General features: G+C 43.2%; 6 protein-coding genes and 1 long non-coding RNA gene across 35 annotated transcripts; 5 read left to right on the plus strand and 2 right to left on the minus strand.

Moving 5' to 3' along the window:
* Positions 1 to 650: 650 nt before the first annotated feature.
* On the plus strand, positions 651 to 15,848 carry LOC109904133 (exocyst complex component 3-like protein 4). Of its 8 annotated transcripts, XM_020501305.2 has the most exons (15): positions 717 to 851; positions 1,450 to 1,581; positions 1,996 to 2,356; positions 2,882 to 3,004; positions 3,183 to 3,398; positions 3,603 to 4,236; positions 4,443 to 4,560; positions 4,718 to 4,846; positions 5,005 to 5,105; positions 5,244 to 5,342; positions 11,233 to 11,356; positions 11,648 to 11,770; positions 13,853 to 14,005; positions 14,253 to 14,374; positions 15,071 to 15,848. In XM_020501305.2, exons 3-15 carry the CDS (start codon positions 2,074 to 2,076, stop codon positions 15,297 to 15,299), a joined length of 2,454 nt encoding a protein of 817 aa, XP_020356894.1. In that variant the 5' UTR covers positions 717 to 851; positions 1,450 to 1,581; positions 1,996 to 2,073; the 3' UTR covers positions 15,300 to 15,848. The 8 variants fall into 8 exon arrangements, with proteins under 8 accessions (XP_031643933.1, XP_031643935.1, XP_031643936.1 ...); XM_031788073.1 differs by having other exon boundaries at positions 651 to 851; positions 1,137 to 2,356; XM_031788075.1 differs by having other exon boundaries at positions 651 to 851; positions 1,408 to 2,356.
* A 4,459-nt stretch (positions 15,849 to 20,307) lies between these two features.
* LOC109904132 (tumor necrosis factor alpha-induced protein 2) lies at positions 20,308 to 28,143 on the plus strand. Its single transcript, XM_020501302.2, has 12 exons — positions 20,308 to 20,438; positions 20,852 to 21,064; positions 21,880 to 22,528; positions 22,627 to 22,738; positions 22,969 to 23,091; positions 24,117 to 24,211; positions 24,346 to 24,441; positions 26,371 to 26,497; positions 26,706 to 26,828; positions 26,918 to 27,073; positions 27,153 to 27,274; positions 27,511 to 28,143. The coding sequence occupies exons 2-12, from the start codon at positions 20,854 to 20,856 to the stop codon at positions 27,659 to 27,661; spliced, it is 1,965 nt and encodes a 654-aa protein (XP_020356891.1). The 5' UTR covers positions 20,308 to 20,438; positions 20,852 to 20,853; the 3' UTR covers positions 27,662 to 28,143.
* Positions 28,144 to 29,593: 1,450 nt separating this feature from the next.
* LOC109904360 (uncharacterized) lies at positions 29,594 to 30,292 on the minus strand. The gene is made up of 3 exons (XR_002257181.2): positions 30,179 to 30,292; positions 29,865 to 29,972; positions 29,594 to 29,726 (listed from the first exon to the last, which is right to left on the minus strand). It is a non-coding gene; the product is annotated as an uncharacterized LOC109904360 (long non-coding RNA).
* A 5,689-nt stretch (positions 30,293 to 35,981) lies between these two features.
* Positions 35,982 to 42,698, plus strand: LOC109904130 (eukaryotic translation initiation factor 5). Of its 2 annotated transcripts, none has more exons than XM_031788088.1 (12): positions 35,982 to 36,204; positions 36,703 to 36,910; positions 37,593 to 37,872; positions 38,060 to 38,141; positions 38,300 to 38,472; positions 38,948 to 39,059; positions 39,170 to 39,291; positions 39,481 to 39,642; positions 39,868 to 40,029; positions 40,166 to 40,330; positions 40,476 to 40,613; positions 42,348 to 42,698. In XM_031788088.1, exons 3-12 carry the CDS (start codon positions 37,801 to 37,803, stop codon positions 42,444 to 42,446), a joined length of 1,287 nt encoding a protein of 428 aa, XP_031643948.1. In that variant the 5' UTR covers positions 35,982 to 36,204; positions 36,703 to 36,910; positions 37,593 to 37,800; the 3' UTR covers positions 42,447 to 42,698. The 2 variants fall into 2 exon arrangements, with proteins under 2 accessions (XP_031643948.1, XP_020356890.1); XM_020501301.2 differs by lacking the exon at positions 35,982 to 36,204 and adding an exon at positions 36,320 to 36,454.
* Positions 42,699 to 43,390: 692 nt separating this feature from the next.
* On the plus strand, positions 43,391 to 80,987 carry LOC109904128 (MAP/microtubule affinity-regulating kinase 3). Of its 19 annotated transcripts, XM_020501298.2 has the most exons (20): positions 43,498 to 44,232; positions 45,647 to 45,829; positions 46,080 to 46,133; positions 57,113 to 57,161; positions 62,281 to 62,346; positions 66,330 to 66,400; positions 67,445 to 67,501; positions 68,116 to 68,352; positions 68,491 to 68,631; positions 69,564 to 69,663; positions 70,789 to 70,901; positions 71,003 to 71,150; positions 71,264 to 71,466; positions 71,569 to 71,693; positions 74,743 to 75,009; positions 75,548 to 75,574; positions 76,705 to 76,784; positions 76,953 to 77,006; positions 79,884 to 79,928; positions 80,272 to 80,340. In XM_020501298.2, exons 1-18 carry the CDS (start codon positions 44,182 to 44,184, stop codon positions 77,003 to 77,005), a joined length of 2,025 nt encoding a protein of 674 aa, XP_020356887.1. In that variant the 5' UTR covers positions 43,498 to 44,181; the 3' UTR covers position 77,006; positions 79,884 to 79,928; positions 80,272 to 80,340. The 19 variants fall into 19 exon arrangements, 17 of the variants coding, with proteins under 17 accessions (XP_031643941.1, XP_031643945.1, XP_020356887.1 ...); XM_031788085.1 differs by lacking the exon at positions 75,548 to 75,574 and having other exon boundaries at positions 43,497 to 44,232; positions 68,491 to 68,610; positions 80,272 to 80,987; XM_020501296.2 differs by lacking the exon at positions 76,953 to 77,006 and having other exon boundaries at positions 43,499 to 44,232; positions 80,272 to 80,987.
* Positions 80,988 to 81,054: 67 nt separating this feature from the next.
* LOC109904129 (creatine kinase, testis isozyme) lies at positions 81,055 to 85,387 on the minus strand. Of its 3 annotated transcripts, none has more exons than XM_020501300.2 (8): positions 85,008 to 85,387; positions 84,105 to 84,306; positions 83,450 to 83,604; positions 83,182 to 83,314; positions 82,493 to 82,664; positions 82,077 to 82,200; positions 81,734 to 81,923; positions 81,055 to 81,362 (listed from the first exon to the last, which is right to left on the minus strand). In XM_020501300.2, the coding sequence occupies exons 2-8, from the start codon at positions 84,295 to 84,297 to the stop codon at positions 81,184 to 81,186; spliced, it is 1,146 nt and encodes a 381-aa protein (XP_020356889.1). In that variant the 5' UTR covers positions 84,298 to 84,306; positions 85,008 to 85,387; the 3' UTR covers positions 81,055 to 81,183. The 3 variants fall into 3 exon arrangements, with proteins under 3 accessions (XP_020356889.1, XP_031643949.1, XP_031643950.1); XM_031788089.1 differs by having other exon boundaries at positions 84,105 to 84,358; positions 85,008 to 85,340; XM_031788090.1 differs by lacking the exon at positions 84,105 to 84,306 and having other exon boundaries at positions 85,008 to 85,116.
* Positions 85,388 to 86,790: 1,403 nt separating this feature from the next.
* trmt61a (tRNA methyltransferase 61A) lies at positions 86,791 to 100,171 on the plus strand. Its single transcript, XM_020501289.2, has 4 exons — positions 86,791 to 87,061; positions 88,044 to 88,406; positions 94,576 to 94,842; positions 99,231 to 100,171. Exons 2-4 carry the CDS (start codon positions 88,076 to 88,078, stop codon positions 99,521 to 99,523), a joined length of 891 nt encoding a protein of 296 aa, XP_020356878.1. The 5' UTR covers positions 86,791 to 87,061; positions 88,044 to 88,075; the 3' UTR covers positions 99,524 to 100,171.
* Positions 100,172 to 116,198: the final 16,027 nt, after the last annotated feature.

Here is a 116,198-nt window from a genome sequence, read left to right on the forward strand (position 1 = left end):
TGTGTTATTGACTTGTTAATTGTTTACTCCATGTGTAACTCTTTGTTGTCTGCTCACACTGCTATGCTTTATCTTGGCCAGGTCGCAGTTGCAAATGAGAACTTGTTCTCAACTAGCCTACCTGGTTAAATAAAGGTGAAATAAAAATAAATAAAAAATAAACCATATTTATGCGTATTTATTTTATATTGTGTCCTTTAAACATTTGTACATTGTTAAAACACTGTATATATATACATATAATATGACATTTGTAATGTCTTTATTGTTTAGAAACTTCTGTATGTGTAATGTTTACTGTTAATTTTGGTTGTTTTTCACTTTATATATTCACTTTGTATGTTGTCTACCTCACTTGCTTTGGCAATGTTAACACATGTTTCCCATGCCAATAAAGCCCTTGAATTGAATTGAATTGATAGACCTGTCGCCTATTTTGTGTAGTGTAGACGTTGAAATGTCTCGAAACTATGACTGAAAATAGTGCAGTCCGGTTTATCACCATCCGTGTCATTTCATTTGCCATGGACGTAGGCCTACAACAAATATTTTACACCAACAAATACAGTGTAATGATTAACTTATTTTCTAACAATAAACCGCTCGAGTCTCTGAGTCACATGGTGATTTTTGCTTCTCTCATGCTGCTTGGCATGCGGCCTAAAGGGGATTTTATTTGTCATGTTTCTTGCAGTCGTCTCAACTTCCAACTTCGCGCAGGTTGTCTCGTGACTACATGACTGCTCTCTAGATATCTGGCGAGGTGAACATGAAAACAGCTGTAAACCCATGTGAAAACCCCTGGTCTGGTAGGCTACTCACTCACTGCTCCCGACAGTAGAGTTGCTCAGGTGAGTGAGGCTATATTACCTAAAATCTTGTGGTGTCTTTTGAATTGTGATAGGGTATATTCTTGTAAACTAAATGTGTCTGTCTATATGTCTAAAATAAGAGTAGAGGATTATGCTATGGCAGATTGTTTTTACAGACTGGGCTTCATGCATCATGGTGCATTTGTCACGCAATTGAACTGTTTAGCCTCTGCGTGCTAAGTATTGCTCTAAAAATGGTGATGTATAGGGCTAAGCAGAGACATAGTTGAATAGATGAAGTTAACTTCTCTTTTTTTAATACAGGCAATTTGAGCATGTTACTGCAAATAGGCTCTCTCTCGAGAAAATGTACGTTTGTTTTATTCATTAGTTTGTTAAGAATATTCAAAAGCCAAATCAATTAGGTGGTACAGAAAATATTCAATGATTACCATTACAGAATAATTTTATACAGACATTTACATGTGTCTAAAGAAATCAATAGAGAGGGAGTAGGCCTTCATGTGTTTTACTAATTAACCATTGCCTGCTGCCTCATTTGACTGTTCTTTGCCCTTGTCACACTGTCTGTCAGATACTTCTTCCTCTGGACAGTACCTTCCTGTTTCTGTTATAGGCCCTCGGACCAGTGCATACCAATAACAATGGTATTTTAGTGTAAACAAACTGTAATCCAACCCTGGTTGTCTGTACTCAGTCCTTCAAAACCAAACAGCCACTGGACCCAAAAGCTAGTCCCTCTCACAGGGTATGGGTTGTTTTTTAGGTTTTGATTCTCAGGTTACAGATGTAGGAACTTAATTTTAACCAGTTTGCTACAGCAGGAAAATAATCCTGAAGGTACAGGAAATGTGACTTATTATGTGGATTATAATTAAATTATCATATTCGTAAGGAAAAATTAAGTCTGAAATGTCAAAGTGGAAATTACAAACTTCAGAAACCTTTTAAAACTCAAATACACTACACATTTGATATTTTCTGCATTGCAGGAAAGTTCTCCTGCAACAGGGTGATCAAATTAAGATCCTACATCTGTACCTCTCTTACACATTCATGTCAGAAGTGGAAAATCCATTCTTATCAGTGACTCATGGTAATTGATGATTCTTATGCATATAGGAATGCTACCCTTATTTTTTAACTTGAGGTACTTTGCCAGGTCAGGTTGGTTTCAGACAACTCCTTGCCTGAAACAAGGGACATTCGATGCTAAGCAGAGATTGGGGAACCTGGGGACATGGAGGAGGTGAATGAAGCTCAGTGTTTAGAGGGGGACAGATCCTCGCTCAAATCCACCATGGAGAGGAATGTGAAGACACAACCTGACAGCCCAGTGAAGGAGAAGAAACTGGGGATGATGAAGCAATTCAGGGAGAGCATCAAGCGGGTTGGAGAGAGGAGTCATCTGGCCTCAAACAGCAAAGAGTCAAAGGACAGATCCAATTCAGAACAGGGGGGACACAGTATTGACCCTGAAGTGACCTCTCCAACCCATCAGCTGCCACCCCCTCCCTCACCATGTAAGTTTTCTTCAGATTTGTCCCTTTGTCTAATTAAGTGAGTTATGAAATATGCTCGAGTCAAGAAATGGCTTCTCAAGGTCATGTGAAGAGGACGTCTCAGGAGACACAGAATGACAGTAGAAATGGCAGGAAGGACTCTCTTATGCACTGTATTGGGAATTTCAGCTGGACATGAGCCAGTCTGAGCAGGGGGCTTTCATCATTACTCAATTACTGACATTCCTATCTTAATGAAGTTTATACTAAACTCGGAAACAGCTGCCAACCAAGCAGGATATACACTAACATAATTAACCTTTGTACAATAACACAGATTGTTTTTATGACGAATCTGACAGAAGCTGCTTAACTAGTTGTCAAGGTTGTCTGACTTATTCTGTGTGTGCGTATGCGTTTGTGTGGCTGTGCGACTGTCCATGTGATTGTGTGTGTACGGTCAGCACACCTACTATTACACTGCAAAGTAGTTTAATTACTAGCATTATTCAATGTCATAGAGATCAGCAACTTTATCTTGCTCAGGTTTGAGTGCTGGGTCTCCTATGGCCTCTCCCCTGAAGGGTCTAGGTGGGTCCTTCCAGAGGAAGGAGGGAGGAGAGAGTGCAGAAGATTCACTCCAGAAAAAGCACACCAGAACACGCTCAGGTACACCACTGTTTACCCAACCAACCAGAGCTTGTTCAATCAATGGTTGACAATAAATACTGTTCAAAGACAAGCACAAATACATATAATTTACTGAGAGAATTCTAGAGAGCTCGTTGGGATATTCTGAATCTTTGTAAGGTCTTCGTAATCTGTAATCTGTATTGTCCATCTATAGACCCATCTTTAATTGGGGACTCTCTTCTAAAGAAGGGGGCTTACATCCGACGGAGTTTGCGACTTGTGGGAAATAAGAAAGACAAGGCCCTCAAACAAGAGCAGCTCCAGCCTGTCACTGAGATCACTGTGGATGAGAAGAGAGAGAGGGAGAAGGAGAGGGTAGAGATAAAAGAGTCATACATACTCCCAGAGATACCCCTCACACCCCTCTCAGGTGAGTTTTGTTCTCTCTCTGTCTTTGTCTCTCCCTCATCCTCTTGTCCATTTTTATTTGTTTTAGCAGTAGAGATCACAAAATATATTACTTGTGATGTAAATCACTATGGTTGTGTCTGTGTCTGCAGTATGTGTGTATTAGGTATAACAGCATAAGCTTCTATGCATTAAGGCCTTTACTCTGTTTGCCCTTACACTCCAGTGATGCAGATCAATAAGCTGATTGGGATGGAGGTGCTGGAGGAGGCCTATCTGAACCTCCTCTCCCTGTGCCAGGAGTTCCAGCGGGAGAGGGAGGAGTGCACGGAGGAGGCCTCCTCTATGGAGCTGGCCAAGAAGGAGAAGGACCTGAGGCTCCTTTACAATGCCCTGCTGGACAAGGTGAAGGAAATAGTGCGGGACTCCAGCTCCTTGCCCTCTCGCAACAAGGATCTCTTGGTGCATGTGGCCCGTGTCATCCAGGAGGAGGAGAAGAGGGAGGCAGAGCCTGGGGTCGGGGGCGTGGTTGGGGTCGGGGGTTGGCGGGGGGCCTGGAGAGAGGCTGTGAGCGAGGGTGTACAGGCCACGCTGAAGAGTGTTCACTTGGACAGGCCCGAGCAGAATGCCTCCTGGCTGGCTATCCACCTGGGTATGCTGGGCAAGGCCATCGTGGAGGACTTGAAGAAGGTGAAGGGAGAGCTGCAAGGCTCTTACCCACCCAGCTTTGATGTGTTCAGCACCTATGTGAGCTGTTACCATGGTGCTGTCAGCCAGCACCTGAAGAGGCTTCAGCAGCAGGTGACAGATCTGAAGGACTACTACACCCTGCTGGACTGGATCATCAATCACTATGAGAGGTGAGGAAGACTTAAAGTCATTGTCTTGAGTAAGAAGTGTGTGTGTGTATATATATATATATATATATATATATATATATACACACACACACACACACTTCTTGACTCAAGATGATGAGTAGTATTGTATCTGAGAGACAACATCCCTGTTGAACAGTGAGAAGATAATAGTATTGTATCTGAGAGACACCATCCCTGTTGAACAGTGAGAAGATAATGAGTAGTCCTTCATTGAGACCAGAGATGGAAGCTGAGAACATAGGCCTCTCCCTGGAGGAGGGTTTCCTGGACCAGCTCAAGGGGAAATACTGCATGCGGGCAAAGGTGAGGGATTGAACACTCCACTAAGAGACAGATGGATAGATATTTAGGAAGAATTCAGGTTGAATGCAGGTACCACACTGATGAGAATAATATACGTTTTTTTTAAACTCTTCTAGTCCTTTAGACTTTATTATTTTGCTTTCCATGTCTTTTCCAGGAGGAAATGAGAGCTTCACTGGATAAAATATTAGAGCTTGAAAATGAGGACATGTGGATAAAGAAACAGGCACCAGCGACTGATGATGAACACTTCTTTAACTCTGACATACACATGGATATCTGGACGGTATTGTTTTGTCATGATTTTATATAATGCAATTGCATCATATCTCCATTAGAGGGCAACATTGCCTACTTAGTTACATTTTAATTATAGCGGCAGGCTACTAAGGCTACTATAAATCTGTAAATCTGGACTTGAAACTGGTGTTGTTCTCTGTGTAGAAAGTTAAGAGCAATGCTGTAAACTCCAAGAGGATTGATGCAGACCTGGAGATGGGAGTAGTCTGTTCCTGCTTAGAAGAGTTACAACAGTTTCCCAAGCAGTATGTTCTGCAACAGTCCAGAGTCTGCTCTTTCTATCTCTAACCATTATTCACTGGAACATAAAACTGGACCTTGTCCTTTGCTTGTTAATAACAACATGACATTATCTCTCCTTCACTCTCTCTACATGTCCATAGATTTGAGAACGAATTTAGGTACTGCTGTAACAGTATGGAAAACCCTTCACTTTGGGCTGACTATCAGATAACCTACATCAACAGCTTTAAAGCTCTTAAGTAAGTCAGATTCCTCTCTTCACTACACCTGTTCAACAACCCTCCCCCTTTCCTCTGACCTCAACACACTGTAGACGGGAATGTCCTAGACAACAGTTGATAGACAGTCAGTTCAGCTTTCCAGACACTTTGGGGTACATTTACCAAAGGATGGTGTGAATAAATAAAAAAATAAGGCCGCAGTCTAAAAGGTTGACCTGAGAACAGAAGTCTTGGCTCAAAAGACAAAGTCTCAGCATTAAACTAATTATTGTATCTCAGTCATTTGATGCACTTTTTTGTTTGGACTTGAGCAACCGTATTTTAGTGGCATAATATCAAACTTTGACCTAAATGCTTGATTTGAAGTTGCACCATATTTAACAGTAGTGGGATGGAAAACTGGGACTAGGAAATTACTATTTATTTCACAGGCATTTCCTGGAACCCATACTAGATCATTTAGCCTGCCTGCAAGATTCTGTTCAAGATAAACATAAAAAAAACGCACACCGATAAATGTTGAATTATGATTAAATATGCATCTTATCTATCTTACAAACATATGCAAACACACTAACATGCAGGCACAGTGACACACTATATCATATTACTGTATAAATTACAGTGAAACTATTGAAGACCAAACCCAGCTAGCACATAACATTCTCAGAACCATGTGTTTCCATGCTTCAAGATTGTTTTGATTACGCGGACTGGGATATGTTCCGGGTAGCCTCTGAGAATAATATTGATGAATAAACGGATACGGTAACTGAGTTTATCAGGAAATGTATAGGAGATGTTCTACCTACTGTGACTATTATAACCTACCCAAACCAGAAACCATGGATAGATGGTAGCATTCGCACACCCTGGTTCGAATCCAGGCTGTATCACAACCAGCCATGATTGGGAGTCCCATAGGGCGGCGCACAATTGGCCCAGCATCGTCCGGGTTTGGCCAGTGTAGACCGTCATTGTAAATACGAATTTGTTCTTAAGTGTCTTGCCTAGTTAAATAAAGGTTAAATAAAATAAATACATTTACGCAAACCACCGTATTTAACCATGGCAAGGTGACTGGGAATATAGCTGAATACAAACAGTGTAGTTATTCCCTCCGTAAGACAATCAAACAGGCAAAACATCAGTACAGAGACAAAGGGAAGTCTCAATTCAAAGGCTCAGACACGAGACGTATGTGGCAGGATCTACAAACAATCACAGACTACAGAGGGAAAACCAGCCACGTCGCTGATACCGATGTTTTGCTTCCGGATAAGCTAAACACCTTTTTCGCTCGCTTTGAGGAAGACACGGTGCCACTGACACGACCAGCTACCTAGGATTGTGGACTCTCCTTCTCTGTGGCCGACGTGAGTAAGACATTTAAGTATGTTAACCCTAACAAGGCTGACTGCCCAGACGGCATCCCTAGCCGCGTCCTCAGAGCATGCGCATACCAGTTGGCTGGAGTGTTTACGGACTTTCAATCTTTCCCTATCAGTCTACTGTCCCCACATGCTTCAAGATGTCCACCATTGTTCCTGTTCCCAAGAAAGAGAAAGTAACTGAACTAAATGACCATCACCCTGTAGCACTCACTTCTGTCATCATGAAGTGCTTTGAGAGACTAGTCAAGGATCATATCACCTCTACATTACCTGACAACCTAGACTCACTTCAATTTGCTTACCACCCCAATAGATCCACAGACGATGCTTATTTTCCACCATAATTTGCAAATAAATTCATTAAAAAATCCTACAATGTGATTTTCTGGATTTTTTTCCCTCATTTTGTCTGTCATGGTTGAAGTGTACCTATGATGAAAATTACAGGCCTCTCTCATCTTTTTAAGTGGGAGAACTTGCACAATTGGTGGCTGACTAAATACTTTTTTGCCCCACTCTATTCTATTCTACTGTATTTTAGTCTATGCTGCTCTGACATTGCTCGTCCAAATATTGATATATTCTTAATTCCATTCCTTTAGATTTGTGTGTATTGTGAAATTGTTAGATATTACTTGTTTAATACTACTGCACTGTTGGAGCTAGAAACCTCATTATTTTGATACACCCGCAATAAAATCTGCTAAACATGTGTATGTGACCAATAAAATTAGATTTGATTTTATATACAACTTCCCACAATGTTCTGGAAATGGTACAGGATAGTTGCTTGGCTTTGGAAACTTCTCAGCACATTTAAGAAACTTGGCAAAATAACATTATTTACCTGCTATTTCATTACTTTGACAGAAACATCCAAACATTATTGAATTTAATAAACATTTTGGTAATGTTTTCGGAACATTCTCCAACTGGTTTGACATTGGGAAGGCTCTCAAATAGTTCAGAGAACGTTAAGAAACAATGTTCTCCTGTGGGAATTTCAATACTTCAGCATAATGTTTCCACCAGGTTTCCTCATGGTACTATTTAAAGTAACATTTAAGAAAACATTCTATAAAAAAAACACAAAAACATTAACAGTAGTAAATGTTATTGTAAAACAATTGAAAAACATATACATATCCGTTCTCAGCGTCAACAAAACTCTCTATCCTTTATCTTGTTAAGTGTGTTCAAGTGTCTTGGCCGCACCGACTAATTGGCCATGTCTGATCTTAATAAGTACTTGTTTCCTTTGATATGGGATCTGTTTGAATAGATTAAAATTAACAGATTTGTATGAGTTAAAAAACAAAACAAAGCTTGCTAGCTCCATCCTGTTGGTGCAGTAGACTAATTCAATGGATAGAAAACAGAAGTTCAATGACACTGTCCCACAATTAAAATAAATGTGTTTGCATGATTAATGCCTAAGAAAATGTATTTCCATGGGTCCTATATGTGCTTGGAGTTCAAAACAGTTAACCCAAACGAAGCTAGCAGTGTTCTTAAATGTCTTATTGAAACATTCAATAAATGTTAAGGAAGTTATTAATAAAACTCTAAATAACTAAAAAAATATATAATAATCTCCCAGAAAAACATTCAGGGAACCATAGTAAAAACGTTCTCAAAACCACCCTGAAACAAAAAAATGTACATTACATTCTCAAAAAAAAGAAATCTTCAGTTCTACTGGTCAAGAAATGCATGGCTTCGTTCTCAGAACCAATGGGAAACCAAAAACGTACGTTCCCACAACTTCCAAGGAACCAAATGTGCTAGCTGGGAAGCTGTTTCCAGTCAACAGGCATCTCTGGAGTATAGCAGTGCCTGTCTAAAGAGAGAAACACCACGTGGTTTCCGGGAAACTGTGCTAGTGTAAGAGAATTGCCTGAGTAGTTCAAGCTCTAAAAATAGAATGTCCCCCTCTCTCCATATTCAAAGAGCTTGTAATTTCACTGAAACAAACAACAGCATGTCTCTGTCAGTACGAGGAACGAGGAACACAATATTAGAGATGGGCAGAAACAGTCAAAATTCGCTCCTGCAGATTTTGTTATTCATATTCAAGGAGACAGGAGACTCAAAATAATGATGGTCAGATATAACTTTATACTGTTTGTCCTTATTTCCCCCCCCCAAAAAAATCACATACAGTTGAAGTCAGAATTTTACAAACACTTAGGTTGGAGTCATTAAAACTTGTTTTTCAACCACTCCACAAATTTCTTGTTAACAAACTATGGTTTGGCAAGTCGGTTGGGACATCTACTTTGTGCATGACACAAGTAATTTTTCCAACAATTGTTTACAGACAGATTATTTCACCTATATTTCATTGTATCACAATTTCAGTGGGTCAGAAGTTTTCATACACTAAGTTGACTGTGCCTTTAAACAGCTTGGAAAATTCCAGAAAATTATGTCATGGCTTTAGAAGCTTCTGATAGGCTAATTGACATCATTTGAGTCAATTGGAGGTGAACCTTTGGATGTATTTCAAAGCCTAACTTCAAACTCTCTTTGCTTGACATCATGGGAAAATCAAAAGAAATCAGCCAAGACCTCCACAAGTCTAGTTCATCCTTGGGAGCAATTTCCAAATGCCTGAAGCTACCACGTTCATCTGTACAAACAATAGTACGCAAGTATAAACACCATGGGACCACGCAGCCGTCATGCCGCTCAGGAATGAGACGTGTTCTGTCTCCGAGAAATGAACGTACTTTGGTGCGAAAAGTGCATATCAATCCCAGAACAACAGCAAAGGACCTTGTGAAGATGCTGGAGAAAACCGGTACAAAAGTATCTATATCCACAGTAAAACGAGTTCTATATCGACATAACCTGAAAGGCTGCTCAGCAAGGAAGAAGACACTGCTCCAAAACCACCATAAAAAAAGCCAGACTACAGTTTGCAACTGCACATGGGGACAAAGATCGTACTTTTTGGAGAAATGTCCTCTGGTCTGATGAAACAAGAGTAGAACTGTTTGGCCATAATGACCATCGTTATGTTTGGAGGAAAAAGGGGGAGGCTTGCAAGCCAAAGAACACCATCCCAACAGTGAAGCACGGGGTTGGCAGCATCATGTTGTGGGGGTGCTTTTCTGCAGGAGGGCCTGGTGCACTTCACAAAATAGATGGCATCATGAGGGGGAAAAATGATGTGGATATATTGAAGCAATATCTCAAGACATCAGTCAAGAAGTTAAAGCTTGGCCACAAATGGCTCTTCTAAATGGACAATGACCCCAAGAATACTTCCAAAGTTGTGGCAAAATGGCTTAAGGACAACAAAGTCAAGGTATTGGAGTGGCCATCACAAAGCCCTGACCTCAACCTATAGAAAAGTGTTGGGCAGAACTGAAAAAGCGTGTGCGAGCAAGGAGGCCTACAAACCTGACTCAGTTACACCAGCTCTGTCAGGAGGAATGGGCCAAAATTCACCCAACTTATTGTGGGAAGGTTGTGGAAGGCTACCCGCAACGTTTGACCCAAGTTAAACAATTTAAAGGCAATGCTACCAAATACTAATTGAGTGTATTTAAACTTCTGACCCACTGGGAATGTGATGAAAGAAATACAAGCTGAAATCATTCTCTCTACTATTATTCTGACATTTCCCATTCTTAAAATAAAGTGGTGATCCTAACTGACTTAAGACAGGGAATTATTACTAGGATTAAATGTCAGGAATTGTGAAAATCTGAGTTTAAATGTATTTAGCTAAGGTGTATGTAAACTTCCGACTTCAACTGTAGTTACACAAGCAAAACATCACATTGTTAACATTCTTACAACCAATGTTCCATCTAAACTGCGCACGTGCTCAGGTGCGCAGCTCCCCCGGGACTGCCTCGCAAGAAGAAATATCAGCCTGTGCAGAGAAGCTCGAGATTGAACTTTACTCAACTTTCTAGAATTTCCCCCTTAGTTTACACAATCAACGTTTCCCTTTTTCTGTGGGAATTGTGATTGAATCAACGCAATATTAGTATGTAGCCACGTGTGCACATTTGTACATATTCTTTGCTAGTTAGTGAGTTATTAGCCCAGTTATAGATCATTTGTAGTCAGCAATGGGGGAGTGATTGCTTCTAACAAGAGCACAAAACGTTTACATTTCTAGACATCTTTGAAAAGCGAGTCAGGTCAAGATGTACTTTGAGACAGGCTTCAATAAGCTAAGTAGCCATTAGGCAGAGGGTAGCACAATTGGTCTGATTCTCTGTAATAATGGTATGGTAAAAATAATGCATTTTATTTTGTAAAGTGGATTCTAGCATCAAACATCACCTAATTTTCCAAAGGACAAGTGGATGAACAGTTTAATGTCAAGCCCTGCATGTTTATTTCAAAAGTCTCATGGAATGTAAGCCTACATTGAACACCACACATTGGCTGCTACTGTAGGCTGAATGATAGAACAGCTGTTTCCATGTTATGGCATGATAACCTGACCTAACCTCAGACCTGTTTTATTTCCCTCTTTTCTCTTCCTCCAGGGAGCACATGGAAGGTTATAGGGAGTGCTGCCCGACACAGGTGGACCATCTCAGCAGAGAGGTGGATGGCTTGGTCCATAGACTGGTCCAGGGCCTGGAGGACCAGTTTAAGAATGATGTCAGGGTACGTGAGGGGGAGAAGTTTGATTGACCTTTGGTCTTGTCCTCATTCTACAAATGTCCCTATGTTGAGCAGTGTGTTAAGGTGATTGACATATTTCCTACTTGTCTCGGGTGACCTGGAAGTTACTTAGTTTGGTAGTCTACTGATTTCTTTGCACACATTTCTGTAAAGGCTTTCTCTCAATCGCTCCTGCTGTCAATGTTATGGATGGGTGAACAAACAAATAAATTAATGAATGAACAAATTAGTGAGTGAATAGATGGGTTAATATGTGTCTGTTGCTTTTTCCAGCCTTACCTCAGGAGAATGATGACGAGGAAGTGGCTCTCCACAGATGAGGACTTCCAACAGCTGTTGAGCAGGACAGAGAAGCTGTCCCAGCACTGTTCACAAATGAGACATCCATATGTACAGGTAAGTAATGGGTAAGTGCTGTTCATATTGTTTTAAATGCAGGATGTACTATACCAGTCAAAAGTTTTAGAACACCTACTCATTCAAAGGTTTTTCTTTTTTTCCCTATTTTCTACATTGTAGAATAATAGTGAAGACATCAAAACTATGAAATAACACATATGGAATCATGTAGTAACCAAAAAAGTGTTAAACAAATAAAAATATATGTTACATTTGAGACTCTTCAAAATAGCCAGCCATTGCCTTGATAATAGTTTTGCACACTCTTGGCATTCTCTCAACCAGCTTCATGAGGTAGTCACCTGGAATGCAGTTCCATTTACAGGTGTGCCTTGTTAAAAGTTAATTTGTGGAATTTTTTTCCTTCTTAATGCGTTTGAGCCAATCAGCTGTGTTGTGACAAAGTAAGGGTGGTATACAGAAGATAGCCCTATTTGGTAAAAGACCAAGTCCATATTGTGACAAGAACAGCTCAAATAAGCAAAGGGAAATGATAGTTCATCATTACTTTAAGACATGAAGGTCAATCAATACGGACAATTTCAAGAACGTTGAAAGTTTCTTCAAGTGCAGTCGCAAAAGACCCAGAGTTACCTCTGCTGCAGAGGATAAGTTCATTAGAGTTACCAGCCTCAGAAATTGCAGCCCAAATAAATGTTTCACAGAGTTTTTAAGAAGCAGACACATCTCAACATCAACTATTAAGCGGAGACTGCATGAATCAGGCCTTCATGGTCAAATTGCTGCAAAGAAACCACTACTAAAGGACACCAATAAGAAGAGACTTGCTTGGGCCAAGAAACATGAGCAATGGACATTAGACCGGTGGAAATCTGTCCTTTGGTCTGATGAGTTCAAATTTGAGATTTTTGGTTCCAACCGCCACGTCTTGGTAGGAATCAGAGTAGGTGAACAGATGATCTCCACATGTGTGGTTCCCACCGTTAAGCATGGAGGAGGTGTGATGGTGTGGCGGTGCTTTGCTGGTACCATTAAGCATGGAGGAGGTGTGATGGTGTGGCGGTGCTTTGCTGGTACCGTTAAGCATGGAGGAGGTGTGATGGTGTGGCGGTGCTTTGCTGGTACCATTAAGCATGGAGGAGGTGTGATGGTGTGGCGGTGCTTTGCTGGTACCGTTAGGCATGGAGGAGGTGTGATGGTGTGGCGGTGCTTTGCTGGTGACACTGTCTGTGATTTATTTAGAATTCAAGGCACACTTAACCAGCATGGCCATCACAGCATACTGCAGCGATACACCATCCCATCTGGTTTGTGCTTTGTCGGACTATCATTTGTTTTTCAACAGGACAATGACCCAACACACTTCCAGGCTGTGTAAGGGCTATTTGACCAAGAAGGAGAGTGATGGAGTCCTGCATCAGATGACCTGGCCTCAACATTCACCCGACCTCAACCCAATTGAGTTGGTTTGGGATGAGTTGGATCGCAGAGTGAAGGATAAACAGCCAATAAATGTTCAGCATATGTGAAAACTCCTTCAAGACTGTTGGAAAAGCATTGCAGGTGAAGATGGTTGAGAGAATGCCAAGAGTGTGCAATGCTGTCATCAAGGCAAAAGGTAGCTACTTTGAAGAATCTCAAATATAAAATATATTTAGATTTGTTTAAGACTTTTTTTATTACTAAATGATTCCATATGTGTTATTTCATAGTTTTGATGTCTTCGATATTATTCTACAATGTAGAAAATAGTAAAAAATAAAGAAAAACCCTTGAATGAGTAGGATGTGTCCAAACATTTGACCGGTACTGTACACTCAAGGAAGCGAAGGAAATCATGCCCCTGATGATCCATAGGAAGTTGGAGTTACTGGAAAAGACCTGATAATTTGCTGGCCTTACCATACTGGAGCTTGATCATACATAGAATGGAACATTATTTGAGTTGATGTGGCAATAGGAGTAAATGGCAGGAAAAGAGAGGGAGGATGGGTGTCACTCAGATGATTAGTCATGCCAGTCACTTGAAAGCGAAAGAATAAACAGAAGACTTTCATGTCTATTTGTAATCCCTTTCTCTGGCCTCCACTGTGCCTGACCTGTGTTCCTCTGCATCAGATGTTTGTGAGCAGCTTGCACTACTATGTGGTGAAAGAGTATGTCTCCCAGCTGATGAAAAACAACTACTCCTGTAAGAACAGGAAGCATGACAAAGCAGCCACCAAGATGAGGGTGCAGTGGGATGAACTCAATGATTTGTTTGAGGAAATGGTAACACTTCTTAATCCTGAACTACAAACTGAATTTTGGCCAATTTACATCCACACAAATTGTACTTTTCATGTTCATTCAACATTGTCTAAAATTGTAAATACTACAGTACATAAATTTGGCTCAGCGTTATGCCTTTGTGCTTTGAGGAATGCTACTTCGAAAATTCAGTGCTGTCATAAACAAATTACATGTGTTATTACCATTCATGACTAGTAGACACACTCATAATAATTTCCTCTTGTAGAAGACAACCCATGACTGGCTCCACCCAGTAGGAGACCACCTGAGTAACATAATTGGGGAAAAGAACAAGAGAGACATCAAGAACCACCTGAAACATTTAGTAGCGGACTACCCAGACATCAGGTAATCCTGCATCTTCCTGTGGCCACATTTTGTAACTGTTGATTTTGGCGATTTTTTTTTACAAAATATAAATCAGAGTAAAAACACATCATATGAATTCTACTCTGACTGTTATGGCACTGAGAAGAACAGCAGTGAAAGATAAAGACGGCAGTGTTCATCAGACAGGGGAAGGGTGTTGACTAGGCACTGACAGATTGAGAGCCAGATAGTGCTGCTCCAAATATGATAGAGAGCCGTGTTGATTCTCAACAGCAGGATGTAGGAGGGGTATGACCAGCCGGGAGAGATAGAGAGACAGAGGTGGGAGACCCCCGATGAGGTGTGAACACTTGCACCTGGTTTCTCGGAATAGGGCTTTAAGTGCTGTTCTTTCCCAGGCAATTTCCCTGGTCTGGGTTTTTTGTGAACCATTTAATTTGATTTTTTATTTGAACTCTAGTTAACTTCTCCAAATCAAGATTGACAGATAATATATATATATTTTTTTATATATTTTTTTAAATGTTATCTTAAAAAATATATATATATTATTATTTGTCATTTTAACAAAATTGAGTAGCTATCTGATTTGATTCTGGGTGTTGAGATTCTGGAATTTTAGACCAATTAATTTCACAAAACATTTGACGGTTCATTTCTCCTGCTGATTCTCCAAGAGTGATATTCTGTACCCTCTCTCCCCTCTGTCTGCAGTAAGAAGCACCTATCGGCCGTGCTGTACTTCAGGGGCTTGGTGCGGGGCAGGGAGAAGCGGGTAATCCTGCAGTGTCTCACTGAGCTGAAGAAGAAACTAGGAACTGCAGGGAACACTGGAGATAAAAAAAGAGGCCTCTTCATTGATATGCAGGTCACCATCGCCAATACAAACTGTCTGGCTAATATGCCTTTCTCCTGCCTCTCCTCTCTTCTCCCAGAGAGCTAATCTACAGGCCTAGATACAGAAGCCTACCACAGAGATGGTAATCTAACCAAGCTGTCTGAGAAGGCCTGAGGAGGCTTATAAAGGACATACTGTATGATTACCAGTATGATCACTACGCAAAAAGCAAACAGTCTAATGATTATTTAAATGTGAATGGACCTTTACCTGGTAAATCTTGTTCATGCAGTCAGAGGTTATTTAAGACACCTCATTGATTAAGCCTTCTTTTTTTCTTTTTTATATATTGTCACTTTAGCCCACTGTTGTTGCAAAAGAAAGCTGAGAACATAATTAATAATGGGCCTAATGCTAAATGAACTCCATGGTAGGGCTCAAACTGTATGTTCAGTGTTGAATGAACTTTACCATTGATTTACCTATTTTCAAGCTATTCAAATGTGTCGCTGCAGTGCACATATTACTTGTCAACATAGAAAAGACTCCCTTAGAAAGTCCCACAGTCCACGGTCCTGTTGTTTTGTGGTCAGAACAAGGTTTCAAAATATCACATCTGATAATGTCATTAAACCACAAACGAATACAAGTTTCTCCCGTTGTTAGGGATGTGTGAGTTTTTGTTCCCCTATAATAATTTTTGGACACTTTGACAGGACTGGACTCCTTCACCTTGTTGATTGCCCCATCTATATATGTCTGTTCCTCCGTTCGTTCCGTGTCAGCATTATTGTCGTTTACGTTTCCCCTGTCCAGACGCTGTCCATGTTCTGTTTCATGTCTGTGTTTTCATTAAATGTTCGCTCCCTGTACTTGCTTCTCGTCTCCAGCGTCTGTCCTTACAGTTAGTGAGCATTTCTCCTTTGCCAAGATAATCCATCCACCTGATAGGTGTGGCATATCAAGAAGCTGATTAAACAGCATAATCATCACACAGCACCTTGTGCTGGGGACAATAAAAGGCCTCTCTAAGATGTGCAGGTTTGTCACACAACGCCACTGAAGTCTCAAGTTTTAAGGGAGCGCACTATTGGCACGTTACTGCAGGAATGTTCACCAGAGCTGTTGCCAGAGAATGTAATGTTAATTTCTCTACCATATGCCACCTCCAATGTCGTTTTAGAGAATTTTGTCAGTACGTCTAACCAGCCTCACATGTAACCACGCCAGCCCAGGACCTCCACATCCGGCTTCTTCACCTGTGGGATCGTCTGAGACCAGCCACCCAGACAGCTGAGGAAACTGTGGATTTGCACAGCCAAAGAATTTCTGCTCAAACTGTCAGAGACCATCTCAGGAAAGCTCATCTACATGCTCGTCATCCTCACCAGAGTCTTGACCTGACTGCAGTTCAGTATCGTAAACAACTTCAGTGGACAAATGCTCACCTTCAATGGCCACTGGCACACTGGAGAAGTGTGCTCTTCATTGATTTTGAAGTTTTTTACTTAACTAGGCAAGTCACTAAAGAACAAATTCTTATTTACAATGACACCTATCCCAGGCTAAACCCGGATGACGCTGGGCCAATTGTGTGTCGCCCTATGGGACTCCCAATCACGGCCGGATGTGATACTGCCTGGATTCAAACCAGGGACTGTAGTGACGCCTCTTGCACTGAAATGCAGTGCTTCAGACTGCTGTGCCTCTCGGAAGCCCATGGATGAATCCCGGGTTCAACTCTATGGCATCTATTGGGCAAGCGGTTTGTTGATGTAAATGTGAACATTTTTGTTGTGGTATGAGCAGGCATAAGCTACAGACATCGAACACAATTGCATTTTATCAAGGGCAATTTGAATGCATAGAGATACCATGATGAGATCCTGAGGCCCATTTGTTGTGTATTTCATCTGCCGCCGTCACCTCATGTTTCAGCATGATAATGCATGGCCCCATGTCGCAAGGATCTGAACACAATTCCTGGAAGCTGAAAATGTCCTAGTTCATCCATGTGTAAGGATTCTCGTCCTCCTCTTCTGAGGAGGAGTAGCGAGAAGGATCGGAGGACCAATACTCAGCGTGGTAAGTGTCCATAATATTTAATCAAAATGAACACTGAAATACAAAATAAACGTGAATCAACGACACAAACGAAACAGTCTCGTGTGGCACAAACACTGACACGGAAAATAAACACCCACAACTCAAAAGTGAAACCAGGCTACCTAAGTATGATTCTCAATCAGGGACAACGATTGACAGCTGCCTCTGAGAACCATACTAGGCCGAACACAGAAATCCCAAATTATAGAAAAACGAACATAGACAACCCATCCAACTCACGCCCTGACCATACTAAAACAAAGATATAATAACAGGACTAAGGTCAGAACGTGACAGTACCCCCCAAAGGTGCGGACTCCAGCCGCAAAACCTAAACCTATAGGGGAGGGTCTGGGTGGGTGTCTGTCCGCGGTGGCGGCTCTGGCGCGGGACGTGGACCCCACTCCACCATAGTCCTTCTCCACCTCTCTATTCACCTCCGTGGCCTCTTAAGAGCGGCGCCCCTTGCCGCCGACCTCGGACTGGGGACCCTCACCACGGGTCCGAATGGACGGGAGATTCCGGCAGCGCTGGACAGGCGGGAGACTCCAGCAGCGCCGGAGTGAAGGACGGAGGGAGGAGACAGAGACAGCCTGGTGCGTGGGGCTGCCACAGGGCCCACCAGGCTGGGGAGACCTACAGGAGGCCTGGTGCATGGAGGAGGCACCGGATGGACCGGGCTGTGGGGGGAGCTCTGGTGCGCAGCCTTGGCACCACTCCTCCAGGCTGGATGACCACTTTAGCCCGGACCCTCCCGAGTGCAGGCACAGGTTGAACCGGGCTGTGGGTAAGCACTGGAGCTCTGGTGCATACCACTCACACCTCTCCCTTCGGCTCAATACCCACATTCGCCCGGCACGGGTGGAGCGCAGGCATAGAACGCACTGCACCCTCCCAGCGCCTTGGAGACACAGCACGCAGCGCCGGCGCAGGATACCCTGGACCAAAACGGCGTACTGGAGACCAAACACGCTGGGCTGGCACAACACGCCCTGGCTGGATGCCTACTCTCGCATGGCACTTGTGGGGGGCTGGCCTATAGCCCACCGGGCTATGAGCGCGTACTGGCGACACCGTGCATTTGACCGCATAATACGGTGCCTGACCAGTAATGCGCTTCTTCCAATAAGCACGAGGAGTGGGCTCAGGTCTCCAACCTTACTCTGCCCCACTCCCCGTGTGCCCCCTCCCCAAAAAATGTTGGTGCTGCCTCTCGTGCCTGTCGCACTGCCATGCTGCCTCCTCATATCGCCGCCAGTCAGCTTTCGCTGCCTCCGGCGATATTCCCCAGCCTGTGCCCAGTGTCCCTTGCCGTCAAGTATCTCCTCCCATGTCCAGGAGTCCGGAGATCGCTGCTGCCCGCTACCACGCTGCTTGGTCCTTGGTTGGTGGGTGTTTCTGTAAGGGTTCTCGTCCTCCTCTTCTGAGGAGGAGTAGTGAGAAGGATATGAGGACCAATGAGCAGCGTGGTAAGTGTCCATAATGTTTAATCAAAATGAACCTTGGAAATACAAAACAATAAACATGAATCAATGACACAAACGAAACAGTCCCGTGTGGCACAAACACTGACACGGAAAATAAACACCCACAACTCAAAAGTGAAACCAGGCTACCTAAGTATGATTCTCAATCAGGGACAACGATTGACAGCTGCCCTTGATTGAGAACCATACTAGGCCGAACACAGAAATCCCAAATTATAGAAAAAAGAACATAGACAACCCACCCAACTCACCATACTAAAACAAAGATATAATAACAGAACTAAGGTCAGAACGTGACACCATGGCCTAAATACCCACCAGACATGTCACACATTGAGCCAGTTTGGGATGTTCTGGAATGATGTGTACGACAGCGTGTTCCAGTTCCTGCCAATATCCAGCAATTTCGCCCAGGCATTTTAGAGGAGTGGGATAACATTCAACAGCTTGTCGTGCTGCGTGAGGCAAATGGTCACACCAGATTCTGACTGGTTTTCTAATCCACCCGCTACATTTTTCAAGGTATATGTGACTAACAGATGCATATCTGTATTCAGTCATGTGAAATCCAGGTATCTAACTTTTGCTTATCACAATATTGATTGATTGAACTGGGACTTTTTATGCCTGTTTCTGGAATTTTTAATAAACTATTGTTCTGAAACCCTATGTCATCAAATAGTCTTACAAGTGCATGTCGTTTTACTCTAGGTTTCTGAGATTGACTTGATTGAATGAGGATTTTTAGCATTGGTTAATTTGTCCATTGTGACCCCGAGTTGCTGGAATAAAAGAACCTGAGACCGAACTATAGGTACTGAGTGCATTTGTCAGCGTCATAAGAGGGGTGATTCTGGGCTTAGTCAATCCACGAAATAGTGGCCTCTCATAGTGGGCTACGGTGGAAGCTCTGGCCTGGACGATCCTGGTGGAACGAGAGCGAGGCAGCATAGGCACTAGGGATAGCCCACTTTACCATATGGCCCTTACTGTTGAGTTTGAGGAACAGTCCCTAGCTGTAAACTAGCTCAGTGGTAAAGCAGAGTGGCATCAATCAGATCTGGGGGATGAATGACAAGGGATAACTGACTGCTATTGGGTAGGCAGGGTCAAGTTGAGTTGTTCATTTTGTAGAGGTGGTATTTTAGCTTTGCCACTCCAACAGCACCCTGGTGAGAGCACTGGGAATGGACAAGCAAAATATTTTGCGCCCCTGTCTTTTACAAAGTGGGCACTGCTTATCTCAGGGCGGCATCAGCGCTCACCTAAAACCCCCATATGCCACTGGTTGAGAGAAATTGTCATTGTTTTGGGGCAGAATTGTGTGAGGTTTTATGTTTTGTTGATGGAGGTGCGTCTTATTCAGTTTACCTCAGACAATGTCTCCGCCTAATCCTGCCTAATGAGCGGGTCGGCCGTGGTCTTATGCAACCATAACAAACATAACATATCATAATGATGTGAGTATCCTGGATTTAAGTGTACTATGTTACGTCTAGTCTATGAGACCAGGCTGCCACGCGAGCCCACCCTGTCCTGCTGCAGCCTATAAATGGAAGTGTTTTTACGATATGCAGAAGTGATCTGTACTGTCATGAGAGTAGATCGATTCCTTTCCGTTCACACATATTTTTCTATCTGGCTTCAGCAGGTAGGTCTTTATGCATGCTTTATTTTGCCTCTGCATACTGAAAGTTTACTTATGATGTCAAATGTTTTCATTTACAAAATATACTTGGCAATTATATATATATACAGATATGCCGACTGTATTTCTAACCTTTTACCCAATTTTTGTTAATGGTAGATAGAGATAATGTGACATAAAAACGCCTTTAAATATTGTAGAGTACCCGGCGGGATGTGGCCAGACCAAGCCTCGAACCATGGTCAAGCGATAGTCAAACCAATATTTCAACCGTTATGCTAAGAGGTCCAAACCTCTTGCTGAGGTCGCTAGGTGTTGGGTTAATATCGCTACAATATTTAACAATGCAGCAGATTGAACACAATCAGTTTAGAACACATTGCAAATGCAGTAAGTGACCATCTGTCTCTTTGTAGCAATGAGGACCCTGCGGACCAGCAACACCCCAGGAATAGGATCCACTAAACCAGAATCTCCAGTGGAACACAGTGGAAAGACAACACCAGCTGGAAGAAAGTTTAAACATTTTACACTGCCCCCTATCCTTAGACGGAATTCCAAGAGCAACAGCCACGTCTCCTTTCCAGATGTACCCAACACATCCAGTCTTCTAGCTGCCCCCCAGAAGGGTGAGTGAAACCTACAACGAGTTCTCCCCTTCTCTATCTGTAATTCCATGTTTAAAAAAAAAACATTTTATAATTCCTAGGTTATCATAAAAATCCCAGATATTAAATGTACATTTTTCTCATGACTGATTTATTTGTTTATACCACATCTGTAGATAGTTCTAACCAATGATGTAAAAGTACTTAGTAGTTTTTTGGGGTAGCTGTACTTTACTTTACTATTTATATTTTTTGACCATTTTTACTTGTAATTCACTACATTCCTAAAGAAAATGTACTTTTTACTCCATACATTTTCCCTGACACCCAAAAGTACTTGTTACATGATTAATGCTTATCAGGACAGGAAAATTGTCGCCCTTATCAAGAATACAGGTGGTCATCCCTACTGCCTCTGGTCTGTCATACCTACTAAATATAAGTGCATTGTTTGTAAATAATGTCTGAGCGTTGGAGTGTACAAGAAAATGGAGCCATCTGCTTTGCTTAATATAAGGACTTTGAAATTTATGCTTTAACTTTAACTTCTGATACCTAAGTATATTTGAGCAATTACATTTACTTTTGATACTTAAGTATAGTTTAAAACAAATACTTTTAGACTTTTACTCAAGTAGGTAAGTATTTTGCTGGGTGACTTTCACTTTTACTTGAGTAACCTAATATTAAGGTATCTATACTTTTATTCAAGTATGACAATTGGGTACTTTTTCCACCACTGGTTCTAACACGTCATACATTCGTATGTACATGTTTTATGGCAAATAGTTTAGACACTGTAAACACAACACTGTTTTTGTTGTCTTTTCCCTCAGAGTTGCTGACTTTTGAGCAGAACCTTGAGAGAAATCGCCTCTCTGCTGCTGGCCAACAGCTGATAGACAGAGAGGAGCATCTATATGGACGGATCTCAGAAGTAGTTCAGCCGACCACAGAGAGGGAGAAGGAGAAAGAGCAGCTCGCCAGAGATCGCAAAGGCCTCCTCAGCCACATAGACCTGGCTGTGAAGAGTTCTCTCAGTCCGGACAAAGACCGTCTGGAAGCTCTGAAGTCTGCAGTGAAGGCTATCCTACAGGAGGAGGAGCAGGATAGGCGATGGCTGAAGCAGGAGAGTAAACAGCCTTTCTGGAGGCCCAGTGAGTGTAGACGTCACCACGACACTGTCATCCAGAGCCTGGTGGAGGAGTGTATGGTCAATGCCGAATTGCCCCCCAAAGAGAGCAACAAGCTACGCTCCTCCCTGCAGAGGGACATCTGTGGGAAGGGCAGACGCCTGCAGGAGGACCTGCTGATGGTGGTGAAGGATGTGAAGGGCTGTTATCCAGAGGACATGGATATCTGCAACCTGTATGGAAAAATTTACCACCAAGCCTTCAGTGCAGAGATGAGAAAGATTGCAGAGTATGGACTGGGCATGATTGACTGTTCTTACCTCCTGCATTGGGTGAATGTTGCCTACCCAGAGTGAGTGATATCTTATTTTTGTTTGCTTATTCAAATACTATATAAGGAGGTTAGGAGATATGACTGACTAACATAGTAACTCCTGGTTTTTGTCTTAGGATTCTACAAAATCTGGAACTGACCAAGGCGATAAACCCTGAAGCGTTGGGAAAGCTGTTGACTGAAGAGTTAACAACACACCTGGAGAATCAATATCTTACTCACCAAGAGGTAAATATTATTTAATATAAATGTGTCCTGCAAATTGGAGCACAGCTTTCTGACCCATGTGTTTATGTTTTCGAACAGAAAAATATTAGCTTTAATTAGCTTTTTTTCCACCTAGATGTGAATAATTGATTGTAGATCATTTAAAAAAAGTTACATTTTCAGTAGTTATCCCAGAGATAAATATATCCCTTGTTAGATAATGCATGGTTTTGTTTATGCTCTATTTTCAGACAGAGGTGCAGACATTGATCAACAAAGTGCTGAATGTAGAGGAGCAAGCCTGGAGGGAGGGATCTGTGCCAGAGCTCAGAGACAACTGTTACTTTAGCCCCTTGGCCATTGATGTCATTCAGGTAGATATCATATAGGAAATATTTGGCATCTTCAAGCCTATATTGCTCTTACTATTCAGTTAGTCACAAATTACGTTGTTTATTTCAACAGAGATTCATTTCAAATGGAAAGGTCACTTATTCTCCATCTTTAATTAACCAGCTCACTTTCTATTTCTCTGTCCCTTGTCGTGGTAATTTCCTGTATTACAAAGTGATTGGAGAGTTTACAAACCACACACAAGTCAGAGTTATACTTTAAACTTCATATTTTAATAATATGAGCTTCACCATAGCCCTTTTATTGTCAGATCAATTCAGTGTCTATAAATGAATTCTGAGAGTGTCAACATAATGGCAACTGAGATCTTTTATAGCAAAGATCCACCCCCTAGTCGACATGACAAACCATAGGTCTTAGGAAAACTGCACAAAGGAAGACTTTTACTTGAGAGAGGAGTATCCCATAGCCAGACAGCATTATCTATACATTATTGTTCAGTTTGCTCTCTAAGATAAGGTTCTAATCTCGTTCTTGGTACTTCATATTACCAAAACATTACCTCATCCAATGGCATATAATTGTCAATTCTAGATACACCCATCTCAAATACACCCCCCTCCTGGACAAGCTCACAGAGGAGAGTGAGCCTCTAGGTGTTATGCTAGGTCAAGAGAAGGGCAACATCAGAGGGGACATACAATGGTTCCAGACACTGCCATACTCTTCCCCCAAATGGGAAAAGTAAGGAGTGACTGGTATACAGACATTGTGGAGCCAACTAACTGGTTCCCCATTAATCATGCCATCCCTTCACATGGTTTAGGAATAGTTAGACACATTCACAGATAAGACAAGCCTGACCTCTCCCCTCTCTGGGCCCCAAGTAACTGAGCCCTAGCTGGGAAGGGATAACTGCAAACTGCCAACCCTATAGTCCAAAGAGATACATTCTAATAACAAATATCTCACAAGCATATTGTTAAAATAAAACATCTTATCTATGTTACCCAACTAATTCTGATTCATCCCCAACACCCTTTAGTTTGTTCATGCTGCATTCGAATCAGTAGAGACAGTTTTGGGAGACACGTCCAAAGTCCAGATGATTGCGTGCCTGTTGAAGGACTTCTTGAATAGGTAATATAAGCTATTTGCAGGACAGAATTGCATGTTATGAATCATGAAGTAACAATGCATTGTGTTGTATTCTACTCCAAATACTATCAAATCAAGATGATCTATTACTAATGTACCAAATTACACACTTCCAGCTACAAGAAATTCCAAGAGAAAGTTCTCAAGGGAAGCAACAATAGAAACAGCGGAACTGTGATAATGGCCAATCTTTCCTGTGTTGAACAATTTAGGTATGTTTTATTTTCTCTTTATGTGATGTGATGTCCAAATTGATAGGACCACCATGACATAATCTAGTCATCTAATTTGATCAAATCAAACTTTATTTGTCACATGCTCCGAATACAAGTGTAGACATTATCGGGAAATGCTTCTTTACATGCCCTTAACCAGCAGTACAGTTCAAGAAGAGTTATGAAAATATTTGCCTAAATAAATGGGGGTAGGGGGGTCAATGTAATAGCCTGGTGGCAATTTTATTAATTGTCCAGCAGTCTTATGGCTTGGGGGTAGAAGCTGTTAAGCAGTCTTTTGGTCCTAGACTTGGCACTCCGGTGCCGCTTGCCATGCAGTAGCGGAGAAAAAAGTATATGACTTGGGTGACTGGAGTCCCTGACAATTTTATGGGCTTTCCTCTGACACCGCCTATTATATAGGTCCTAAATAGCAGGAAGCTTGGCCCCAGTGATGTACTGGGCCTTACACACTACCCTCTGTAGCGCTTTACAGTCAGATGCCGAGTAGTTGCCATACCAGGTCGGTTACGCAACCGGTCATGATGCTCTCGATGGTGCAGCTGTAGAACATTTTGAGGATCTGGGGACCCATGCCAAATCTTTTCGGTCTCCTGAGGGGGAAAATGTTTTGTTGTGCCCTCTTCACGACTGTCTTGGTGTGTTTGGACCATGAAAGTTCATTGGTGATGTGGACACCAAGGAACTTGAAACTCTCGACCCGTTCCACTACAGCCCTGTTGATGTTAATGGGTACCTGTTCAGCCTGCCTTTTCCTGTAGTCTCCGATCAGCTCCTTTGTCTTGCTCACATTGAGGGAGAGGTTGTTGTCCTGGCACCACACTGCCAGTTCTCTGACCTCCTCCCTATAGGCTCTCATCGTTGTTGATGATGATCAGGCCTACCACTGTTGTATGGTCAGCAAACTTAATGATGGTGTTGGAGTCGTGTTTGGCCACGCTGTAGTGGGTGAACAGGGAGTACAGGAGGGGACTAAGTACACACCCCTGAGGGGCCCCAGTGTTGAGGATCAGCGTGGCAGATGTGTTGTTGCCTACCCTTACCACCTGGGGGCGGCCCGTCAGGAAGTCCAGGATCCAGTTGCAGAAGAAGGTTTTTAGTCCCAGGGTCCTTAGGTTAGTGATGAGCTTTGTGGGCACTATGGTGTTGAACGCTGAGCTATAGACAATGAACAGCATTCTCACATTGATATTCCTTTTGTCCAGGTGGGAAAGGGCAGTGTGGAGTGCAATTGAGATTGTGGGAGCGATATGTGAATTGGAGTGGGTCTAGTGTATCCGGGAGGGTGCTGTTGATGTGAGCCATGACCAGCCTTTCAAAGCACGTCGTGGCTACCGACGTGAGTACTACGTGGTGGTAATCATTTAGGCAGGTTACCCTCGCTTCTTTATCCGTGTCTTCGTTCAACCACGACTCAGTGAAACATAAGATATTACAGTTCCTAATGTCCCGTTGGTAGGATAATCGTAATCGTAGGTCATCAATTTCATTTTCCAATGATTGCATGTTAGCAAGTAGAACGGAAGGCAGTAGAAGTTTACTCGCTCGCCTACGGAATCTCAGAAGGCAGCCTGATCTGCGTCCTCTTTTCCTCTGTGTTTTCTTCACGTAAATGAGATTTGGGCCTGTTCACGGGAGAGCAGTATATCCCTCTCGTCGGTCTTGTTGAAGGAAAAAGCTTCTTCCAGTTCGTGGTGAGTAATCGCTGTTCTGAAGTCCAGAAGATATTTTCGGTCCTAAGAGACGGTAGCAGCAACATTATGTACAAAATAAATTTAAAAAATAAGTTACAAACAACGCAAAAAAGCTAACAAAATAGCACAATTGGTCAGGAGCATGTAAAATGTCAGCCATTCTCTTCAGAGCCGTCTTATTAAGTCATTCTACCTGTATGATTCCACACAGGGACTATATTGTGAAGAAAGCAGATCTCTTCCCAGTGGATATAAAGGAATGCTGTTTGTCCATAGTAGCTGATATGAAAAATTGTGGCTACAGATATTTAACAAGCCCCATACACAAAGACCTCAAGGTATTGCTGACTTACACATCTAAAATCCAGGCTTTGTGAAAAGTTTGACTTTGCATCTGAGAAAAGGAAGTCATATAAAGTGGAATGTACCTACTAGCCTGTCATTGGTCTTGATATTGATCTGTTGTCTATCTGCCTCTTCCTCTCCCCCCACACACACACACACACACACACACACACACACACACACACACACACACACACACAGTCTCAGTACAGAAGTCTGGGAACGCCCATATGGTTGGAGAAGAAACATGTGTTTGAGAAGCTGTTGGAAGGAATTAACAAACACACTCAGGATGTTACGGGCTTGACTGACTCCTGCCATCAGGTAAATTGATTGACAGATCGATTGAAAGATGTAATGGCTGATTTATTGACAGATTGAGAAGTTGATTGATTGAATGGCTGGTTATGAAGGAGCTGCTGAGCCAGCTGCACTTGGAGGTGACAGTGGAGTACGTGAGGAGGCTACTGAAGAGGAAGATCAAGCTGAGAGACAAAGAGATGCAGGAGCAGGCTGCCAGGTCGGTGTGGGAGGATGGCCAGAGACTAAACCAACTTTTCACTGAAGCGGTGAGAATACACGTACACGGACGCGCACACACACACACGCACACACACACTGGAAATAACATTGTGACTGTTTTCACAGGGTTCCAGGGAGGAGTGGCTGAGTGACATTCTGGCCAGGATTGCTGAAGTGCTGAAACTCCAAGACATTTCCTCCATACAGCTGGAAATAGTAACTCTGGGGCAAGCTTACCCTGATCTCAGGTTGAACTGTCATACTTCTTACTCACATAACTGTTATTACACAACACTGTCGCTATGTGATTTTGTATCTCCTTTGCATACTATGTAGTGATGGCTGATATTGATACAGAAATAATTCAGGTCATAATGCTAAATTCAGTTAAAGTTCATTGCACAAGGCCAATAACACACTGCAGATGATTCTGTGTTTAAATTGAACAACAGATGAGCTCACCCTTTTCCCCTTTGACCCACAGTGACGTCCAGGTGACCGCCCTGCTTAGCCTCAAGTCCAACCTTTCTGCCTCAGCTGTGAAGACGATAAAGAAGACCCTCCTGGATATCCAAGACTCCACCAGCTCCCAGGATGGCCCATCCTTTTTCTCCAAGGTATTGGGTTTCCACTAGTCACCACTAGCGTTTTGGTCTTAATTTAATGTTAGGGTTAGTCATGAGGTTAGCAGTGTGGTTAGGGTTAAGGTTAAGGCTAGAGTTTTAAAATCATATTTTGACACGAGAAATTGTAAAAATGGGTATGGTTTATGATTTTGTGGCTGTGGGAACTAGTGACAACAGGTCAAATGATTGTTGAACATTTTTGAGTCAAGTCTGTAGTGTATTAGATTGTTGCACAATAGCTTGCCTTTTGTATATGGGCATTCTTAAAGGGACTTATTTCACATTGCTGTGTCTTATGAGCCTTTGAGGGTGCTGTGAAAAGTAGACATTTGTTATATTGTACAATACGGTTATTTTAGGTTACTGCAGTTTTTTCCTCCATGAGAATACTGTGTTCTTATTGCTTCTTATAGATTTGTATGTTGTATTTTGCATGTTTAATTATTTATGTAATAAAAAAGACTACGCATTACATCTGTAAGGCACCTCTGTATAGTTCCCTGTCATTTCTTCTTCATGGATTCAAGAAGTACGAGTTTATTGAGTGTTTCCTTCCTTACTCAAGGATTTCCCTCAAATTGGCTAGGCAACCATTCTAAGTCATTGTTACTATTTTGTCAACGACAAAGGGAAGTGTACACCACTAAGTACTTGTGATTTGTTTTGTGTATCAGTTCCAAGGTAAATGCTCACATTACCAGTAAGCTGCCTATTACTTTGGAAAGAGGAAGGAAACAACATTAACAGGATAGGCTGCCAATACTTCCAGGTTAATGTCTCTAGCTCCCCTGGAAGACTGTCAGTGTTTTGATAATATGTTGTGATAAGGATTTAAGGGGAAACACCAGACCTTGATGATAATATCCCCTGGGATTCAATTGAGGAAGCATGCAGTTGGTGGCTTTTCAATTTAAAAAGATAAGCTAAATTCCATCCTATGTCTCTAATGGGGCCATCCAAAACGCATTCAAATTGAGTTACTGATTACTGTATGTGTTGTGAATTACTATACGTTTTGGAATTTACAATATTAGATAACTACTCCCACAAGCCAAGCAGACTGTTCGGGGCTTCTCCTTCTCAGGAGAAGAGCAATGACCAATAGCCTTACTGCCTATCTCCATCTACAGGACACTATTGGTTATACACTCATTGCACATGAACAAGTCATTCCACAAGGCATGTTTTAGGATTAAAACACTTGACCTCAAAATGAAAAACTTGATTTTATCCAATTTCAGATATATCTTATTATTTATCTTTGATACATTAAAAATAATAAGTACCTTTACATATTTTGCCAACTTTTTAAACAGAGCTCCAAATATTGTGCGGTCGGTTGCGAACTTGAAGGTCATGTTTAGTGCGGTCATCCACCTGAGGCGTCCCACCCTCAGCAACAGAGAAGGCAGCCGTACCAGGTTCCAGACCTTGTTTGGGACAGGTAAATCAGGTACACCTCCTGGCTTGCCTCCAGCACCTCCCGGGTCTGTGTCCGTGACAGGCCTCCCTTCCAACGCAGCAGGGCTGGCAGGTGCTCCGTACTACAACGAGATAAACATTGATCAATACATAATACTGTATATATCAAGCATGTACTCAAGCTAATCTCTATGTAATAAATCATGCAGACTTTGGAAACCCTGTGGTATACTCAGTGTTAGGAGGGGCTGTTTTACCTTGTCCTGGAGCAGTCCCTCAGTATCTCACTGACTGTTATCTTGAGACTTTCAACATCGCTGCTCTCCAGCACTTCTCTCACTTCCAGCTGTATGAGGTTACACTGTTCAACATCACAATTCTGATTTAAAAAATGAATGTCAGAAGAATTTTGGCCCTTTTCTGTCATTACACATTCTGAGATGAACCAGCTGTATCTGATCAGGTAGAGAGAATAAATGTATAGTAACTGGTGTACAAGTCTAGCTATCTCACCAGGCCTGAGAATATGGAGTAAAAGAGCTCGGCATCATGCGTCATTCTTTTGCCCACGTTAATCCCATCTCTTCACCGGCTTCCCATGGTTGCTCTGCACCAGATGTTGAAGGTACAGAAAGGCTTTGTTAATCACAATCTGCAGAGAGAAGGGAAAAAATATGTATAATACAATATTCCCAACAGAACAAGAGACAAGTGTTGAGTACCTCACTTTACAGTTTTGTTATAAGTGCAATAGTAATGCTCTCACACCAGATGTGAACAGTAAACACACCTTCTGCATGTCCTGGTCTTTGGGAAGGTTCTGGAACATTTCTTCAATCTCTTTCATTTGATTTTCCATTTGTTCATCCTCTCTTTTGAAATACTTCTTCAGGAAAATCTGGGGATCATAAAACATTGTAACATCGTCCAGTTTCTCTTAATGTTTTCAATATCATTAAATAAGAAATTACAATGACAATATTAATGTGTTTCTAGGATGGTCAAGAGTGCACATTGAAAGTGGGGAATTTGTTGATTTTTAACAGAGGCGAACTGCTAATTGCTATATCATTTATTTGCAGCTGGGGGGGGGGGGGGATGCACCTGTGCAAATTGAATTGGTCTTTCCAGGAGAAACTTCAAAGCAAGAGCTTCCATCCCCTCAAGTGTTGAAATGGTTTTAACACAGTCAAAACTTGTGTCATCTCTGGAAATCATTGGAACATACTGCCTGCAAAAGAAACATGATAATTTATAATCATAATGATTACCATGATCCAACAATGATACATGAGATTTGATTTTATGTCATGCTCATTGTAATGAAAAAAAATAATATCACTACTGATTGCAAACAGCGTAAGAAGAATAGAGAAACTCACTTGAGTTCATTGCAGGTGTTGAAAGTCTTGAAGAAGTGCATTGTACCTGACAAGCCCATTCTTGCTTGTTTCTGAAGGTGTTTATTTTCAACATTGACATACCTGCAAAGTTTAGCACATTAATTCAACATTGTGCCTAGTCAAACAGTTATAGACCATGAAACAGTTGTGGTACTAAGAAAAAGCGAGACCTACCTTTTTATGAAGTCCTGTAGCTCTTGCCAACAGACTATATGTGCCATGAGCATCAGAGTTTGGCTCATCATCTTTGCTCTTTGGAGCACAGAATTGATGCACTACGCAGAGGAAGAAAAGAGACATGGAGAGAAATGTCTTAGTATAGACTTATAGTGATACACGGTACATTCTCTGTGCACATCCCTGCTGGTTGAAGTACCTGAATGACATCCTGATGCAGGTGGTTGAAGGCATCTTTCCCAGACACATACGCCTCTCTACCTGACTATTCATTACTCAGTGTTGTAGAGCTGTCTTCCTACAGTGGGTCAGAAAGAAAGAGAGAGAGACTCAGGAGGTGTACTGATAGACCGAAATGAGTTAAATATTATATTCACAGGAACTGCTTGGATTATTATCACAAATATATGTTTAAAACTCGATACATGTTAGAAATCTAACCCTCAAGAAGTAGGACACCTGTACTGATTTGTTAGTTTTGAGATGACATTAACGATCCTATACGTGATTCACCTGCACAGTGGCCAGTAGCCAGTAGTCTGTCAGAAGGAGAAGGTCAACTGCTTGGAGAGCCTCATTCCAGAGGTCAGGGTATCCTAGCAGCTCCTGACTGGAAAAATAACCCAAAACATGTAATTGTTAGACTGAGTACCTGTGTAGAACACAGTAAAGACCTCCTTTATTCTACTAGGTAAGACAGTTAAGAACAAATTCTTATTTCCAATGACAGCCAACCGGTGAACTGCCTTGTTCAGGGGCAGAACAACAGATGCTTACCTTGTCAGCTCAGGGATTTGATCCAGCAACATTTTGGTTACTGGCCCAGCACTCTAACCACTAGGCTACCTGCTGCCCCATTGTGTCAACAGGCTGGAAGATCCGGTGTAGACAGTCAAACGTACACAGATGATAGCAAGCAATCAAATGCCTCAGCATAGTTGAGCTCCCCCAGCATAGTTCTTTGCACCTCCGTTAGGTAGCACTCCAGTTGATTCATAGTGTCCTCTGCTGGCAGTTTAGGAAAGTGTTTGTCCACAGACGCCTCCATATGGTGAAAGTACCTTTATTATACCGTACATGTACTCTAAGTCGATTCAATATAAATTGAATACTGATTGTTTTGGTCATAATACATTACATTAAAATAATGAATTGATCCCAAGCAATGTAGACATATCTTCTTGCTTTTGGAACAAACATGATGAATGACAAACAATAGGTAGACCATAGTAAGAATCTGGATCTCACCATCTGCAGGTAGTGTACTGTTCCTCATCAGAGGACTCTCATCCTTCCTCCTTACTTTTTCTGTTCATCAAGATTAACCTCTTTATGGTTCTCTTTTGGGTTGATTGTCTGACACACCGATTGCCACAAGAAGTACCAATGCTGAACCCAACTGGTCTTCAGTCAGAATCCAAGAAGGTAGATATTAGGACGTAATATATTGAGGGGATGGAGCAGGTGCATGTACAGTAGTACAGATGAGGAATACTGGAAGTCACAGTTTGTCAACCAACCACCAATGTCCATACAAGAGGCTGTCTGCCGAACTATGTACAGTAGAGCTGGAGCAGGGAATTCCCCCCTTTTCCCATTAGTGACACTCCACAGTCATGGTGTTGCTTTCAGTTTCTGTGGCTGCATTGTATTGGATGCCTGCCTATATAACATTTAATTTTGTAACAATATACTCATTGTGAGGACTGTTTTTTTTAACGATAATCCTGTTAATAGTTAATAGGACTGATGAAAGGACACAATACATTTAAAATGTGTTTGAAAGATAAACATGCTGGAGGTTATTTAACTAGGCAAATCAGTTAAAGAACAAACACTTATTTACAACAACGGCCTACCCTGGCAACACTGGGCCAATTGTACACCACCCTATTGTACTCCCAATCACAGTCAGATGTGATACAGCTTGGATTCAAACCAGAGACTTTAGTGACAACTCTTGCACTGAGATACAGTGCCTTAGACCACTGCGCCACACAGGAGCCTATTACAGTGTAGAACTTTCCTATATGAGTGAACACGGTCTACCCTTTTGAATTTTCCCAAACTTTCCTAGGTCTGGAAAAAATTCAAGGAGTGGGGGAATAGTTACAACTGCTCTACCTGGTTGTTTCAGTCCACACTCATACAACTAAATTCCCCAAACATTCTTCCTGGGATTATTGCTATCCACTCATAACTGGCCCTGACATGCTGGTGGCCTGGTTTCATAGAGAGAAAAAAAGAAGAGGAAAAGTTCATATATTTGTGTCTGCCACAGTAGAAATATATTGATTGACTGTGAAATATAGTACCAAACCAAAGGCTTTTTGTTTTACAACAGCTAACCAGAGATGGTGTTGGCAGTGGGTGTGGTAGTGGTTGTGTATAAAGGGAATTTTACCAAGTGAGCTCGAAACTTTTCCTTTTTGTTAGCATGACAATCATGATTATTCAAAGCTGAACTAATGATGATGCAATACTTTTATCAGTACCAGAGAGGAAGAGGGAAGCCATATGGCTATCTTTGTCCAGCCTGATCTCATAGACTAGACGTAACATAGTAAATGTAAATCGTGAAATCTTAAATTAGTACAAAATGTTATGTTTGGTATGGTTACATAAGACATAAGGTTACTTATGGCAAAAACTAAAGTAGGGTGATTGGTCGGGGGGATGGGTAGACGTTTAGCAATTTTGCAACCACTTACTGCTTTTTAGCTACTTTGCAATTACTTAGCATGTTAGCTAACCCTTCCCCTACCCCTAACCTTGATCCTTTAACCTAACTCCTAACCCTAACTTTAACTCATAGCCTAGCTAAATTGGAATTCGTAACATATCATATGTTTAGCAAATGCGTAATATATTGTACGAATTGCAATTTGTACACAAATTGCAATTCGCAACATATGTTACAAATTGGAATTTGTAACATATCATACTAATTGTATTGTCCATGTTTACTATGTTACATCTATCCGTCAGTACTAATCAGAAGGGAACATGCTTTTGAGGGCACTGAGCCATACATATTTGGGTTGGAGGACTGCAGGGAGTGATATGAGGGAGGGCCCTTCATCTGTGTGTAAATATAGAGAAATCTGGTGAAATCAACAGTTTTGTCATCATTATGACTGCCAGTGGCACCATAATGTACAAATACATGTAGAACAATTAATCAGAGAAGGTGAATTTGTCCAATGGGTGATAGGGGAGGACAGGGGTAACCAAAAAATTGTGCAGACAGTTCACGCAAAAACTGGTTTAGAAACTGGTTCACGTTTTGGAAGCGCATGAAGCGAGAGGGTGGAAGGTGGTTGGAAGAGCGTGCTTGTTTGAAATGGAAAAGCGTTGCGGTAGCTTTTGATAAAGAAGAACATCAAGATGAAGTAGCTGCATTATAAGTGGGATGCACTGTTGAGTGCTACATCCCGAGGGGTTCGTGCTGATTGTACGAAGATTGTGACAGCCAATTAAATGGCGTCCTTTGAGAAGGCAAGAACACGATGTATGTCAGGAGAAGTGCAGTATTATCATAAGGAGACGTATACTTGGAAAACGGAGAAGGAATGGATGGAAAAAGAGAGGCATCTAAGGTCTAAGGTCTAAGAGAGAGAGGGAGGAAGAGGTTAAAAATGGCAGAAAAAAGGGAGATGGTTTGTCGTCGGGATGGGGCCACAGTGTCTCCCGACCCCTCCTGTCTCAGCCTCCAGTATTTATGCTGCAGTAGTTTATGTGTCGGGGGGCTAGGGGTCAGTCTGTTATATCTGGAGTCTTTCTCCTGTGTTATCCGGTGTCCTGTGTGAATTTAAGTATGCTCTCTCTAATTCTCTCTCCTTTCTTTCTTTCTTTCTCTCTTTCTCGGAGGACCTAGAGCCCTAGGACCATGCCTCAGGACTACCTGACCTGATGACTCCTTGTTGTCCCCAGTCCACCTGGCCGTGCTGCTGCTCCAGTTTCAACTGTTCTGCCTGCACCGGACGTGCTACCTGTCCCAGAACTGCTGTTTTCAACTCTCTAGAGACAGCAGGAGCGGTCGAGATACTCTGAATGTGATCGACTACGAAAAGCCAACTGACATTTACTCCTGAGGTGCTGATCTGTTGCACCCTCTTCAACCAATGTGATGATTATTATTTGACCGTTCGTCATCTATGAATATTTGAACATCTTGACCATGTTCTGTTATAATCTCCACCCGGCACAGCCAGAAGAGGACTGGCCACCCCTCATAGCCTGGTTTCTCTCTAGGTTTCTTCATAGGGAGTTTTTCCTAGCCACCGTGCTTCTACACCTGCATTGCTTGCTGTTTGGGGTTTTAGGCCGGTTTTCTGTACAGCACTTTGAGATATCAGCTGAAGTAAGAAGGGCTTTATAAATAAATAAATAGATTTGATTAAAGAAGAATGGTAGAAAATGTAAGCAGAGTGAGCTGAAGACTGGAGAATAAATTAAAGTGAATGAGGACGAAGTATCGGAGGTGGTAGGTGTGGTGAAGTTCTCGGAGCCTGAGGCTTGCACCGAGGGTCAGTATAAAGATGAGTCTGTGAAAGTAAATGTAGAGGTTTGGGAAAAAGTGGACCATTGGCTGATCCATTTGTGGTTTCAGGGTGGGTGAAAACAGAGTTGGGTGCTGTGGAATCGGTGAGGGTAACCAGAAGTGGTCTTATGATAATTGTTTGTGTTTCTGCTGGTCAGAGGGAGAAGGCGCTCTGTGTTAAACAAATGGGGGGCAAGAAATGTTATTTGTTTTGCTCACAAGAAAAGGGCACTATTGAAAGGAGTGATTACTGGCGTCGCTGTAAATGTAAAAGTTGACCAACTGAACGGGAAGATTCCCAGCGTTTGTGATGCTCATCATTTAGTGCGACACAGACAGGGTGGTGTGAGTGGTGAAACAGAAGAGTCATTGTCTGTTCTTTTGAGTTTTGATGTTGATTCTTTGCCTGACAAAGGGATGTTAGGATATATAAGTTATCCTGTACAAGCTTTTGTGCCGAATACATTACGTTGTTACAGGTGTCAAACTTATGGGCATGTGACAGCAGTGTGTAGGAGGGAGATTCCTAGGTGTGAGAAGTGTGCATAAGGGCATGAGACAAAGGAATGTGTAGCATTGGGAAAGTAGTGGTATGTGTTAATTGTAGGGGTGCCCATGGGGCTGGGGATCAGAAATGTCCCGTGCGAGAGGCAGGTTGAGGTTTCCAGGGTTAGAATAGTGCAGAAGTTTTCATATGTGGAGGAAGTGAAGATAGTAGAGGAAGATGGGTCAAGGGGGAGGGATCCTAAGAGGAGTGGTGTGAGTAGTAAATTTGTACCAGTACAGAAGGATAGGCCAACAAGTAATATATGTTTCAGTAAGATTGGATTTTTAGCATTTATAGCAATGGTTATCAACTGTACTGTAAGGTTGGAACGTAAGTTTCAGAAAATTGAGGTTGTAGTGTCAGCTGCAGAGAGGTATTTGGGTGTTCGAGACTTGACATCATACGAGTTCCTGGGTGTGTTAAGTGGTGCTGTCCCATCCTTTCAGCTTGTTGACCTAAGGTAGGACTAAATAGATTTAAATAGTGGAGTAAGGGGGGGGGGGGGTCCTTTTTTGTGCGTACAGTGTTAACTTAGATGCTAGGGTTATTTGTTTCTTCAAGCAAAGTATAAGGGAGTTGTACTACAGTCTAGTAGTAGGTGGCGGTAATGCAACATTTATAGGGTGCCAACCGCCGTTAAACTTAATCGAAGAAGAAGTTCACGTTTTGGCTACAGAATTAATCATCCTGTCTGAGAGAACGTTCGAGAGGTAGCGAATCAATTTTACTATCGTCCATCTGATAGCTAGGTGTCTAGCTAGCTAACTAATAATTGTTGTATGATATGTCTGGGCTGAGTCCATGTTGTATTTAGCCAAAGCTAGTTAGCTAACGGCAACATACAAAAAGCTAGCTATCTAACGTTAGCGCGAGTGTATCAAAACGTGTTTAGCTAGCTAACGTTAGTCGCTGTATCGAACTAGTTTCTGCTGACTAACTCATTTTTGTTTTTTCTTAGACACCCCAACTCTGACGGCGTCCCGAATATTTTCACAACAGGGGCAAGAATCTGCTAGATCGTTAATCACCTCCGAAATTCTGCCACCTTGCATCATTGAATTACAATCCCAGCAACACACCAGCTATTGGCAGCAGCAGTACTAGGCAACACTTCACTGTGCCTCTTGGACGACCATCGTTGTTTATGTCTTTGTTTTACGAAAACGGTGAGTGCATAACGACCAGCTATAGAATTATGCAGCTGACGTCAATATATACGCTTTGTTTTTGTATGTATATTTCGATGTAGCTACTTTTTTCTAGTGAAATTCGTGGCGTAGTTATGTCTCGGCTAAATAAGAATATCAAAATGGCGTCTCCCATCACTCGTGCCATCTGATAAATCATGACGCACTCTGCAGCGCAAACTTACCTAGATTCATCAGTCTGGCTTCCCGGTTGCTAATCAACCCGATCTCTTTGTATATCGAAGTGAAAGAATGCGTATTCATACATGTGTTAACGTTAGACACGTTTGCTGTGTTTTAGCTCACGGCAAAGCGAGATCAGTTGGCTATCTGTTAGCTAGTGCATACGTTTTCGTACTGGCCTCCTGTGGGAATCGAACTCAACATAGGCGTTGCAAGCGCCACCAACTGAGCCACACGGGGTCTCGTAATTGAGTTTGACAATGTCAGTGGTGACATTTCACAAGAGCCACAATAACTTTTGACACATTGGGTAGCTAGCTACATACCCAACAACTATACATACAGGTTGTAACTAAAAGGTCAAGTCAGATAATTATATAGGCTACTTAGGTATTCAATAAAAGCCATTGCCATCAAGGAAGTTATCAATCTCTGTGGAACTAGAGTTGATGTCCATGCTTTTCTCCCCTCTTTTCAGAGCTGTTGCGCAGCTGTTGGAACCTGTGTGGAGGAAACCTAGTCTACGATCAAGGCGCTTGCGGCCACAGTGGCAAACTATTTTTCATGTCAGAGACTGAGCACGCTTGCAGTCGTTTATGTCATCCCCTCTTTTCCAGACAGAAGATTCCAAAAAATCCCCATTCAAGATCTTTTTATCTTACTGATAGTGCTAGTAGCCAGTCAAAATGTCGGTCAACGTCAACCGCAGCGTGGCAGACCAGTTCTATCGCTACAAGATGCCCCGTCTGATTGCTAAGGTGATTATCTGGTATAATCTTGTCATGATCCTGTCAGGAAAATAGCATTGTCATTCAACATTCTTGATATTCGCATGCTTGGTCAGTTGTATGTTTTCCAATTAAATGTGCATGACTCAATGGTGGTCCATTTGCAAAATGATTCTGTTAAGTTATTTATGGTTTTTGTGGTTTGATTTGTGTCCAGGTTGAGGGCAAGGGAAATGGAATCAAGACGGTCATTGTCAACATGACTGATGTTGCAAAGGCACTGAGTCGGCCTCCAACATGTAAGTTGACCTCCCCACTACCATAGTGTTGATTCTAAAATGGTTATGTTGACTCGCACCATACATTGATATGTTACCTTCACTAAATGTTAGGTATCTGTTGTGTGCATAACCATCCATTAGCTGAATGTTGATTGCAACTCATATCCTCTTTGCAGATCCGACCAAGTTTTTTGGTTGTGAGCTTGGTGCGCAGACCCAGTTTGATGCAAAGAATGACCGCTTCATCGTCAACGGATCCCATGAGGCGAACAAGTTGCAGGACATGCTTGACATATTTATCCGTAAATTTGTGCTGTGTCCTGAGTGTGATAACCCTGAAACCGATTTGGTAAATATTTGATGAACATATTTGTCCTCTGTGGTGGGTGTTTGAGTAGTGTTGTCAAGAGTGGGACAGGAATTAAATGTGTTGAGTGCATTTATATGTGGGACTTTGCAAAATAATTTGAATTGTTTTATATATCAAAGCCACAGATGTTGGTCAGTTATTTTCCTGGTAGTGTTTCTTCCTTTTTTAAAATCATGTCTTTTAATTCACTCCCGGTGTAGTGCGTTATGTCCTTCCTGAGGCATGTAGATATAATAAAGACTTGGTTTTATGTAGATTTATTTGACATCCTGCCAACCTTGACTTGTGCTACATCTGCCTTTGTGGGTCCTGCTTGTGCTACATCTGCCTTTGTGGGTCCTGCTTGTGCATGCCCCAGCCATTTGGGATCGAGTGGCTTTTTCTCCTGCAATGCAGTTATGGTCTGTTTTGGGTATGTGATTCTGTTAATAGGTTGGTTGACCTTTCATTGCAGCATATCAATCCTAAGAAACAAACCATTGGTAACTCCTGTAAGGCCTGTGGGTACCGTGGCATGTTAGACACTCGACATAAGCTCTGCACGTTTATCCTCAAAAACCCACCAGGTAAGTACACAATAAGAATTTGCCCATGACCGGTTTGTTTTTCTTATCTTAAAGTCAAGTCTGATATGTGGCCTGTTGACTGACAAAGCGCCAATGGTTTTTCTCAACAGAAAATGAACCTGGATCTGTGAAGGAGAAAAAAGAGAAGAAGAACCGTAAGAAGGACAAGGAAAATGGCTCTGGCAGCGGAGAGGCTGGGAACCATAACGACGTAGATGCCCCTGTTGTCGTGGTGAGTATCCTCATTAATGTGTGCATGCCATGTCAGTTTAAGTTCTTAATGCTAGTGGTTGAATAGGGGGAACCAACCTCCATCACCCCCCCTCCAAGCTATTATTGTTCTGAAGGACTAGTCTGTCAGTAACCCAAGCCTGTCTGTCTAGCAGCTATTGATCCCTTGAGAATGTGTGTTGTGTATCAGGACGGTGATGATGATGACGAGGATTGGGCAGAGGAGACCACGGAGGAGGCACAGAGAAGAAGAATGGAGGAGATCAGTGCCCATGCCAAAAACCTGACCCTCAGTGAGGACCTGGAGAAGACCCTGGAGGAGAGGGTCAACATATTCTATAACTTTGTCAAAGTAAGTTGTGCCTGAAATCAATTATAAGGACAATGAAAGTCGGTGATCCATTGTGAAAATCTCTCATTGATATAGGGGTACAATGAGTGAATGTTTTATGATGGTGACCTAGAAGTTTTGACTTGCCATAAATCATTTTTTCCCAATTCAACACAGCAATCTTTGTGCTTCTTAGGGGCTATTTTGAAAATCATGTTAAAAGCTTTCTCTGGTTATTTTTTCCAGCAAAAAAGGGAGGATGGCGCTATTGATGCAGCAGATAAGGAGATCTTGGCAGAGGCAGAGCGTCTGGATGTGACGGCCATGGGACCGCTGATCCTGAGCGAACTACTGTTCGACGAAAACATCCGTGACCAGATAAAGAAATACAAACGCCATTTCCTTCGCGTGAGTCTTCAAACCCCCATTGTTACAGTTGACCTCAGTCATAACCTCTTACCACTGTGGTAATGTGTTCAAGAGGGGACAAAGTTGACCAAAACCTTCCCAAATTGATTGTGGTTTTGTTACTTTTTATCTTTAGTTCTGTGTGAATAATAAGAAGGCCCAGAAATACCTCCTGGGAGGATTTGAGTGCCTGGTAAAGCTGCACCAAGCCCAGCTGCTGCCCCGTGTGCCTGTCATACTCAAAGACCTGTATGATGCTGATCTAGTGGAGGAGGATGTAATACTGTCCTGGGCAGAGAAGGTGTGTGTGGTTAAACTTCTACATGCTCTAACACACTGTTCAATACAGCTGCATGTCAGACTGATCACCCTAATACCTAGTTTCTTTTAAAATATAACTTTTTGTCATTAAAATTTGTCATTGCTCATTACTTTATATATTTCAGGTGTCTAAGAAATATGTCTCTAAGGAACTTGCCAAAGAGATCCATGTGAAGGCAGCTCCTTTCGTCAAGTGGCTGAAGGAGGCGGAGGAAGAGAGTGAGGGCAGTGAGGAAGAAGAGGCAGAGGACGAAAATGTGGAGGTACTGGTCAGACTGTCCACTGATATATTTTCATAGCTTGCACAGTTTATACTTTGTGGTTTGAGTTGGGCTACTAGGATATGCTTAGTGAACACTGGCCAAACCCGGACGACGCTGGGCCAATTGTGCGCCGCCCTATGGGACTCCCAATCACGGCCTGTTGTGATAGTCTGGATTCAAACCAGGGTGTCTGTAGTGATGCAGTGCCTTAGACTGCTGCGCCACTCGACTGATGAGTGGCTGAGGGAGATTGATGATTGTTAGACTTCAGTGCGGCTTTTGACATTAACGAACGTAGTCTGCTGATGGGAAAAACGCAAGTTTTGGCTTTACAATCCCTGCTATATTGTGGATAAAGATTTTCTTGTAACAGAACAGAGGGTGTTCTTTAATGGAAGCCTCCAACATAATCCAGGTAGAATCAGGAATTCCCCAGGGTAGCTGTCCAGACCTCTTACTTTTTAATATCTTTACTAACGACATGCCACGGGCCTTGAGTAAAGCCAGTGTGTATATGTATGCGGATGACTCAACTCTACACATCAGCTACTACAGCGACTGAAATGACTGCAACACTCAACAAAGAGCTACAGTTAGTTTCAGAGTGGGTGGCAAGGAATAAGTTAACCCTAAATATTTCCAAAACTAAAAGCATTGTATTTGGGACAAAACATTCACTAAACTCTAAACCTCAACTATTTCTTGCAATAAATGTAGAAATTGAGCAAGTTGACTGTCATGGTCAAAACATGTTGATGCAACAGTAGGTAAAATAGGGAGAAGTCTGTCCATAATAAAGTGCTACTATGCCTTTCTAACAACTATCAACAAGGCAGGGCCTACAGGCTCTAGTTTTGTCACACCTGGACTACTGTTCAGTCGTGTGGTCAGGTGCCACAGAGGGACCTCGTAAAATTACAATTTGTTCAGAACAAGGCACCCCGGCTGGCCCTTAAATGTACACTGAGCGTTAACATTAATATGCATGTAAAGCTCAAAGTGGTGGTGAGATTGACTTCATCACTACTTGTTTTTGTAAGAAGTGTTGACATGTTGAGTGCACCGAGCTATCTGTCAAACTACTAGCACACAGCTCGGACATCATGCATACCCAACAAGATATGCCACCAAAGGTCTCTTCACAATCCCCAAGTCAAGAACAGACTATGGAAGGCGCACAGTACTACATAGAGCCATGGCTACATGGAACTCTATTCCACATCAGATAAAATTAAATGATAATTACCGAGTGGCGCAGCAGTCTAAGGCGTCGCTACAGACCCAGGTTCAATCCCAGGCTGTGTCACTACTGACCGTGACCGGGAGACACGTGAGGCGGTGCACAATTGGGCTAGCGTCGACAAGGTTAGGAAGGGTTTGGCTGGCCGGGATTTCATTTTCCCATCCTGCTCTAGTGACTCCTTGTGGCGGGCCGGGCACCTGCAAGCTGACTTTGATCGCCAGCTGGACAGTGTTTCATCAGACACATTGGTGCGGCTGGCTTCCAGCTTAAGCAAGCAGTGTGTCAAGAAGCAGTGCGGCTTGGCAGGGTCGTGTTTCGGAGGACGCATGGCTCTCGACCTTTGCCTGTCCCGAGTCTGTACTGGAGTTGCAGGGATGGGACAAGACTAACTACCATTTTGGATATCACAAAATTGTGGAGATAAAGGTTTGAGTTTTGACGCCAGTATAATACACAAATAAACGCTCTTATTTTCCATCCTGCTCTCTCAGGTTGTATATGATTCTTCTGCTCGGGAACTGAAAGTGGAGACCGTAAAACCAGACAAGCCTGACGAGGAAGAGGACTACTTTGATATTGATGCAATTTAAACAAGGAGGCCATTTTGAGAAGTTGTAGTTTTGAATCACATTTTCTCATCCTGCCAAATTGCCAGCCCTACTCTCCTTTTCCCATAACTGCTTTTGTTAACATAGCGCTATTAGTCACTGCACATTAACGTTGTAATTTTGAGACATTTGATTTATGCGATATTGGTGTATTTTGGGAATTTACTTGACTGTGTTATTTTTGTAGTTTCTGTTGTATTTTTTTCCAGTCATTAAATAATGTTTTGCTATCCACAACTGTTACATTTTTTTTTCAATTTAGTCACAGATAAACAACCTTCGGTTAATTGTTAATGGGATTCTTGAACTTGTCTGAGATAAGTGGTGTATGTGTAAACTACATGCCCACTAGGGATGTCACTAAACACTGCATTGTTATTCCCTCCTTGACAAGTCAGCAGTGCCATCTCGGCAGATATTGAATTCAAAACTGTTTTGAAAAAGGAGAGCACAGAAAACACTGGAATTATGACACATCAGGGTGACTCCTTATCCCAGTTGTTTTCAGTATGTTGTATATTGCAACAGCCCATCCAGTCATAACAAAGCTAATTTTGGAAGCATGAGCTTCTGATGGTTTCTGTAGGTAAGGCATAAACTTTAATTCCAATCTGTCATTGTGAATCACTGAGCAGTGATAGTGCTACCATCACTGTCTGCTGAGCGCCAAGGGGTCGCTTGTTTCCTCACGTCTGCCATTAGACATTAGTGATCTCTGAGGCAGTGATGGCATTCCGGACCAAGTATTTTCGGTGAGCTGCATCCTTTGGCTCCCAAACGGCTCTTCGATTAAATGCTTGAAAATAGCACAAGAACCAGGGGAAAACGTGCACATAAAACCAAAAAAGGCGTCTACCATTGTCAGGTCGTGATATGCACGTTGAAATAAAATTTTACCTGGACAAATTTTGATCGCCTTCATTTGTTTGCCAAATGGACTAGATTGACGTGCTCACTTTGTTTCTGCAATGAATCCTCTTCAGAGAATGATTTTGTAATTTATTTGCAGATTATTGCAAGTTTGCAGTTTTGACGCTTAAAAAAGCAGTAGCAGTACGCAAATCGGGGAGCCAAATAAAAGGCCCTTTAGCCGATGCGATTCGGTTCCTAACGTTCGCCAAAAAGAGCCGTTCGCGAACGACCCATCACTATCAGACAGGATTTGGGCCGATCCAACAGAGCCCGTGAGTGGTAGCCATTTTGCTCCCACCTAAAACACTAGTTTCATTCGGAATGGAAGAAATAGAACCGACAGCAAGTCCAAAATCTCAACAATTCTGAAACCCAGGAATACAGACAGATATCAAGGCACACACGGATAACATCATAACAAAATTGCGATTTTGGGAGCGGTGACATCCGAACCATCCGCAGTCCACTCTGAGTAGCCTAGATTGGAGTCGATCAGCCTCAGCTTAGTTCAATTTAACAGCTAAGGTATTGTATTTTTTTGCAATGAAAAATAGTTAATACTTAATTCTGAACATAAAGAACGATAGGGCGAATGCCCTGCTGCCGAGGAGCGTTATAGGGAAATGTCATTCAATTCTGTCTGCGTCTTCGGGACATCTTGAGACACATTTGGATTGGATGGACCGATGTTGAGACAGTTGCCGAATTCATGGTTTGTGTCCAAATGCAAGAATACAATCGCCTCCCCTCGTATTGCCAAAGGAGGTGCAGAATATAGGGAAATAGACAACATTTCAACGAGAAAATGTCAACAAAAACTCCTCTACCTACAGTCAATGAGAAAGAGACGGAGAGCGTAAGTAAACTGTTATTATTAGCCAGTTAGAGGTGTGTTGTCTCTGACAATAGAAAGTAGGCCTAACCACGAAACTATTTCTCTTACATTGTATCATATGGTTTTACATACTGGTTACATTGTATCTGAGTGTTCGATACATTGTGTCACGCGGGAGACAGGCACAAACAAAATCCTCTACCGTGCACGCCCTGGCTGTAATCTTATATGTTACCTGATGTCACGCCAGATGCTCTGTTTGGACTGTGGATAGTGATAAATAGCCTACTCATTTGAATCTCCATCCAAACAACCTTACCTGTTAGACTAGGTTCTGACTGGTTTTCAAGTTCAATTGCTTGCTATCAATGATATAGGCTTACACTGATATTTCCCACCACTTTAGTTCAATGACAATCGTCTGACAGTTTTCATTCTTGCTCAGAGTATCCGGCAAGCAATGAAAAGACACCCCATCAGTGTAGTAAGTAAGGAAATGTTAATAAAAATCTCAGTAGGCTACCAGTAATTTTAATTTAGCCAAATGAGGATGATGCCTCTCTTGGAATGTATTTTTGTTAATTAGATTTTGATGTCATGCAGTTGTATCTAGATGCTCTAATACTCTGTATCCTGTCATCCATTCTGGTTTATAAGAAAGGAATATTATATTGAAACATATTCCCAGGGTATATATATATTTTTAAAGTGTGACCTACTTAATGCAGTTTATAAGAGGTGAATTGTTCTCACATTTAGATAGGTTGTTAGTGGATCACAACATAAAATAAAGCATCCCTGGCATTCCCTGCGAGTGATAACACCACTGTAACCCAGTGTTATAGTTGGCTATACTGGAAGTCTAGCCTTGTCCAACAGACTGAGGAGCGCAGCGTTCTGCTGAATCTAATGCGTTCTTACTGATAACATCCTAATCAATGCAAACATCAGAATCATTTTAATCTATGTTTTTCCTTTTCATCAAGTTCAGCGCTGTACATCTTTCCCACAACTCCAACTGTCTGTGGTGTAGCTGTGCGGCCAAGTAACCACTGATGCTCAGGTTAGGGGTGGGGTTGTTAGGGCGGAGTTAGAGAACAGAGCAGGCCCTGCTAATGGAGCTGACCCGGGGTGGGCTGTTGTGGGCTTTTAACCAGGGTCAGAACATCAGTATGCTGTACATACACTTGATAATCAGGCTGCATTAGTCAGTCACCTACACTAACCTTTCTTTACCCGCTTGGTTAGCTTGATTATAAACTGTTCAGTAAAGATTTAATTAATAGGAGAGTTGTTTTGGAACCTTACAGTGGATGGAATCCCAAGCATGAGCCACTGCTAGTGCAGAGATGTTCCACTCCTTTGTCTGTCTGTCCGTCCTTGAGTCTATCCACAGCGCGATGTTCTACTCATGTCTGTCTGTGTATGTCCACAGCATACGTCTCACAGCAATGGGCGCCAGGAGGTCACCGCTCGCTCTGTCCGCTCAGGGGTCCGCACCCGGAACTCTGGTGCCGACGAGCAGCCTCATGTGGGGAACTACCGACTCCTGAAGACCATTGGGAAGGGCAACTTCGCCAAGGTCAAGCTGGCCCGTCACATCCTCACTGGCAGAGAGGTGAGAGGAGAGACTAGGGCTGCAGCAGGACAGGCTGCTGTAGCCCCTTTCTGGTTTACCTAGCTTCACTAGTCTATTCTTTCCCCTCTCAATAGCATTGTTCTTGTTGTGCAAATATGAATTGTATCTTGTTCATAAGTGGGGGACATAAAAATAAAAGATAAGTTATGTATGTGTGTGCTGTGTTGATCCCAGTGAAGGGTCCTCAGAGCATAATTGTTTATACACTTTGTTTTTGCTCTCTCCTCAGGTGGCGATAAAGATTATCGATAAGACACAACTGAACCCAAACAGCCTTCAAAAGGTAAGGATCCTCCCTGTGTGGCTGTGATTCCCAGTACACTTATTGAGGTTGTGTGGCAAACTAGATCATTTTTTATCGTGGCTGTGTAACCACTGACCTGTGTAGTTTTGGCCCTGTGCCTGTGCCCTGGTGGTGGTTTTTGCCAGTCAGAGGGCATTATTGATATGACTGATGTGCTGCAGCAGGCAGGGTTTGACAGACAGACAGAGAGCATGACCAGGGCTTACCCAGGGTGCTGGGGTGGTCGTTGGTATTCTGCCTGCCCCACTGAGACTCAGAGTAAGCATCTCTCTCACTCGCTGCTTAGCTGTAGTTTCCATCTGTTTTTCCAAAGCACCATTGATTTGGTGCTTTGTATTTAAAGACAGATCCTTTGACATAGGCTGTGCTAAGTCAACAGAAACTCTGAGTAGGGCCCTATAAAATCAGTGTTGTGGACAGTCATGGAATCCAGACATTAAAATGGAATTCAACAATGTAAAAAAGTTATTGAACTTCAGTAGGAAATCAACCACTGAACAAAAATATAAACTCAACATGCAGCAATTTCAAAGATTTTCCTGAGTTACAGTTCATATAAGGAAATCAGTCAATTTAAAGAAATTAATTAGGCCCTAATCTGTGGATTTCACATGACTGGGCAGGGGCGCAGCCATTGGTTCGCCTGGGAGAGCATAGGCCCACTCACTGGGGAGCCAGGCCCAGCCAATCAGAATGAGTTTCCCCATAAAAAGGGCTTTATTACAGACAGAAATACTTTTCATCAACCCACCCCTCCTCCGACATCCCGCAGGTGAAGAAGCCTGATGTGGAGGTCCTGGGCACTGCGGTGGACATTCCTGCAGTCAGTATGCCAATTGCACACTCCCTCAAAACTTGGGACATCTGTGGAATTGTGTTGTGTGACAAAACTGCACATCCGGGATCGTGAATACAGCCTCAAGCTCATTACCATAACGCAACGTTAACTATTCATGAAAATCGCAAATGAAATGAATATGCTAGCTCTCAAGCTTAGCCTTTTGTTAACAACACTGTCATCTCAGATTTTCAAAATATGCTTCTCAACCATAGCAAAACAAGCATTTGTGTAACAGCTAGCGTAGCATTTAGCGTTAGCATTAGCTGGCAACATTTTCACAAAAACCAGAAAATCATTCAAATAAAATCATTACCTTTGAAGAACTTCAGATGTTTTCAATGAGGAGACTCTCAGTTAGATAGCAAATGCTCAGTTTTTCCTGAAAGATTATTTGTTTAGGAGAAATCGCTCCGTTTGGTGCATCACGTTTAGCTACGAAAAAAACCTGTATCCAGGAGTGTAATTATCCCCGCAGCTCATTAGCATAACACAACGTTAACTATTCATGAAAATCGCAAATGAAATGAAATGAATATGCTAGCTCTCAAGCTTAGCCTTTTGTTAACAACACTGTCATCTTAGATTTTCAAAATATGCTTCTCAACCATAGCAAAACAAGCATTTGTATAACAGCTAGCCCAGCTAGCGTAGCATTTAGCGTTAGCATTAGCAGGCAACATTTTCACAAAAACCAGAAAATCATTCAAATAAAATCATTACCTTTGAAGAACTTCAGATGTTTTGAATGAGGAGACTCTCAGTTAGATAGCAAATGCTCAGTTTTTCCTGAAAGATGATTTGTTTAGGAGAATTTGCTCCATTTGGTGCGTCACGTTTGGCTACCCAAAAAATACGAAAATTCAGTCTTCAAAACGCCGAACTTTTTTCCAAATTAACTCCATAATATCGACTGAAACATGGTAAACGTTGTTTAGAATCAATCCTCAAGGTGTTTTTCACATATCTCTTCATGAGATATCATTCGTTGAAAGCCTCCTCTCTCCTCTCAATCACTGGATGACTGCGTACAGCTTGTAGATTACGCACCAATTTAGACAAAGGACACCGGGCGGGACCCCTGGTAAATGTAGTCTCTTATGGCCAATCTTCCAATGATATGCCTACAAATACGTCACAATGCTGCAGACACCTTGGAGAAACGATAGAAACGGCAGGCTCATTCCCGGCGCATTCACAGCCATATAAGGAGACAATGGAAAACAGAGCTTCAAAAATTCTGCCCATTTCCTGGTTGAAGTTTCGCCTGTAGCATGAGTTCTGTGGCACTCACAGATAATATCTTTGCAGTTTTGGAAACCTTAGTGTTTTCTTTCCAAAGCTGCCAATTATATGCATAGTCGAGCATATCTTCCTGACAAAATATTGCGCTTAAAATGGGCATGTTTTTTTATCCATAAATTAAAAGAGCGCCCCCTATATCCAAGAAGTTAAAGTGGCCTTTTATTGTCCCCAGCACAAGGTGAACCTGTGTAATGATCATGCTGTTTAATCAGCTCCTTGCTTATGCCCCACCTGTCAGGTGGATGGATTATATTGGCAAAGGAGAAATGTAAACACATAATTTGAGATAAATAAGCTTTTCGTGCGTATGGAACATTTCTGTGAATTTAATTTTATTTTTTTCAGCTCATGAAACATGGGACGAACACTTTACGTGTTGCGTTTATATTTTTATTCAGTATAAATATATTGAATTTATTCTAAAATTCATTAATTTGCTCATGTTAGTAATAAGACAAAATGCATCAGTGATTCGTCTTTGTCCTGCAACTTTTTGAAACAGCACAGGAATGCCCCTGTGTGTGTGTATATATTTCTACATTTTTTTAATGATGCTATTGATGACCTTCTGGTAGAGATAGAAAGTCTTTCCCAAAGACCTTCTCAATGAAATGCTAACTACAAAGTGGCCTATCCCTACCTGGCAGAATGATATGATTATTTGCATCAATCCAATGGCTATTTGTTTTGCAAACTGCAATCACATGAGCGCTACAGAAACATCATTAACCAAACAACGGTCACTGGCTGGTGCGTACTTGAAATAAAGGTTAACTACACCCAAAAATCTAAATTTCATAGATTTTTCCAGACCTCAAAAGTGGTCTCCTGATGTGGTTTAAGCATTTGTGTGGACTTAGAACATCCAATTTTGTTGAAAACCTGGAAAAACAAAACGGAGAACAGAAGCGTGCAAAGATTACAAAAATCTCTTACAATGGCGCCAGAGGGGATGGCTGCCGTTTTACGGGCTTCTAACCAACTGTTATTTTGTGTTTTTCTTTTGCATTGTTTGTAACTTATTTTGTACATAATGCTGCTGCTACCGTCTCGTATGAACAAAAATAGCTTATGGATATCAGAACAGCCATTACTCACCCAATGTGAAGGATAAAATGTTTCTCCGAGACCAGGCCCAAATCCCTGTCAGTCGTGTGAAGAAAATACGGAATAACGGGGTGGTGATCAGGGTGCCTTGTTAGAATTTGTCGGCAAGTGGGTAACCCACCTCTACCATCCGTTCTATTGGCCAACATGCAATCACTGGAAAATAAACTGGATATCCGTTCGCGACTATCCTACCAACTGGACATTAAAAACTATAATATCATGTTTCACCGAGTCGTGGCTAAACGGCGACACGGATAATATACATCAGTTAGTGCATCGATGATTGATTTGCACTTTTCACACAAAAGTACGTTCATCTCTAGGAGACAGAATGTGTCTCCTTCCTGAGCGGTATGACAGCTGCGTGGTCCCATGGTGTTTATACTTGCGTACTATTGTTTGTACAGATGAATGTGGTACCTTCAGGCATTTGGAAATTACTCCTAAGGATGAACCAGAGTTGTGAAGGTCTACAATTTTTTTCTGAGGTCTTGGCTGATTTCTTTTGATTTTCCCATGATGTCAAGCAAAGAGGCACTGAGTTTGAAGATTGGCCTTGAAATACATTCACAGGTACACCTCCAGTCAATTAGCCTATCAGAAGCTTTTAAAGCCATGGCATCATTATCTGGAATCTTCCAAGCTGTTTAAAGGCACAGTCAAGTTAGTGTATGTGAACTTCTGACCCACTGGAATTGTGATACAGTGAGTCTGTCTGTAAACAATTGTTGGAAAAATTACTTGTCATGCACAAAGTTGAAGTCCTAACCGACTTGCCAAAACTATAGTTAATTAACAAGTAATTTGTAGAATGGTTGAAAAATTAGTTTTGACTCCAACCTAATACGGAACCCAATCCGGCTGTGCGCATGCGCTATCGTGCATACATTTATTTTGTCCCCCTACACCAAATGCCATCACGACACGCAGGTGAAAATGTCAAAACAAACTCTGAAACAATGACATTAATTTGGGGACAGGTCGAAAAGCATTAAACATGTATGACAATTTAGCTAATTAGCTTGCACTTGCTAAACTGATGTGTCCTATTTAGCTAGCTTGCTGGTGCTAGCTAATTTGTTCTGAGATATAAACATTGAGTTGTTATTTTACCTGAAATGCACAAGGACCTCTACTCCGACAATTAGTCCACACAGTCAACTGAATCGTTTCTTGTCATCTCTCCTCCTTCCAGGCTTTTTCATCTTTGAACTTATATGGTGATCGCATCTAAACTTTCATAGTATTACCATGACGACCGGCAAAACAGTTCGTCTTTCAATCAGCCACGTGGGTATGACCAATGAGGAGATGGCATGTGGGTACCTGCTTCTATAAACCAATGAGTAGATGGGAGAGGAAGGACTTGCAGCACGATCTGCGTCAGAAATAGAAAGGACTTCTATTTTAGCCCTTGGCATCGCAGACGCTCGTTGGCGCGCACGAGCAGTGTGGGTGCAATAATTGAATAACATGGATTTCTAAATTTATTTTGCGACGTGTTCGGTCTGATCAGCATGTAAGTGTATGTAAACTTCCGACTGCAACTGTATCTACTAGGCAGTGTCAGAGAAAGGCTCCAGAAATGGTCAAAGACTCCAGTCACACAAGTCATAGACTGTTCTCTCTGCTACCCCACGGCAAGCGGTACCGGAGCGCCAAGTCTAGGTCCAAAAGTTTCCTTAACAGCTTCTACCCCCAAGCCACAAGACTGCTGAACAATTAATCAAATGGTCACCTGGACTATTTACTTTCTTGAACTGCGTTGTTGGTTAAGGGCTCGTAAGTAAGCATTCCACGGTAAGGTCTACACCTGTTTTATTCAACGCATGTGACAGATAAAATGTGATTTGATTAAAACAAATTTCATTGAGCCCTATCTGAATCATGAGGCTCTTTATGAGGTGGCTTGTCGGAAACACACAACACATGGAGCTTCTGTTAACAATTTAGTAATAGCCCCTAGGAATAGTCATGTTGTGTTGGGTACCTGATGTAACTCATTTTTAGTATTACAAAGCTATCAATATCTTCTTTAAATGTTGCCTTTGCCTATTGAAATCCCCTTGTCTGACTTAGGCGATGATTTGTGAACAAAAGGAACTCTACCTCTTCAGCACCAACAAATCTAAGAGGTCCAGGTACACTGAGAAGAGGAGACTGCAAAATGTGTGTGGTTCTGTTATTGGGACAGTAAATAAAAAAATGGTCTTAAGCCGAAATCTTTGTTTTCATCCTCGGTTTTTAATAGTTTGGAAGAGCTCACATCCGTGACAAGCTCATTGTAATCTTTTCACCTCCATTCCTCCCTAACTCACTCCCTCTCTTCGCTGAAGGTCACATGACCAGGCCAGGCTGTTGTTGCCCAGTTTAGAGGGCAATGGTTAGGGAAATGGCCAAAGCCTTTGATTAAATGTAAACAGTTGATTCTCAGATGTTTGGAGTCTGGTGTGGCCTCTTCTTCTACTGCTCTCCTACTCCCTTCTCATAAAGTTACCACAGAGCAGCACTAAACCTGTTTTAAGTTCAGTATAGGCTAATGAGAGCAGAAGCAGTGCTCACAAATAAATGTCGAACTGACTGTTGAAATGGGACCTGCTATGACAATTAGCCTTGTAGCATAAGTATAGGTTACTGATCCTTATATTAGTGCACTGGTAAGTAGTGATGGGGGAAAAAATCCATACAGTTTATGACACTATATTGTATAGTTTTGACAATATTGCAATATTGTTTTTGACTGGCTGTACCTGCACCAAAACTCCAGTATTTGTCCTTCATAGATTGTTCGCCATCTTTTTAAATAGGGAGCCAATTTGTTTTCAGCACTTTTAATTCCATGACTGACCAAAACTAATTTTCTCTTGTCCCTCTGCAGAAGACGTATGGTGAGCAATATGTTTGGAACATCGAAATGTAATAAAATCACAATATCGAATTGCAATAGATATAGAATCGTGAGAAATGCAATACATATCGTATCGAAACTGAAGTATTGTGATAATATGGTATAGTGAGGTCCCTGACAATTCCCAGCCTTACTGGTAAGCCTGGATTGTTGGCAACACAATCTACATAGAAGTGTTGTGTCTATTGTGATGTTTTGTTATGGTGCCTTAGCCTGGTGGTTCCCATGTGGTCTGTTTGTGTGTGTGTGTGCAAGAACTGACCGGTTCCATTCTTTATCACTACATAAGCCTGTCAATACTGCTGTAAGGAATAGTGTTGTCTGTTCCCTATGGTTTTCTCTAGAGAACACCACGAAACCCATCCAGCAACCACACATAGGGGAACTCAGTTTTTTACGAAACAATGATAAGTCTGTCTGCCTGCCTATCCATGACATGGAAAATGGTCCAGAACAGACTATGGGAGGCGCACAGTACTACATAGAGCCATGACTACATGGAACTCTACTCCACATCAGGTACAGTGCATTTGGAAATGATTCAGACCCCTTGACTTTTTCCAGATTTTGTTACCTAACAGCCTTATCCTAAAATGTCTTAAATTGTTTTTTTTATCCCTCATCAATCTACACACAATACCCAATAACGACAAAGCAAAAACATTTATTAGTTATTCAGACCGTTTACTCAGTACATTGTTGAAGCACATTTGGCAGCGATTACAACCTTGAGGCTTCTTGGATATGACACTACAAGCTTGGCACACCTGTATTTGGGGATTTCCCCCATTCTTCTCTGCAGATCCTCTCAAGCTCTGTCAGGTTGTATGGGGAGGGTTGCTGCACAGCTATTTTCAGGTCTCTCGAGAGACGTTAGATCGGGTTAAAGTCCGGGCTCTGGCTGGGCCGCTCAAGGACATTGAGACTTGTCCCAAAGCCACTTCTGCACTGTCTTGGCTGTGTGCTTAGGGTCGTTGTCCTGTTGGAAGGTGAATCTTCGCCCCAGTCTGAGGCTCTGAGCACTCTGGAGCAAGTTTTCATCAAGGATCTCTCTGTACTTTGCTCCGTTCATCATTCCCTCGACCCTGACTAGTCTCCCAGTCCCTGAAAAACATGATGCTGCCACCACCATGCTTCACCGTAGAGATGGTGCCAGGTTTCCTCCAGATCTGACACTTTGCGGTGGTGTTATACATTTTGTATTGTAGTGGTGTAATAATGTTATATCATGTACTGTTTTATCTTTTTGTTTTGTGTGATGTAGTTGCCTTAATGTGTTTGGACCCCAGGAAGAGTAGCTCTAATGGGGATCCCTAATAAATGCAAATGCAACACTTATTTCTCTATGTTTACGCAGCACTCTGAGAATATTTTGCTATAAAAATGGGTAGATGGGTATAATGGGAAGAGTGTAATGAAAGTGAGCTAGACCTCAAGCCAAGGCTAAGACTTCTCTTCCACTAGCAAGGAAGAACCAAGTCGAATCTACGCTTGTTTGTTACTATCGTGTTCAGAGTGTTTTTCTGTTGAAGTTTAATGAACCCTTTAGTATTTTAGCTAAACCGGAAATCATACTATTCAGTTGAGAGACTTGGAGATGAACGATGTTCAGGTTGGGTTTCAATGTGAACACTACCCTGGTCTGTCATCCTCCAAACATCCTGGCTTCCCCAGAATAGAGCGTGTCGTGTCTGTGTTTCTTGATGCGTGACCAGTTAGGATGGCATTAAGCTGTATGTTCCAGACATGGTGATATATTTCCTCCTATGCATGGACTGCTGCAGCACCTTGTATTGGGTAATGCCAGGAGGCACAGTAGAAGATAGAAAGGCCAGTACATGGCACAGCATCAGGCACGGCTCCTGCTCTTTTAAATATGGATGACTTTTATTATTTTATGGGCGGAAGGGGGGATGGGAGCACAGTGAGCTGTCGTAAAGGAGGATCAATAATAAATAGCACTTAGTTATTTTATTCCCACTGAGATTGAACCCTAAAGAGCATTTTTGGCTCTGACACAACTCAGATCACTCTCTAATGGTTATGGAGCATTTGTCTTGTTTCTGTGTGTGCAGGTGTCTTGCTCAAATAATGTTGATACCGGTAAAGTCTAAGGTTCTGAAAGATAGGTGAGGACAATAATCGTAACTTCACTTCAACTTCTTTAATAGCACAACAATGTATTCTAGATGTTTGTAAAAACCAGACTAGTGCTTCGGAAATATTTGGGCAGAGATACATTTTCTCAGAGAACTGCTCTTTAAGCGAAAACCACATCAGTGTCTGTCATCACGTATCCCAGACATGTTCCATATGCACAAAAAGCTTATTTCTCTCAAATGTTGTGCACAAATTTGTTTATCTGACAGGTGTGGCATATCAAGACACAGGTACACCTTGTGCTGGGGACAATAAAAGGGATCTCTAAAATATGACATTTTGTCTTAACACAATGCCACAGGTGTCGCAAGTTTTGAGTGAGAGAGCGTGCAATGGCATGCTGACTGCAAGAATGTCCACCAGAGCTGTTGCCAGAGAATTTAATGTTAATTTCAATACCATAAGCTGCCACCAACTGCGTTTTAGAGAATTTGGCAGTACGTCCAACTGGCTGCACAACCGCAGACCACGTACGTATATGGCGTCATGTGGGTGTGTGATTTGCTGATGTCAACGTTGTGAACTGAGTGCCCCATCGTGGGGTTATGGTATGGGAAGGCATAAGTTACACAACGAACACAATTGCATTTTATCGATGGCAATTTGAATGAACAGCGATACTGTGACGAGATCCTGAGGCCCATTGTCGTGCCATTCATCCACCGCCATCACCTCATGTTTCAGCATGTCGCAAGGATCTGTACACAATTCCTGGAAGCTGAAAAAGTCCCAGTTCTTCCGTGGCCTGCATACTTACTAGACATGTCACCCATTGAGCATGTTTGGGATGCTCTGGATCGAGGTCTACGACAGCGTGTTCCAGTTCCCTCCAATATCCAGTAACTTCTCACAGCCATTGAAGAGCAGTGGGACAACGATCCACAATCAACAGCCAGATCATCTCTGTGAAGGAGATGTATAAGGCAAATGGTGGTCACAACAGGGACCGACAGGTTTTCTGATCCACGCCCCTACTCTTTAAGGTATCTGTGACCAACAGATGCATATCTGTATTCCCAGTCATGTAAATCCATAGATTAGGGCCAAATTAATTATTTAAATTGACTGATTTCCTTATATGAGCTGTAGCTCAGTAAAATCTTTGAAATTGATGTATTTATATTTTTTTCAGTGTATGTGTGTGTGAGAGATATATAGGGTGGAGAACAAGTATTTGATATACTGCCGATTTTGCAGGTTTTCCGACTTACAAAGCATGTAGAGGTCTGTCATTTTTATCATAGGTACACTTCAACTGTGAGAGACATTGTGTGATTTTTAAGTAATTAATTTGCATTTTATTGCATGACATAAGTATTTGATACATCAGAAAAGCAGAACTTAATATTTGGTACAGAAACCTTTGTTTGCAATTACAGAGATCATACGTTGCCTGTAGTTCTTGACCAGGTTTGCACACACTGCAGCAGGGATTTGGGCCCACTCCTCCATACAGACCTTCTCCAGATCCTTCAGGTTTCGGGGCTGTCACTGGGCAATACGGACTTTCAGCTCCCTCCAAAGATTTTCTATTGGGTTCAGGTCTGGAGACTGGCTAGGCCACTCCATGACCTTGAGATGCTTCTTACGGAGCCACTCCTTAGTTGTCCTGGCTGTGTGTTTCGGGTTGTTGTCATGCTGGAAGACCCATCCACGACCCATCTTCAATGCTCTTACTGAGGGAAGGAGGTTGTTGGCCAAGATCTCGCGATACATGGCCCCATCATCCTCCCCTCAATACGGTACAGTCGTCCTGTCCCCTTTGCAGAAAAGCATCCCCAAAGAAGGATGTTTCCACCTCCATGCTTCACGGTTGGGATGGTGTTCTTGGGGTTGTACTCATTCTTCTTCTTCCAAACACGGCGAGTGGAGTTTAGACCAAAAAGCTCTATTTTTGACTCATCAGACCACATGACCTTCTCCTATTCCTCCTCTGGATCATCCAGATGGTCATTGGCAAACTTCAGACGGGCCTGGACATGCACTGGCTTGAGCAGGGGGACCTTGCGTGCGCTGCAGGATTTTAATCCATGACGGCGTAGTGTGTTACTAATGGTTTTCTTTGAGACTGTGGTCCCAGCTCTCTTCAGGTCATTGACCAGGTCCTGCCGTGTAGTTCTGGGCTGATCCCTCACTTTCCTCATGATCATTGATGCCCCACAAGGTGAGATCTTGCATGGAGCCCCAGACTGAGGGTGATTGACCGTCATCTTGAACTTCTTCCATTTTCTAATAATTGCGCCAACAGTTGTTGCCTTCTCACCAAGCTGCTTGCCTATTGTCCTGTAGCCCATCCCTACCTTGTGCAGGTCTACAATTTTATCCCTGATGTCTTTACACAGCTCTCTGGTCTTGGCCATTGTGGAGAGGTTGGAGTCTGTTTGATTGAGTGTGTGGACAGGTGTCTTTTATACAGTGGGGATGTACCTACTGGTTGGTAGGTGATCAAGTACTTATGTCATGCAATAAAATGCAAATTAATTACTTATAAATCATACAATGCGATTTTCTGGATTTTTGTTTTAGATTCCGTCTCTCACAGTTGAAGTGTACCTATGATAAAAATGACAGACCTCTACACGCTTTCTAAGTATGAAAACCAACACTGAACAATTAATACATTTTCTCTCCCTGCAGCTCTTCAGAGAAGTAAGAATAATGAAGATTTTAAACCACCCAAATATAGGTAAGCAGAACACACACACATACACCTCCATACACCACACAATACCATACACTACACACCACCATACACTACACACCACCTTACAGATGGAGACAGGATACGTTGTTAATTGCGTTTAATTTTGTACCCCGCGTACGTCATGATTTCCTCTGCTCAAATGTGGTTATAATTAAATGTGCAATGATAACCATTTAGAAGAGCGAGAGGGAGCCTCTTCTCCATCCCACCTCCACTATATATAGCCATGGAGCTCTCAGCCACTCATCCAGAGACTGTTAGAACAGCTCACTGAAAAGACTGCAGGGAGGCTGATTTTACACTGTATACCCAATAAGCACGAGTGCCCTGTTTAATATGCCCACATGTGAGAAATGGTAGGCCAGAGAGTGTATGCAGCAACACACGCACCATTCTAAGATGAGGGAGTGGAGAGGTTAGTTGGAGGAGTGATCAAAGGAAATGAGAAATACATTTATTCAGTTTCCTCAGGCTCTTCAAGGCTACAGTTGAAGTCGGAAGTTTACTTACACCTTAGCCAAATACATTTAAATTCAGTTGTTCACAATCCCTGACATTTAATCAGAGTAAAAATTCCCTGTCTTTGGTCATTTAGGATCACCACTTTATTTTAAGAATGTGAAATGTCAGAATAATAGTAGAGAGTGATTTATTTCAGCTTCTTTCATCACATTCCCAGTGGGTCAGAAGTTTGCATACGCCCAATTAGTACTTTTGGTAGCATTGCCTTTAAATTGTTTCACTTGGGTCAATCGTTTCGGGTAGCCTTCCACAAGCTTTCCACAATAAGTTGGGTGAATTTTGGCCCATTCCTCCTGACAGAGCTGGTGTAACTGAGTCAGGTTTGTAGGTCACCGTGCTCGCACACACTTTATCAGTTCTGCCACAAATTTTCTATGGGATTGGTCAGGGCTTTGTGATGGCCACTCCAATACCTTGACTTGGTTGTCCTTAAGCCATTTTGCCACAACTTTGGAAGTATGTTTGGGGTCATTGTCCATTCGGAAGACCCATTTGCGACCAAGGTTTAACTTAACTTAACTGATGTCTTGAGATGTTGCTTCAATATATCCACATCATTTTCATCCCTCATCCCTCCTGCAGCAAAGCACCCCCACAAAGCACCCCCACAACATGATGCTGCCACCCCCGTGCTTCACGGTTGGGATGGTGTTCTTCGGCTTGTAAGCCTCCCCCTTTTCCCTCCAAACATAACGATGGTCGTTATGGCCAAACAGTTCTATTTTTGTTTCATCAGACCAAAGGACATTTCTCCAAAAAGTACGATCTTTGTCCCCATGTGCAGTTGAAAACAGTAGTCTGGCTTTTTTATGGCTGTTTTGGAGCAGTGTCTTCTTTCTTGCTGAGCGACCTTTCCGGTTATGTCGATATAGGACTCGTTTTTACTGTGGATATAGATACTTTTGTACCGGTTTCCTCCAGCATCTTCACAAGGTAGCTGTTGCTGCTGTTGTTCTGGGATTGATTTGCACTTTTCACATCAAAGTACGTTCATCTATAGGAGACAGAACGCGTCTCCTTCCTGAGCGGTATGACAGCTGCGTGGTCCCATGTTGTTTATACTTGCGTACTAATGTTTGTACAGATGAACGTGGTACCTTCAGGCATTTGGAAATAGCTCCCAAGGATGAACCAGACTTGTGGAGGTCTACAATTTTTTTTCTGAGATCTTGGCTGATTTCTTTTGATTTTCCCATGATGTCAAGCTGAGTTTGAAGGTAGGCCTTGAAATCCATCCACAGGTACACCTCCAATTGACTCAAATGATGTAAATGATGTAAATTAGCCTATCAGAAGCTTCTAAAGCCATGACATAATTCTCTGGAATTTTCCAAGCTGTTTAAAGGCACAGTCAACTTAGTATATGTAAACTTCTGACCCACTGGAATTGTGATACAGTGAAATAATCTGTCTGTAAATAATTGTTGGAAAAATTACTTGTATCATGCACAAAGTAGATGTCCTAACCGACTTGCCAAAACTATAGTTGGTTAACAAGAAATTTGTGGAGCTCCAACTTAAGTGTATGTAAACTTCTGACTTCAACTGTATCAGCAGTAGAACATGTGAATGATTGTAAACTGGATTCCTTGCTCTAAACTACGATCGTTTGCTCTGGATACTGAGGAACATAAACTCCCTAGAACCATCTTTCTTACTTACTGACTTTGTTGTCCGCATGGGGAAATGTTGTTGTTGTAGTGTCATGTACACGTTTAAAGATCAGTTTAAATACAAAACAGAATTGACAATACCACTTTCTTAACAGTTACATACCAATAAACTTTTAAAAAAATAAAAAAGATTATAGACTAGCCTGCTGGCCTTACTGAGTCGATAGGAACATTAGCCCAAGCTATTTAGGAGGGATATCACACCTGGCACAAATTATTGTCTAGTTCTATTTTTCCTGCTGAGGGTTGCCCTATACCTGCGCCCAGAGGGGAGTAGTTCAAAGTCCGGGTACAGGGGGTGGCTTTGGTCTAAAATGATTTTTGTGAGCCTTGCGGAGGGCCCTGATCTTAAAGATCTCATCCAGGCCTGTCTGTTTGACTTGCTGTGGTGATAATCCTTCTCAGCATATTTCTCTGGCTGACAGTGGCATTGCCAAACCAACAAACAATACAAAAAGTTAAAATACTCTCAATTAAATATTTGTAAAACAGGGTCAGTATAGTACAGTCTACATTAAAAGATCCCAGCTTTTTGAGAAAGAGAGCAGAGCAGGTCTTTGTAGAGCAGGACTGTACATTTACTCCACTGAAGCTTATTGTCCAAGAGGACACCCAGGTATTTGTATTCCTCTACGATCTCCATATTCTGACCACTGATAGATGTTGCAGAGGTGTTGTACACTTCCTGAAATCTATGCACATCTCTTTGGTCTTGATGGTATTGAGGACCAAGTGTGATTCCTCACACCACTCTACAAAGCCACCTAGGACCGGGCCATGATGTTCCTCGTCATCATGCAACAGGCTGATCAAGGCAGTGTCATCAGCGAACTTAACGAGGTGTCTGTCAGGATGGCAACTAGTACAACTATTAGTGTACAGGAGTAGGGACAGAACACATCCCTGAGGAGAGCCTGTGTTGCTATTGCGTATCTCCGACACATGGGGACCTAATTTTGACTCGCTTTCTTCTTGCCACTCTTCCATAAAGGCCAGATTTGTGCAATATACGACTGATTATTTTCCTATGGACAGAGTCTCCCACCTCAGCTGTAGATCTCTGCAGTTCATCCAGAGTGATCATGGGCCTCTTGGCTGCATCTCTGATCAGTCTTCTCCTTGTATGAGCTGAAAGTTTAGAGGGATGGCCAGGTCTTGGTAGATTTGCAGTGGTCTGATACTCCTTCCATTTCAATATTATCGCTTGCACAGTGCTCCTTGGGATGTTTAAAGCTTGGGAAATCTTTTTGTATCCAAATCCGGCTTTAAACTTCTTCACAACAGTATCTCGGACCTGCCTGGTGTGTTCCTTGTTCTTCATGATGCTCTCTGCGCTTTTAACGGACCTCTGAGACTATCACAGTGCAGGTGCATTTATACGGAGACTTGATTACACACAGGTGGATTGTATTTATCATCATTAGTCATTTAGGTCAACATTGGATCATTCAGAGATCCTCACTGAACTTCTGGAGAGAGTTTGCTGCACTGAAAGTAAAGGGGCTGAATAATTTTGCACGCCCAATTTTTCAGTTTTTGATTTGTTAAAAAAGTTTGAAATATCCAATAAATGTCGTTCCACTTCATGATTGTGTCCCACTTGATGTTGATTCTTCACAAAAAAATACAGTTTTATATCTTTATGTTTGAAGCCTGAAATGTGGCAAAAGGTTGCAAAGTTCAAGGGGGGCGAATACTTTCGCAAGGCACTGTATGTGGGGGGCACTAGCCATGGATTTAATCCCTTGGCCAGGCCACCCTTGCGTTTCCTGAGGAGAGAAACTTTTGTTATTGACCAAATACTTATTTTCCACCATAATTTGCAAATTAATTCATAAAAAATCCTACAATGTGATTTTCTGGATTTTTTAAATCTCATTTTGTCTGTCATAGTTGAAGTGTAGCTATGATGAAAATTACAGGCCTCATCTTTTTAAGTGGGAGAACTTACACAATTGGTGGCTGACTAAATACTTTTTTGCCCCACTGTATCTGTCTTTTGATCTCACATTGTACATCTCTTAAAGCCTGTCTATCACCCTTGGCATAAAGTGCCTTCTTCCTATCAAGTAGTGATTTTAGATGTTTTGATACTCGAGGCTTATTGTTGGGGAAGATTTTACAGGTTTTAGTAGGCACAACTGACTCAACACAGAAGATTACATAGTCTGAAACAACATCTGTGAGTTCATCAAGATCAGAGCTGCTGTCCTCAAATACCTCCCACATAGTACAGTCAAAACACCCCTGGAGACCAAATACCTCCCACATAGTACAGTCAAAACAGCCCTGGAGACAAGTGATACCCTTGTCATTCCAGATCTGGACAGTTTTTTAACTGTGGGTTTCTCCCTCTCCAAGAGCTGACAGTAGGTTGGCCTGAGGTAGACTACATTGTGGTCTGATGTCCCCAGGGGTGGTCTGGTGGTGGCAGAAAATGCATTTGGTATTGTCCCATAGCACAAGTCAAGAGTCCTATTTTTCCTATTGTGACATTTCACATACTGGTGGTATGTGCGCAGGACTTTGCAAGGTACAGTTGTTAAAATCACCTAAAATAAATTTGGATGCATCGGGGGAGATGGATTCCAGTTTCTGTGACAGATTATAAATTATCTCTGATGCCTTTGTTATATTAGCTTTAGGTTGAATGTACACAACGGTAACAAACAATTGCGGGAACTCACTGGGCAGGTAGTAGGGTCACAGTGACACAGAAAGCAGGTCAGTGTCGGGCGTACAGAGTCTCTCTCTTACCAGGATCCATTTACACCGCTGGTCCCTGACAATGCCGTCAGCTATCCAGGACACCCATTTTTACACAGTTGAGCCAGAAATATGAAATTCTTAATTGTTTTTGAGTGTGGGCCTGAATTCAAGGACAGATCTTTCTCTTTTCTACATAGTCAAGCTGTTTGAGGTGATCGAGACAGAGAGGACGCTGTACCTGGTGATGGAGTATGCCAGTGGAGGTGAGTAGTATGTTATGCCTCGGCTTCTCAGCCCCCGTAACTGCTGTGATGGCATAGGGCATGGTGAAGAGCCATACAGGAAACTAGGGCTGTCCCCGACTGAAAAAAAACATGGTCGACTGAGAGTCATCTCGGTTCTATCGACCCATCGATTGGTCTACATTTTCACAAGTGTATTTTTCCATATGTAGACACATCCTATGTGTTTAATCAAATCAACTACAGTACATTCACTGAGCTTGTCTGATGCGTTAAGTGCACTGTTTGATTAAATAATTAAGACACACATGACTAGAGGGAGTCTGACCGCAATTGATTTGATTGTGCCGAGCCGGGCTCAGACTTGATGTGTTAAAAAAAAATGGCAGTGAGTGACTGTGTGACTAGCATCCATTGTCACTCTCTCCTCCCTGCTGCAGCGACCACCACAGTGGTTATTGAGCTGTTCGTGCTGCTAAAGCTGCAACATAATTACAGCCTTTCTTAAAATCAATACACAGAAGTATATATTTTTAAACCTGCATATTTAGCTAAAAGAAATCCAGGTTAGCAGGCAATATTAAGGTGAAATTGTGTCACTTCTCTTGCGTTCATTGCACGCAGAGTCAGGGTATATGCAACAGTTTGGGCAGCCTAGCTCATTGCGAACTAATTTGCCAGAATTGTACGTAATTATGACGTAACATTGAAGGTTGTTCAATGTAACAAGAATATTTAGACTTAGGGATGCCACCCATTAGTTAAAATACCGAACTGTTCCGTATTTCACTGAAATAATAAACGTTTTGTTTTTGAAATTATAGTTTCCGGATTCAACCATATTAATGCCCGAAGGCTCGTATTTCTGTGTGTTATGTTATAATTAAGTCTATGATTTGATAGAGCAGTCTGACTGAGCGATGGTAGGCAGCAGCAGGCTCGTAAGCATTCATTCAAACAGCACTTTTGTGATTTTTACCAGCAGCTCTTCGCAAGCACAGCGCTGTTTATGACTTCAAGTGGTATAGAGAGAAATAGTCCTATAAATACTATATTAACTACAACCTAAAACCTCTTACCTTGGAATATTGAAGTCTCATGTTAAAAGGAACCACCAACTTTCATATGTTCTCCTGTTCTGAGCAAGGAACTCAAACGTTAGCTTTTTTACATGGCACATATTGCACTTTTACTTCTCCAACACTTTGTTTTTGCATTATTTGAACCAAATTGAACATGTTTCATTATTTATTCAAGGCTAAATTTATTTTTTATTAATGTATTATATTAAGTTAAAATAAGTTTTCATTCAGTATTGTTGTAATTGTCATTATTACCCTTACCACCTAGGGGCGGCCCGTCAGGAAGTCCAGGATCCAGATGCAGAGGGAGGTGTTTAGTCCCAGGGTCCTTAGCTTATTGATGAGCTTTGAGGGCACTATGGTGTTGAACGCTGAATGAATAGCATTCTCACATAGGTGTTCCTTTTGTCCAGGTGGGAAAGGGCAGTGTGGAGGACAATGGAGACGGCATCATCTGTGAATCTGTTGGGGCGTTATGCAAATTGGAGTGGGTCTAGGCTTTCTGGGATGATGGTGTTGATGTGAGCCATGACCAGCCTTTCAAAGCACTTCTTGGCTACAGACGTGAGTGCTACGGGTTGGTAGTCATTTAGGCAGGTTACCTTAGTGTTCTTGGGCACAGGCACTATGGTAGTCTGCTTAAAACATGTTGGTATTACAGACTCGGACAGGGAGATGTTGAAAATGTCAGTGAATACAGTTGGTCAGCGCATGCTTGCAGTACACGTCCTGGTAATCCGTCTGGCCCAGCTGCCTTGTAAATGTTGACCTGTCTAAAGGTCTTACTCACATCGGCTGCGGAGAGGGTGATCACACAGTGTTCCGGTACAGCTGGTGCTCTCATGCATGTTTCAGTGTTATTTGCCTCGACGCGAGCATAGAAGTAGTTTAGCTCGTAAGGTAAGGAGCAAGCGCTCCGTGCATATTATGTGTGCCAAACAGGTTCTGTTAGATTACAATATAATTTCTCTGACTGTTTGGAACAATGTAAACAACTATTTTTTTTGTAGTTTTTATTACAGCAAAATGGAACGGTTTATTTATTGTTCACGCTAATTATTCAAGGGTCAATGCTTGATTGCATTTCAAATCATGAATGACTCATGCTGTGTGATGACATTAATGAATGAGTGATTGATTGTTACAGTACTGTAAGTTATATATAGACCAAAGTAAGTTTCAGTATTAAGAATAAACAGGATGCACTCTTAGGCCTACAGCTCAATGGCGGTTATGCGATGCAGCTATACTAAGCCTACTAATGATAATGACATGACTTATTATTATAACAATGATAATCATAACAATAATAGTCACAACAATAATGAAATCAAGAAAAAGGAGGGTTATTATAAATATTTTTCTGACAATTTGGAACAGTGTAAGTAACACTAAATAAATGATAAAAAATACCCGACAGGCTGTTCTAACGAAAAACAAGATAAAGCCTTTTATAGTATAGCAAACAGACGAATTTGTGAAATTGCTTATCCGACATGTTGTGTGTGGTTTGGTGCTTACGAAGGCTTGGTGCTCATGGAATCAGTAGGCTATTAAACAAACAGGCAACAGAAGCAGGATCTGTCTTATTTCTGTAGATATATTGATGATTTATAAAGCCAGGCACATTTAACAGTTAGGCTACTTTTCTTAGACAATTAAGTCAAAAGGCTGTTTCTGCCTCATTCTGCTGCTGCCTCCACAGCATTGTTCTCAACACCAATATGCTGGTTAACTTTGCTATTATGCACAAAGCAACATGGTCTAGGCGCCAACAGTGCACTGATGTGTTTCAGAACCACTGACAGCGACTGCTATCCAACGCGGGAGAAAGCGCACATCTGTTATAAAATATTATTTTTATTAGTGTTGCACCATTGTTCCAACGTAATATAACCATATACAAGTTCAGTAGCACATGTCTTAGAGTGATGGACTGTGCCACCCCCACGGCCTCTATAATGGATTAGTCCACTCAGGCAGGTGCCAATTAGACAGGTGTCTTGTACACCATGAACATTTAAAAAAAATGATGTACTACTTCCTGACTAAAGAAATCTCAGTCAACCAGAAGCCTATTGACCAAACAAATGACCAGTCAACAAAACGGGGTCAGCCCTACAGGAAATATATCATATTCAGTACATTGCAACAGTGGCCATTGGCAACCTACTTCTAGGAAATCTGAAATGTGTGTTGACACGTCCTGCATTTAGAGCAGAGTTGGAGGGCACTGGTGACTCTCTCTTTCGCACACACGCTCACTTGCTGCCACCGCAGATCAACACTGATTGTGTGTGGGAGGGTTTTGGGGATGCAGAACAAAAGGTTTTATGGGGCAAGTTGTTAATGCTGGACCCCCCCCCCTTCTCACCCCCTAACCTCTCAGCTGCTGTTAGCACACGAGAGAGCTGTGTCACGTTTTAGCATGGACGGGTTTGAGAGAACACAACACAGCTGCGTGGGCTGAAGAAAGAATCTGATGTTGTTGCCATACTCAGAAGCTTGTGCCTTCAGGACAGTACTACAGTAAAGGAATTAGAGTTCTGTGTCTCTCTGTAGGTGTGAGGAACAGTTAGGTTCACATCCTCCTCATACTGTGTTTTAAATTAGTTCTTGATTTGATTTGGATTATTCTCTAAACTAGGGCTGTTCAATGTCAGTCCTGGAGGGCCGAAACACTTCTGATTTTCATCCTCTCCTAATAAGGGTTTAATTCAGACTTGGGACACCAGGTGTGTGCCATTAACTACCAGGTAGAAACAAGACACAGAAGTATTTTGGCCCTCCAGAACCGGAATTGAACAGCCCTGTTCTAAACCTTGACCTTATTTGATGTACAAAGTGTTTTCGTACCGTTTTCCCTTTGAAATACACAGCCTTCAATTTAATATCCTTACTGTTGTCTTCTTTCTCTTGCAGGAGAGGTCTTCGACTACCTTGTTGCACACGGAAGGATGAAGGAAAAAGAGGCCAGGGCTAAATTTAGACAGGTAGGTACAGGACTTTACCCGCAGTGTTCTGGATTCTCACCCTGCCTTGCCTGTCTGCCTGCCGATTCCTCACTGGTCAGTGTCCTAAACCACCCAGGATAGTCTGCTGTTACTGTAAAGTTATGAGAAATGGAAAAACACAGAGCTTATCTCTCTCCCACTGACAGTGATACACTGGGGATGTGCTGCCTCCACACAGCGCTCTGCAGTGGGAGGATAGGCAGGCACACTCAGCAATGTCGAGGCTATAGCTAACTACTTCCCTGGTCTGACCGCAGAGTTTCATTGGGAGCTCTGATAAACCTCGAGCAGATGCTCACACAGGAAGAGGAGACTCAGTTTTCTCCAAGCTTCATGTCTACACTCTGTTTCTTAGACATGGTTTCTTTTTAGTTGTATCTGTCTTCTCACTCGACACCACATCTCCTCACCACAACCTTCACCCAGGGGGGTTGTACACCACATCTCCTCACCACATCCTTCACCTAGGGGGGGGTTGTACACCACATCTCCACACCACATCTCCTCACCACATCCTTCACCTAGGGGGGTTGTACACCACATCTCCTCACCACATCCTTCACCTAGGGGGGTTGTACACCACATCTCCACACCACATCTCCTCACCACATCCTTCACCTAGGGGGGTTGTACCCCACATCTCCTCACCACATCCTTCACCTAGGGGGGTTGTACACCATATGTCCTCACCACATCCTTCACCCAGGGGGGTTGTACACCACATCTCCTCACCACATCCTTCACCTAGGGGGGTTGTACCCCACATCTCCTCACCACATCCTTCACCTAGGGGGGTTGTACACCACATCTCCTCTCCATATCCTTCACCCAGGGTGGTTCTACTCCACATCTCCTCTCCATATCCTTCACCCAGGGTGGTTGTACTCCACATCTCCTCTCCATATCCTTCACCCAGGGTGGTTGTACTCCACATCTCCTCTCCATATCCTTCACCTACTGGAGGTGTGAAAACTGCCAGGTGGAATACTAACTGTATCACTCTGTATGTGTATTTCTCTGTAGATCGTTTCTGCTGTGCAGTACTGCCACCAGAAGCACATTGTTCATAGAGACCTGAAGGTAAGGACCCAGTGAGGGTGGGTGTGGTGGGGGGGGGGGTGAACTAAAGTGGCCAAAGGCGGTGCTTTTCCCTGCTCACATGTTTTCCATTGCACCACATACTCACTTAAAATGCCATTCCATTTAGCCAGCTTTTGATATGCTGCCACATATAGAATAAATATTGATGCTCCTGTATTTTTATCTCGGTTAGCGTGAGGGGGTCGACCTCAGTGGGAGTTACTCTGTTCAGAGCTCCCATCTCCTTTCCATCAGCAGCGTGTCCATACAGTGTTTACGCTGTAGAGCTTCATGAATGATCCATGAGGACTGAGATGTAAGAGCAGAGAGCAGCTGTCTCCCCCTGTGTGTTTGACACTAACTTTGACTTGTAGAGCACTTTGTTTTGTGAGGGGTTTTTCTGTGGAGGGATCAGTAGATATTTGTTGTGCCTTTGACATCTCTACCTCTGATTGGAACTCTACTGTCAGCATGGATCTTTGTGGGTTATTCAAATGTGTTATGCTTTTACCTGTGGCCTAGGTAGTCTGTTACCTCTGTCTTTCAATCTGACGTCCCAGCCATCTCTCACCTCATCACCCCATTCTTCTCCAATTCCCCTCCTGTGTCTCTAGGCAGAGAACCTGCTGCTGGATGCAGACATGAACATTAAGATAGCGGACTTTGGCTTTAGTAATGAGTTCACCATGGGGAACAAGCTGGACACGTTCTGTGGCTCCCCTCCCTACGCCGCCCCGGAGCTGTTTCAGGGGAAGAAGTACGATGGGCCCGAGGTGGACGTCTGGAGCCTGGGGGTCATCCTCTACACACTGGTCAGCGGCTCTCTGCCCTTCGACGGGCAGAACCTTAAGGTATGTAGTAAGACTCATAGAAATACTTCCATACTCAGTTCCTTTGTCTGTGGGAGATTCATAGTCAGTGAAACATAGGGGTAAAACTTGAGATAAGATGTCCTCACTCACTCTTTCTCCCTGTCCGTCTCTCTGTAGGAGCTTAGGGAGAGAGTTCTGAGGGGGAAATATCGTATCCCCTTCTACATGTCCACAGACTGTGAGAACCTCCTCAAGCGCTTCCTGGTGCTCAACCCGGCCAAGCGGGGGACTCTCGAGGTGAGGGAGGACAGCGAAAATGTAAATATTCAACACTTTATTCTCTCCATCCATCTGCCATCTGTCGATTCGCCTGCCTGCCATCTGTCGATCCGCCTGCCTGCCATCTGTCGATCCGCCTGCCTGCCATCTCTCCATCCGCCTGCCTGCCAACTCTCCATCCGCCTGCCTGCCATCTCTCCATCGGCCTGCCTGCCATCTCTTCATCTGCCTGCCTGCCATCTCTCCATCCGCCTGCCTGCCATCTGTCCATCTGCCTGCCTGCCATCTGTCCATCCGCCTGCCTGCCATCTGTCCATCCATCCACCTCTCCATTCCTTGGGCCGGCATCTGCTCGACACTCATCACACTGCTCTCTTTTTGTGCTGATTATATATTCTCCATTCTCTTTCTCTCCTCTGTTGGCACAATACATAATTCATGCTCCCTCTTGTTTTTATCTTTCTTTTAGGCAGAGCGAAATGCAGGCACAGCACATAGTTGTCTTGGTTTCTGTATGTTCACATTATGTGCTCATATCCATCCTCATCCCTCTTCTCACTAGAAGTTCAGATTACATACAGTCCTGCATTGAAAGATGTCATTTAGAACAGATATCGGCCTCGTGGTTGAACATTTCCTATTATCATTATCTTGTAAACCCATCGTACACGACCGCCCAATTGATTGGTGAGTTTGTTTGAGAATTAGATTAGACTGACTTTAAATGACGATTCAGCTTTCAAACAGTGTAGCATTGATTCAAATCAAAATCTCTTTTCCAATTCTTATTTTTAGGGGAAATCACAATTCAATTTGTTTTTTGAGTGCAATGAGGTGAAATAAGTGAACCTTTAAGTGGATTTAAGAAAATAAACCCCCCCACCCCCACCCACCCTGTGATCATGAGGATAGGACCCTGTAGTAAAAGGACCCTGTTCTATGAGGACTCTTTTTTTAACATTTTATTTCAGCAAATCATGAAAGACCGCTGGATCAATGCGGGATCGGAGGAGGACGAGCTCAAGCCTTTCGTAGAACCAGAACAGGACATCGCAGATCAGAAGAGAATAGGTACTAAGAGGAGAAAACTAACGTGTGTAGGCAGCAGCACTGCAACATAATCACTCTCAGTATTTAAGCACTTTACAGTTTTCAAAAGGAAAAGATCAAACGCAGCATAAAAACTACTTCTGCAGGAGCCTCCGAGAGGGAGAGACACGAGACAGAGAGAACCTCCACATCTTGGCCTAGATAAAAGCACTAAGGGGTAGAGGGAGGGGGAGAGAGGGTGTACATGCTGAAAGATGTCCTCTGAGTGTGGGGGTATTGCATAACAGCAGCTGGGATCTCTGTCAGAGCACGTTGGTTAGAGGGAGCTGCCAGTCACCTAGCACAAAGAGAAAGAGAGAGAGCGGGCGGGAGGGAGAGATGAAATGGAGCACATGTTTCACTGAGGGCTCTGTAGTCTAGTGGAGAGAGATCACGTTTCAGGGCGTTCCCCATCTCGTTCACCCAGTGGAGAAGCACTGACTCCTCGGTGGGTTTGGTGAAGCCTGATCTGCCTGAACACATTGATTGTGGAGCACTGTATAGCGGGGAGATGGATAGAGGGAGCTGATGTATGGTGGAACTGCCGCTCCGGGAGCTTCCCCACCTGGCATGCTCCTCTCAATGTGATGCAAGTAGCGCAGTGGGGGTGTAATCACTCCCCATCTTCCTCTGCCTCCCAACCAATCACTTCCACCCCCGCTGTGCTGCTTGCATCACCTGTCCTCCTCTGCTGACGGATGGGGCGAGAGGGAGGAGGGGGGCCCGGGTGATGACACCTGAGCTAGAATGCAATGACTCACTCGCATGATGAGGTTGCTGCTACATTTATTAAGTGGTGAAAGATCTCTTGTCGTTATGGTGAAAAAGGAAGATATAATATGTTTGCTTTAAATGAGTCAGAGGAGCAAGTGTGCATAATTGCTTATGAATTGTTTATATCTATGTAGAACACACTAAGGATGTGGGCTGCGATTGGTTGCTGATACTGGCGAATAAAGACCTTTCTGGTATTATGGCAGCCATTTTGGGCTGCAGGATTGGGGTCAATTCATTTAAATGAAAGGTCCCTTAAAATAAGACAGTTGTTGACAATGCTTGTGGAGGCCAGGGCTGTATATGTGAACTCATGTCTCTGTACTGTTCCAGATGTAATGGTGGGGATGGGCTTCTCTCCAGAGGAGATCCAGGAGTCTCTGGCCAAGATGAAGTATGATGAGATCACTGCCACCTACCTACTGCTGGGGAGGAAGTCTTCTGAGGTCAGAGCAACACTATGGATAGTTGTGGTCTAGTGCTTAGTATATCCATTAGTGTCCAATCTTTTTAATGTGTGTGTGTGTGTGTGTAAACTTTGACCTAGCTGGAGCCCAGTGTTTCAACCTCCAGCAGCAACCTGTCCCTGGCTAAACCCCGGCCCACCAGCGAGCTCAATGGCCAGTCCCCCTCACACCTCAAAGTCCAGCGGAGCGTCTCCTCCAACCAGAAACAGAGACGCTACAGTGACCAGGGTGAGACACTCTCAGTCAGTCATTAACAACCATTTAGAGGGAATTGTCATCTTTGACAAATGCGTTTCAGCTCTACCATTTCCTCTCTTCCTCGTTTTCTCTCTCTTCTCCAGTGGGTCAGAATGTTCCCCCAGGTTCAGGACACCCTAACAGGAGTCAGACCAGCACGGCCGAAAACAACATCAAAGAGGAGGGAGGGCGCAGTGTCCCCGGGGGGCGCTGTGTCCCCCCACCCAGCCCCTTGCTGGGGAACGCCAACAACCCCAACAAGGCTGATATTCCCAATGGCAGGAAGGGGGTTACCACTGTTCCCAACGTGAGTGTCTGCTATTCCATCCCATTATCAATTGTATAACATATTCTTACACTTGAAGTGGGGATGAATCCTCCATTCCGATTTGATGATTTGTGATTTCAGAGTTTCTGTTCCACCCTGCAGAATAACACTGGCTCTGACGGGATGACGAGGAGAAACACGTATGTGTGCAGCGACAGGAACGCTATGGACTGTCTCTCTGTCATTCCCAATGGGAAGGAGAACAGGTAAGGAACTGTGTTCCCCGTGTTTTCCACATGGAATCAGCATTCAACACAGCACCTTCACTGTTCCTCCCCCCAGGGGCACAGAGGAGAGAACAATGTGTATCAATACTGATAATATTGAGAGAAGTTATTGAAGAAAAATAAGACCAGGCCTCCAGGGGAGAAATATCCTCAATGTTGTGCTCTTCTTCTACTTCCCCCCATCGCTTCTCTACATCCCCCCTATCGCTTCTCTACTTCCCCCCTATCGCTTCTCTACTTCCCCCCCGTCTCAACTTCCCCCCGTCGCTTCTCTACTTCCTCACCACCGCTTCTCTACTTCCTCACCACCGCTTCTCTACTTCCTCACCACCGCTTCTCTACTTACTCACCAATGCTCCTCTAATTCCTCACCACCGCTTCTCTACTTCCTCCCCATCGCTTCTCTACTTCCTCACCACCGCTTCTCTACTTCCTCCCCATTGCTTCTCTACTTCCTCACTACCGCTTCTCTACTTCCTCACCACCGCTTCTCTACTTCTCACCACCGCTTCTCTACTTCCCCCCATCGCTTCTCTACTTCCACCCATCGCTTCTCTACTTCCCCCCATCGCTTCTCTACTTCCCCCCCACCGCTTCTCTACTTCCCCCCACCGCTTCTCTACTCCCCCCCATCGCTTCTCTACTTTCCCCCCATTTCTTCTCTACTTCCCCCCATCGCTTCTCTACTTCCCCCCCCATCGCTTCTCTACTTCCTCCCCATCGCTTCTCTACTTACTCACCAATGCTTCTCTACTTACTCACCAATGCTTCTCTCTACTTCCTCACCTCTACTTCCTCACCACCGCTTCTCTACTTCCCCCCCATCACTTCTCTACTTCCCCCCCGTCGTTCTCTACTTCCCCCCGTTGCTTCTCTACTTCCTCACCACCACTTCTCTACTCCCCCCCCCCCCCCTGTCGCTTCTCTACTTCCTCACCAACGCTCCTCTAATTCCTCACCACCGCTTCTCTATTTCCTCACCACCGCTTCTCTACTTCCTCCCCATCGCTTCTCTACTTCCTCCCCATCGCTTCTCTACTTCCTCCCCATCGCTTCTCTACTTCCCCCCATCGCTTCTCTACTTCCCCCCCATCGCTTCTCTACTTCCTCACCACCGCTTCTCTACTTCCTTCCCAACGCTTCTCTACTTCCTCCCCATCGCTTCTCTACTTCCTCACCACCGCTTCTCTACTTCCTCACCACCGCTTCTCTACTTCCTCACCACCGCTTCCCCACTTCCTCACCAATGCTTCTCTACTTCCTCACCACCGCTTCTCTACTTCCTCACCACCGCTTCTCTACTTCCTCACCACCGCTTCTCTACTTACTCACTAATGCTCCTCTAATTCCTCACCACCGCTTCTCTACTTCCTCCCCATCGCTTCTCTACTTCCTCACCACCGCTTCTCTACTTCCTCCCCATTGCTTCTCTACTTACTCACCAATGCTTCTCTACTTCCTCCCCATCGCTTCTCTACCTCCTCACCACCGCTTCTCTACTTCCTCACCACCGCTTCTCTACTTCCTCACCACCGCTTCTCTACTTCCTCACCACCGCTTCTCTACTTCCCCCCCATCGCTTCTCTACTCCCCCCCCATCGCTTCTCTACTTCCTCACCACCGCTTCTCTACTTCCTCACCACCGCTTCTCTACTTCTCACCACCGCCTCTCTACTTCCCCCCCATCGCTTCTCTACTCCCCCCCATCGCTTCTCTACTTCCTCACCACCGCTTCTCTACTTCCCCCCATCGCTTCTCTTTTTAGGCCCCTTTTTCCTATCTTTCTGGTTTCTTCGTGGTCTGGTCGTGTCCCAGTATGATTGAGACGTATGCCTGTATGATGATTAGCCCGCCCTCTGGCTTTGCCCCCGTGTTGACTGGCTCGCCCTCTGGCTTTGCCCCCGTGTTGACTGGATCGCCCTCTGGCTTTGCCCCCGTGTTGACTGGCTCGTCCTCTGGCTTTGCCCCGTGTTGACTGGCTCGCCCTCTGGCTTTGCCCCCGTGTTGACTGGCTCGCCCTCTGGCTTTGCCCCCGTGTTGACTGGCTCGTCCTCTGGCTTTGCCCCCGTGTTGACTGGCTCGCCCTCTGGCTTTGCCCCCATTGTTGACTGGCTCGCCCTCTGGCTTTGCCCCCATTGTTGACTGGCTCGTCCTCTGGCTTTGCCCCAGTGTTGACTGGCTCGTCCTCTGGCTTTGCCCCCGTGTTGACTGGATCGCCCTCTGGCTTTGCCCCCGTGTTGACTGGCTCGTCCTCTGGCTTTGCCCCTGTGTTGACTGGCTCGTCCTCTGGCTTTGCCCCTGTGTTGACTGGCTCGTCCACCTCGGTCCAGCTGATGTACCAGGCCTCTGACCCCCTGTCTGCCTTCCCCTCAGACTCAGACTGGGCCACTGCCCCACTCCCACTGCACTCTGGACTTCTGTAAGATGGCAGGCAGGGCCTCCAACTGTCTGTCTGACCTCTCACCTCTCATGTGTAGACCTGTCTCAGGCCCTCTCTAACCCACGACAAGGCTCCCACATGCATCCCGTTCATGAACTCCATCTCTAACCGTTGTGATGATGTCATCTCTCCCTCTCTCTAACCTCTTGTAGGAGACAGCCCCACCCTTTATTATACACACTCCTCTGTTCCCCAATTTTTACTTCATCATCTGCTTGGACCTGTGATCCCTGGTCTGGTCCTGGTCTGGCCCTGGTCCTGGTCTAGCACTGGCAGCTCTACTACCTACCTCTGGCTTGACTATCCAAACCTGTATTAGTCACTCCATGTTTCACCAAACAATATTCTATCTGGATATTAGGACTCCAACTCACTTCAACAATATCACACTATAGTGAACTACTAGAATAACTCTAAATTAACATTATTGACACAGATCAGATGTCATTTTAGAATTTAGGACTTGAAGGTAAGGTTCTGTTGATATGATAATGGCCCAGCTGGTGATTCTATTTATAGAACTGGTATGTACAGCCAGGTGTTTGTCTTTCTTCTCCGTCTGATCTCTTCCCTCCGTCCTCCCTGCAGTGTGGCCGTGTCTCCTGGCCAGCGGAACCCCGTGGCATCCACCCACAGCATCACCAGCGCCACCACGCCAGACAGACTACGTTTCCCACGAGGCACGGCGAGCCGCAGCACCTTCCACAGTGGTCAGCTGAAGGAGCGCCGCACGGCCACCTACAACGGGCCCCCAGCCTCACCCACCCTGTCCCAAGACACAGCGCCACTTTCCCAAACCCGCAGCCGCGGCTCCAGTAACCTCTTCTCCAAACTCACCTCCAAACTCACACGCAGGTAGGTGTCAGGGACTACAGCTCCATGCCACTCAATTCAACTATGAGTCCAAGCCCCTAAAATATACTATGACTATATCTAGGTATATGGTTCGTTTTTAATCCTTCTGAGTGGGCTTTGAAATGTGTGCTTTTTAGTATCATGAGTCACATTGAGTGGAACATCCACAGTCCTACTAACAATAGATTGTTCCAGAAGCACTGATAACGTAGCCTGAGTGTCAGTCTGAGAAAGACATCAAATAAACATACCTCAAGTGTAAACCAGCAGGGAAAACCCACTTGAATTTTTGTCCAGACGGAGTAGATTGAACACATCTCAGACAGGCAGCCAGGCTACTGTCAACAATTCGGGGTTGTCCCGAGACTAACCTGACATGAGGAATATAAATCAACATCTGTCATTTGAACCTTCTCCTCCTCGCCATTGATTCCAACCACCCTGTTTCTGTTCACTCATTTCAAGTTTCAACCAATCATCTTCTTTCAGTTTCTTGCCTCATTTCACTGTTTCTGTGTGTTTGCTGATTCTGTTGTAGAAACATTTCATTTGGGTTTACGAAAAGGTAGGACCCCCTATTACCTTCAGTGTGTGCAATTAATCAACTAAAACCAGTACTAGGACAAGCTGGAGCTGACATACTGCTTAGAACCTCTGTTTTGTGACAGTGATTGGCCTTCGGCTTCTGGAGTTAACGATGGGTTAGATTGTAAGGGCAGTGTTGCCCTCTCGATCGGTCAGTTAAATCCATCAACAGCCAACAGAAAGCTTGACACTAATCAATTTCCAATGCATGCGGTGGGGACGGTCCTGTTGATTCGGATTCGTTTTTCACAAAGTAATGATTGATCTGTATTGAACTGTTGTTCCAGGTAAGTTTGTGTTTTTTATGTAGACAGATCTGTGCTTGAAAGGTAGACAGATTATATTTGTCTATTCTAACTTGTCTTTATGTCCATAATTGGATTTTGCTGTATCTTATTAGTTGTGACCAATGCTCCCGATAATAACTTTGCTGGCTGGTAGGAATGTGATCGACTTTGTGATGTGGCGATGCAGGATATAGAGTGTAAAGATAAGAATTATTGTTTATAAGGCTTTGGGAACTTCAATTTGTAATATTGGTTTGTGGAGTCGTGTTCTCTTGTTGGGAACCGAGAGGGTTGTGAAATACTTTTTGTGAACCAGGCGTTCTGATGAGCAAGATCAGAGGGATTTATGTCTTGATACATCAATTTGTAAACATTTACAAGCAGATGGTCTGGCAGTTCAGGATATGTTGTTTACAAAGCTGGGACAAAAGGCAAAGCTCTCCCACCATACCACCTCTTCAGACATAACCTTCTGTTCTTCAGTCTGATTAAGTGACACACTGACATCTAGTGGCTACCAGGAGTTCTACATCTCGGGAAGTTGTCACCTTTTGCAACCCTTCCATATTTCTTCATTCGCCAGGTCCTTGTCACTCATTTCATTTCTCTGTTGATTCTTATTTCTGCACAGAGTAACATCTTGGAAACAATTGGTTTAAGTATAGGGAAGGAAGTCTCTTGTCTCAGTAGTAGGCAATGTGCTTTGGTCTCTGTTCCCTCCCTTCACTCTTCTCCTCACTATTGTACTGCTGTGTGCCAATGTTTCCCTGACCTTTCTGTGCCCTTTAACCTTGGACCTTTTCACTGCTCTTCCTCCCTTCAGGGTCAGTATTGACCCGACCAAACGGCAGACGGCCAAATCAGGGCCTGCCGTCCCTTCTGCCCAGGGAGCAAAGACTCTTAGTAAGTCTTCTGTTCACCCACCTCTCCCCCTCTTTTCTCCCCCTTTTTCTTCTTCCTTGTCATCCTGGCATCATCGGCCTGTGATCATGTCGTACATCAAGTTTCTTTCTCTTTTCATGTATCCGTAAAAAAATACAAGCTTTTTTCAGAATCCATTTTTTCTTCCAGATTCAGCAGCGGAAGATATAGAGAATTGTAGGAAGTCGCAGATGGAGACATAGAGTAAGGGATCATTTCAACCCTTATGTCCCCACAAGAGTTAGTGTGTCAGAGTTCTGTGTGGAAAGAAGGAATTTGTATACACACCCCAACATAGTCACATTCCCTTCTCTCCAGTATGTGTATGTGACAGACACTGCCATCCCCTCTCCCTGTCCCAGATAAAGTCTCAGACCTTTTTGTGTCCCTCATCCCCCTGGCTTGAGGCTGCTATCTTGCCCACTAACTAATACCCCTCCAGGAATCTAACTTCCTCTACCCTCCTGTAGAATCATTTCAAGGCTAGTCTGCATGTGTGGAGCCCAAAACTCATTAGAGTCGGTGGACCTGGTATGCAGTCCCTGTCTACAATGGCCCTATGACTGGTTGCCTGATTGTCTTTTTAACCAACCCCCCTCTTCTTTGGGGTGGCAGGTAGCCTAGTTGGGCCAGTAACCGAAAGGTTGCTAGATCGAATCCCCGAGCTGACAAGGTAAAAATCCGTCGTTCTGCCCCTGAACAAGGCAGTTAACCCACTGTTCCTAGGCCGTCATTGTACATAAGAATATATTCTTAACTGACTAGTTAAACAAAGATAAAAAAAATACAAATATGAATTATTTTAACATATCCAGTGTCACGCCGAGAGAAGAAACAGGACTGTTCTGCTGTCTGTCAACCTCTAGAGTAGACCGCATGAGTCCTCCCACAATAGCCCCAGTCTGCATGCACTGACCCAAATGCTGTGTTCGTAACAAAATGGAATTTACCAGTTGTGAAGTCGTAAACAGTTGGATCATTCACATGATTTTAACTCATTGAGAAACACTGATTGGCTAATGGCCAACAAGCTGTGTAAATCATTAAAAAATTATAGTGTTAAAAAAACATAGCTTTTTATAAATAATGTTTTGTTGCATTTAACTGCTGTTATCGAGGTCATTTATTTGGAAGGTGATGTCAGAATGAGAGAAGGTACCTCAGGATGATAGACGAGTTTCCCACTAGTAATTTCCAGTTTGAGGTCTGTTGAAGTGGATATTTTCCAGTCGTATGTGGTAAATTCCCACTTCCCACTTGGCTACGAACACAGCATAATTGTGTGTGCAAACGTGTGGGTGTGTGGAATGTAGTTCCACTGTATGATTTTGTTTTTGTCGTGTTGGGGTGAATCTCTTCACGTCACCAAGCTGTCATACCATCATTCAACACATTTCCATTCCTGTATCCCCTTGCTCTGTCATCCATTCCTGTATCCCCTTGCTCTGTCTTCCATTCCTGTATCCCCTTGCTCTGTCTTCCATTCCTGTATCCCCTTGCTCTGTCTTCCATTCCTGTATCCCCTTGCTCTTTATCCGTTCCTGTATCCCCTTGCTCTGTTATCCATTCCTGTATCCCCTTGCTCTGTCATCTGTTCCTGTATCCCCTTGCTCTGTCTTCCGTTCCTGTATCCCCTTGCTCTGTCTTCCGTTCCTGTATCCCCTTGCTCTGTCTTCCGTTCCTGTATCCCCTTGCTCTGTCATCTGTTCCTGTATCCCCTTGCTCTGTCATCCGTTCCTGTATCCCCTTGCTCTGTCATCCGTTCCTGTATCCCCTTGCTCTGTCATCCGTTCCTGTATCCCCTTGCTCTGTCATCCGTTCCTGTATCCCCTTGCTCTGTCATCCGTTCCTGTATCCCCTTGCTCTGTCATCCGTTCCTGTATCCCCTTGCTCTGTCATCCGTTCCTGTATCCCCTTGCTCTGTCATCCGTTCCTGTATCCCCTTGCTCTGTCATCCGTTCCTGTATCCCCTTGCTCTGTCATCTGTTCCTGTATCCCCTTGCTCTGTTATCCGTTCCTGTATCCCCTTGCTCTTTATCCGTTCCTGTATCCCCTTGCTCTGTTATCCGTTCCTGTATCCCCTTGCTCTGTCATCCGTTCCTGTATCCCCTTGCTCTGTCTTCCGTTCCTGTATCCCCTTGCTCTGTCTTCCGTTCCTGTATCCCCTTGCTCTGTCTTCTGTTCCTGTATCCCCTTGCTCTGTCATCCGTTCCTGTATCCCCTTGCTCTGTCATCCGTTCCTGTATCCCCTTGCTCTGTCATCCGTTCCTGTATCCCCTTGCTCTGTCATCCGTTCCTGTATCCCCTTGCTCTGTCATCCGTTCCTGTATCCCCTTGCTCTGTCATCCGTTCCTGTATCCCCTTGCTCTGTCATCCGTTCCTGTATCCCCTTGCTCTGTCATCCGTTCCTGTATCCCCTTGCTCTGTCATCCGTTCCTGTATCCCCTTGCTCTGTCATCCGTTCCTGTATCCCCTTGTTCTGTCATCCGTTCCTGTATCCCCTTGCTCTGTCATCCGTTCCTGTATCCCCTTGCTCTGTCATCCGTTCCTGTATCCCCTTGATCTGTCATCCGTTCCTGTATCCCCTTGCTCTGTCATCCGTTCCTGTATCCCCTTGCTCTGTCATCCGTTCCTGTATCCCCTTGCTCTGTCATCCGTTCCTGTATCCCCTTGCTCTGTCTTCCGTTCCTGTATCCCCTTGCTCTGTCTTCCGTTCCTGTATCCCCTTGCTCTGTCATCCGTTCCTGTATCCCCTTGCTCTGTCATCCGTTCCTGTATCCCCTTGCTCTGTCATCTGTTTAAGCACTTTTTTTGTTCCTTTGCTCTCGTTTTTATTTTGTGTTAAAGAAGCAAGAAAGTTTGAACACCAACGAGACTGATCAGTGCACAGGTTTCATGTCAATACTTCCATAATGAGGTTATAGTAACCTTGGTGGCTTTCTTGTTTTTATAACTCCGTATAATATACATGTTATATATCTTTCAATATATATTCACACTATATATCAGTGTTATCTGTTGTTCTTGAAATGACAAAATACTCTCTTTGGAAGTTCACGTTTAGTGTTTTTTTTCTCACAGAGTCTCAACCGAGTTTGAAAGAAACGGGAGATTTGAGAGCTCAAGGTGAGGTGTAGGTTGTTGCTTTCTCAGCCTGATATCACTTCACTCCCAGGCCCAGCTCTGTTCACTCTGTCAATTCATAGGGTTTACCCATGCCTCACCTTTTCCCCATGGATGTGGTTATTTCAGATCATTATGGTTTCCTCATTGAGTGTTGTGCTACTCCTAATGTGCATGGTGCTTCATGACCATCTGTTTATTGCATGCTCTGCTAATTGACCCTTTGATCAACACCTTGCATATTCATGGAAGACCCTTTAAAGCAGATTGAAGTAAATACTGTTATACAGATAGGAAACTGCACAGCTTTAGTGAATTCAACTTTTTCCTATCTCCTTCCTACCAGTCGCCATGTACCTGGGGATCAGAAAGGGGAAAGTAAAGACAGTGAACCCCGCTCCCTCAGATTCACTTGGAGTATGAGGACCACCAGCTCCATGGAGCCTTGTGATATCATGCGGGAGATACGCAAGGTGCTCGAGGCCAACAATTGTGACTACGAACAGCAAGAGAGTTTCCTGCTGCTCTGTGTCCATGGCGATGCTGAGAACCTGGTCCAATGGGTGATGGAGGTGTGCAAGCTGCCCCGTCTCTCCCTCAATGGCGTGAGATTCAAGAGGATATCAGGCTCATCCATCGCTTTTAAAAACATTGCTTCCAAAGTCGCCAATGAGTTAAAGCTATGAACAAAAAGGGTAAAACTATATCTAGAAAGTAAAGCTGTACAATCTTTTTTTTTTTTACAAAATACTGAGTATGTATTGAATGAGTGTGTCAATAATCACTGAATTACTAATAACTACGGTATATAATCTGGTCATCAGGAGTTGTATATGGTTTGTCATACTGAGAAAATTGACCAAAATAGCATTTGTCTTTGTTATTATTTGTCATCTCATGAAAGTTAACCTTTTCAGAGTAAATCATGAATCTGACTTTCAAGACAGCTACACATTGTTATACACAACTTCATTAACTTCAAAGAATATATAAGAGATAGAGTTCATGTAAATGCTCACATGGTAAGATCACCAGTGTCTCAATAAAATTCTGTAAACTTGACTCGTGGCATATTTAAGTTCTAATCTGAGGATGTGCAACTTCATCAAAGATGGGAAAGAAAGAAACATGGATTGAAAGTTTTTTTATTTTCAGATCCACTATCACAATGATAGAGGACCTTGTGAGAGAGTAAGTGCATTCTGGGATAGTGTCACACATTCATTCAGATGGCAAAGGGAAGCAATCACAAGAGTTTTCACTTCTGGGCGGGCATGATGTTGTCGATAGACTGGCCTTTCTCCAGCTTCTTCTCCATCTCAACCAGCAGCTTGACTCCATCCACAACCATCTGCACCAGCTCCACCTCGGAGAAGCCCAGGCGATCGGCATTGGAGATGTCGAAGGTGCCACCCACGGCTGCGGTGTCCACTCCACCTGAAATAGAGACATCAGAAGAGGGACTGAAGATTCACCCATTTTGAACATTGTATCGTTTTGGTGCATCTGAGCAATGCTCTATCGATTCCTGGGATCATTTCATGTTTCCATGTGTATCGGAGCCATCACTGTGCAAGCAGGCAGAAATACAGCCGGTATGATGAGTTTTCCATCATATGAGGACATACAATTCAAAATGGGTGAATATTTCCTCCTTTAACATAGCTATAATAGTCCTTTTAGAGGAATGCTATAACTATTGCTAGTGTTGGTCATTTTACAGTCTTAATGTGCTTGTAAGTTACCCTGAGCAACAGAACAGCAAACACAATTAGGTATCTGGTTCAGTAATGAAACATTTTCTGTACCTGTTCCACGTTTCTGAAGCCTTAGCCTCTTGAGTACCTCCTCGAATTTGGCGTGCTTGCTCATGTTGGGGATCTTGACATGGACTCCAGCACGCAGCCCTGTTCCCAGGTTGGATGGGCAGGTGAGCACGTAGCCTAAGTGCTCGTTCCACATGAATGAAGTGCCCTTATCTTTGAACAGGGTTTCAATCTGAGGAAGAGATTTGGGGGTCAAATTAAGAAGAAAAAATACAAACATTGATTGATCATTGCCAGCATGTTCTCACACATGAATATGGCAAATTATGATTCATATTTCATTATCAAAGCCTTATGAATGTATTTCTCAGATATTCCCTCTCACCTTTGTGAGGCCAGTACAGAAACGGTTGAACACCTCCTTCATGTTGCCACCCTTCTGCATGGAGATGACACGCAGGTGGTCCTCCTCGTTGACCCAAACCAGGAAGGTCTTGGTATCATTGTGCCTTGAAGATTAGTATAAATAAATGTTCTATGGTCCTCTGACAAGGTCATGGACAGTGGCTTATGAAGCCACCGCCAGCATATAAACTATTAGGAACTTTTTCCCTTCGACTTAGCAAAGATTTAGGAACACCTAGTTTGAGGGGAACTACATTTCCTATCCCTTTTGGCAGTCATGTACTTGAATAGGTTGGAGAGGGTAGAATGTAAGAATGACTTCAGTGAGTAAGAACAAAACCAAATTGTAATGCCTTTGAGGACATCAGGTTTGGGAATGGGAAATTGCTGTCTTACCAGATCCCCCTGCCATCGGGCCAGTCCCGGGCCATGCCAGAGGCCAGCAGCAGAGGAGACACTGGCTTATCAAACAGGAAGTGGTCATCAATCAGCTGCTGCTGCTCGGCATCTGTCATGTTTTTCAGGGCGTAGTACTTCCCCTTCAGGTCACCGGACAGGGAGTCCAGAGCTGCAGAGGAACAGATGACAGATACATTGTCTGAGGTTACTGGATGAGACTCCATTACATGGCTTTCACGAATCTGGTGATCACGTTACAACCATACAACTAGCGATGGGGTCCAATCCGGCCCACGGGTGGTTTGAATAAAACCACCTGCGGGTGGGGAAAACTAACCAAATAGAAATGACAGTGGTCTGAGACTGTGTCCAGCTCGCTAATATTCACCAAAATTGAAGCTAAACATTCATTCAGGGAGCATCAAATTCCAAAAACGATAGAGGACCAATTTTTCCAAATGTTGACGGCTGGGAAATATAACCAAATGCAGCTCCCGGGCAAAATGACGGACACCCCTGGTCTAAAGCAATCCTTTCCGGTCAGTAACAGATGTAAAAATACATTCACATAGTTCACCACTAGAGGGGACTCTTTACGCAGTAATGTTGCATCAGGGACCAGGCATCGTTCTAGAATGGCATCCACTCAGAGCCCCAGCCCCCTTTGGGTGGGTTTAGGTGAGTACCTTCAACAGACATTTTCTCAACGCCCCTTCGCTCTCCACGGCTGCAGTGTGGGGGCAGACAGAACCCCCGGATGCTCCTTCCTGTTCGGACACGGGAGCTAAGGACGTAGTTGGGGTCCAGGTCATCTCCACCCTGTGAAAACAGACACCAAAGTTGAGTTCTGAATTCTCTGTGACTTATCAATACTGGTCAACTTCCCTGCAGTGTACACTGTTGAACATGAGTCTCAAACCACTGTCAACCAGGGACCCATTTAAAGGGCAGTACCTTCAGGTTGTTTGGGTTGAGGTCGGTCTTGTGCTTGTCTGTAGGCTTGTATCCTCCATGTCTGTCCTCAATGATGGGATCCAGCAGCTCCTTGAAGACCTCGTATGTCTCCTCATCTCCAGCCACACATCCCACAGTCATGATGAAGGGATGGCCTGGAATGGGGGGAGAAAAATTAATCCGGGATGGATTCAATTAGGAAACAAATTGTAGAGCATGACAGATTAAACAGTGACAAACTCACTCAATAGTTAGCATTTCATCAAGCTCTATACAGGCGCAGTCGATAGACTCCGGATGGGTTAGTTTTACCAGGAATATCAACCCCCGTCTGAATGACACCATCTATGGTGAAGCCGTTGGCGGTGGCACGGTCTCTGAGTTTGGTGAACATGTTCTGGGTTAAGACCTTGGCTATATGGTTGTTGTGCTGGCCTAGGTCAGGGAACTCATCAGGCGACAGACAGCCTCTTGATGGTCTGTTTGACCATTTTATCATTGCTGAACAATAACAAAACACATTCTACAGGGTAAGGGGAAGCCACCTGCTATGCTTAAAAATGCATATGGACACTACTCATTTCCCCTCAAAAATGGTTAGGCTATACTATCAGTTCATATGGAGTCACCATATGAAAGCTGCTTGGGTCTTTACCTGGGTTATCAATCCCGGTTTGAATGACATCATCCAATGTAAAACCACTGGGCGTTTGTTTGCTCCTCAGACGCTCGTAGATGGCAGGAGTCAAGATCTTGGCCATATGATTATTGTGCTGGCTGAGATCTGGGTACTCCTCACTAGAAGCGTACTTCATCTTTAGCGCGTTGTGGGTGTTTCCGAACGGCATGGCTGATCCCTGGACGCAACACGGAGTGGCGTAAAAACTGGTGAATGTGATCTTGAAAATACTACAAATAGGCATACGACATAACTCAGTCAAATACTTGGTTTTTATCAGGTGCGTGCGAGTGCAAGGCTGAATATGCGCAATGCAAATTAGCGACCGCACCAATGATGTCCGACCGCAGTCACCGCACTGAACGACAATCAGACGAGTATAGGCAGATGTCGACAGGCAGTTGATAAAGGACAAATTATGCTTTGTCCTCTGGAGAGGTGGAGTGATGGAACTCCAGTCAAATGCCAAAGATTGCGCAGTATCGTCATTCCAATCCGAATAACTATTTTATAGAGCTCTAGACTGGAGTGGTAAATGCGTGTGATCATGTTGGAAATCATAACCAAATCACTCAGCCCCTGAGAGAAGAAAATGTAGGGTAGGCTATGCGAGATTGTAACAGACCAAAGCAAAATATTCAAAATAACGGGGTCTCGCGCTCGAACACGGCTACAGGCGTTATACAATAGTTTTCATTGTCTATTGTTATCGAAATGTTCACGGAATATGAAAAATATATATGGATGGCCACAAATAGCCAATAAAATGTAGCCTCTGTTAAAAACCAAGTACTTGCTTAGTCACAATGAGCTGATTTGGGGTTTATGCCATTCTGATCAATGAATGTCATCCTGAACGAGTAGAAATAGTGGTCCTACCTGCTGCCGAGGCTGGTCACTACTAGGGGGGAAGACACAACGAGACCTATTTTTCCGACCGTGTCGAGCAATCACTGACGTTATTTGGCTCTCCGGTGGAAAATGTTCTTGGAGATGGTTCTTTATAGTAGGCGAACTCTGCTCCCATTGGTCAGTATTTGTAGTCCATCTATTTGTCGATTATTAGGCTATACGAGATTGCAGTTTTCATATGTTCCTTTGATCTTTCTTTACTAATGATGTAGCCTATATCTACCCTGGTTTGCTGCTGATGCTATGTCTTGGCCATTGAGAGGTTTTGAAGCCAGCGGTCGGCCATATTGGCACTTCAGAATGGTCAGAATGGCCTCCATAGGAATGAATGGAATTCTACAGTATTTCAATTAAATGGACAAAATTGCACGTATTTAAGTATTTATTATTTGTATAGTGGGGACAGTAACATTAGTAATCTAAAAACTAAATACTTTAAGGAAAATATTTTGTATTTGTTATTTTTATGTTTAGCTCACATAATATAATTTTTAAGTATGCATTAAGGTGTCTGTAATATATTACATGTGGCAAAAACAAATATGTTTTACAACGGTGTAGAGGAGGAGTGCGGAGATGGTGGTGCGGTGGCTTCAACATAGCGCCCCTTATAAGTAATCTAGTGTGTATATAAATCATTGGTAATTACAAATGTTCTCTTATTGTATAGACTGGCTACGGATATCATATAACAACAGTTGAATTTAAATGTGGGATTTTTTCCACAATGTTAAATTATATTAACTTCTTTGGCCTAACTAGAGCCATATATATTTTTACATTTTACATTTTTTATTTCACCTTTCTTTAACCAGGTAGGCTAGTTGAGAACAAGTTCTCATTTGCAACTGCGACCTGGCCAAGATAAAGCATAGCAATTCGACACATACAACAACACAGAGTTACACATGGAATAAACAAAACATACAGTCAATAATACAGTAGAAAAAATAAAACAAAAAGTCTATATACAGTGAGTGCAAATGAGGTAAGATAAGGGAGTTAAGGCAATAAATTGGCCATGGTGGCAAAGTAATTACAATATAGCAATTAAACACTGGAATGGTAGATGTGCAGAAGATGAATGTGCAAGTAGAGATACTGGGGTGCAAAGAAGCAAGATAAATAAATAAATAAATACAGTATGGGGATGAGGTAGATAGATGGGCTGTTTACAGATGGGCTATGTACAGGTGCAGTGATCTGTGAGCTGCTCTGACAGCTGGTGCTTAAAGCTAGTGAGGGGGATATGAGTCTCCAGCTTCAGTGATTTTTGCAGATCGTTCCAGTCATTGGCAGCAGAGAACTGGAAGGAAAGGCGACCAAAGTAGGAATTGGCTTTGGGGGTGACCAGTGAGATACCGGCTGGAGTGCGTATATACACAGACTCTGGGCCTAAATAACTGTTCTTTGCTAAAACTGTTTGCAATTCCTAGGGATTCATAAACAAATGTAGGACCATCGTGTGAAAAATTATGATTTACAGTAAATTGATTGTTTGGCCTTTCTTGTTTTTTCTTTTCTTTTACACATATATACCCCCCCCCCCCCAAACCCAAAGAGACAAAAACATAACAACCAAACATACACAGAAAAAAAAATCCAATAATAAAAATACATTAAAAGTATAATATGCAGTCACAGATAATTAAGCAATAATGCAGATTATGTTCTGTCTTTTTAAGAAATGCCCTACGTCATCAACTGGAGCCTGCGCATCTCAGTTTGAGAATAATTTAAAGCGCCGCATTTGCGCCTTTTCACAGATTTATATATCATCTAAACTGCCTCATTCATTGCAGGATTCATGATTACTGTGAAGGCGAATAGTTTAAATGTTTGTGAACAGGAGCCTCGTCTGGTCAGTCTGATGACAAATCCACACGTGAGCTCTGCAGCATTTGAACAGCAAGTAACAAGTCTTAACTGATCCTCAACCTCTCAAAATAGCTAGAAGTTACTTCTCACAGCTAATTCAATTTAGCTTTTATAGTTTCAAGTACCTAGCTACATTTGATAAGGTATGTCAACGTTTGCTCGCCGTGACTGTTCATTGACTAACGAATGGGGTCCGATTTAGCGTCCAACCGTGTTTCCATAGGTAGCTAGCTAACGTAGCGAGCTAGTTAACCATTGAGATACGTTTTCCACAGTGAAGTTGCCGAATAGCGGACTTGCAAAATCAAGATTAGCTAGGTATATTTGTTGTTGTTAAGTTAAACTATCGGTAACTTACTTGGTTAACGTTAGCCACATTGACTAACCTTAGTTTGCTAGTTAACGGTTTAAAATGTATCTAACGTTATCTAATTTATCTAACGTTAGCTAGCTACAGTAGCTACCTAGATTGATATGTTAACTTACTAGCGAGCTAACAAAGTTTCATAACTAACGTTATATATTTAAAAATTCACAAACGACTTTCCACTTAGTTTCTCCATATTATTGTCCGCCAGTCACACTTAAGTGTCTCCCTACTGTTTTTATTCGACAATAAACAAACCGTTTAGAATTATTAAATCATACTTGTTTTCAAAACAAATAACAAACGCCGATACAGTGCACGCACATCGAATCGCAGTGGTCACATAAAAAACAAATATTTAGCAAATGTTATTGCTGGTGTAGCGAAATGCTTGTGTTCCTAGCTCCAACAGTGCAGTAGTATCTAACAATACACACACATCTAAAAGTAAAAATGAGCATTTGAATGAGTATGAAAGTAAACAAACCCATTTGGAGTTTGGTTTGGATCATATTTGACAGACCACAAGTGTCCATTTAAAAGTACATTTACAACTCGCATAGAAGAGGCAGGTCTGATCTCACCTAAACTATAAGCTAATGTAGCCCAATACATTGATCAAACTTGTATTTGTATTAATTTGTGAAAAGGATGTTCTGGTTGTCATATGGGAAATCTTCACTAGTTTCCACTCCTTTTGACTTCATTTCTTTGCAGAGAAAACACCTGAAACTTTTCACTTTGGTTCCCTCTTGTAGACCCCCGTGATAGGAGTCAAACCAGGCCGGCCATGAGTTTTGTAGAGTATTCAGAGTTCATCCAGGAGGGCGACGTAGCAATTATCTTCCTGGGTCATGACTCAATGATGCCGGTCAAGGTGCAGCAGGGTGCCCAAACACAAACACGCTACGGAGTCATCCGCCACTCCAAAGACCTGATAGGCCAGCGCTTTGGCACCAAGGTCACCTGCAGCAAAGGTGGCTGGGTCTATGTGCTGCACCCCACTCCTGAATTGTGGACCCTCAACCTGCCCCACCGCACCCAGATCCTCTACACAACAGACATTGCCAACATCACCATGATGCTGGAGCTCAAGCCTGGCTCTGTTGTCTGTGAATCAGGTGAGAGGGACAAAACCAGGTGTTTTACAACTTTATGTAAGCTACTTTATCTGAGGACATGAGTCATTTGAATCTTTCCATAACTTCACCCATTGCACTGAATAATTGCTTAACATACTCATAAAGTAGAAATATTACATGTTCCCTGTAAGAGAGGGACACAGATAATGAGAAAACATCTGGAGGAAGTATTTGTCATAGACTAGTGGTAAGCCACTTAAAAACAAAAGGATAAATGTGACACCAATTATTCTTCGAACAGAGGTCGGTAAGCAAAAGCTCCCGCTCAAGAGCCGAGGGAAGTGGTTGGGACAACAACACACTTGGCTTTTGGTGATGCATGCCAAGTTGTCATGATTATCAAGAGTTTATAAAATACGTCTGTTTTCATTGGGTCACAGCATCACATTTACATTGAGGCCTGTTGAAGTTATGCTCTTTTAAAGCAGAGAGAAATTAATATTGTGGTTTTACATCCCATTATTAACCTATTCAGTTAAGCGGTCAGTAATTTATGACAATAACCTGATCTGAACTAGACTTGAGATGGAACACCGCAGTAGTACCATCTAGAAATATTCCCCAAGTAAGGAGGGTGAACTGGTTGAATTCAATGCAGAATTAAAGTGATTGTGTGTGGGTGGTTAATGGATGTTGACGCAGCCTGGGCTGTGTACGTGTCTGGCTTGGAGGGTCTGGGGTCAGATGGCTGCTTTTGCTGCAGTGCTTCATCATGTTTAACTGCTGTGCTGTTCATTCCTTCCCGATTCACGGGTTATAGATGGAACACCAGTAAACTTGTGCGAATTCCCAGATGGCGTATCGATGAACAAAACTGCTTGGTCAGCCCCTGACATAATGGGGAGCTGCAACATGTCTGCAGTGTTGTCACATTTATTAGCCTCTTCATGTGGGTGTTTACTTTGCTTTGAAAAAGGTCTGGTTCCCAAACACATACACAGGGAGCAAAAAGCTGAGGCATTACTACAATGCACCATTGAATGCTGAGTCATTTTTGTTGGTTGGTTTTGAACTTGTGTAATATAGTGTAATATAATGTAGCCTAATTTGAGTGATGAAAAACCCCTAATGTACCAACCTGAGTATCACCTGCCCTCTCATTAGATTTTCATTCTTTTTTTTGACATTGAAACCATGTTTCACTCTGTAGAAAATAAATACTTATTGGATGTCTGGTCAGATGTTATTCCTAAATGTTGATTTATAATGGCTGACAAGACTGGAAGCTTATTAACTGATTATATGTAAAAATCTACTTTATTACCTGCTAATACATGAACACTGGATGACGACAATAAGCATATCTAAGCGATTACTTGTCCATTCTCAGGGGTGACTTATATTTTGTGTCCTGAGTGACTTTGAATGAGCTATGTAAACAGGCAGTGATTTATCAGTTGGCTGTCCTGAGCACACCATGTGTTGTAGGGGAAATGCACAGTCACATAGATGAATCATCTAGATTGTGCTGAAGGTCGCCATTCTAGCCCCAACCCTAGCAGAAGGTCTCATGTTCTGCTCCTTCACATGTCATTGTTTAATTTCTTCGCTGACCAGGCTCCATCCTGCTGCCAGGAATAGATTAGAACTTTTGATAGGAGTCCCAGGTCAGGGCTGTTTTCATCAACGCTGGCTTTATGGGAAAGCTAATGGGTTCTCACTGCTCAGAGCCTCTGAAGAACATGCCAAATGCAGCTGCCTTGTTATCCAATCAGGTGGCACCCTCGTGATGGGCTGAGTGCCAGTGCTAATGGCCGTTTTGTGAGATGGGGAGAGACTTTGGGCTCTTGTCCTGCCGCTCATCCTCCTCAGCAGCAGAAATGTGCAATGTCTCTTCATTTACATTTTAGTTATTTAGCAGACGCTCTTATTCAGAGTGACTTTGTGCATTCATCTTAAGATATCTAGGTGGGACACCCACATCACAGGCATAGTAAGTACATTTTTTTCTCAATAAAGTAGCTATCAGCAAAGTCAGAGCTAGAAGGGTGTGGTGATTATTTAAGATACTCTGTGAAGAGGTAGGGTTTCAGGTGCTTTCGGAAGATGGGCAGGGACTCTGCTGTCCTAGCTTCAGGGGGAAGCTGGTTCCACCATTGTGGTGCCAGGACAGAAAAAAGCTTGGACTGAGCTGAGCAGTAGCTGCCCTCCCATAGGGGTATGAGGGCCAAGAGACCAGCGGTGGCAGAACAGAGTGCTCAGTTTGGGGTGTAGGGTTTGACCATAGCCTGAAGGTAAGGAGCGGCAGTTCCTCTTGCTGCTCCGCAGGCAAGCACCATGGTCTTGTAGTGGATGCGAGCTTTGACTGGAAGCCAGTGGAATGTGCAGAGGAGCGGGGTGACATGGGTTCTGCGTTCTGGATAAGTTGCAGGGGGTTGATGGCACAAGCAGGGAGCCCAGTCAACAGCGAGTTGCAGTAGTCAAGACGGGAGATGACAAGTGCCTGGACAGTCAATTTCACACATCAGCAAACCATACTCACAGATGGTGCTCTATCCCTCGGTCCTGACCTCTTTCGCTCTCATTCAGTCTTTGTCTCTGGCTTTCACATGGCAGGCTTATTAAATTAACAAGGCCACTCTCAGATTCTGAATAAGCTCTTGTAACCAGTGGAAGATAGAAATGGCATGTCCTCAGTGCATGCCATGCTACAATTTGCAGAACAAATAGGCCTTCACATGTACTTTGTGAGGAATGTTCCTGCTTGGTAGTACCATGGAAGGTGACTAGATGTTTTAGATATTTGCGATTTGAAGCACCTTAGTGCGTAAGAATTGTCATAGTACATCACACACACACTTGAATAGGATTTGAGCAGAGTTGTGAATGAAATTAGGCAGTAAACTACACTGAACAAAAATATAAACACAACACATGAAGCATTGGTTTCACGAGATGAAATAAAAGATCCCAAAAATGTTTCATATGGAAGAAAAGCTTATTTCTCTCAAATTTTGTGCACAAATTTGTTTACATCCCTGTTAGTGAGCATTTCTCCTTTGCCAAGATAATCCATCCACCTGACAGGTGTGGCATATCAAGAAGCTGATTAAACAGCATGATCATTACACAGGTGAACCTTGTGCTCGGGACAATAAAAGGCCACTAAAATGTGCAGTTTTGTCACACAACACAAGCCACAGATGTCTCATGTTTTGAGAGAGTGTGCAATTAGCATGCTAATTGAAGTAATGTCCCCCGGAGCAGTTGCCACATAATTTAATGTTCATTTCTCTACCATAAGCTGCCACCAATGTCCTTTTACAATTTGAACCGAGTGCCCCATGTTGGGTTTATGGTATGGGCAGGCATACAGTGCCTTTGGAAAGTATTCAGACCCCTTGACACATTTTATGTTGCAGCTTATTCTAAAATGTATGCAATTTTTTCCCCCTTATCAATCTACACAATACCCCATAATGACAAAGCAAAAATAGTTTTTGTAGGTTTTTTTGTTTGTTGTTGCATTACTTTGTTAAAGCACCTTTGGCAGCGATTACAGCCTTGTCTTCTTGGGTATGACGCTACAAGCTTGGCACATCAGTATTTTGGGATTTTCTCCCATTCTTCTCTGCAGATCCTCTCAAGCTCTGTTAGGTTGGATGGGGAGTGTTGCTGCACAGCTATTTTCAGGTCTCTCCAGAGATGTTTGATCAGGTTCAAGTCTGGGCTCTGGCTGTGTCCCGAAGCCACTCCTGCATTGTCCTGGCTGTGTGCTTAGGGTTGTTGTCCTGTTGGAAGGTGAAACTTTGCCCCTGTCTGAGGTCCTGAGTGCTCTGGAGCAGGTTTTCACAAGGATCTCTCTGTACTTTGCTCTTTTCATCTTTCCCTCAATCCTGACGAGTCTCCCAGTCCCTGCCGCCGAAAACATCTCCACAGCACGATGCTGCCATGGATGGTGGCAAGTTTCTTTCCAGAAGTGACGCTTGGCTTTCAGGCCAAAGAGTTCCATCTTGGTTTCATCAGACCAAAGAATCTTGTTTCTCATGGTCTGAGTTTCCTTTAGGTGCCTTTTGGCAAACTCCAAGCGGGCTGTCATGTGCCTTTTACTGAGGAGTGGCTTCCGTCTGGCCACTCTACCATAAAGGCCTAATTGGTGGAGTGCTGCAAAGATGGTTGTCCTTCTGGAAGGTTCCCCCATTTCCACAGAGGAACTCTGAAGCTCTGTCAGTGACCATTGGGTTCTTGGTCACCTCCCTGACCAAGGCCGTTCTCCCCAGAATGCTCAGTTTGGTCGGGTGGCCAGATCCAAGAGTATTGGTGGTTCCAAATTTCTTCCATTTAAGAATGATGGAGGCCACTGTGTTCTTGGGGACCTTCAATTCTGTAGACATTATTTGGTACCCTTCCCCAGATCTGTGCTTCGACACATTCCTGTCTCGAAGCTCTATGGACAATTCCTTCGACCTCATGGCTTGGCTTTTGCTCTGATATGCACTGTCAACTGTGGGACCTTATATAGACAGGTGTGTGCCTTTCCAAATCATGTCCAATCAATTGAATTTACCACAGGTGGACTTCAATCAAGTTGTAGAAACATCTCAAGGATGATCAATGGAAACAGGATGCACCTGAGCTCAATTTCGAGTCTCATAGCAAAGAGTCTGAATACTTATGTTTTTTATAAATTTGCAAAAATGCCTAAACCTGTTTTCACTTTGTCATTATGGGGTATTGTTTGTACATTAATGAGGGAATAGGCTGTAACTTAACAAAATGTGGAAAAATTCAAGGGGTCTGAATACTTTCTGAATGCACTGTAAACTACGGACATCAAAGACATTTTATCGATGGCAATTTGAATGCACATAGATATGTGACAAGATCCTGAGGCTCATTGTTGTGTCATTCATCCACCTCCATCACCTCATGTTTCAGCATGATAACGCACAGATATGTACACAATTCCTGGAAGCAGAAAATATCCCAGTTCTTCCATGGCCTACATGCTCACCAGGCATGTCACCAATTGAGCAAGTTTGGAACGCTCTGATTATCGTGTATGACAGCGTGTTCCAGTTTCCGCCAATATCCAGCAACTTCCCTAGACATTGAAGAGAAGTGGGACAACATTCCACTGGCCACAATCAACAGCCTGATCAACTCTATGCAAAGGAGATGTTGGGCTGCATATGAGGCAAATGGTGGTCAAACCAGGCACTGACTGGTTTTCTGATCCACACCCCTACTTAAAAAAAAATTAATAACATTTTTTTTAAAGTGTTTCTGACCAACAGATGCATGTCTTTATTCCCAGTCATGTGAAATCCATAGACTAATGATTTCATTTAAATTGACTGATTTCCTTATGAACTGTAACTCAGTAAAATCTTTTGAAATTGTTGCGTGTTTTATATTTTTGTTCAGTATACAAAGCCTTGGAAATGGTTTACCATGCAGCACTACCCACACACAGCATCATCGTAGTATCCTTTCCTTCAGACCCTTCATATACAGTTGTTGTTTAGACCAGACACTTGTGATCCAGTTGAAGGTCCAGGAGAGACTCGGTAGTACAGCTCTCAGCCCCTCTGCTGTGCCCCTGGCTCTGTCAGTCATCCGGTTAGTCGACTGCTGTGGCGTTAGCAAGTCAATGTACCGCTGTGGGGTAAACATTGCCCCCATTGTTGCCATGAGAACAAAAGCAGCAGTGACGCAATTTCAGCAGCACTGTAGCCCATCGCCATGTTCCCCTCCCTTGTCACATGATCACTTCAGATGTGATCAGACACAACTGCAGTTGTTGTGGTTATATGACACTCCCAAGGTTTGATTACACTTTTGATGCTTGCACACTGTACTACTGTACATCAGACACGTTGATTGAGTATAATGACATGAAAATGGAAGCACTTCTGTATCGATCTGTTTTCTACATTTTTCTCAGTTGTTGTGAACGCCCCAGTCATCTATAACAGGATTTCCCAAACTCAGTCCTGACCTTTTGCCCTAGCACTACATAGCAGATTCAAATAATCAAAGCTTGATGATGAGTTGGTCATTTGAATCAGCTGTGTGCTAGGGCAAAAACCAAAACGTGCACCCGGGAGGGGGGGGGGGGGGGGCAGGACTGAGTTTGGGAAACCCTGATTCATGACACCACCACTGCTACTAGTCTCAACCCATTCCCTGTATGTTTTGTTTGTAGGCACAGGCAGCGGCTCTCTGTCCCACGCCATCCTGCGAACCATCGCTCCTACTGGTCATCTACACACTGTGGAGTTCCACCAGCAGCGTGCTGAGAAGGCGGCTGAGGAGTTCAGGGAGCATCGCGTAGGCCACCTGGTCACCGTCCGCAACCAGGACGTCTGCAAGGAGGGCTTTGGAGTGACGGGGGTCGCAGACGCTGTCTTCCTGGACATCCCCTCCCCCTGGGAGGCTGTCAAACATGCCAAGAATGCCATGAAGAGGCAGGGTAAGAAGGGGTGTGCGTGTGTAGAAGCAGCCAGGAACTTGGTCCAGAGAACATGACTTTGGCTTGTCCACTCATGAATCCCAGCCAGCCTTTGTTCTCTGGCTGTGCAATGTAGTACAGTCAGTGCCATATTGGATATTGATCCGGGTCAGCAGAGCTCTCATTAAATGTGCCCTTGGCTCAGCTCATGCTTGTTCCTCTCTGTTACTTCCTTGTCACATGGATGCAGAATAACGTGACCTGACTAAAGAGCATGCAGTGGTCTCCATAGAGATCAGGACCCATGTGCAGTGGGGACAAGCCTGGGCAAGTTGGCAGCTTTGTGGGGTGGTCAGTATGTGTGCGTGTGTGACTGTATAGGCTAAAGGTGGGACATGGTTAGAATACATCCTTAGGTTATGAAGTATTCACATAGTGCCCTAGGCTAGTACAGTTACTTACTTAGGATCACTGGTTTATAAACAGCTTTATAAAATATTTGTATAATCCCAAGGTGCATAAACAGATGGAATGTGGGACATGGACTAGTAACGGTGCAGAGAGACTCCAGCACCCTTTCCTACCTTCTCTCCTGTGGTAGACTGTTCAGTCCTCCCTTCTATGGTTTTCACGTCTGCGTTTTCCTCTCTAGCTATCTGACTCCCCCTTACACACAGAGCCACAAGCAAACAGACAGATATCTGGATGTAGAATCAGTCTCATGACCATACAGGGTTATGTGCTGCAGGGAGGTAGTGTGAGCCTCCTTTAGGCAAGGCACAATTTTGTTCCCTCTCTTCAGGGCTGAGACACTGGAGTCCCAGTCTCTCCCACACTCCTCTAGAGGACTGGACACTATGGAGCCGTCTCTCTCCATGCTTCAGCCAAGGGCATCTAGCATTTGACCTGTCAATTATACCGCCCTTGTGAGCTTCACATGCTCCTGTACAGTCCTTGTGTAACCACTAATAAAGGAGATTTCCGTGCATTTTCCTTTCCCTGCTTTAGATTTGGTCTGTAGTATCTGGGAACCAGGGTAAGGGGAAGAATGTGGAGCATGGAGCAGAGGAAATGGCTGCCTTTTTTTTCTCTAAATCTTTTCATTATTTGGCCAGTGGCCTGCACCTTTTATTTAGAGAAGCTGTGCTCAGAGGACCCTAGATCCTGGCACAAACCCTCCTGCCCCCCACACACCCCCTCTGTTTGCCAAAGACATGGGGCTGATTGGGGCTGTGTTTTGAGCTTTCCAGAGAGAAGTGCTGCTCCTATTTGTCAATGGAATGTCTTATCTGAGAGATCCCAAGTTTCCAACACTAGACATTGGCTGTGTCTGTAATCTGGCTTGTCTATTACATACTTAAACTGCGTACTGTACTAATCGTACTACATACCATTTAGAACGTACTGTTTAGTGAAATCGAATGCAGTAAGCAAGGAATATCAGCATACTAGGCTCATCCTTCTGAGAGTACGTCATCTTATACCCTGACTACACGACGCAAAATACATTTCGAAATCTGTTACTCAATTATTGCACCCACACTGCTCGCGCGCGTCAACAAGCATCTGCGATGCCAAGGGCTAAAATAGAAGTCCTTTCTATTCCTGACGCAGATCGCGCTGCAAGTCCTGCCTCTCCCATCTCCTCATTGGTTTATAGAAGCAGGTACCCACGTGGCATCTCCTCATTGGTTTTACTCGCGTGGGTGATTGAAAGACGAACTGTGTTGCCGGTGTTGTGGTAATACAATGAAAGTTTAGATGCCAATCACAATATAAGGTCAAAGATCAAAAAAGCCTGGAAGGAGAGATGACTAGAAACGATTTGGTTGACCGTTTTATGTGTGGATTAATTGTCGGGAGTAGAAGACCTAAACAACCTAATGTTTATAACGCAGGACAAATTAACTAGCACCAGCAAGCTAACTAAATAGGACAAATTAGCTAGCAAGTGCAAGCTAACTAGCTAAATTGCCATAAATGTTTCATGCTTTTCGACCTGTCCCCAAATTTAATATAAATGGTTCAGAGTTTGTTTTGATATTTTAACCTGCGTGTCGTGATCACGTTTGGTGTAGGGGGACAAAATAAATTTAGTTGATTCCCGCCATTCGTTGATTTTTAGTACAGTGTAACCCCTCAGCTGGTGTCAGACACACATGGGTCTCGAAAGACAATTCTCTTCCTCAATAGTGTGCAGCAAATTCTCAATAGTGTGCAGTATGACATCCTGGCATTTAAAGCATACTACAGTTTCAGAATTTCACATACCCTAAACATTTATGTTTTTGCATATCCAAAATGCCTGCTATTTGTAATGCAAGTACAGGTATTCAGACGCGGGCACTAGTTTTTGTAATGGCTTGTCTAGTAAGGCATATCTTACTTTACTTCGACTTTGGTGTGTGTGTGTGTGTGTGTGTGTGTGTGTGTGTGTGTGTGTGTGTGTGTGTGTGTGTGTGTGTGTGTGTGTGTGCTTGGCACATACTAGTAAATGTCTGCATGTGTTGCTTCCTGGACTCATTAGGCTAAAAAGCCACCTCACTTTGTCGATTTAACGATAAATTCTTTGATTTTGGCTTCTGTAATAGATGTGTGATTTAGACAACATTCTTTCCTCAAGTCTGTCAAGGTTCTTGAAGATATTTAATGATGTGTGTAGGCTGTTTCTCTGGATACTTTAGCCCAGTGGAAACGCATGCATAGTCTTGTGTGTTTGTGATTCTACCCACTCGTATTGCATTCTGCTTCATCTTTCAGATCTGTGTATTACAACACTGGTCCTGTGACTGATTTCTTGTCACCATAGAAGCAAAACATGCGCACAAACTCAATCTCCTCCCTGGAGCCTGAGTGTTGCACGTCCAGGTTTTGGCCAGAGAGGAGGAGGAGGTGGTGGAGGTAGACTAGAGAGCAGGAGGAGGAGACGATTCTAGTGATCCTGGGTTAAGTGGATCTGCTGTGATCCTGTTAAACTACACTAATGAGTGGCAGGGCTGTCCCTCTCTCCCACTCCACCTGTCCTAGTCCTGCTCCAACTGCTTTACTCCATCTGTCCTTACACAACCCTCTGTTATCCTTATTAGGCCTGGCCACACAGAACGCACACAACGTCCCTGTTTAATGATGAGGCCACTTGACAATTCCTGACAGTCTCAGGACTGCTCGGACTATTGGGGCTTTTAAAGCAGGCCTTAAAGCTGAAAAGTCTAAGCAGAACATTTGTTTTTTTTTGTGCGCCATTTCTATGTTTCCCATTCCTAACTTTAGTTTTTACTTCTTTTACTTTCGGTTTTGTACACCAGCTGAAAAGAAAATGTTTTATTGAAAATATATTTCACCGCGGTTTAGATGGTACAATGATTCTCTACACTCTGGGTGCTTATTTTGTCACATAAACTGAAATCAGGTGAACTGTTAGAATTTTAGCAACCAGCAACCATTGACTCATCTTTATCGGCTGGCCTACCCTTCCTTGAAGACTTTTATGAGATAAAATATAATGTAAAAAAATATATATTTATTTTCTCTTATTTAAATGCACTTTGAAATTATTTTTGTGTTGCTATGGTGATGACCCTTGTTGACCAGTGGTTGATTGAGAGAAGCAGAAGAGGTGGAGCTAGTGGTGACCAGGTTGTCGACAACACAAATCCAGAAAGTGTGTGATAGCTATTGTTCAAGGCATTCGACAACTAGCTAGTCAAAATATCTGAGAGAGCCTTGCATTCTGACCAAGGCTGCCTAGCCTCAGATGTTTTGACTAGCTAGTTGTTGAATGCCTTGAACAATAGCTATCACACACTTTCTGGATTTGTGTTGTCGACAGCCTGGTCACCACTAGCTCCACCTCTTCTGCTTCTCTCAATCAACCACTGGTCAACAAGGGTCATCACCATAGCAACTACAATGACTTGAGCAACCAGTGGAACATTTCAATGTGTTCTTCTTTAAACTAAACACAGGTCATGTGTATAGCATTTTACCTCTTGCTTTTAAAATGGTTGACTTGCTTCTTCGGTGTTCAACATAACACACAAGAACAATAAGATGTTTATGATTAGGCCAATATCTCATTGTTGTGGATATCAAAAATCTTTGGCTTTGTAAATCTCTTGACGTGTTTGATGTCAGCATTGGAATCCAATTCACCAGCCGAGTCTGTCTTCTGAATCACAATATGCCTCTTAAAGGTGGCTGGAGGAGTGTCCAAAATCTCCATTAGGGATGAATAAACCAAACTCTGGAAGTTTACATAGATACTGCCAAAAGTAAAGTGTGTGAGATTGAAACAGAATAACTGACTCAATAACTGGCTCTCCTTTTCTCTGCTTATTTGTCCTTTCTCTGTCCCCACCCCTTTCTGTATCCTGTCATCTCCTTCTGTCCCCACCTCTCTCTCTCTGCAGGGGGTCGTGTGTGCTCCTTCTCCCCGTGTATTGAGCAGGTGCAGAAGACTGTTGAGGCGCTGGCTAATGAGGGTTTCCAGGAGATCAGCACTCTAGAGGTTCTGCTAAGGGTGCATGACGTGCGCTCAATCACACTCCCCTTGCCGGACTTTGGGTCCGACCAGCCCTTGGAGACCCCGACTGACACCCCAGTCCCTAGCAATGCTTCTGTTCTCTGTAAGACAACCACGCCGCCCAGGGACATGGCAGGGCACACTGGCTACCTTACCTTCGCCACCAAACCCTCTGTGTAGAGGACTGACTGCTGGAGGTTGGAGTGGGCAGAGACTGTTGTCTAGGAGACTATGGCTGGGGAACTACACAAGGTCTAAATGCAGTGCTGATGACTTGAGACCTGACCTGACTCGGGTGGAAAACCTGCTCAGACTGATATACTGTACTTTACCTTCCTCTCCACTGCTCAGCTAAAACTCTACATTTCAGTCGACAGCTGACATCCTTTTGGAGAGAGACATGATTGAGAAATTGCTGCTGTTTTAGGCTATTTCCGGTGTCTTTCGTAGACTTTGATGAATGTATACACACAAACCCACACATCCCTAACACACTTTAACAGAGGGAGGAAGAGCGGGCTAAGTGGGATTCTATAAATAGGCTGCTGATTGCTGAGGGTCTCTACACAGGGCTGTGAAGAGCTGTCTGAGAGGTTCGCTCTTAGTCTGTACAATCGCTCTAATCACGCTACTGATATGTTCTTGCATCATTCATGCTTGAAATAATAGTATCTTATCCCCCATTGTTACCCAGTTTCTCTCTCTCGAGGACAGTTTTTTGTTGCAATTTTTACATTTGTAGAATGGTGGGAGAAATTGTGTTTTGTCTCAGCTGAGATGGATGCTGTAACAAGGCTAAATAAACACCTTACCGTTCTTCCTACTGCCCTCTGCTTGTGACGTTTTCTTTAACTATGGTCTGCTATTATCATCATTGCTGGATGGCCGGTGGCTCCAGACCAAAAAAGGCAGAGAAGTGGCAGCCGTTCTAGGCTGGGAGGAGGAGATGTTCTCCACTGCTCTTTCTCTTTGTGAGGGACTGTAAACCTCACTCTTTGATTGGTGGGATATTTTTTTATTGAACCTTTTATTTTTAATGCTGAAACCAAGGTCTCTTTTCCATATTAGCCCAGTATAGCGCCACAATACACAAACATTAAACTACACATTCATATATACAAAATACATGTTATTATACACGAAAAGCAAAACACAATCATAAAAAATACATTCTTCTGTAAAAAGGTCCCCTAACAACCTGAAATGCCCTAGAGGCAATATTTGTATTGTAGATCATTCCAGGAAATTGAAGTCTGATTTGCCTAACTCATCTAGACACCAAGGTGTCTCTAGAGTTAACCAGCCCTTTGAACGGGTTTGGTAACTTGACATTTTAAATCTTAACAGTGATGTTAGGTTAATCGGAAGTTTGTGGAGCAGGACTTTGAAACAAAAAGAGAGTGATGTGATCTACATGACTTCAAAGAGGTCCACCCAACCTTTATGTAAAGAATACAGTGATGAGTAATAAAACTCCTGTGATAAAATGAAGGGCGCTATGAAAAACAGCTGCCAAGTGTTTAAGCATAATCAAGAACATATAGAAAGGTTGGCGGCACAATCTGCTAACTAGAGAGAGGCTAAATCTGTTTAAGTAAATCTTAATTTCTTATTAAGCTCAGTCATATGTTTTTTTATTTTTATAAATCATTGTCAATCCAAATGAGAGCATTGTCTCACCGGCAGTCTGGTGTCATCAGCCTGTCCCCAGCTAAAGAAGGTCTAATCTGGAGGACAGAAACTGGGAATAGCAGCTCTGAGCCCCTGGAAATCCTGCCCTTAATCAGCTTGTCGTTTGCCCTGCTGTGCTGAGTTGTGGTACTAACTAATCGGTTACATTACCAGCTAAAATATTGTATTCGGATTACAGATACTTCTGAAAAACACTTTTTTTTTTTGGTTTTCATTGAAATGTACAGCGGTGTGTCATCCGCATAGAAGTTAAAGTTAACATTATGTTTTTGAATGACATCGCCAAGAGGTAAAATATATAGTGAAAACAATAGTGGTCCTAAAACGGAACCTTGAGGAACACCGAAATTTACAGTTGATTTGTCAGAGGACAAACCATTCACAGAGACAAACTGATATATTTCCGACAGATCAGATCTAAACCAGGCCAGAACTTGTCCGTGTAGACCAATTTGGGTTTCCAATCGCTCCAAAAGAATGTGGTGATCGATGGTATCAAAAGCAGCACTAAGGTCTCGGGGCACGAGGACAGATGCAAAGCCTCAGTCTGATGCCGTTAAAAGGTCATTTACCACCTTCACAAGTGCAGTCTCAGTGCTATGATGGGGTCTAAAACCAGACTGAAGCATTTCGTATACATGGTTTGTCCTCAGGAAGGCAGTGAGTTGCTGCGCAATAGCCTTTTCTAAAAATTTTGAGAGGAATGGAAGATTCGATATAGGCTGATAGTTTTTTATATTTTCTGGGTCAAGGTTTGGCTTTTTCAAGAGAGGCTTTATTACTGCCACTTTTAGTGAGTTTGGTACACATCCGGTGGATAGAAGTTCATGAATTTATTACTGCTGAAGTGAAAGCCTTCCTCACTTGTGGAATGCTGCTTTTTAGTTAGCTTTGCGCCAGTATCAAAAATAAATTTCAGACTGTTCTTATTTTCCTCAATTAAGTTGGAAAAATAGGATGATCGAGCAGCAGTAAGGGCTCTTCGATACTGCATGGTACTGTCTTTCCAAGCTAGTTGGAAGACTTCCAGTTTGGTGTGGCGCCATTTCCGTTCCAATTTTCTGGAAGCTTGCTTCAGAGCTCGGGTATTTTCTGTATACCAGGGAGCTAGTTTCTTATGATAAATGTTTTTAGTTTTTAGGGGTGCAACTGCATCTAGGGTATTGCGCAAGGTTAAATTGAGTTCCTCAGTTAGGTGGTTAACTGATTTTTGTCCTTGGGTAGACAGAGGGAGTCTGGAAGGGCATCAAGGAATCTTTGTGTTGTCTGTGAATTTATAGCACGACTTTTGATGCTCCTTGGTTGTGGTCTGAGCAGATTATTTGTTGCATTTGCAAACGTAATAAAATGGTGGTCCGATAGTTCAGGTTTATGAGGAAAAAATTTAGATCCACAACATTTATTCCATGGGACACAACTAGGTCCAGAGTATGACTTTGACAGTGAGTAGGTCCAGAGACATGTTGGACAAAACCCACTGAGTCGATGATGGCTCCAAAAGCCTTTTGGAGTGGGTCTGTGGACTTTTCCATGTGAATATTAAAGTCACCAAAAATGAGAATATTATCTGCTATGACTACAAGGTCCGATAGGAATTCAGGGAACACAATGAGGAACGCTGTATATGGCCCAGGAGGCCTGTAAAACAGTAGCTATGAAAAGTGATTGAGTAGGCTGCATAGATTTCATGACAAGAAGCTCAAAAGACAAAAAACGTCATTTTTATTTTGTAAATTTAAATTTGCTATCGTAAATGTTAGCAACAGCTCCGCCTTTGCGGGAGGCACGGGGGATATGGTCACTAGTGTAACCAGGAGGTGCGTCCTCATTTAACACAGTAAATTAATCTGGCTTTAGCCATGTTTCAGTCAGGCCAATCACATCAGGATTATGATCAGTGGTTAGTTAATTGACTATAGTTCATTGACATCACTCTCCTTCTTGGTCAAATACACAGCCTAGAGGTGTGTTTGGGGTCATTGTCCTGTTGAGAAACAAATGATAGTCCTACTAAGTGCAACCAGATGGGATGGCGTATCCCTGCAGAATGCTGTGGTAGTCATGCTGGTTAAGTGTGCCTTGAATTCAAAATACATCACAGACAGTGTCACCAGCAAAGCACCATCACACCTCTCAATGCTTTACGGTGGGAACCACACATGCGGAGATCATCCGTTCACCTACTCTGCATCTCACAAAGACAGCGGTTGGAACAAAAATCTAAAAATTGGACAAATTTCCACCGGTCTAGTGTCCATTGCTTGTGTTTCTTGAAAGTTTCTTCAAGTACAATTGCAAAAACCATCAATGCTATGATGAAATTGCCTCTCATGAGGACCGCCACAGGAAAGCAAGACCCAGAGTTACCTCTTTTATTTATTTATTTTATTTAACCTTTATTTAACCAGGTAGGCCATTTGAGAACAAGTTCTCATTTACAACTGCGACCTGGCCAAGATAAAGCAAAGCAGTGCGACACAAACAACACAGAGTTACACATGGAATCAACATGTGTAACTAAAGAGTGTAAACGTGTAAATAAAGAGTTCAAGTCAATAACAATATAGAAGAGTCTATATACAGTGTGCAAATGAAGTAAGATTAGGGAGGTAAGGCAATAAATAGGCCATAGTGGCGAAATAATTACAATTTAGCAATTAAACACGAGTGATAGATGTGCAGAAGATGAGTGTGCAAGTAGGGATACTGGGGTGCAAAGGAGCAGAAATATATAATAAATAACAATATGGGGATGAGGTAGTTGGGTGGGCTATTTACAGATGGGCAATGTACAGGTGCAATGATCTGTAAGCTGCTCTGACAGCTGATGCTTAAAGTTAGTGAGGGAGATATGAGTCTCCAGCTTCAGTGATTTTTGCAATTTGTTCCAGTCATTGGCAGCAGAGAACTGGAAGGAAAGGTGGCCAAAGGAGGAGTTGGCTTTAGGGGTGACCAGTGAAATATACCTGCTAGAGCACGTGCTACGGGTGGGTGCTGCTATGGTGACCAGTGAGCTGAGATAAGGCAGGCTTTACCTAGCAAAGACTTATAGATGACCTGGAGCCAGTGGGATTGGCAACGAATATGAAGTAAGGGCCAGCCAATGTTGGTAGAATGTTGGAGGCTATTTTGTAAATGACATTGTCAAAGTCAAGGATCACAAGGATAGTCAGTTTTACGAGGTTATGTTTGGCAGCATGAGTGAAGGACGCTTTGTTGCAAAATAGGAAGCCAATTCTAGATTTAATTTTGGATTGGAGATTGGAGATTAATGTGAGTCTGGAAGGAGAGTTTACAGTCTAACCAGACACCTAGGTATTTGTAGTTGTTCACATATTCTAAGTCAGAACCGTCCAGAGTAGTGATGCTAGACGGGCGGGCAGGTGTGGGCAGCGATCTGTTGAAGAGCATGCATTTAGTTTTACTTGCATTTAAGAGCAGTTGGAGGCCACAGAAGGAGAGTTGTATGGCATTGAAGCTTGTCTGGACGTTTGTTAACACAGTGTCCAAAGAAGAGCCATAAATATATAGAATGGTGTCTTTTGCGTAGAGGTGGATCAGAAAATCACCAGCGGAGGATACTACTGCAGAGGATAAGTTCATTATAATAACTGCACCTCAGGATGCAGCCCAAATACAGTGCCTTGCGAAAGTATTCGCCCCCCTTGAACAAATTGAATAATATTGCACGCCCAATTTTTCAGTTTTTGATTTGTTAAAAAAGTTTGAGATATCCAATAAATGTCGTTCCACTTCATGATTGTGTCCCACTTGTTGTTGATTCTTCACAAAAAAATACAGTTTTATATCTTTATGTTTGAAGCCTAAAATGTGGCAAAAGGTCGCAAAGTTCAAGGGGGCCGAATACTTTCGCAAGGCACTGTAAATGATTCACAGAGTTAAAGTAACAGACACATCTCAACATCAACTGTTCAATTGCCTGCAATGGTCCAATTGCTGCAAAGAAACCACTACTAAAGGACACCAATAATAAGAAGAGACTTGCTTGGGCCAAGAAACATGAAGAAGGATGGAGGAGGAGATGTGATTCTGCAGCGATACGCCATCCCATCTGGTTTGCCCTTAGTCGGACTATCATTTGTTTTTCAACAGGACAATGACCCAAAACAAACATCCAGGCTGAGTAAGAGCTAATTGACCAAGAAGGAGAGTAATGGATTGCTGCATCAGATGACCTGACCTTCATAATCACCCAACCTCAACCCAATTTAGATGGTTTGGGATGAGTTGGACCGCAGTGTGAAGGTAAAGCAGCCAACAAGTGCTCAGCATATGTGGGAACTCCTTCAAGACTGTTGGAAAAGCATTCCTCATGAAGCTGGTTGAGAGAATGTCAAGAGTGTGCAAATCTGTCATCGAGGCAAAGGGTGGCTACTTTGAAGAACCTAAAATCTAAAATATGTTTGGATTTGTTTAACATTTTTTGGGTTACTACATGATTCCAGATGTGTTATTTCATAGTTTTGATGTCTTCACTAATATTCTACAATGTAAAAAATAGTAAAAAATAAAGAAAAACCCTTGAATGAGTTGGTGTGTCCAAACTTTTGACTGGTACTGTATGTATACAGTCTGTGTGGGTGGACCACTTCAGATTGTCAGTGATGTGTACGCCGAGGAACTTGAAGCTTTTCACCTTCTCCACTGTGGTCTCTCGATGTGGATGCGGTCGTGCTCCCTAGTCTCCTGAAGTCCACGATCAGCTCCTTCGTTTTGTTGAAGGTGAGGGAGAGGTTATTTTCCTGGTCCCATTCCGCCAGGACCCTCACCTCGTCTCTGTTGGCTGTCTCCTCATTGTTGGTAATCAGGCCTACAACTGTTGTGTCATTTGAAAACTTGATGAAAAAGTTGGAGGCATGCGTGATCACGCAGTCATTGGTGAACCGGGAGTACTGGGAGCACGCACCCTTGTTGGGCCCCTGTGTTGAGGATCAGCTTAGTGGAAGTGTTGTTTCTTACCTTCACCACCTGGGGGCGGCCCATCAGGAAGTCCAGGACCCATTTGCACATGGCGGGGTTTAGACCCGGAGCTTAATGATGAGTTTGGAGGTTACTATGGTGTTGAAGGCTGAGCTGTAGTCAATGAACAGCATTCTTACATAGGTATTGCTCTCGTCCAGATTGGATAGGGCAGTGTGCAGTGCGATGGGGGTTGAATCGTCTGTTTATCTATTGGAGCGTTGTGCAAATTGAAGTGGGTCTAAGGTGTCAGGTAAGGTGGAGGTGATATGATCCTTAACTAGCCTCTCAAAGCACTTTATGATGACTGAAGTGATCAGCTTCTTGATATGCCACACCTTTAATCAGTTTCTTGATATGCCACACCTTTCAGGTGGATAGATTGCAGTGCCTTCGGAAAGTATTCAGACCCCTTGACCTTTTCCACATTTTGTTCCGTTACAGCCTTATTTTAAAATGGATTAAATAAATAACAATCCTTAGGAATCTACACACAATACCCCATAATGACAAAGCAAACAGTTTAAAAAAAACATTTTTGCAAATGTTTTAAAAATAATAAACAGAAATACCTTATTTACATAATTAGTTTTGCTATGAAACTCAACATTGAGCTCAGGTGCCAGACCAAAGTGCCTGGCCAAAGTGAGCAATTGGGGGGAAAGGGTCTTGGTCAGGGAGGTGACCAAGAACCCGATGGTCACTCTGACAGAGCTCTATAGTTCCTCTGTGGAGATAGGAGAAACTTCTAGAAGGACAACCATCTCTGCAGCACTCCACCAATCAGGCCTTTATGGTAGAGTGACCAGACGGAAGCAACTCTTCAATAAAAGGCACATGACAGCCCACTTGGAGTTTGCCAAAAGGCACCGAAAGACTCTCAGACCATGAGAAACAAGATTTGGATGAAACCAATGATGAAACCAAGATGGAACTCTTTGCCCTGGCACCATCCCTACGTCGAAGCATGGTGGTGGCAGCATCATGGTTCTTCAGCACCATGGACTGGGAGACTAGTCAGGATTGAGTCAAAGATGAACGGAGAAAAGTACAGAGAGATTCCTTTTGAAAACCTGCTCCAGAGTTCTCAGGACCTCAGATTGGTGCGAAGGTTCACCTACCAACAGAACAACGACCCTAAGCACACAGCCAAGAAAATGCAGGAATGGCTTCGGGACAAGTCTCTGAATGTCCTTGTGTGGCCCAGCCAGAGCCCGGACTTGAACCTGATTAAACATCTCTGGAGAGACCTGAAAATAGCTGTGCAGTGACGCTCCCCATTCAACCTGACAGAGCTTGAGAGGATCTGCAGAGAAGAATGGAAGAAACTCCCCAAATACAGGTGTGTCAAGCTTGTAGCGTCATACCCAAGCAGACTCGAGGCTGTAATCGCTGCCAAAGATGCTTCAACAAAATACTGAGTAAAGGGTCTGAATACAGATGTAAATGTGATTTTTCACAAAAAATATAAAAACCTGTTTTTGCTTCGTCATTAGGGGGTGTGTGTATATTGATGAGGGGAAAAAACAATGTAGTACATTTTAGAATAAGGCTGTAACCTAACAAAATGTGGAAAAAGTCAAGGGGTCTGAATACTTTCCGAAGGCACTGTATCTTGGCAATGGCGAAATGCTCACTAACAGGGATGTAAGCACATTTGTGTACAACATTTGAGAGAAATAACGTTTTTGTGCATTTGGAACATTTCGGGGATATTTGATTTCAGCTCATGAAACATGGGACCAACAATTTACATGTTGTATTTATGTTTTTGTTCAGTATAGTTGGTCATAATGGTCATAATACTAACACTAAGCCTGATACTGTATCTGAAAAGTGTTCCATAGATTTTCAAAAAAATACGGTGAACACCTCCATGAAAAAGCTGTATGATTTATATTACAACTTTGCATACAATAACAATAAGTCCTGAGCCCTTTGGTGCTGGAGGGATAGGGGGTTGCTTAAGGGCAGTGCTTTCCAACCCTGTTCCTGGAGAGCTTTCGTCCTGTAGGTTTTCACTCCAACCCCAGTTGGAACTTACCTGATTCAGCTTATCAACCAGCTAATTATAAGAATCAGGTGCGTTCGATTTGAGTTGGAGCGAAAACCTACAGGACGGTAGCTCTCCAGGAACAGGGTTGGAAAGCACTGCTTCAGGGTCTATTTTTGTGGCGAATGCCAGAGGGGAACTGGACCATGGTTGTAGAGCAGCTTTTTCCCATAGATAATTATATAAATATGGTCCAAATAGCAGATACAGACATTGGATCATTGGTCATAGGAACAATCCAAACAAAATATAAAATAGGGAACTGCTTGGTCACTCATCTCATAAGACAATTAGTAAGTGTCATACGACCATCTTACTACTACTATTTACTTACAGTGAATGCCTGTCAAATCCACAGATCATAAGCCACATTATTTCTAAATGTGAAGTATGATTGATTTATGAATTCTTACATTTCTCACTCAATTGCATATTTTAAATGGAATCAGAGGTGATTTGTGAGTGGTCTCTCAGTTTGAGGATGTCAAACACTCCTGGTCACTTGATTAAATAAGCCTGACTCCAACAGTGCTGCAGTGTTCTTCCTGCTGATTAGCTCTCCCAACAGGCAAACACGTGGCCTCCGTACATCCATATTTTGTATGCGAGGTGATAGGAATTTTAGTTCGGAAAGAGATTGATTTTCAAGCCCTCTGTAAGTTATAATTGATTGGTTTTGTGAGGAAAAGCCAATAACTGTTTGCCCCGGCCCAAAGGCCATTCACCAAGGATGATAGCCAAACAGGTACAGTAGAAACTATTCCTATATCTCTGTTGTAAAAACATCCCGTCAGCCAACCTTGTTGCCATTTCTCTTTCAATCCCCATTATCTTTGTTTTTCTCTTACCAGTTAGTGTCCACTAAGTGTACTCCTAACCCTTTCCCAGATTTAAGTTCCATCCATGATGAGTTATGGCTGCCTATATAAGAGCTGTAATAGAAAATAGATTTTTGCAGCTACTACGAGTGTCCCGTACCGATTCCCAAACACATTATCAGTTCACTAACATCATTACACAGCCATTATAAAACAACTCAGCTCCTCCCCTTCACACACTGCTGCACACACAGCAGGGCATCAGGGTCGGGTGCTGCTGGTGACCTGCAGATATAAAGAATGCGAGAGAGATGCTATGGTATGATCTCATGCAGCTGAACGCTGATAGTAATCTCAGATCTTATGGACCCTCTTCCAGCTGAGGGCTCTGAGGCCTCCAGGACACATCCAAGCAGGGCAGGGATAATACACTGGGTTAATACGCAGGGCTGCATTATATTAGCTCAGTGATCAGGGAGGGGCACCGGCTTGGCGGAAATGTGATAAGATCATGGCTCTGCAGCAGGAGGGACATGGTGGTGGTGTGGTCTGTGAGGCTACCTGGTGACAAAGGTGAAGGGGAGGATTGGCAAGGTGGTGCTCCTGATTCTGCAGAGAACTGCAGTTATATTTCACTACATTCTTATCGCTCTATCATGATGGGGAGCTCACACATGCACCCACATATTTGAGAGGTGAAATGGCGATTGGGTTGTCTGTGTGTATTATCAGTAGTAAATTCTCAAGGGTTGTCAGTTTTTCTCGAGGTCAGAGTCGATGCTTTGTTCTCTGCGGCACAGACGTCATGGCTAGCCTGTCAGCTGAGCAGGATGGCGTTGACTCTGTTTTCTACTCAGAAAATGTCACATTTATTCTCCACAACTGGAATGTTGCCAAAATGTGCCCATTGTAATATACAGTATTCGTTTACTGCGGATCAAGAATAGCAACAAACTTTTCCTTTTTATTAAAATGATTATTAAAATGATCTATGTTACTGTAACAACTGAAAACAATGAAACTGACCATCGTGGTCCACCATTTTACTTTTGTTTCCAGGAGCACACCACAAAACTTCCACACGCTGCCTGTTCCTCACCACAAGAATAGAAAGCCATATGACTTATTAGCCATGGGTTGTATGGAACATTTGTCTGCAATAACTTTGGAAATAATGTGAAAGATTTGAAGTATAAACAGGTCACACAGAGGAGCTCTTCTATAGAGGACTACTGGGCAGTCATAATCTCAATGAGCCCTAATGAAAATAACAAGACATTTCATTGAGTAGGGCTATAAAACATTATGGTGCCCTGTTTTGGACAAACATATCTGTTATTATATGTACTCTGGCTGCCTGGGCGTACAGGCTACCCAGTCATACAGTTTGGAAAGATAATACACTGCTCAAAAAAAGAAAGGGAACACTAAAATAACACATGCTAGATCTGAATGAATGAAATATTCTTATTAAATACTTTTTTCTTTACATAGTTGAATGTGCTGACAACAAAATCACACAAAAATTATCAATGGAAATCAAATTTATCAACCCATGGAGGTCTGGATTTGGAGTCACACTCAAAATTAAAGTGGAAAACCACACTACAGGCTGATCCAACTTTGATGTAATGTCCTTAAAACAAGTCAAAATTAGGCTCAGTAGTGTGTGTGTCCTCCACGTGCCTGTATGACCTCCCTACAACGCCTGGGCATGCTCCTGATGAGGTGGCGGATGGTCTCCTTAGGGATCTCCTCCCAGACCTGGACTAAAGCATGGATGGAGCAAGACATGATGTCCCAGATGTGCTCAATTGGATTCAGGTCTGGGGAACGGGCGGGCCAGTCCATAGCATCAATGCCTTCCTCTTGCAGGAACTGCTGACACACTCCAGCCACATGAGGTCTAGCATTGTCTTGCATTAGGAGGAACCCAGGAGGAACCCAGGGCCAACCGCACCAGCATATGGTCTCACAAGGGGTCTGATGATCTCATCTCGGTACCTAAGGGCAGTCAGGCTACCTCTGGCGAGCACATGGAGGGCTGTGCGGCCCCCAAAAGAAATGTGCTCACAAGTGCTCAGGGTGAACCTGCTTTCATCTGTGAAGAGCACAGGGCGCCAGTGGCAAATTTGCCAATCTTGGTGTTCTCTGGCAAATGCCAAACGTCCTGCACGGTGTTGGGCTTTAAGTCCAATGGAGTCTGTTTCTGACCGTTTGAGCAGACACATGCACATTTGTGGCCTGCTGGAGGTCATTTTGCAGGGCTCTATCAGTGCTCCTCCTGCTCCTCCTTGCACAAAGGCGGAGGTAGCGGCCCTCCTACGGCCTTCTCCACGTCTCCTGATGTACTGGCCTGTCTCCTGGTAGCGCCTCCATGCTCTGGACACTACGCTGACAAAACTTCTTGCCACAGCTCGCATTGATGTTCCATCCTGGATGAGCTGCACTACCTGAGCCACTTGTGTGGGTTGTAGACTCCGTCTCATGCTACCACTAGAGTGAAAGCACCGCCAGCATTCAAAAGTGACCAAAACATCAGCCCTGGAAGCATAGGAACTGAGAAGTGGTCTGTGGTCCCCACCTGCAGAACCACTCCTTTATTGGGGGTGTCTTGCTAATTGCCTATAATTTCCACCTGTTGTCTATTCCATTTGCACAACAGCATGTGACATTCATTGTCAATCGGTGTTGCTTCCTAAGTGGACAGTTTGATTTCACAGAAGTGAGATTGACTTGGAGTTACATTGTGTTGTTTAAGTGTTTCCTTTATTTTTTTTTAGCAGTGTATATTACCAGTGTATTTTTCCTTTGGTTCCTAGGTCAGTGTTTTACATGACATATTTGACTATCACACATAAACAGGAAACATGTTATTATAAAGGCTTCATGCCAGGCAAATAGCTTGCCAATGATGTCATAGGAATTATGGTTGGACGTTGTAATTTTCAGGAGGAAAAGTCATAAAGCTCATATCAAACATGAGCCTTGTGTCACACCCACTCACTATCAGCTTAATCACCAGGTTTTAAAAGCTTTGTTTGAATGTGACCAACCTTCAGACCACTACTGTGGTCGCCACTGGTCTTTATAAAAGGGCATTTGCGTTTGCCCTCCTAACTTCTAACTGGTAAGGTCTATGATTATTTGTATGCAAGGACATTGGTACTGTTCTATACCCCCTGACATCCATATAGCTAGCCTGTGGCTGTGGCAGCCCATTCCTCTCTGATGGATGTTGTGCACTCGGTTTACTGTGTGCCTGTTTCAGAGCTGGACAGAGTCTCATGCTCTGAGGAGTATCCAACCCCTGAGGAAAATACAAATACTTACATTGGGGAATAAGACGCCTCACAAGTCTTTAACTGGCACCTTCATTAAATATTACCCAGAAAACACCAGCATCACCTCTTCACTGTTGACTTTGAGACTGGTGTTTTGCGGGTACTAGTTAATGAAGCTGCCAGTTGAGGACTTGTGAGGCATCTGTTTCTCAAACGAAACACTCTAATGTACTTGTCCTCTTGCTCAGTTGTGCACCGGGTCCTCCCACTCTTTCTATTCTGGTTAGAGACAGTTTGCGCTGTTCTGTGAAGGGAGTAGTACACAGCGTTGTATGAGATCTTCAGTTTCTCGCATGGAATAGCCTTCATTTCTCAGAACAAGAATAGACTGACGAGTTTCAGAAGAAAGTAGTTTGTTTCTGGCCATTTTGAACCTGTAATCGAACACACAAATGCTGATGCTCCAGACTAGTCTGAAGAAGGACAGTTTTATGGCTTCTTTAATCAGAACTACAGTTTTCAACTGTGCTAACATAATTGCAAAATGTTTTCTAATGATCAATTAGCCTTTTAAAATGATAAACTTGGATTAGCTAACACAATGTGCCATTGGAACACAGGAGTGAAGGTTGCTGATACTGAGGCTCTGTACACCTATGTAGATATTCCATTAAAAATCAACTGTTTCCAGCTACAATAGTAATTTACAACATTAACAATGTCTACGCTGTCTTTCTGATCAATTTGATGTTATTTAATGGACAAAAAATGTGTTTTTCTTTAAAAAAACAAGGACATTTCTAAGTGACCCCAAACTTTTGTATGGTAGGGGCCCAAAGCAACTACTTATGTCGCTTATGCCTTAAGCCGGCCCTGGTCGTCCTCCATACAGTGACCCTTGTCCCCACTTACCTACAACTCCCGGCTGTCACAAGATCTGTTGATATGATAAGACAGTGGTTGGTGGACTTTAGCCTGCTGTTTTAATATAGCATTAGCTCCAGGCAGCTCTCTCCCTTGCTACTGCATTTATGAGAAAGTCTACCACAGGTGAAGGCTGAAGGGTATCCACAAACTGCACGTAACGGTTTTAAATACTGCTTCATACAATAAGTCAGGTAACCAGTGTGGTCCACCCAGCCTTACACATCTCATCTGAGACAGCTATGTAGACATGAATGTGTAAGTCACTGAGTCATAGGAACTTAGAGCATCAGCCACTTCTCTGTTCTCAGAAAAGAGACACATAGAGACAAACTCTGACAGATTCCATACTGAGACAGGTAACCCCCTGCTAAGAACAGAACCACCATTTGTCTAGCATGAGGGTTGGGCTGAAGGATTTTATTTTATTTCTCCATTTGAACAGAAAGCAAGGTGTGTCACATTCCTCTAAGTATTCCTAGGCAGACAGCAGGCTATGACCGTGTCCAGCAGAATGTGCTGGAGGGCAGGCGAACACAGTAGAGGGAAGAGGATCTGAAACCATTCCATATCTTTTGAGACAATTGAGAACATTTCAGGTTCGGGGAACAATGGCCCATGACATACAGTAGCTAACACATCAAGACACTGTTGCCTTCTCCATTCCAAAGCACTCTCTGTCCAAGGTGAAAGGGTTGCCCTGGCCTGACAGTCATAGGGATGCCACGATGATCGACTGCCACCTAGAGCATGAATGAAGATAAGACACTGCTTAAATGCCAGTTAGTGTAAATAGGTGTGGCATGTCTTGTATGTGCTCTCAACCTTGAGCATGTGTTTTAAGGGAACTGAGAGTGTAGGGCTTGGTTTAAGTCTTGCTGCTAAAACCAGGGGAAGTTCTATTTACAAATGTTTCAAACATAGATTGATGCTCACCAGAGTGTAAACACAGCAAGACATGCAGTAGAAGCAAGACAGGCTGTGTAGAGCCACTGAGAGAGTAGAGTGTTTAGTCCACTCTCTACCCTATTACCTCACAGGACAGTTATGCTGTGGTAGATAATGCCAAGCTCTTTTGTCAAGTGGAATAATGCATAGTTCATGCTTGCTCTGTTTTGAAGGGGGAATTAATGATGTGTGTAATGATGTGTTTAATTTGATTCCTTGAAATGGGGGTGATCGAGGGATGGGCAGAAGTACATTTGTGGGAGTGGAAGAACAGAACCACATCCACAGTGCAAACAAGGCCAGCTTCCATGGAGGAGTGAGTCATTCTCATTGCTGTGGCAAGCAGCCAACTGCTGCACTCCCATCATTTCAGGGACTAGCAGTTCTGTCCGGAGATTACTCCGATCAGTGAATTGAACCGGGATCCAACAGACATCAGCAGTCCCAGTGGTTCTAGATAGTGTCTGGCTGCCCTGCTGCTGGGTGGGTTATGTACATTTTATTTTAAATCAGAGCAGAATCTCTTTCCTCTGACTGTCTCCCTCCAGCTCCCCCCACGCTCCTCCAGTCTGTTCGCTGTGTAATCATCTCTGTAAACCCACAGAATTTCTCACAGGGACCATGTGGGGGGGTGAATGAATTTCACAGCTGTCGTCCTTGAGTTACGTGTTTATTTGGCGAGGTTCGGAGAAAACTCAACTCACCATTACCTACTTACAGACAGATGCGGCGCAGACCCGGGCCAATGAAGAGAATTCACTGGATGATCATGGAACCTCGTTACCCAGGGACCTCCCTGGCTGTCTGCCTATACAGAATCAGAATACATTGTATCTATATAGCTAGCCAAGCGCCTTTCTCAATTTGTTTATAAACACAGAGAGCAAACCAACATAGAGCACCCACACACTACCCATCCAAGTTGAATACAAAAGGATGGATAGAAGAGCTGAGACAAACAGTGATGAAGGGGGAAGGACAATGTGTTTATGTGTGGATGGTTATGTCATCCAGCAGGGTCTCTATGTAAGCATGAGTAATGGTGCAGAAGGGAAGAATGTTATGTAACCTGGCCTTCCTACAAAGAGCCCACCACTAGGAGAGCACTGACCCTTTAATGCAGGTTTATAGGCACCTAGCACTATTGTTTGATTAGCAGTGTTTCTGTAGCACATGGGAAGTTGTTTGCAAAATAAATGGCCACTGGATTGAGCAAATAATCATGATAGCATCCATGATAGCTAGTTAACATTTATTATACAATGGGTGGGTCTAATCCTGAATGTTGATTGGTTAAAATTGCATTCCAGCCGGTGTCTATTCCACAAGTTAACACGGGCTAAATCTATGACCTTAAAATGCCTATTTACTTTGTTCTATCTGACTGTGCAATCCACTGTCTCATCAGCCCAGGCAGGGAAGTTATACACTTAATCTCCACTATAAAAAAGCATCTAGACATTAACTCACATTTCTTTTAGACTAAAATGTATTTTTCAACAGCGGAGATTTGTATAAAACCTTACTGTCCATCTCCCCGACATTTGCAACATTGTTTCAAAATTCAAATTAGACTTCCTCTCTGGCCTAACACCACCATGCCAATATATCCTCCAAACACTGGCATCTCAGGCATTATCACTTAAATAGTTTTTTTTTGGAAAGCCTTCCATTCTACCAAAAGATGGTTAGGCCTAACATTAGCATCACTAGATTTTTCCTGGTCCTTAAATGTTTGAAACCTGGATGTTTTACTTCATATTATGAGGCATATTTTACCTTGCTTCAAAGTAGCCTATAGCCAAAATCCCACCATAGAAACGCGGGGGCAAGTTTTTGCTATATAAAGACTCATTATGTTTTCCTCCCTCTTCTATTGGTATTCTTTCAACATTCTTTCATTGTCTAGCAGTAAAAGCATTGTCCTAATCATATTAGCAACCCATGATAGTTGTTGCATTTTTAATCCCCTCCCCTTTCTTACGGATATTTCCACATTTTAGAATGGTGTTTTCCCGCAAATTGCATTTTGGAACATTCACGCGTAGGCTTACTGCCATGTGTATATTGCTGTGGCTAAATTGTGAAAAAATGTAACATAATTTACATTTTAAGCTAAACATTACGATCTGTTTCATCAGTCATATTAATTGATA

This window comes from Oncorhynchus kisutch, linkage group LG14 (assembly GCF_002021735.2).
Source record: "Oncorhynchus kisutch isolate 150728-3 linkage group LG14, Okis_V2, whole genome shotgun sequence".
In the NCBI taxonomy this organism is placed as follows: domain Eukaryota; kingdom Metazoa; phylum Chordata; class Actinopteri; order Salmoniformes; family Salmonidae; genus Oncorhynchus; species Oncorhynchus kisutch.

What these genes read in the sequence shown, in the direction of transcription:
- LOC109904130 (XM_031788088.1), top strand. Translation starts at nt 37,801, where the DNA reads ATGTCGGTCAACGTCAACCGCAGCGTGGCAGACCAGTTCTATCGCTAC. An exon ending in ATAACCCTGAAACCGATTTG is followed by an intron (nt 38,473 to 38,947) that starts GTAAATATTTGA and finishes CTTTCATTGCAG; the next exon opens with CATATCAATCCTAAGAAACA. An exon ending in CAGAGGACGAAAATGTGGAG is followed by an intron (nt 40,614 to 42,347) that starts GTACTGGTCAGA and finishes CTGCTCTCTCAG; the next exon opens with GTTGTATATGATTCTTCTGC.
- trmt61a (XM_020501289.2), top strand. Translation starts at nt 88,076, where the DNA reads ATGAGTTTTGTAGAGTATTCAGAGTTCATCCAGGAGGGCGACGTAGCA. An exon ending in CTCTGTTGTCTGTGAATCAG is followed by an intron (nt 88,407 to 94,575) that starts GTGAGAGGGACA and finishes TTTTGTTTGTAG; the next exon opens with GCACAGGCAGCGGCTCTCTG. An exon ending in GAATGCCATGAAGAGGCAGG is followed by an intron (nt 94,843 to 99,230) that starts GTAAGAAGGGGT and finishes CTCTCTCTGCAG; the next exon opens with GGGGTCGTGTGTGCTCCTTC.
- LOC109904128 (XM_020501290.2), top strand. Translation starts at nt 44,182, where the DNA reads ATGTCAACAAAAACTCCTCTACCTACAGTCAATGAGAAAGAGACGGAG. An exon ending in GATGGAGTATGCCAGTGGAG is followed by an intron (nt 62,347 to 66,329) that starts GTGAGTAGTATG and finishes TTTCTCTTGCAG; the next exon opens with GAGAGGTCTTCGACTACCTT. An exon ending in GAGACGCTACAGTGACCAGG is followed by an intron (nt 71,151 to 71,263) that starts GTGAGACACTCT and finishes TCTCTTCTCCAG; the next exon opens with TGGGTCAGAATGTTCCCCCA.
- LOC109904132 (XM_020501302.2), top strand. Translation starts at nt 20,854, where the DNA reads ATGAGGACCCTGCGGACCAGCAACACCCCAGGAATAGGATCCACTAAA. An exon ending in TCTAGCTGCCCCCCAGAAGG is followed by an intron (nt 21,065 to 21,879) that starts GTGAGTGAAACC and finishes CTTTTCCCTCAG; the next exon opens with AGTTGCTGACTTTTGAGCAG. An exon ending in CAAGCTTACCCTGATCTCAG is followed by an intron (nt 27,275 to 27,510) that starts GTTGAACTGTCA and finishes TTTGACCCACAG; the next exon opens with TGACGTCCAGGTGACCGCCC.
- LOC109904129 (XM_020501300.2), bottom strand. Translation starts at nt 84,297, where the DNA reads ATGCCGTTCGGAAACACCCACAACGCGCTAAAGATGAAGTACGCTTCT. An exon ending in TCAACCCAAACAACCTGAAG is followed by an intron (nt 83,315 to 83,449) that starts GTACTGCCCTTT and finishes CTGTTTTCACAG; the next exon opens with GGTGGAGATGACCTGGACCC. An exon ending in CCCGATGGCAGGGGGATCTG is followed by an intron (nt 82,201 to 82,492) that starts GTAAGACAGCAA and finishes CTAATCTTCAAG; the next exon opens with GCACAATGATACCAAGACCT.
- LOC109904133 (XM_031788073.1), top strand. Translation starts at nt 2,074, where the DNA reads ATGGAGGAGGTGAATGAAGCTCAGTGTTTAGAGGGGGACAGATCCTCG. An exon ending in ACCCCTCACACCCCTCTCAG is followed by an intron (nt 3,399 to 3,602) that starts GTGAGTTTTGTT and finishes CTTACACTCCAG; the next exon opens with TGATGCAGATCAATAAGCTG. An exon ending in ATCATCAATCACTATGAGAG is followed by an intron (nt 4,237 to 4,442) that starts GTGAGGAAGACT and finishes CCTGTTGAACAG; the next exon opens with TGAGAAGATAATGAGTAGTC.